General features: G+C 42.1%; 1 protein-coding gene across 3 annotated transcripts; it reads left to right on the top strand.

Moving 5' to 3' along the window:
• The first annotated feature begins 49,938 nt into the window (after positions 1 to 49,938).
• RCL1 (RNA terminal phosphate cyclase like 1) lies at positions 49,939 to 113,557 on the top strand. Of its 3 annotated transcripts, XM_068974705.1 has the most exons (9): positions 49,939 to 50,159; positions 70,708 to 70,779; positions 73,042 to 73,217; positions 78,767 to 78,841; positions 79,736 to 79,860; positions 93,175 to 93,300; positions 97,226 to 97,382; positions 101,199 to 101,302; positions 112,130 to 113,557. In XM_068974705.1, exons 1-9 carry the CDS (start codon positions 50,024 to 50,026, stop codon positions 112,278 to 112,280), a joined length of 1,122 nt encoding a protein of 373 aa, XP_068830806.1. In that variant the 5' UTR covers positions 49,939 to 50,023; the 3' UTR covers positions 112,281 to 113,557. The 3 variants fall into 3 exon arrangements, with proteins under 3 accessions (XP_068830806.1, XP_068830807.1, XP_068830805.1); XM_068974706.1 differs by lacking the exons at positions 49,939 to 50,159; positions 70,708 to 70,779; positions 73,042 to 73,217; positions 78,767 to 78,841; positions 79,736 to 79,860 and adding exons at positions 91,670 to 91,761; positions 92,661 to 92,697 and having other exon boundaries at positions 93,148 to 93,300; positions 112,130 to 113,553; XM_068974704.1 differs by lacking the exons at positions 49,939 to 50,159; positions 70,708 to 70,779; positions 73,042 to 73,217; positions 78,767 to 78,841; positions 79,736 to 79,860 and adding an exon at positions 91,722 to 91,761 and having other exon boundaries at positions 93,139 to 93,300; positions 112,130 to 113,553.
• Positions 113,558 to 144,179: the final 30,622 nt, after the last annotated feature.

Here is a 144,179-nt window from a genome sequence, read left to right as displayed (position 1 = left end):
CAAAATAGCTGAGGAACTATCCTATCCGTGGGGAGGAGAAGCTGAGTGTTGTGTTCACATCACCAGGACCCACAAAACGCCAACTAACGGCAGCTTTGCAAAAGTTTGTTGATTATGAATAAGGAATGAATAAGTAACTGTCAAACTGAGAAATCTCCTGGCATCGGGGCTTAGCACAGTCATTTGTCCATGGGCACACATTTGTATGGGTTCGTTCTTCTCCCTTGAACTTGTCCCAGTAGTAAAAACACTGAGCGCAAATAATACATTAAGACACCAAGAAAGTCAAAAAGAGATTTAAGAAGTGCTTGTATGTCAGGACTTGCTCTCTGGGATTCTTGAAGAGGCCAGATCTGAAGTTTGACTGAAGGCTATGTGAACAGAAGCCCAGAAATCTGAGTGGGTTCAGCCATTCCAGCTGAGCTCCTAGTTGTAGCCACAGGATTGAACCTGTGGATAGGTGGATTAGAGAATGGAAGAAGAATTTCTCCCTGAGCTACTAGAAAAATAGAACTGTCATTAACTGAGATTGGAAAGACTATAGGAGAAACAGGTTTGAGGAAAATATTAATGTGTTAATGCATTTTGGGTAAGTGAATTTGGAGATGCCTTTGGGACATCTACAGAAATTGATAAGGTAGCAGTTAGATGTACAAATTTGGGGTGCATAATAGAGGTCCAGGCTGAAGGTATAAAACTGGGAAGTTGTTGATACATTTAAATCCATGAGCCAATACAAAGTCACTTAGGGGATGGGTTTAGATGAGAAGAGAGGACGTTTGAAATCTGAGTTTTAGGGTTCTCCAGCATTTAGGGGATGAGCAGGAAACACTGAAGGAATCCGAGGGGAACGGCAAGTTAATTAGGAAGAAAACAGGTGTGTGTGGTATCTTGGAAGTTGATGGAATGTGTTTCAAGAAGGAGTGACAGCCATAAAAAAGAACAAAATTGAGCCATTTGTGGAAGCATGGGTGGACCTGGATACTGCCATACAGAGTGAAGTAAGTCAGAAAGAGAAAAACAAATACTCCTTTAAGGTATATATGTGGTATCTAAAAAATTTGGTATAGACAATCTTATTTACAAAGCAGAAATAGAGACACAGATATAGAGAACAACAGTATGGATACCAAGAGGGAAAGAGAGGAATGAGATGAAATGGAAGATTGGAATTGACATGTATACACTATTGATCTTATGTATAAAATAGAGAACTAATGAGAACCTACTGTGTAACACAGGGATCTACTTAATGGTCTGTAGTGACCTAAATGGGAAGGAAATCCAAAAGAGAGGGGATATATATATATATATGTATACACATAGCTGATTCACTTTGCTCTACAGTAGAAACTAACAATATTGTAAAGCAACTACAATAAAAATTATTTTTTTTAAAAAGGGAGAGATTAAATGAGTCAGAGTCTGTTGATAGAACTGAGAACCAACTGAAATTATTTCTAACTGTAAAAAAAAAAGATTATTTTTCATTTGCAATGCATCAGTAAAAATATCAAAGGATAGTTTTGCCCAAAATCCCATAGCTAATCAACAACTGAATTAGTAATTTCAAAAGATGCTGGATGAAATATAGAAAATGCTTTCTCTGAGAGGGAACTTCTGAGAATAGAATTCAAACTAACAAGGATGTTAGAGGAAAAAGGAAGAGAAAATCTAGACAGAAGAGAACAGAGGAAACAAAAGTCAGAAAATACAAGGAAATATTTTTTAACACTGCAAAAGCAACAGAAGAGCCCTCAGCACTAAGACAGTTTTATCATAACATTCATTCAAAAGCATAAATAAGCAAGAATATATGAGAAAACCCTGAAAAGGAAGAAAATGAGAGTCAAGCCTTAACAGTTATTAAAACATTATGAAACCTGTATAATAAGGTGGTATGAATACATAGATCAATAAAACAATTAAAAATCCAAAAATAAACCTAAATTCATCTGGAAGCTTAATAAAGGAGGCATCTCAAATCTTGGAGAAAAAGATCTTCAGGACTTCCCTGGTGGTCCAGTGGTTAAGAATTTGCCTTCCAATGCAGGGAGTACAGATTTGATCCCTGGTCAGGGAAATAAGATCCCAGATGCCTCATGGCCAGAAAAAAATCCAAAACATAAAAGCAACATTGTAACAAATTCAATAAAGACTATAGTACATACCAAAAAATGTTTAAAAAAAAGAAAAAGATCTTCATAAATAGTGTGAGGGTGAAGAGATAGCCAGTGGGAAAAGCACAAACCTATCTCTGCAAGATGAATTCCAAACAGATCAAAGGTTTACAATTTTTTAAAGAAATAAAACTATATTAATCCAGTAGAAAGTATGGGTGAATTTCTGTATAATCAAGGAGTTGGGGACATTTTTTTTCATTTATTTTTAATTGAAGGATAATTGCTTTACAGTATTGTGTTGGTTTCTACCAGACATCAACATGAATCAGCCATAGATTTGCCCATGTCCCCTCCCACTTGAACAGCCTTCCTACCTCCCTCCCAATCCCACCTCTCTAGGTTGTTACTGAGTTTGAGTTCCCTGATTTATACAGCAAATTCCCATTGGCTATCTATTTTACATATGGTAATGTATGTTTCCATGTTACTCTAACTGGCAAAATCTGGAGGCAGTAAAGAAAAAGACTGAAATTTGGACTGTACAAAACAACAACAAAATGTAGCAAAATGTGTAGCAATGTGTAGCAAAATACATCATAAGCAAGATAAAAAAGACAAATTGCAAAAATATTTCCAACTTATAGACAAAGGAATAATGTCCAGTGGTGTGTTCTGGAGGGGAGGGCTAGAAGGAGCCCTGACTTGTGGCATTTGCCCATGGCGTAAATACTTCCACCATAGCAGATTTTTAAGTTACCAAGATGACATCAGCTGTATCAACATGATGTCAACTGACTAACCAAATTCCTGAAAATTAAACCATCTGCACTTATAGGGCAACACCCATCAGCTCCTGCATGCCATTGTAAATATCCCTACTACAGAAAGGATTTCAACAAATAAAGAAAAACCACGCTGTGGAAAATAAGCAAGTGATATAAACACCACAGTACACATGCACACAAACACAAAGAAATTAAAAGTTCTATTTAACAGCCCTTGACTGAAGCGACGCCGCTGCCGCCGCAGCAGCAGCAGCAGCAGCAGCAAATGAGCCATATGAGAAGATGTTTAATCATACATATGATAAAGGAAATGAAAATTAAAACTATAGTGGGATACTATTTCTCAACTATCAGATCAGCAAAAATCTAAGTTTGGCAATGTAATGTGTTGACAAGGTAGTGAGGAAACGGGCATTCATATTTTGCTAGTGGGAATGCAAAAATGGTACAATCCGTGGAAAAAGAAATTTGGTAGTCTCTAGCAAAATTTCATATATGTGCACTTGTCAATCCAAAAATTCCACATCTAGGAATCTAACCTAAAGATACACTGGCAGGAGACTTCCCTGGTAACCCAGTGATAAAGAATCTGCCTTGCAGTGCAGGGGACTTGGATTTGATTCTGGTCAGAGAATTAAGATCCCTCATGCTGTGGAGCAGCTAAGCCTGAGCACCACAACAGGCATAGCCTGTATGCCGAAACTAGAGAGTCCATACACTGCGTCAAAAATCCCAAGTGACAACGAAGATTACATCCCGCAACTAAGGCCTGACGAAGCCAAATAAATAAAAGAAAAGCTCTGGGTCCTAGGAGCCTATTTAGAGTCTCATAAATATATATATTTTTAAGATACACTGACTTTAATACAAAAAGATGTATACAGAGAGTTGTTCAGTGAACACTATTTGTATTAGCAAAAGAGTGGAAACAATCCCAGTGTCCATCAGAATGGTCAAATAGACAAGGATCTTCTCACATACTGGAATACTACACAGCTGTAAAAACATATGAGAAATATTCCACAGAGCTATGGCATTACTTTTAGTGGAAAATGGACAAGGAGGCAAAGCAGAACCATTTAACAGGGTGGGGGTGGGAGTGGGAGGGATATGAATATATCTTTATGTTTTAGAAAAATAGGATAAAATAAAAATCAAATAAAAATCAAATTAAAATTTTTGTTTTATTTAAACAAATGAAGACTGATTACCTCCAGGGAAAAGAAGGAATGGAACAGAAAGACAGGGAAGCATGCCAAATATCTCTTTGTACTTTGGTTTATACAAATGATTTTGCTAAGTATGTAACAAGGTCTAATTTTTTTTAATGTTTCCAAAAGCCAGTCTTAAAAATCAAAAGCAAAATGAAACAAATGAACTTGGTTGTGTAATGACCTGGTTCGGTCTATTTTTATAAATTGCTGCTGCTCTTTGAATAGCTTGTAGAAATCTGAGTTGTTTCCTTTGCTACTGAGGTAATGCATGTTCTGAAGTTTTGCTTTGGAATTTTCCATACCATCTCACATATCTCGCTTTGGCATTCCTGCCAGTTGACAAATACCGTAACCATGGCTGTGGAACATACTTCCTCACCAATTTTGTTCTAGCCTGAGGCATTGTTTGTAATTTGAGACAAAACTCCTATCAGAGCACTGACTTCTGTCCAGAGAGGAGACACTGTTATTCCCCTAATAATGCCTCATCAGTTGTGTCCATCCAGGACATTTCTGTCCCAGGACCCAGGGGTAAGACACTCATATACCCATGAGGGTAATCCTCCTCCCTGAAATTCAAGAGTTTGCTGGGTCACAGGATTTGGTATTGCACTAAAGCTAAATTTGACTTTCACAAACTGATCTTGAGCAAAATAATTATCTCTGCTTCAGTCGCCTCATTTATGAAATAGGGGGAGGGCAATAGCATGAGGTGGCTGTGAAATTTAAATAGGATCCCGTATGTAAAATGCCAGGCATATGCTGGGTGCTGCTTCTCTTCCCCTCGCTCTGCTTCCCCCTGCTTTTCTTTCCAGCCTTTTCATTAAGTCTTCCCTCTACCCCCTTTCTTCATTGAACAAAATGAGTTAGACCAGGGAACTTTTAAGGGTCTTCTCAAACCCTGAGTTCCTTAGAAATATTGATAAAGTGCAGTGCATTCAAATGGAAGCTTGGCCACTAGAATCTGAAATTCAAAGATAAATATAGTAGAAATGTGAGTGTAGAGGTCGATGATTTTAAGTGAAGAGGCGTTTAGGGGTTAAAAGCCCAGAGGAATGGATTTCTTGGTTAGTCTTAATAATATTCTTCCAATTTGTCCAAGGGAGGAGAAATAGGGAAATGAGAGAAGGACAGAAGGAAAGAGAAAAATTGGAAAGAAAGGAGGAGATTAAAATTTAAAAGATAACAAGTGTGGGTGAAAATATGGGAAAATTCACTGTCAGTAGAAATGGAAAATAATACAGTCAATTTGGAATTATGACTGACAGTTTCCCAAACAACTAAATGTAGAGTTATCATATAACCCAATTTCACTCCTAGGTATACACTCAAGAAAATGGAAAACATATGTCCACACAAAAACTTGTACATGAATGTTTATAGCAGCATTGTGCATAATAGCCAAAAGGTGGAAACAACTCATATGTCTGTCAACGCTGCTGCTAAGTCACATTGGTCGTGTTCAACTCTGTGCAACCCCATAGATGGCAGCCCACCAGGCTCCCGTTCCTGGGATTCTCCAGGCAGGAATACTGGAGTGGGTTGCCATTTCCTTCTCCTGGAGTGGGTTGCCATTTCCTTCTCCAGTGCATGAAAGTGAGAAGTGAAAATGAAGTCGCTCAGTTGTGTCCGTGTCTGTCAATAGATGAATGGATAAATGAAATTAATATATTCATATAAGGAAACTTTATTTGGCCACAAAAAGGAGTAAAGTACTAATACATGATATAACATAGATGAAACTTGAAAACATTATGCTAAGTGAAAGAAGTCACATATTATGTAATTCTACTCATATGTAAGTTCAGAATAGGGAAATCTATAGAACCAAACAGTAGATTAATGGTTGTTTGGGGCTGGGGAATATGGAGAACAAGGAGGATACGGTGGTAATGACTAAAAGGTACAGAGTTTCTTTTTGTATAAAAATATTATAGAGTGGACTGTAGTGATGATTGCACACATTTGTGACTCTCCTAAAAACCACTGAATTGTACACTTTAAATGAGTGAATTATATGATGTGTGAAATATATCTCAATAAAACCATTTTAAAAATCAATCAGTACAATTCACCATATTAACAGGTTAGTAAGAAAAAAAGCTTATGATTATCTTGATAGATGTAAAAAATCATTTTATAAAATTCAACATCCATTTATGATTAAAAGCTCAGAAAACTAAGAATATATGGAAACCATTGCAATTTGATAAAATGCATCTGTAAAAAACCTAAGTTAACATCATAGTTGATGGTGAATATATTCCCCCAAATATGGGGGACAAGACAAAGATTTCAATTCTCATGGTATCTCTTTAACAGTGTGCTAGAGGGCCTAGACTGTGCAGTAAAGGAAGGGAGAGTGGAAAGAAAACTGTCTTATTCATAAGTGAGCATGTATATAGAAAGTCCTAAGGAATCTATTAAAAAGCAACTAGAACTAATGAATTCTAGATTCAAAGTCAGATACAAAGTAACGGGTATCTCTTCACACTGGAAACAGACAATTGCAAAACAAAGTTTAAAAGATGCCATTGGAAATCATGTAAAAAATATTTGGGGGTATCTAACAGAACTTCATAATTTTTTAAGAACTCAATATTGAAAGATACTCATTTCAGAGAGAAATAATAGAAGATCTAAATAAATGGAAAGAAATACTATGTTTATACATCAAAACCATCCATTTTGTTACAATCTCAGTTCTCTCCCAAATCATCTATAAATACAACATAGTCTCAATCACAAATCTCAGCAGTAATTTTTTAATAAAAATTGACAAGTTGATTTAAAAATTTTTAGAAATAAAAGGAACCTAGATTAGCCAAAACAATTTTGAGAAAGAGCAAAAATGGAGAACTTTACTTGATTTCAAGGCTTACTATAAGACTGCAGTATTAAGACAGTGTGGTGTTGATGTAAAAACAGGTATATGGATCAGTGGAACAGAAGAGAGTCCAGAAATAGAATCATATATAAGGTCAATTCATTTTTGACAAAAGAGAAAAAGATAGTCTTTTTAACAATGTTGCTTGAATAATAGGATATCCATGTGGAAAAACATAACCTCAATTCTTACCTCTTGCCATATGCTATAATTAACTCACAATGGACCTCCACGTAAAAGTTTAAAATGATAAAACTTCTATAAGAAACCTCACAGAAAATCTTTGTGACTTTTGTTCAGGCAAAGATTTCTTAGGCCACAGAAAGCATGAATCATAAAAGAAAAACATTATAAATTGAAATTTACCAAAATTAAAAATGTATACTCTTTGGAAAACCAATGTTTAGAGAATGTAAAGACAAAGCATACACTGGAAGAAAATCTTTGAAAAGTATATATCTAATAAAAGGTTTGTATTCAATAATAACAAAACACACAACATGGTAACAAAAAAGGCAAAAAAAAATTGGATAAATATTTCATCAAAGAAGATATATAATTAAAAAACAGGCACATGAAAAGATCCTTAATATCACTGCTCACCAGGAAAATGTAAAATAAATATAAAAAACTAGGAATAAAACTATCATATGACCCAGCAATCCCACAACTGGACATACATTCTGAGGAAACCAGAATTGAAAAAGACACATGTACCCCAATGTTCACTGCAGCACTATTTAAAATAGCTAGGACATGGAAGCAACCTAGATGTCCATTGGCAGATGAATGGATAAGGAAGTTGTGGTACATATACACAGTGGAGTATTACTGAGGTATAAAAAGGAACACATTTGAGTCAGATGTAATGAGGTGGATGAACCTAGAGCCTGTTACACAGGGTGAAGTAAGTCAGAAAGAGAAAAACAAATATCATCCATTAACACATATATGGAATCTAGAAAGATGACACTGATGATCCTACATGCAGGGGAGCAAAGGAGACACATAAAGAGAAGGCTTTTTAACTTAATGGGAAAAAGAGAGGGTTGGATGATTTGAGAGAATACCATTGAAACATATATACTACCATACGTAAAATAGGTAACAAGTAAGAGTTTGCTCTATGACACAGGACACATAAAGCTGGTGCTCTGTGACAGCCTGGAGGGATAATGTGGGGAGGGAGGTGGGAAGGGGGTTCAGGATGGAGGGGACACATGTATGCCCATGGCTGATTCATATTGATGTATGGCAAAAACCATCATAATATTGTAAAGAAATTATCCTCTGATTAAAATTAATTAATTAAATAAATATAATGAGAAATTGGAAGTGGTCAAACAGGAGATGGCAAGGGTGAATATTGACATTTAAGGAGTCAGTAAACTAAAGTGGACAGGAATGGGCAAATTTAATCCAGATGAGCATTATATCTACTACTATGGGCAACAATCTCTTAGAATAAATGGAGTAACCCTCATAGTCAACAAAACAGTACAAAATGCAGCATTTGGGTGCAATGTCAAAAACGACAGCATGATCTCAGTTCATTTCCAAGGCAAACCATTCAATATCATAGTAATCCAAGTCTATGCACCAACCCCTAATGCCAAAGAAGGTGAAGTTGAACGGTTCTATGAAGACCTACAAGACCTTCTAGAACTAACACCAAAAAAAGATGTCCTTTTCATCATAGGGGATTGGAATTCAAAAGTAGAAAGTCAAGAGATACCTGGAGTAACAAGCAGGTTTGGCTTTGGAGTACAAAATGAAGCAGGGCAAAGGCTAACAGATTTTTGCCAAGAGAACGCACTGGGAATAGCAAACACCCTCTTCAAACAGCCCAAGAGATGACTCTATACATGGACATCATCAGATGGTCAATACCAAAATCAGACTGATTACATTCTTTGCAGCCAAAAATGGAGAAGCTCTATACAGTCAGCAAAAATAAGACCAGAAGCTGACTGTGGCCCAGATCATGAACTCCTCATTGCAAAATTCAGACTTAAATTGAAGAATGTAGGGAAAACCTCTAGACCATTCAGGTATGACCTAAATCAAATCCCTTATGATTATACAGTGGAAGTGACAAACAGATTCAAGAGATTAGATCTGATAGACAGAGTGCCTGAAGAACTATGAATGGAGGTTCGTAACATTGTACAGGAGGTGGTGATCAAAACCATCCCCAAGAAGAAGAAATGCAAAAAGGCAAAATGGTTGTCTGAGGAGGTCTTACAAAAGCTGAGAAAAGAAGAGAAGTGAAAGGCAAAGGAGAAAAGGAAAGATTATACCCATCTAAATGCAGAGTTATGAAGAGTAGCAAGGGGAGGTAAGAAAGCCTTTTTAAGTGAACAATGCAAAGAAACAGAGGAAAACAATAGAATGAGAAACAAAATAAGAGATACTAAGGGAACATGTCATGCAAAGATAGAAATGGTATGGACCTAAAAGAAGCAGAAGATATTAAGAAATGGTGGCAAGAATACACAGAGGAACTATACAAAATGGATCTTAATGATCTGGATAACAATGACGGTGTGATCACTCACCTAGAGCCAGACATCCTGGAGTGCAAAGTCAAGTGGATCTTAGGAAGCATCACTATGAATAAAGCTAGTGGAAGTGATGGAATTCCAGCTGAGCTATTTCAAATCCTAAAAGATAATGTGTTTAAGTGCTGCACTCAATATGCCAGGAAACATGAAAAACTCAGCAGTGGCCACTGAACTAGAAAAGGTCAGTTTTCATTCTAATCCTGCTGGGGTCCAGCCCCAGTGGATCCAGGGAATTCGAAGTGGGGATGGAGTCAGTGTCTTAGAAAGGACTATTTAATTAGAAAAGAGAGATTAGGAAAGAATAGTGTAGTAAGAAAATTAGTGGAGAAAAGATGCTGAATAACTTGGTTTACGTGGAAAGCTAATAAAGTCTCATAAGACAAGAAACTTGCACCACCTACGTATGCCACCGGTACCCGCTTGAATAGTGGAGGGTGCCCCGCTTGGGCTCCCTCTTGCGTGGGTCTTAGAAGCCAGGGCAAGTAAGTAGACATGGTGAGCCTCCACGCTCCAGATGAGAATTCAGCCAGGAAACAAGAGAAGGAGAAAAGACCACACGGGGGAAACCAGTCTTTCCAGTGACTGGTCCATCCTTTATTGTCCGGGAAAGCTTTTTATACTTTTGGTTGTACATAGAGATCAATGGATAATACAAAGTTATGCAGCATCAGCAGCCCTGACTCTTATCAAGACCAGGCTTTCTCTCTGCATACCTAGCTGTATACACAAGTCTTAGGTGATTTACATCATCTTCTGGCCAGGAGGCCTATTAGCATTATGGCCCTTTTCTGATAAGGGTCCGTCAACCAGAAAACTTATTTGCCTTAAAAGTGTTGTTCTTACTAAAGTCTGGTGCCACTCTCAAAAAGCACTAATTAAGGTGACATTCTTATATAGCAAGGACACACAATTTATAACAAGGAAAGAGGAGTACAGTGATTTATAACAAAGAGAAAGTTCACTAACTCAAAAGTCTAGTGTTGCTAACATCAAAACTACTATATTCCCTTTTCTGTATCCCAATTACATTGATTAATATCATCCAGGTGCCTAAAAGATAAAGAATATGGAGGCCTGGCAGCAGTCATTGACTCAACAGTGAAACCCATCACCAATATAATTTTTAGCTTTTTAGAAAAGGGTTCTATATCTTTAAGATGCTTAAAGCTTTGTGCCTCTCGCGGTTGTAAAAATCCGGACAGACCTGTCAGGTAAGTTAGAAAGCGATCAGAGAGGTTTAAGCTGAGACTTTTTTTTTACTCCCAGGAGACTTATTAACTGGAGCTCTAAGTTAATTCCTTTTTAGAGGAAGGTGGTGGGGGACAGCCCCTGTTAATATCAGAAGTGTAAGCGAAAAGCATAATACAGTACGGCAGGCAGACTCTGGTTTTGGGGCTAGATGCTTGAGAAATTCCAGAGAGGCTCCCTTAAGGCCGGACTCGCCTTTGCCTGTCGGACCCCTTAACCTCATGACCTTCGCCATGGGCGGGACTCCTCGTGCTGGCTCCCGGCACAATCCCAAAGAAAGGCAATGCCAAAGAATGTTCAAACTACCACACAATTACACTCATTTCACATACTAGCAAGGTCATGCTCAAAATCTTTCAAGTTAGGCTTCAACAGTATGTGAACCAAGAGCTTCCAGATGTACATGATGGATTTAGAAAAACCAGAGGAACCAGAGATCAAATTGCCAACATCCATTGATCATAGAAAAAACAAGAGGATTCCAGAAAAACATCTACTTCTTCTTCTTTGACTATGTCAAAGCCTTTGACTGTGTCGATCACAAAAAACTGTGGAAAATTCTTAAAGAGGTGGGAATACCAGAACACCTTACCTGCCTCCTGTGAAACCTGTATGCAAGTCAAGAAGGAACAGTTAGAACTGGACATGGAACAATGGACTGGTTCCACATTGGGAAAGGAGTATGTCAAGGCTATATATTGTCACCATGCTTATTTAACTTTTATGCAGAGTACATTGTACAAAATCCCAGACTGGATGAAGCACAAGCCTGAATCAAATTTGCTGGGAGAAATATCAATACCCTCAGATATGCAGATGACACCACTGTAATGACAGAAAGCAAAGAGGAATAAAGAGCCTCTTGATGAAAATGAAAGAGGAGAGTGAAAAAGCTGGCTTAATACTCAACATTCAAAAACCAAAGATCATGTCATCCGGTTCCATCACTTCATGGCAAATAGATGGGGAAACAATGGAAACAGTGACAGACTTTTTTTTCTTGGGTTCCAAAATCACTGCGGATAGTGACTGCAGCCATGAAGTTAAAAGACGCTTGGTCCTTAGAATAAAAGCTATGACAAAGCTATGACAAACCTAGACAGCATATTAAAAAGCAGAGGTGTTATTTGCTGAGAAAGGTCCATACAGTCAAGGGTATGGTTTTTCTAGAAGTCATGTACAGATGTGAGAGCTGGATGGTGAAAAAGGCTGAGCACCGAAGGATTTATACTTTTGGACTGTGGTTCTGGAGAAGACTTGAGAGTCCCTTGGGCAGCAAGATCAAAGCACTGAATCCTAAAGGAAATCAACCCTGAATATTCACTGGAAGGACTGATGCTAAAGCTGAAGCTCGAATACTTTGGTCACCTGATGTGAAGTGCTGACTCACTGGAAAGGACCCTGTTGCTAGGAAAGATTGAGGGCAGAAGGAGAAGGGGACGACAGAGGACAAGATAGTTGAACGGCATCACAGACTCAATGGACACGAGATTGAGCAAACTGTGGGAAATAGTAAAGGACAGGGAAGCCTGGCATGCTGCAGACCATGGGGTGGCAAAGAGTTGAACACAACTGAGTGACTGAACAGCAAATAATGAGATACCAGTGTATACTACCAGAACAGCTAAAATTTAAAACCAGATCATACCGAATATTGAAGAGGATATGTTCAGTTCAGTCGCTTAGTCATGTCCGACTCTTTGTGACCCCATGAATGGCAGCACGCCAGGCCTCCCTGTCCATCACCAACTCCCGGAGTTCACTCAGACTCACGTCCATCGAGTCAGTGATGCCATCCAGCCATCTCATCCTCTGTCATCCCCTTCTCCTCCTGCCCCCAATTCCTCCCAGCATCATACACTGCTGATGTGAATACAAAATGGTACAGTCACTTTGGAAAAGGTTGGCAGTTTCTTGTAAAGTTAAATGCCCACCTACCAAAAAAACAAGCAGTCTCTCTCCTAGGTTTTTACTCAAGAGACATGTAAACATATTTCCAGTATTAACCTGCCTGGGTATTCTAACAAATACCATAGACCGAGTGGCTTAAACATTTACTTTCTTACAGCTCTGAAGGCTGAAAGTCCAAGATTAAGGTGTCATCAGGATTGGTATCTGGCAATAGCCCTCTTCCTGGGTTGCAGATGGCTACTTTCTCACTGTGTCCTCACATATCCTCTTTTCTGTGTGTGCCTGTCCTCATAATGGGTGTAACATGTTGATTATTTTTTCTTTTACTTTTCTGTTTCATTTGAAAACATGCTTAATGAGCTCAAATAATTTTTACCCTCAAAAGCACCTTAGAACCAAATCTCATTTAATGCAATATCACCTTTCCAAAAAAAGTGAATTTTCTTAATCTTTTTTCAGTTTTATAGAAGTATAGTTAATAACATCACCTTTTTATTATTCATGTTGATTGATTCATTTTGATTCAATTAACATTTACTAATGTTCTAGGAATATAGCAGTGAGTGCAACAAAGCCCCTATTTTCACAGAGTTTCCCTTCCATAATGTGGAAGGGAGAGAGGATAGTAATGATTACTGTGGGAGAAAAAAGAAGAAAGCAAAGGAGAATTTAAATCTGCAGGCAATTCTTATAAAAATAACTGTCTTTTCAGTGAATATTTGCAGTATCTGCCTCATCAAATCCTCTCTACAACAGAATGAAGTGACAAAGTCTGAAGAGCTGGGTCTTTAAATTAGCAGAGCTGGGTCTTAGCCCTGCCTCATTTATTAATTAGCTCTGGAAACTTGGTCAAGTACTTCACCATTCTGAGCCTTGCTCTCTCTGTGTGTGTGCTCAGTTGCTCAGTCATGTGCAACTCTTTGCAACCCTATGACTGTAGCCCACCAGGCTCCTCTGTCCATGGGATTTTCCCAGAAAGAATACCGAAGTGGGTTTCCATTTCCTCCTCTGGGGGATTTTCCCAACTCAGGGACTGAACCCGAATTGGGTCTCTAAGTATTGGCAAGCAGATTCTTTACCACTGAGCCACTTTGCTCTCTCAACAGTAAAATGGAAATCATGCCTGTCCCAGAGGATGGTGAGACTCTAAAGGATGTGGCCCCTTTTATTACTATGCAAATGAAGACTGTCTTCAAATAATCTTATTAGTCAAAGCTTGTGATTTGAAATTGAAATTCTCTTTTTCATTATTCCCTCCATTTTTGTCTCAAGGTTTTAAATATTGCTATGAAAAGACAAACATCTGTTAAGACATCACATTAAGATATTATCACCTAAAACATATGTATTAAAAAATACATTTTCCAAAGTTATTCAAGTTAGTCTAAGTCGCAGAACTGTGATGCCTTGGGGCCCAGTGAGATTGGGGTTCAGATATGGTGGGAAGTCTTCAAGAACAACCTGGTTCCTGGCTCTTGGTGCTTTTAAAGAAGACCACTAGACAGAAAAGTGAATGGAAGGACCCTCAAACCTTGCCCACCTTTGCAGTTTTGCCTTGCGCTTATGGTTTGCTTGTCTGGAGAACAACACAGAATAGGTGGATAAGCAGAAGAAGACTATTTTTCAGCAAGCACTAATTGACAAGCTAAAAAAATAAAAGATTAACTGTTAAAATTGAAGCTGTGCTGTGCATCTCACAAGTTTCTTCCAGGAAAGGTCCCCAGTGATATACAGAACCCTGCGGTTGAGTAAGGAATTATTACAGGGCAGTTAGAGAATTCTAAACTGCTCGGAAAAGTTGATGCCCAGACTGAAGCCAAACTGAGGAATGGGAGAGTGGTACCAAGGAAACCAGGAGGAAAGTTGTAAAGCAACTGATGATGGGAACCTGAGATAAGGGAAACCTGTAATGCCTGAGGCTAGGAATCCCCACTCTGGATGAAGACTGCCGCCTCAGTCATGTGTTGAAGTTCCTGAGATGCACAGAAGGAGGCAACATTCATGTATTATTCCTCCTGCTCCACCCCTCCACCCCCCCAGTATTGAAACTCCTAGTGATAGGACTTGTCACTTGTATTTCACTTTACAGTTTTGAAAGCACTTTCTCATTTGGTTCTTACAACTAGGTGATGATTAGGGGCTGCTCCTATTATCCCCCTTTTACAGCTAGAAAGCTGAGAGCAGCCAGTTTAACTATATTCAGTGTCAGACAATGAGGAGGCCGAGCTGGTCTTCCAACTTCTGACACAGCGCCCTTCCCACTCTCCTGTCTAGAATAAAACAGGATTGTCAAGTACAGCTGAGAAATGAACAAAGACCTAAAAGCTCTTGACAGAGGGAAAGAAGACCCATTCCAGTAGCCATTCTATGCAGAGAATTAACTTTGGAAACAGCACTGCTATTAGAGGAGGGTCGGAGGTCAAGTTGTGCTCACTCCCAGGTTTCAAATAAACAATTAAATTTAGCTTTGTTGGGTCATTCTGTGGTCAGGGCCGTGAGTTGAGCTTGGTCAAAGGGAAAGAAGGGTATAAGCTGAAGTGGGTTGGGCACCTGATACTTTTCTGACTCAGTGCCTCTCTTCCCATAGACATGAAGACACTCAGCATAACTCTTTGGTAGCTACAACTTGGGAAGCCTCTAAAATGATTACTTTTGGGAATTCCCTGGCAGTCCTGTGGTTTAGGCTCCATGCTTTCACTACCAAGTGCCCGGGTTCAGTTCCTGGTCTGGGAACTAAGATCAAATACGCTGTGTGGCAAAAAAATAAATTTCACCCTAAGGAAAAAGAAAAGATTACTCCTGACAAAGGCTGAGAAAGCCTGGTATATTGTCAGAGATCCAGGATGCCTAGGCAGCCTCTACTTTTGAGGAACCTAATGTAGAGATACAAGAATCCCTGAAACAGTGTAAAAATTTGGTCAGAGAATGTTTTCCTATATCAGCGTATTAGTTCACAATTGTTACAGGAATGCTCTGCAAGAACAACACTCGTATCTTAGTGACACACAACCACAAACATTTATTTTCTTGCTCACAAGTCTACGGTTTGACTTGGCCCCTTGGGATTGAGGCTGCTCCTTGGTCTTCATCACTCCGGGCCCCGTGGCTAACAAGGTCATGGCTGGTGAATAGCATAAGCTCAAAAGAACAAGCCAAACCTCACGAGCACATTAAAGCCTCTCTTTGTGTCACAGTGTCACTACTCCTGCACCGGCCAGAGCAAGTCATGGATGCCAGACGGGGATGTACTTTATCCCAGTGCAAAGTCCTTTAGCAAAGGACATGGAAGTAAAATTCTAAAACACGGAGGGAGTGAAACACTGAGGGCAATGATCCAATGTTACCACAGTTAGCAATCTGGCAATGAACATTATTGTGAATAATATATAAAGATAATAAAATAATAGTTATCATCTACTGGGCTTCCCTGGTGGCTCAGACAGTAAAGAATCTGCTGCAATGCAGGAGACCCAGGTTCAATCCCTGGGTCGACAAGATCCTCAGGAGAAGAGAATGGCTAGCCACTCCAATATTCTTGGCCAGAGAACTCCACGGACAGAGGAGCCTGGCGGGCTATAGTCTATAGGATCACCAAGAGTCAGACATGACTGAACGACTAACACAACACTAAGTCTTATTAAGTGTTAGGCACTTTTGTTAAGTATTTTGCATGTATTAACTCATTCAATCCTCACAACAAACTCTACGAGGTAGATACTAATACGGTCTATATTTCACAGATGAAACAGCCAAGGCATAGTAGGATGAAGGAAGAATTAAGGTCACATAGTAAATGTCAGAGTAGGGTAGCGACATTTATACGAGAAAAGAACATTGCCCATTACCTCTCTCCCTTCTGTGTCTCTCCTACCCTTCTCTGCTCCTCCCCAACCCTGTCCCTCCCTTTGTGTGCCTTGTCTTGTGAAAGACAGCCCCAAACTGGTTGTCTGATTCCTGATAACCTAGACCAGAACCCTCAAGGTCATCCTTGGACCCCCCACACTTGCTCCCTGCCCCGTGTGTGTCAGCCTTTAGTTTCTACTGTCTGTACCTTCTTAATTCCTCCCAGTCTGCTCCCTCCTCTTCATCCTCTGCCCACTGCCTCCACTCAGAGCCCTACCACTTCTTTACCAAAGGATGCTCTGCTTTTCGTCCTGCACACTTAGTTTGCTGCCAGAGAGATTTTTCTAAAATACAGATCTGGCCAAGTCAATCTCCTATTTAAAAAGTTTCTTTTTTATTTTTATTTTTTGAAAGTTTCTGCATTCCCTGGAGCTTTTAGCATAAAGTTAGCCTAGTATTCCACACCTTTTGTTTTCTGACACTCTGTCACACTGTAAACTAGCTTCCAAGATTAAAAGACGCTTACTCCTTGGAAGAAAAGTTATGACCAACCTAAAAAGCATATTAAAAGGCAGAGATATTTCTTTGCCAACAAAGGTCCGTCTAGTCAAAGCTATGGATTTTCCAGTAGTCATGTATGGATGTGAGAGTTGGACTGTAAAGAAAGCTGAGCACCGAAGAATTGATGCTTTTGAGCTGTGGTGTTGGAGAAGACTCTCAAGAGTCCCTTGGCCTGCAAGGAGATCCAACCAGTCCATCCTAAAAGAAATCAGTTCGGAATATTCATTAGAAGGACTGATGCTGAAGCTGAAACTCCAACATTTTGGCCACCTGATGCAAAGAACTGACTCACTGGAAAAGACCCTGATGCTGGGAAAGACTGAAGGCAGGAGGAGAAGGGGACAACAGAGGATGAGATGGTTGGATGGCATCACTGACTCAAAGGGCATGAGTTTGAGTAGATCCCAGGAGTTGGTGATGGACAGGGAGGCCTGGTGTGCTGCAGTCCATGGGGTCACAAAGAGTCGGACACGACTGAGCTGAACTCAACTGAACACTACCTGCAGGTCCCATGAAATTTCGTGACCTCTTGCCTTTTCATACAGTGCACCCTTTGCCTGGATCCTCTGTTCCACTTCTTCACCTCATCTAGAGTCTTACCTTTGGGGAAGCCTTCTCCAATCTATTCCTTATTCTGATTAGACATCTTTTCTCTGTGACTTCAGTAGACTCTGCCATAGGATGTGGCATTTACCGGGCTATATTTCAATATTATTCCATTGTCTACTTCTCTGTCATTAATTTTCCTCAAAATATGATTTGTGGGCCCCCCTGCTTCAGAATCACCTGGGAATTTTGTTGAAAATCAAGTTCCTGGGACCTGTCTCAGTCCCATCAACTCAAAATCTTTGCGGGATGGAGCCCAGGAGTGTGTATTTTAGAAAGTTCCTGAGATGATTCCGACTTATACCAAGATTCTGACCGTCCTAGACAAAACAAAACTGCGGCCATGCTTTCTCGTACTTCTAACATCTAGCATAGTGCTTGACACAAAGTAGGCACACAATGAATGTGTTCCCAATGAATGAGTTAAGTGAACTGCACTAGTCAAGGGCAACACAAATGTAAAGCGAGTATTCAGCGACTGCAATACCGGATTCCAACAGATGGCGCTGTGTCAACATCTGTGTTTTAATTCAATGGGGAGGAGGAAGACGGGAAATTTTGTTTTACAGGAATTCAAGACTAGACTGCTGCGTAATTGAATTTATGTTTTCCTACCCAGTTTGTCTACCATTGTCCCACTTGAATGATTAAATTGATTTCTGAAGGCATGAAAACTTAGACAAGAAAAACAAGTGGAAAAAGTCTGGTCGCAGAAAGAGCTGAGCAGGTAATGAAAGAGAAGGGAAGGGTATGCTAATTACCCCTATTTCCATCTTGTTGATGGAAAGCTGCTCCCAGCCCGCACTAAGTGTTATGAAATTACCCAGAAAGTTCAAAAGAATAAGCCATTTCTCCAAGAGGGTGGAGTCATGCTGTAATTCTGTTAGTCATCCACGTTTCCTTTACAGACTGTCAAATGACTACATGACTAACCTTTTAAAATCCTTTCCCTAGTAGTACAAAGTCTGAAAGCCTGAGTATTCCTCCTGGGCTGAATACTTTATTCTCCTGAGGTGTTGGAAGCGAGCCTCACAGTCTAGAAGCCAGGGCCCCATAGACCACTCTTCCTCCCGCTTCCAGCCTGCCCTCTCGACCCCCAGGGGCATCCATGTGCAAATAACTGATAGGGCTGGCATAGGGCACTGGGAAGACTATCAGCAGGGCCAGAACGAGAAGCTGAGCTGTTTTCCTCCCAGCACAGAGCTTTCTGCCAGAGGCCCTCTCGGGGGCGGGGGGGGGAAGGAGGGGCTTCTATCCCCTGCACGTAGAGGGGAGCAGTAGACACAAAGGTAGACACAAAGGAGAAGCAAAACCCCTGCTCTCTGCACAGCCTCCCAGCCTTACTGGGAAGGCGCAATCGAGAGGCATCACACAAATTTCGACCTGGTAGAAAATAACTTGCAAGTTCTGAATGACTCAGTATAAACTAGATGGAAGTGTTTAAAAGAAATGAGAGGCAATACAGTTTCCCTTTTGCTTTCTTTTTACTCCTTGAACTGTCAAGTTCAAAAGTCACTAAACGTCATTTGTGGGGGGCTAGGAAGTTGGGACTTCCTGGATGGCTTCTGGTCACAGCAGCGGGCAAGAGCATTCTCCCAGATCCCCTACATGGGTCTGGTTGTCCTCAGGATGGGGGGTAGATGAGGACAGTTGCGGGGAGGTTGAGAGTACCAAGCAGGAGAGTGCCTGGTGGCAGATGTCCCTGTCTTTGTCCAGTGTCTCCTCCCCCAACCCAGGAGCAGGGGCGTATCTGGGCCCAAGGGAGCTGTCCCCTGGAAGCAGGAGGGCCAAGTCTGCTGCAGCTGCAGGTAGCACCCAGTGTCTCTGACCAAATTGAGCATTGGGCCTCAGAGAACAAATGTGCTTTTACAGAATCTGAGCAGCTTGAGGGGTAAAAGCAGAAGCACTACCAGTAATCTTTCCAGGAAGTTGAGGGCCTTGCCCAGGTGGCTGAGGTGAGAGTAACCAGCTGGGGGTGGGTTCCAGGGGCCACACAACGCAACACGTGTTACAGCAAGGAAGGCAGATCTGGCTCATGTGGTCTGGGAAGGGCAGCCTGGAGGAGAGCAGCAGGCCGGCCAGCTGGAGGCCCTGTCCCTGTGGGGAACTCCCTGGCCAACAGGAGTGAACTGAGCAGCGGGCCAGGACTCAGCCTTGGGGTGGCCGTGGACCAGTGTGGGACTGACACTGTCTCTCTCTGCTGGTAGCAGGGAGAGCACATCGTCTAGACAAGAGAGAGGGAGATAAACTTCCTCCTGACCCACAGGGGATTGTGGAGGGCAGTGCTTCCTCCTCGAAGGGGTCCTGCCTATGAGAGGATGGGCAAGAGTAGGGTGGCCCTGCTGGATGTGGGAGTCTTTGGGGGGAATCCCCCTCTCTTAAGTCAGGGAAGGGTTAGGAGGAGGTGCTGCTGAAGAACTCTGACCAGACTCTTCCTGCCCTGGAGGCTGTAGAACATAAAATTGGCCTGATAAAAACCGAGCCAAGGTCAAAGTTGCTCTGGGCTGGGTCTCTAGCTGGGATAGGGATCAGCCACTGGCTGCCCAGAGGATTGGGTTCTCTCTGTAAGAGCTGGGTTTAAGGGATGGAGTCATGGGAGTCCGTTCCCTGGTGGGTGTTAACTATTGTGATTGCAAGGCTGGTTCCTCCATCTTCTTAGATGGTTGATTAGGTGCAACATGGAATTCCTGGTATCAGTCCTCAAACCCATTCTTCTCTCATATTCCTCATCTTGACTGGTACCACCATCCACCAGATTGTTTAAACCAGAGAGCTAGACGTGATATTTGGTTTGGCTCTTCCCCTTCATATCAAGTCTATTAGCAAGTCCTATCATTTCTGCGTCTGAAATATATCTCTAATATGCCCACTCCCTTCTCTCTCCACAATAATCAAAACCATCTGTCATCTGCTGCCCAGACAATGGGAGGACCCACTTTGTTGGTCTCATCACTTCCGCTTTCAGCAACCCCCTCCCCCAGTCTGCATATCACCCACCAACCAGTAGACCCTCTCTGTGATTCTTGGGCACCCTGGTTATTTATTTCCTTCAGAGCACTTGTCACAAGTTGTATGTTTATTTTTGTCTTGCACTTTATTGTACATCTCCTTCACTAGCTCATGGCACCATGGGGCGGGGGATCTCGCCTGTTAACTTCTTTGCATTCTTGTATCCTTTCTGCCTAGCACAGTGCCTGGCACAGACTAGATAGTTTTTAAATGAATGACATCAAGTCTAAGAGTTTAGATTTTAGTTAGTAAACAATGAGAACCTATGACATATTTCAGAGAAAGGACTAATAAAACATAAGGACGTGTTGGGGGAATAATGAAGCAACTTGATGGACATGAATTTGAATCCTCCTTACTAACATCTTTCCAGTTGATGAGGCTTAAACCTGACCTGCCTCTTGAGAAACCTATATGCAGGTCAGGAAGCAAGTTAGAACTGGACATGGAACAACAGACAGATTCCAAATAGGAAAAGGAGTATGTCAAGGCTGTATATTGTCAACCTGCTCATTTAACTTATACGCAGAGTACATCATGAGAAACACTGGGCTGGAAGAAGGACAAGCAAGAATCAAGATTGCCGGGAGAAATACCAATAACCTCAGATATGCAGATGACACCACCCTTATGGCAGAAAGTGAAGAGGAACTAAAAAGCCTCTTGATGAAAGTGAAAGAGGAGAGTGAAAAAGTTGGCTTAAAGCTCAACATTCAGAAAATGAAGATCACAGCATCTGGTCCCATCACTCCATGGCCAATAGATGGGGAAACAGTGTCAGACTTTATTTTGGGGGGCTCCAGAATCACTGCAGATGGTGATTGCAGCCATGAAATTAAAAGACGCTTACTCCTTGGAAGGAAAGTTATGACCAACCTAGATAGCATATTCAAAAGCAGAGACATTACTTTGCCAACAAAGGTCTGTCTAGTCAAGGCTATGGTTTTTCCAGTGGACATGTATGGATGTGAAAGTTGGAATGTGAAGAAAGCTGAGCACTGAAGAATTGATGCTTTTGAACTGTGGTGTTGGAGAAGAGTCTTGAGAGTCCCTTGGACTGCAAGGAGATCCAACCAGTCCATTCTAAAGAAGATCAGTCCTGGGTGTTCTTTGGAAGGACTGATGCTAAAGCTGAAACTCCAATACTTTGGCCACCTCATGCAAAGAGTTGACTCATTGGAAAAGACTCCAATGCTGGGAGGGATTGAGGGCAAGAGGAGAAGGGGACGACAGAGGATGAGATGGCTGGATGGCATCACTGACTCGATGGACATGAGTTTGGGTGAACTCCGGGAGTTGGTGATGGACAGGAAGGGCTGATGTGCTGCAATTCATGGGGTTGCAAAGAGTTGGACACGACTGAGCAACTGAACTGAACTGAACTGAACTGATCTGAAAGTGTGTGGTGTTGTGAAATTCAAGGCAGAATTCTGGAGACAGTTTAAAGGAGAAATCTTTTTTCCCCAGTTTTATTGAGAAATCATTGATATACGTCACTGTATAATTAAGATGCAGAGCAAGATGGTTTCATTTACGTATGTTGTAAAGTGATAGCTACCATAGGTTTGACTCATACCCATCTTCTCATAAAGATGCAATTTAAAAAAGAAAAGAATAAAGGAAAAAAATTTTCTCCCCTTTATGAGATAAAAGGAGAATTTCTGTCTTTGTAAATATGTGGAGAACAAAAGAGAGGGGCATTGATGTTGTAAGTCTGGTGAACCAGAAAACTATCATTACTTCCTCTCTTAAAAAGAAAAGGGATGACATGACTGGAAAAAAACCTCAGATTTGAGCAGAAGATGAGTTTAGCTTTTAGACATGTTGAGTTTGAGATGATTATAAATATTTCTTATGGGCCACTGAAAACAGCCTAACAGGGAAACTTCTTTGACAATTTAGTCAGCCATGAAGTAGTTATTGAGTTTATTAAAGTTAAGGAATTACAATAAATTCTTTAATTCTAGCAGAAAGGAGAGAGTAAAAACTTTAACATTCTGAATCCTGTGTTTAAGGAGACAATTTTGTGCCATGATTTTGTTACAGAAAGCACGACCATCAATAGGTATGCCATTGGCTATTGAATATAGAAAGATTTTATTGTATGAGTACCAGTCATATATGGTTTAATTTCTACTTATGACAATATATAATGTTTTATAAATTAGAGGGAAAGGGGAAAACTTCTTAAACTAAAAAATAAAGATTCATTATGTCTATTGCTGACTATCCTTGGGGTGAGCACTTGCCTTTATACACCAAACATATGTAAGCACAGAAGTTACTAAATGTTCCCAGAAATCTCCCTCCAAGAAGTACACACATGTTGATGTTTCTTGGAATTCCCTGCAGCTGGTTTCCCTTCTCTGGTTTTAGACAGCCTTGGTCCCCAAAATCACTGGGCTAGAATTATATAATAAGTCCATTGTTCCAGTACTTATCCTGGAAGGCAAAATTCAGGAGTTTGTCCTTTCTGTAAAATAATAATAAACTATAGTCCCAGGCCTAACTGAGCTATTCTCTGTGTGGTTTTGATCTCTTAGAGGACTGTCCCCAGCAAAAGTGTCTTTTATGGCTTTAACTTGGGAAGGTGGTGGTGGGGAGGAGAGGGCAGGGAAGGGAGTAGAGACTACTGCATGTCAAATTCAGAGTCATCCAGCTTATTAGACTGAACAATGGTCCAGAGGTGAGGGACTGGGAAGAGAATGGTCTGGAAATAATGACATTGAGAAATAGACCAAATTCAGTCAGTTCAGTCACTCAGTCATGCCCAACTTTTTGTGACCCCAGGGACTGCAGCATGCCAGGCTTCCCTAACCATCACCAACTCCCGGAGCTTGCTCAAACTCATGTGCATCGAGTCAGTGATGCAATCCAACCACCTTGTCCTCTGTTGTCCACTTCTCCTCCTGCCTTCAATCTTTCTCAGCATCAGGGTCTTTTCAAATGAGTCAGTTCTTCACATCAGGTAGCCAAAGTATTGGTCTTTCAGCTTCAGCATCAGTCCTTCCAAAGAACACCCAGGACTGATCTCCTTTAGGATGGATGGGTTGGATCTCCTTGCAGTCCAAGGGACTCTCAAGACTCTTCTCCAACACCACAGTTCAAAAGCATCAATTCTTCGGTGCTCAGCTTTCTTTATAGTCCAACTCTCACATCCATAAATGACTACTGGAAAAACCATGGCTCTGACTAGATGGACCTTTGTTGGCAAAGTAATGTTTCTGCTTTTTAATTGCTGCCCAAGTTTGTCACAGCTTTTCTTCCAAGGAGCAGGCGTCCTTTAATTTCATGGCTACAGTCACTATCTGCAGTGATTTTGGAGCCCCCCAAAAATAAAATCTGTCACTGTTTCCATTGTTTTCCCATCGATTTGCCATGAAGTGATGGGACCAGATGCCATGATCTTCGTTTTTTGAATGTTGACTTCTAAGCCAATTTTTTCACTCTCCTCTTTCACTTTCATCAATAGACTTCTTAGTTCTTCACTTTCTGCCATATGGGTGGTGTCATCTGCACATTTGAGGTTATTGAGATTTCTCATGGCAGTCTTGATTCCAGCTTGTGCTTCATCCAGCCTGGCATTTCACATGATGTACTCTGCATATAACTTAAATAAACAGGGTGACACTATACAGCCTTGACATACTCCTTTTCTGATTTCGAACCAGTTTGTTGTTCCATGTCCAGTTCTAACTGTTGCTTCCTGACATGCATACAGATTTCTCAGGAGGCAAATAAGGTGGTCTGGTATTCCCATCTGTTTCAGAATTTTCCACAGTTTATTGTGATCCACACAGTCAAAGGCTTTGGCATAGGCAATAAAGCAGAAATAGATGTTTTTCTGGAACTCTCTTGCTTTTTCCATGATCCAGCAGATGTTGGCAGTTTGATCTCTGGTTCCTCTGCCTTTTCTAAATCCAGCATGTACATCTGGAAGTTCTCAGTTCATGTACTGTTTAAGACTCACTTGGAGAATTTTGAGCATTACTTTGCTAGCGTGTGAAATGAGTGCAATTGTGCAGTAGTTTGAACATTCTTTGCCATTGCCTTTCTTTGTGATTGGAAGGAAAACTGACCTTTTCCAGTCCTGTGGCCACTGCTGAGTTTTCCAGCTTTGCTGGCATATTGAGTACATTTTCACAGCATCATCTTTTAGGATATGAAATAGCTCAGCTGGAATTCCATCACCTCTACTACCTCTATTTTTAGTGATGCTTCCTAAGACCCACTTGACTTCACACTCTGATGTCTGGCTCTGGGTGAATGATCACACCATCATGATTATCTGGGTCATTAAGATCTTTTTTGTATAATTCTATGTATTCTTGCCACCATTTCTTAATATTTACTGCTTCTGTTAGGTCCATACTGTTTCTGTCCTTTACTGTGCCCTTCTTTGATTGAAATGTCCCTCTGGGATCTCTAATTTTCTTGAAGAGATCTCTAGTCTTTTCCATTCTGTTGTTTTCCTCTATTTTTGTGCAATGATCACTGAGAAAGCCTTTCTTATCTCTCCTTGTTATTCTTTGGAACTCTGCATCCAGATGGGTATATCTTTCCTTTCCTCATTTGTCTTTCACTTCTCTTTTCTCAGCTATTTGTAAGGCCTCCTCAGACAACCATTTTGCCTTTTTGCATTTCTTTTTTGGGGGGATGGTCTTGCTCAGTGCCTCCTGTACAATGTCATGAACTTCTGTCCATAGTTTTTCAGACACTCTGTCTATCAGATCTAATCCCTTGAATCTACGTCTCACTTCCTCTGTATTGTGAGGGATTTGATTTAGGTCATACCTGAATGGTCTAGTGGTTTTCCCTATTTTCTTCAATTTAAGTCTGAATTTGGCAATAAGGAGTTCATGATCTGAGCCACAGTCAGCTCTCGATCTTGTTTTTGCTAACTGTATACAGCTTCTCCATCTTTGGCTGCAGAGAATATAATCATTCTGATTTCTATATTGACCGTCTGAAGATGTCCATGTGTAGAGTCATCTCTTGGGTTTTTGGAAAAGGGTGTTTGCTATGACCAGTGCGTTCTCTTGGCTAACTCTGTTAGCCTTTGCCCTGCTTCATTTTGTACTCCAAGGCCAAACTTGCGTTACTTCAGGTATCTCTTGACTTTCTACCTTTGCATTGCAGTCCTCTATGATGAAAAGGACATCTTTTTTTGATATTAGTTCTAGGAGGTCTTGTAGGTCCTTATAAAGCCATTCAACTTCAGCTTCTTTGGCATTAGTGGTTGGAGCATAGACTTCGATTACTGTGATATTGAATGCTTTGCCTTGGAAATGAACAGAGATCATTCTGTCATTCTTGAGATTGCACCCAAGTACTGCATTTCAGACTCTTTTGTTGACTATGAGGGCTACTCCATTTCTTCTAAGGGATTCTTGCCCACAGTAGTAGATATAATGGTCATCTGAATTAAATTCACCCATTCCAATCCATTTTAGTTCATTGAATCCTAAAATGTCAGTGTTCACTCTTGCCGTCTCCTGTTTGACCATTTCCAATTTACCTTGATTCATGGACCTAAATTCCAGGTTCCTATGCAAATTTGTTCTTGATAACATCGGACTTTACTTCCATCACCAGTCACATCCACAACTGGGTGTTGCTTTTGCCTTGACTCCGTCTCTTTATTCTTTCAGGAGTCATTTCTCCACTCTTCTCCAGTAGCATATTGGGCACCTACTGACCTGCAGAGTTCATCTTTCAGTGTCATATATTTTTGCCTTTTCATACTGTTCATGGGTTCTCAAGGCAAGAATACTGAAGTTGTTTGCATTCTTTTACCCAGTGGGCCCCGTAATTGCTACAGTGTTGTCATAGCAAAACATTGGAAATTTTTGTGGATTGTTGAATAAAATGGCCCATCCACACAAACGAAGCTGTAAAAAGAAATGAGAAAGAACTGTGTGTTCTTTTGTGAAGTGATTTCTAACACATATTTATCAGTTGAAAACTGACATGAAGAAAGTTATATGTAATATGATACTGCTTATGTAAGAAAACTGAAAGGAGAGAGAATAAAACTATATTTTATAAAATAAGGATAAACTAAAAACTTAAAAAAATCTGTCATCTATATGGGGGAGGGAAGGGACAAGATAGAAAGGATGGAAACACTAGCTACATTTTTCTACATATACTTGTGTTTTGTAAATTTTACCTAATTGTGAAACAGTTAAACATTTTTTAAGTCCCTAAAATTGGAAGCAAATGAAACAAATAAGCCTAAGTCTATAATGAGTAGATGGCATAACTACAGAGAGTGGAACTACTTTAAGACTTTTAAAACAGGAAATTCCCTATACATCCCTTCTGGTGTATACTCTGGGGACAAAAACAAATGCTGTAAGTTCTTTTTTATAATTGTATTGTTGATGTTAGAATTATTGTTCTGACACTAGTTTTGTGTTTTGTGGGATAAAGCAAATGAGTAATTATGTTGGGGTTCTTGGGAACCAGGTTTTTTTTTTTTTTTTTTGAGGTGGGGAGGACAATGGAAGCAGAGATACAAATGTAAGAATAATGGAATTAACTTAAATACCTTGAATCCTGAATGGAAGTACCACTACAAATTCACAGTATATTTTTATCTTAAAAAGAAAAAGTATTTCTCTGCTTTGTCTCCTGAAAAAGACTAGAAACAAGCACAATGCAGTAGATTACCCAGATCTACTTAGTGGCCTCCATTTCCCACTAAAAGAAGTCAGAACTTCTTAGGAAAATGATTGATTCTAGATGAGAGACAGAAAAGATGCAGGTTGATTCTGGAACACCATCTCATCCAAGAAAGTAAGGATGTTATTAGAATACACTTGAATAAGGCAAAAAAGTTCAGCAACAAAGAGTCACTTCTTGGGACTTGCCTGGTGGTCCAGTGGCTAAGACTCTGTGCTCCCAATGCAGGGGGCTCAGGTTCAATCTGGTCAGGGAAGTAGATCCCACATGCCACAACTAAGAATTCACATGCCACAGCTAAAGATCCTGCATGCTGCAACTATAACCCAGTATGGTTAAATAAAATAAATAAATATTTAAAAGAAGAAAAGAGAGTCATTTCTTAGAGAGAGGGGATAATTTGATTATTATTAAGAATATTAATTGCAATGATTTAAGTCATATCAAATATGTTTAAATTAATGATCTCATAAAAGCTCACATACTCCCAAATCCCCAAAGGACACCTTTGCAGAACTCTTTATTTTGAAAATTGGTAGATAAATGAAAAGGAACAAACGCAGATCTTACATTTCCTCTGTGAAATACTCAGGTAACCAGATACTAGATGAGAAGAAGTTTGTCTTCATGCAGATATCTGACTTAATAAATGAAAAAGAAATAATTGAGTTTGAAAATTACCATTCTGCAACCCCTCCTGATGAATTAATGGAGGTAGGCAATGCTCATCCCTGGCTGCCAACATGAAAAAGAAGAGCCGTCTAGACATTCTATGCCTCATGACAGGTGTACATCCTATAGAGTATGCCTTCTGCTCCCCAGTGTCCCATTACCCCAGATTTGATCCTGAATTGTATGAGTCCTCTAATATCAGTTACTCTCAATGTTTTTGTTCCTAGGATACATTTGTCAATACCTGGAGATTGTTTTTGGTTGTCTCAGTTGGGAGAGGTAGTGCTCCTAGTATCTTGCAATTAAAAACCAGGATTTCTGGAACTCTCTTGCTTTTTCCATGATTCAGTGGATGTTGGCAACTTGATCGCTATTTCCTCTGCCTTTTCTAAATCTAGCTTATACATCTGGAAGTTCTCCATTCACATACTGTTGAAGCCTCACTTGAAGGATTTTGAGCATTACTTTGCTAGCATGTGAAATGAGTGCAATTGCATGGTAGTTTGAGCATTCATTGGCATTGCTTTTCTTTGGAATTGCACTGGAAACTGACCTTTTCCAGTTCTGTGACCACTGCTGAGCTTTCCAAATTTGTTTTTCATATTGAGTGCAACACTTTAATAGCATCATCTTTTAGGATTTGAAATAAATCAGCTGGAATTCCATCACTTCCACTAACTTTTTTCATAGTAATTCTTCCTTACGGCCCACTAGTCTTCACACCCCAGGATGTCTGGTTCTAAGTGAGTGACCACACCATTAGTTATCTGGGTCATTAAAACCTTTTTTGTGTAGTTCTTCTGTGTATTTTTGCCACCTTTTCTTTAATCTCTTCTGCTTCTGTTAGATCCTTGTCATTCTGTCCTTTATTGTGCCCATCTTTGCATGGAGTGTTCCCTAGGTATCTCCAGTATTCTTGAAGATATCTCTAGTCTTTTTCATTCTATTGTTTCACTCTATTTCTTTGCGTTGTTCATTTAATAAGGCTTTTTCATCTCTCCTTTCTATTCTCTGGAACTCTGCATTCAGTTGGGTATATATTTCCCATTTTCCTTTGCTTTTTGCTTCTCTTTCTTCTCAGCTATTTATAAAGCCTCCTCAGAAAACCACTTTGCCTTCTTGCATTTCTTTTTCTTTGGCATGGTTTTGGTCACCACCTCCTGTACAATGTTATGGACCTCCGTCCATAGTTCCTCAGGCACTCTGTCTACCAGATCTAATCTAAAATGCTCAAAATCCTTAGACTAGGCTTCAACTGTATGTGAACCAAGAACTTCCGTATGTACAAGCTGGATATAGAAAAGGCAGAGGAACTAGAAATCAAATTGGCAACATCTGTTGGATTAAAGAGAAAGCCAGGGAATTCTAGAAAAACATCTACTTCTGTTTCATCAACTATGCTAAAACCTTTGACTGTGTGGATCACAACAAACGGGAAAATTTCTAAAGAAATGGAAACCCCAGACCACCTTACCTGCCTCCTGAGAAACCTTTATGCAGGTCAAGAAGCAACAGCTAGAATCTTATACAGAACAACTAACTGGTTCAAAATTAAGAAAGAAATATGTTAAGGCTGTATATTGTCACCCTGCTTATTTAAATTATATGCAGAGTACATCATGTGAAATGCTAGGCTGGATGAATCACAAGCTGTAATCAAGATTGCCAGGAGAAATATCACCAATCTCAGATATGCAGAAGATACCACTCTAATGGCTGAAAGCAAAGAACTAAAGAGCCTCTTAAGGAGAGAGAAAAAAGAAAGTAAAAAAGCTGTCTTAAAACTCAACATTCACAAAAGCAAGATCATGGCATCCAGTCCCAACACCTCATGGCAAATAGATGGGGAAAAAGTGTAAAGCAGTGACAGATTTTGTATTCTTGGGATCCCAGATCACTGTAGACAGTGCCTGCAGCCATGAAATTAAAAGACACTTGCTCCTTGGAAGAAAAGCTATGATAAACCTAGACAGCATATTAAAAAGCAGAGACATCACTTTGCTGACAAAGGTCCCTAGAGTCAAAGCTATGGTTTTTCTAGTACTTATGTATAGATATGAGAGTTGACCATAAAGAAGGCTGAGCACTGAAGAATGGATGCTTTTGGATTGTGGTGCTGAAAAAGACTCTTGAGAGTCCCTTGGACAGCAAGGATATCAAACCAGTCAATGCCAAAAGAAATCAACCTGAATACTCATTGAAAGGACTGATGCTGAAGCTGAATCTCCAGTACTTCGGCCACCTGACATGAAGAGCCAACTCACTGGAAAAGACCCTGATGCTGGGAAAGATTGAAGGCAAAACGAGAAGGGGATGGCAGAGGATGACATGATTAGATTGCATCACCAATACACTGGACATCAGTTTGAACAAACTCCAGGAGATAGTGAAGGACAGAGGAGATTGGTGAGCTGCAGTCCATGGGGTTAAACTGTCAGACACGACTTAGCGGCTGAACAACAACTAGTTATCATCCAAATATAAATGGTACTCAGGCTTATATAGCTCAATAGTTCCAACCTTCTTAGATGTTCCCTTCAGTTCAGTTCAGTCGCTCAGTCGTATCTGACTCTTTGCGACCCCATGAATCGCAGCACGCCAGGCCTCCCTGTTCATCACCATCTCCCGGAGTTCATTCAGACTCACGTCCATCGAGTCTGTGATGCCATCCAGCCATCTCATCCTCAGTCGTCCCCTTCTCCTCCTGCCCCCAATCCGTCCCAGCATCACAGTCTTTTCCAATGAATCAACTCTTCTCATGAGGTGGCCAAAGTATTGGAGTTTCAGCTTTAGCATCATTCCTTCCAAAGAAATCCCAGGACTGATCTCCTTCAGCATGGACTAGTTGGCTCTCCTTGCATTCCAAGGTACTCTCAAGAGTCTTCTCCAACACCACAGTTCAAAAGCATCAATTCTTCAGCGCTCAGCCTTCTTCATAGTCCAACTCTCACATCCATACATGACCCCAGGAAAAACTATAGCCTTGACTAGACGGACCTTAGTCAGCAAAGTAATGTCTCTGCTTTTGAATATACTATCTAGATTGGTCATAACTTTCGTTCCAAGGAGTAAGTGTCTTTTAATTTCATGGTGGCAATCACCATCTGCAGTGATTCTGGAGCCCAAAAATATAAAGTCTGACACCGTTTCCACTGTTTCCCCATCTATTGGCCATAATGTGATGGGACCAGATGCCATGATCTTCGTTTTCTGAATGTTGAGCTTTAAGCCAACTTTTTCGCTCTCCTTTTTCAATTTCATCAAGAGGCTTTTTAGTTCCTCTTCACTTTCTGCCATAAGGGTCGTGTCATCTGCATATCTGAGGTTATTGATATTTCTCCCAGAAATCTTGATTCCAGCTTGTGTTTCTTCCAGTCCAGCATTTCTCATGATGTACTCTGCATATAACTTAAATAAGCAAGATGACAATATACAGCCTTGACGTACTGTTGTTCCATGTCCAGTTCTAACTGTTGCTTCCTGACCTGCATACAGATTTCTCAAGAGGGAGGTCAGGTGGTCTGGAATTCCCATCTCTTTCAGAATTTTCCACAGTTTATTGTGATCCACACAGTCAAAGGCTCTGGCATAGTCAATAAAGCAGAAATAGATGTTTTTCTGGAACTCTCTTGCTTTTTCCATGATCCAGCGGATGTTGGCAATTTTATCTTTGGTTCCTCTGCCTTTTCTAAAACCAGCTTGAACATCAGGGAGTTCATGGTTCACGTATTGCTGAAACCTGGCTTGGAGAATTTTGAGCATTTACTAGCATGTGAGATGAGTGCAATTGTGCGGTAGTTTGAGCATTCTTTGGCATTGCCTTTCTTTGGGATTGGAATGAAAACTGACCTTTTCCAGTCCTTTGGCCACTGCTGAGTTTTCCAAATGTGCTGGCATATTGAGTGCAGCATCATCTTTCAGGATTTGAAACAGCTCAATTGGAATTCCATCACCTCCCCTAGCTTTGTTCGTAGTGATGCTTTCTAAGGCCCACTTGACTTCACATTCCAGGATGTCTGGCTCTAGATTAGTGATCACATCATCATGACTATCTGGGTCATGAAGATCTTTTTTGTACAGTTCTTCCGTGTATTCTTGCCACCTCTTCTTAATATCTTCTGCTTCTGTTAGGTCCATACCATTTCTATCCTTTATCAAGCCCATCTTTGCATGAAATGTTCCCTTGGTATCTCTAATTTTCTTGAAGATATCTCTAGTCTTTCCCAATCTGTTGTTTTTCTCTATTTCTTTGCATTGATCTCTGAAGAAGGCTTTCTTATCTCTTCTTGTTATTCTTTGGAACTCTGCATTTAGATGCCTATATCTTTCCTTTTCTCCTTTGCCTTTTGCCTCTCTTCTCTTCACAGCTATTTGTAAGGCCTCCCCAGACAGCCATTTTGCCTTTTTGCATTTCTTTTCCATGGGGATGGTCTTGATCCCTGTCTCCTGTACGATGTCACAAACCTCGGTCCATAGTTCAACAGGCAGTCTATCTATCAGATCTAGACCCTTAAATCTATTTCTCACTTCCACTGTATAATCATAAGGGATTTGATTTAGGTCATACCTGAATGGTCTAGCAGTTTTCCCTACTTTCTTCAATTTAAGTCTGAATTTGGTAATAAGGAGTTCATGATCTGAGCCACAGTCAGCTCCTGGTCTTGTTTTTGTTGACTATATAGAGCTTCTTCATCTTTGGCTGCAAAGAATATAATCAGTCTGATTTTGGTGTTGACCATCTGGTGATGTCCATGTGTAGAGTCTTCTCCTGTGTTGTTGGAAGAGGGTGTTTGCTATGACCAGTGCATTTTCTTGGCAAAACTCTATTAGTCTTTGCCCTGCTTCATTCCGCATTCCGAGGCCAAATCTGCCTGTTACTCCAGGTGTTTCTTGACTTCCTACTTTTGCATTCCAGTCCCCTATAATGAAAAGGACATCTTTTTTGGGTGTTAGTTCTAAAAGGTCTTGTAGGTCTTCGTAAAACCGTTCAACTTCAGCTTCTTCAGCATTCTGGTTGGGGCATAGACTTGGATAACTGATATTGAATGGTTTGCCTTGGAGACGAACAGAGATCATTCTGTCGTTTTTGAGATTGCATCCAAGTACTGCATTTCTGACTCTTTTGTTGACCATGATGGCTACTCCATTTCTTCTGAGGGATTCCTGCCCGCGGTAGTAGATATAATGGTCATCTGAGTTAAATTCACTCATTCCAGTCCATTTTAGTTCGCTGATTCCTAGAATGTCAACATTTACCCTTGCCATCTCTTGTTTGACCACTTCCAATTTGCCTTGATTCATGGACCTGACATTCCAGGTTCCTATGCAATATTGCTCTTTACAGCATTGAACCTTGCTTCTATCACCAGTCACATCCACAACTGGGTATTGTTTTTGCTTTGGCTCCATCCCTTCGTTCTTTCTGTAGTTATTTCTTCTCTGATCTCCAGTAGTATATTGGGAACCTAATGACCTGGGGAGTTCCTCTTTTGGTATCCTATCATATTGCCTTTTCATACTGTTCATGGAATTCTCAAGGCAAGAATACTGAAGTGGCTTGCCATTCCCTCCTCCAGTGGACCACGTTCTGTCAGACCTCTCCACCATGACCCGTCCGTCTTGGTTTGCCTGGCAGGCATGGCTTGGTTTCATTGAGTTAGACAAGGCTGTGGTCCTAGTGTGATTAGATTGACTAGTATTCTGTGAGTAAGGTTTCAGTGTGTCTGCCCTCTGATGCCCTCTTGCAACACCTACCATCTTACTTGGGTTTGTCTTACCTTGGACGTGGGGGTATCTCTTCATGGCTGCTCCAGCAAAGCACAGCAGCTGCTCCTTACCTTGGATGAGGGGTATCTCCTTACTGCCACCGTTCCTGACCTTCAATGTGGGATAGCTCCTCTAGGCCCTCCAGGTGGCTCCTTCCAGCTGCCGTCCCTGGCCTCGGGTTCAGGGTGGCTCCTCAGGGTCGCCGCCCCTGGCCTCAGGCGCGAGGTGGCTCCACCTAAGCGCCGGCGGCTGCGAGAGCCGGCCCACTAAGCGCGGCCAAGAGAAGCTACCCACTTCCGAGGTCAGGGGTGGCGGCCGGGAGGAGCTACCCCACGTCCGAGATCAGGGGTGGCCGGGAGAAGCCACCTCGCGCCCGAGACCAGGGGCGGTGACCCTGAGGAGCCACCCCGAGCCCGAGGCCAGGGGCGGCAGATGTTCCCTTAGGAGAGAGGCATTTGTCATAGAAGGACAGACCATTTGACTTGTATTTCTTGAAACTCAGAAAGTCTCCATCAACACCTTTAACACCTTTCATAAGACAAAAAATCAGGTGTGGGAGAGAACACAGACTTTGGAAGTCATACAGATCTGGGTTTGAAAACCAGTGTAGTAATTTTCCATTGCTATGTAACAAATTACCACAAACTTAGTTGCTTGAACATGCACTAATTATCTCACAGTTGCTGTGGGTCAGAAGTTCAGGGATGGCTTCATTGGGTTCTTTGTTTCAGAGACTCTCAACCTGGACTAGGTTCTTATTTGGAGGTTCTACTTCTAAAACTTCAACTTCTAAACTAGTGACTTCACTTGGATGTGTAGCTTTATGTATTTCATCAAATTTGCAAAGTTTTGGCTCACATATTCTTTCCCTGTCTCTATCCCTGTCTCTCTCTCCTCTTCTGTGAGACTCCCATTATGTGTATGTAACCATATGCCTTTTTTTTTTTTTTTTTTTTTAAGGCCACACTGTGCTGCTTATGAGATCTTAGCTCCTGACCAGGGAATCAAACCCATCCCCCTGCAGTGGAAGTGCAGAGTCCTATCCACTGGACCACCCGGGAATTACCCTCTTTTTTATTTTTTGTTAAGCTTCTCAAAGTGTGATCCTTAGGCCAGAAGCATCAATATCACTTGGGAAACTGTTAGAAATGTAAATTCTCAGGCCACAAGCCCGAGGTACTGAAGAAACCCTGGGAAAGAGGCCCAGGAATATGAGCCCTCCAGGCAGTTTTAATGCATGATAAAGTTTGAGAACCAATGTTTTAGCCAGTTATAATTTATTAATACAGGCTATCCATGTGTGTTTCAGTGAATTGATTAATCAACTGTAGTCACAGTGATTAAACACCTATTAGATGCCAAGCACTGGACATACAGTGAGATGACTTCTGCTCTAAATGATAAGACCCAGTCCTCAGGCACACTGGATCACAGAGTGTTGTTAGGAAGGCTGCCACATAAACAGGTTTCAAGAGGTGATAAGAGGGTATATATGTAGAAATGTACTTGTGACTAGTCATTGTGGGAGTGCAGAGAGGAGAGTGAAAAAGCGGGCTTGCAACTCAACATTCAAAATACAAAGATCATGGCATCCCATCATTAAGTGCCCATGAGAAATAGATGGGGAAAAAGTGGAAATGGTGACAGATTTTATTTTCTTAGGATCCAAAATCACTGTGGTTGGGGACTGCAGCCATGAAATTAAAAGAAGCTTGCTCCTTGGAAGAAAAAATTTGGCAAACTCAGACAGCATTTTTAAAACCAGAGACATCACTTTGCTGACAAAGGCTCACATAGTCAAAGCTATTATTTTTCCAGTAGTCATGTATGAATGTGAGAGTCAGATCATAAGGAAGGCTGAGTGCCAAAGAATGGATGCTTTTGAACTGTGGTGATGGAGAAGACTCTTGAGAGTCCCTTGGACTGCAAGGAGATTAAACCAGTCAATCCTGAAGTAAATCAACCCTGAATATTCTTTGGAAAGTCTGATGCCACCTGATGTGAAAAGGCAACTCAGTGGAAGAAAAACCTTATGCTGGGGAATATTGAGGACAGGAGAAGAGGGTGACAAATGATCAGATGGTTGGGTGGCATCACTGACTCAGTGGACATGAGTTTGAGCAAACTCCGGGAGATAGTAAAGGGCAGGGAAGTTTGGAATGCTGCAGTCCATGGGGTTGCAAAGAGTTGGACACAACTTAGTGAGTGAACAACAACAAGAGAAGCAACACTGGAAATAAAAAGTCATCCTAAAATTGGAGCAGTGTAAGCATTAGTTCCAGACTGAGCTGAGAAAAAGCCCATTGAACCATTATGATTTGAATAAAGGAGATGATAAGATAGCAGAGTTGGTGGAAGTGTGGTGTTGAGCAATTTTCTCTATAAACTGGGAAGAATGTGTTTCTACTTTGGCCTCTAAATCCATTGCTTAGCCAAGTACACTTATCACTATTGAAATGGGAGTAATCATGAAAGTAATTATAAGAAAAGATATATATCATTTATCATTGTGATATATATCAGTGTGAAAGAAGAATATATGAGCAGATTTTTTAAATTATTAATGGACAATTCTGAAAATAAAAGTATAGAGAATTGTATCATAAAACCTCTATATATGTATAATCCAACTTTTGAGGTAGTTGTTGTGACCAAATGAGATCATGTGTATAAAGCCTTTATACAGAGCCTTAATATCAGTTCAGTTCAGTCGCTCAGTCATGTCCGACTCTTTGCAACCTCATCAACTGCAGTACACCAGGCCTCCCTGTCCATCACCAACTCCCGGAGTTTACCCAAACTCATGTCCATCAAGTTGTTGATGCCATCCAGCCATCTCATCCTCTGTCGTCCCCTTCTCCTCCTGCCCTCAATATTTCCCAGCATCAGAGTCTTCTCAAATGAATCAGCTCTTCTCATGAGGTGGCCAAAGTATTGGAGTTTCAGCTTCAACATCAGTCCTCCCAATGAACATCCAGGACTGATATTCTTTAGGATGGACTGGTTTGATCTCCTTGCAGTCCAAAGGACTCTCAAGAGTCTTCTCCAACACCAGAGTTCAAAAGCAACAATTCTTCTGTGCTCAGCTTTCTTTATAGTCCAACTCTCACATCCATACATGACTACTGGAAAAACCATAGCCTTGACTAGACTTTACAGGAATTAAGACCATCCCTAAGAAAAAGAAATGCAAAAAAGCAAAATGGCTGTCTGAGGAGGCCTTACAAATAGCTGTGAAAAGAAGGGAAGCAAAAAGCAAAGGAGAAAAGGAAAGATATATCCATTTGAATGCAGAGGTCCAAAGAATAGCAAGGAGAGATAAGAAAGCCTTCTTCAGCGATCAATGCAAAGAAATAGAGGAAAACAATAGAATGAGAAAGACTAGAGATCTCTTCAAGAAAATTAGATACTAAGGGAATATTTCATGCAAATATGGGCTCAATAAAGGACAGAAATGGTAGGGACCTAACAGAAGCAGAAGATATTAAAAAGAGATGGCAAGAATACATAGAAGAGCTATACAAAAAAGATCTTCACGACCCAGATAATCATGATGGTGTGATCACTCTCCTAGAGCCAGACATCCTGGAATGTGAAGCCAAGTGGGCTTTAGGAAACATCACTACGAACAAAACTAGGGGAGGTGATGGAATTCCAGTTGAGCTATTTCGTATCCTAAAAGATGATGCTGTGAAAGTGCTGCACTCAATATGTCAGCAAATTTGGAAAACTCAGCAGTGGCCACGGGGCTGGAAAAGCTGTTTTCTTTCCAATCCCAAAGAAAGGCAATGCCAAAGAATGCTCGAACTACTGCACAATTGCACTCATCTCACACGCTAGTAAATGCTCAAAATTCTCCAAGCCAGGCTTCAGCGATACGTGAACTATGAACTTCCAGATATTCAAGCTGGATTTAGAAAAGGCAGAGGAACCAGAGATCAAATTGCCAACATCTGCTGGATCATCAAAAAAGCAAGAGAATTTCAGAAAAACATCTATTTCTGCTTTATTGACTATGCCAAAGCCTTTGACTGTGTGGATCACATAAACTGTGGAAAATTCTGAAAGAGATGGGAATACCAGACCATATGACCTGCTTCTTGAGAAATCTGTATGCAGGTCAGGAAGCAACAGTTAGAACTGGACATGGAACAACAGACTGGTTCCAAATAGGGAAAGTAGTACCTTAAGGCTGTATATTGTCACTCTGCTTATTTAACTTATATGCAGAGTACATCCTGGGCTGGATGAAGCACAAGCTGGAATCAAGATTGCCGGGAGAAATATCAACAACCTCAGATATGCAGATGACACCACCCTTATGGCAGAAAATGAAGAAGAACTAAAGAGCTTCTTGATGGAAGTGAAAGAGGAGAGCTAAAAAGTTGGCTTAAAGCTCAACATTCAGAAAATGAAGATCATAGCATCCCATCCCATCACTTCATGGCAAATAGACAGGGAAACAGTGGAAACAGTGTCAGACTTTATTTTTCTGGGCTCCAAAATCACTGCAGATGGTGACTGCAGCCGTGAAATTGAAAGATGCTTATTCTTTGGAAGGAAAGTTAGGACCAACCTAGACAGCATATTCAAAAGCAGAGATTTACTTTGTCAACAAAGGTCCGTCTAGTCAAGGCTATGGTTTTTCCTGTGGTCATGTATGGATGTGAGAGTCGGACTGTGAAGAAAGCTGAGCGCAGAAGAATTGTTGCTTTTGAAGTGTGGTGTTGGAGAAGACTCTTGAGAGTCTCTTGGACTCCAAGGAGATCCAACCAGTCCATCCAAAAGGAGATCAGTCCTGGATGTTTTTTGGAAGCACTGATGTTGAAGCTACAACTCCAGTACTTTGGCCACCTCATGAGAAGAGCTGACTCATTTGAGAAGGTCCTGATGCTGGGAAAGATTGAGGACAGGAGGAGAAGGGGACAACAGAGGATGAGATGGTTGGATGGCATCACTGACTCAATGGACATGAGTTCAAGTGAACTCCAGGAGCTGGTGATGGACAGGGAGGCCTGGCGTGCTGCAGTCCATGGGGTCACAAGGAGTTGGACACGACTGAGCAACTGACCTGAACTGAACTGACTAGGCAGAGGCTTTCAGTAATGGCTTGTGTACCAGTCAGGTTTTAAGCAAAAAAGCAAACGAGGTTAATTGTTGGGATCCGACCTTATCAAGTGTGGGGCTAGTTTCATAGTCTATATGAGGCTCTTGTCTTTGTACTTGGTGAAAGAGCTCATAATCAACAGGGATGAGCTGGAAGCTGCATCAGTCGCTCACTGGCTCCAAGTCTCTAATGACCAGCAGAAGACACTGTCCTTTATCATGGAGCCCATGACAGTTGGGGCTGCTAGGATCAGGTAGGAGCTAGAGTGTCAGGGAATGTTTAACAGTAGGAGTCCTGTGTGATGCTTCCTATCTCTCTTGAGCCCTCTGTTCCTTATCAGTTCCTGATAGGAGCGAGCAGAATGGCAAGCCACTCCTAGGACTGAGATCAAAGAGATGGGATTCTTGCATAGGATTTCCTTCATTGCTACTGCTAAGCCACTTCAGTTGTGTCTGACTCTGTGTGACTCCATAGACGGCAGCCCACTAAGCTACCCCGTCCCTGGGATTCTCCAGGCAAGAACACTGGAGTGGGTTGCCATTTCCTTCTCCAATGCATGAAAGTGAAAAGTGAAAGGGAAGTCGCTCAGTTGTGTCCGACTAGTAGCTACCCCATGGACCACAGCCTACCTGGCTCCTCTGTGCATGGGATTTTCCAGGCAAGAGTACTGAATTGGGGTGCCGTTTTTTTCCATATGGTGAAAGGGATTATCTACGACCCTCTTTTGATATGGATTGTCTTTTGGCTTTAAGGCCTCTATTACTCCTTGTTTCCTTGGTAACTTGTAAAGTCTGGTCTTTTGATCTTTATCTGAAGAAGCTACCTTGTAATACGGTATATATATCCACATAGAATTCAATAAAGCACCCTTGTTTCACCAGAGACTTGGGTCCCCATGTCTTTTTCTCTCTCTCTCTATCTGTCTTTCTGGCTGATTTCCTGGAGTGTGGAGGCCTTCTGAGTTCGTTTTCCTGCCTGGGCCTCCAAGACCTCTTAAGACTTCTTGAGAGGGTACCCTGCACCTATGTGAGTGGTACAAGGTCTGTCCAAGGGCTTTATTGGTTTTCAGCACAACCCAGGGAATATTAGCCTCTTTCTTTCTTTCACTTTCTTATTGTCGACTCCAGACCACCAGGTTCCGGTCCATTAAAGGACCCCAACACTAGAGGACCGGTGACCCTGGCTGCTGCTACATGCCAACAAGGTAAGTATGTGTGCTGCAAGGGAGCCTGGTACCTTGTAGTGACCTTTGAAACATAAAAAGTGGGGCTGTGACTTCACTTTTGCCTTTTAAATCTCATGTAAGGTGTTCCTTGCAGTTTGCTTGGCAACCCACTCCAGTATTCTTGCCTGGAGAATTCCCGGACAGAGAAGCCTGGTAGGCTACAGTCCATGGGGTCACAGAGTCAGACACAACTGAGCACACACACACACAAATGAGAATTATGCACAGAAGGGGAATCAGGGACATGTAGTTTTGGTTATTAATTACTGTGTAACAAACTACCCCCAGAGCCATAGCTTGAAATAGTAGCAATCATTTATTTAGCTCAGAAATACACAATTTGGGCAGGCCTCAGTGAGGACAGCTCATTTGTGCTCCATATGGTGTCAGCTAGAATGGCTCCAAAGACTTGTCAGAGGCTGGCTGGGGACTGGAATCATCTGAAGACTCCCTCGCTCCCATGTCTGGCGGTTGATGCTGGCAGCTGGAACAGCTGGTGCTCTGACTGTGTGGTCTCTCTGGCATGGCAGCTTCATGGTAGCCAGACTTCTTATTAGAGTTCAGAGTTCCAAAGACATGAGATAGATGAGAGAGGCAGACAAACAGTGACAGGCAGACAGTTTTTGTTCTGGTTCTGCCATTTATTAGCGGTATCACTTTAAGCAAGTGTCACTTAAAGCATTTATTCTCTCTGATTCTCAGTTCTCAAATATTAAAAATCAAAACTTATATTGGAGTTGCTGAGAAGACCCTTAGGCAAAAATTTGAGTGAAAGTAGTTTATTTGGAAGTTAATCCCAGGAAATATCAGAAGGGAGCTGGGAAGCTTGTAAGGAAGCCAGTAAAAGGTATTTAAGCAAGTAACCCCTTAGGCAATGGAAGCTTAAAACCTCTGGGGAACCCTGGGGAACCACTGTAGAACTTATGTCTCAGAACTAGGGTATCAACTCAAACCAGCCATTGGGTGAGGACTGGGTGGAGTTGGAGGGTGAGGGAGTGAGGTGGGGAGTGGGAGGTGGCTGAGGGAGAATTAATTCCCAGCACTCTTGCCCTGTTAAGATACACAGGTGAGAAAAACCCTCAGACAAAGAGATAAAGGTGCTGTTGGAAAAAAATTAAGCAGGTTTGCACTGAAAATAGTAATAGCTGAAGGGATATGAACAGGGCACCAACGGGGGTTGATACAAAGGATATTAGTTGTTTTTTTAAGGTTGTTGAATAGCTAAAATGCGATAATACACAAAACATCCTCTACTGGTGTGATGGTTCTAGTTTTTGCGTTGGGATCCTGCACATCAGGATTCAGGGGAGGCATTCAGAGGTCCTGGAACTTTGAATACTGTCAAGGCAATGGCACCCCACTCCAATACTCTTGCCTGGAAACTCCCATGGATGGAGGAGCCTAGTGTGCTGCAGTCCAGGGGGTCGCAAAGAGTTAGACACGACTGAGCGACTTCACTTTCACTTTTCACTTTCATGCATTGGAGAAGGAAATGGCAACCCACTCCAGTGTTCTTGCCTGGAGAATCCCAGGGATGGGGGAGCCTAGTGGGCTGCCGTCTATGGAGTCGCACAGAGTCAGACACGACTGAAGCGACTTAGCACCAACTTCCTAAAAGTAAGTCTCAACAAATGACATTAATGTATATGGATTACCACTTCCCTCAGTGAACTTCACAGCTGATCATGTTAAACTCTGCATTGTTGTTGTTGTTCAGTAGCTAAGTTGATTCTGACTCTTTGTGATCCCATAGATTACAGTAGGCCAGGCTTCCTTGTCTCTCACTTCCCTGTCTCCCTTGTGGCATATGCTCAAACTCATGTCCAGTGAGTCGGTGATGCTATCCAACCATCTCATTCTCTGTTGCTTCCTTCTCCTGCCTTCAATCTTTCCCAGCATCAGGGTCTTTTCCAGTGAGTTGGCTCTTCGCATCAGGTGGCCAGAGTGTCAGAGCTTCAGCTTCAGCATCAGTCCTTCCAATGAATATTCAGGATTGATTTCGTTTAGGACTGACTGGTTTGATTTCCTTGCAGTCCAAGGGAATCACAAGAATCTTTTCCAGCACCATAGTTCAAAACCAACAGTTCTTCAGTGCTCAGTTTTCTTTATGGTCCAACTCTCACATCTGTACATGACTACTGGAAAAACCATAGCTTTGAGTATAATAGGGATCTTTGTTAGCTAAATGATGTCTCTGCCTTTTAATGTTTTCTAGGTTTGTCATAGCTTTCCTTCCAAGGAGCAAGCATCTTTAACTTGATTGCTGAAGTCACTGTCTGCAGTGATTTCGAAGCCCAAGAAGATAAAACCTGTCACTGTTTCCACTTTTTCCCCTTCTATTTGCCATGAAGTGATGAGACTGAATCCCATGATTTTCTTTTTTGAATGTTGAGTTTTAAGCCAGCTGTTTCACGTCCTCTTTCACCCTCATCAAGAAACTTTTTATTTTCTCTTTGCTTTCTGCTATTAGAGTGGTATCATCTGCATATATTAGGTTGTTGGTGTTTCTCCTGAGAGTCTTGATTCCAGCTTGTGATTCATCCAGCCTGGCATTTTGCACAGAAATATAATGTAATATGCACAGAAGTTAAATAAGCAGGGTGACAATTAACAGTCTTGATTTATTCCTTTCTCAATTTTGAAACAGTTCATTGATTCATGTCTGGTTCTAACTGCTGCTTCTTGACCTGCATACAGATTTCTCTGGAAACAGGTAAGATGGTCTGGTATTCCCATCTCTTAAAGAATTTTCCACAGTTTGTTGGGATCCACACAGTCAAAGGATTTAGCATAGACAATAAAGCAAAGTAGATGTTTTCCTGGAATTCCCTTGCTTTCTCCATGACCAAATGAATGTTGGCAATTTGATCACTGGTTCCTCTGCTTTTCTAAATCGAGCTTGTATATCTGGAAGTTCTCAGTTCACATATTGCTGAAGCCTAGCTTGAAGGATTTTGAGCATTACTTTGCTAGCATGTGAAATGAGCACCAATTGGGTGGTAGTCTGAACATTCTTTGGCATTGCCCTTCTTTGGGGTTGAAATAAAAACTGACCTTTTCCAGTCCTGTGGCCACTGCTGAGTTTTTCAAATTTGCTGGCATATTGCATGTAGTACTTTAATAACACCATCTTTTAGGATTTGTAATAGCTCAGCTGGAATTCCTCACCTTCACTAGCTTTGTTCACAGTAATGCTTCCTAAGACCCACTTGACTTCACACTCCAGGATGTCTGGCTCTAGGTGAGTGGCCACACCATCATGGTTATCTGGGTCATTAAGAACTTTTTCATACAGTTTTTCTGTGTATTCTTGCTTCTTAATCTCTTCTCCTTCAGTTAGGTCCTTATGGTTTCTGTGCTTTATTGTGTCCATCATTGGATAAAATATTCCCTTGGTAACTCCAATTTTCTTGAAGAGATCTCTAGCCTTTCTCGTTCTATTGTTTTCCTCTGTTTCTTTGCATTGTTCATTTAAAAGTCTTTCTGTTTGTTATGCTCTGGAACTTTGCATTCGGTTGGGTAAATCTTTCCCTTTTTCTGTTGCCTTTCACTTCTCTTCTTTTCCTGGCTATTGTAAAGCCTTTGCCATCAGACAACCACTTTGCTGTCTTGCATTTCTTTTTCTCTGGGATGGTTTGGTTACTGCCTCCTATACAATGTTATGAACCTCTGTCCATAGTTCTTCAGGCACTCTGTCTACCAGTTCTAACCCCTTGATTCTGTTTGTCATCTCCACTGTATAATCATAAGGGATTTGATTTAGGTCATACACGAATATGCTAGTGGTTTTCCCTACTTTCTTCATTTTAAGTCTGAATTTTGCAACAAGGAATTCATGATCTGAGCCACAGTCAGCTCTTGATCTTGTTTTTGCTGACTGCATACAGCTTCTCAATCTTCAGCTGCAAAGAATATAATCAATCTGATTTCAGTGTTAACCATCTGGTGATGTCCATATGTAGAATCGTCTCTTGTGTTGTTTGAAGAGGGTGTTTTCTCTGACCAGGGTGTTCTCTTGACAAAACTCTGTTAGCGTTTGTCTTGCTTCATTTTGTATTCCAAAGGTAAACTTGCCTGTTATTCCAGATATCTCTTAGTTTGAGCTTCCTACTTTTACATTCTAATCCCCTATGATGAAAAGGACGTCTTTTTTGGTGTTCTAGAGGGTCTTGTAGGTCTTCATAGACTCTGCAGATGACCATTATATCTACTACTGTGGGCAAAAATCCCTTAGAAGAAATGGAATAGCCCTCATAGTCAACAGAAGAGTCTGAAGTGCAGTCTCAAAAATGACAGAATGATCTTTGTTTTTTTCCAAGGCAAACCATTCAATATCACAGTAATCCAAGTCTATGCCCCAATCAGTAATGCTTAAGAAGCTGAAGTTGAATGGTTCCATGAAGACCTATGAGACCTTCCAGAACTAGCACACACACACACACAAAAAGATATCCTTTTTATCATAGGGGCTGGAATGCAAAAGTAGGAAGTCAAAAGACACTGGAATAACAGGCAAATTTGGCCTTGGAGTACAAAATGAAGCAGTGCAAAGGCTAACGGAGTTTTGCCAAGAGAATGCACTGGTCTTAGCAAACACCTTCTTCCAACAAGAGATGACTCTACACATGGACATCACCAGATAGTCAATACTGAAATCAGATTGATTATATTCTTGCACAACAGACTGGTTCCAAATAGGAAAAGGAATATGTCAAGGCTGTATATTGTCACCCTGCTTATTTAAGTTATATGCAGAGTACATCATGAGAAAAGCTGGGCTGGAAGAAACACAAGCTGGAATCAAGATTGCTGGGAGAAATATCAATAACCTCAGATATGCAGATGACATCACCCTTATGGCAGAAAGTGAAGAGGAACTAAAAAGCCTCTTGATGAAAGTGAAAGAGGAGAGTGAAAAAGTTGGCTTAAAGCTCGACATTCAGAAAACAAAGATCATGGCATCTGGTCCCATCACTTCATGAGAAATAGATGGGGAAACAGTGGAAACAGTGTCAGACTTTATTTTTCTGGGCTCCAAAATCACTGCAGATGGTGACTGCAGCCATGAAACTAAAAGACGCTTACTCCTTGGAAGGAAAGTTATGACCAACCTAGATAGTATATTGAAAAGCAGAGATATTACTTTGCCAACAAAGGTCCGTCTAGTCAAGGCTATGGTTTTTCCAGTAGTCATGTATGGATGTGAGAGTTGGACTGTGAAGAAAGCTGAGCGCAGAAGAATTGTTGCTTTTGAAGTGTGGTGTTGGAGAAGACTCTTGAGAGTCCCTTGGACTGCAAGGAGATCCAACCAGTCCATTCTAAAGGAGATCAGTCCTGGGTGTTCTTTGGAAGGACTGATGCTGAAGCTGCGACTCCAGTACTATGGCTACCTCATGCAAAGAGTTGACTCATTGGAAAAGACCCTGATGCTGGGAGGGACTGGGGGCAGGAGGAGAAGGGAATGACAGAGGATGAGATGGCTGGATGGCATCACTGACTCGATGGACATGAGTTGAGTGAACTCCGGGAGTTGGTGATGGACAGGGAGCCCTGGCGTGCTATGATTCATGGGGTCGCAAAGAGTCAGACACGACTGAGTGACTGAACTGAACTGATATTCTTGCAGCCAAACATGGAGAAGCTGTATACAGTCAGCAAAAGCAAGACTGGGAGCTGACTGTGGCTCAGATCATGAAGTCCTTATTGCCAAGTGAACAGTGAAAGTGAAAGTTGCTCAGTTGTGTCCAACTCTTTGTGAGCCCATTGACTATACATTCCAAAGAATTCTCCAGGCCAGAATACTGGAATGGGTAGGGTAACCTTTCCTTTCTCCAGGGGATCTTCCCAACCCAGGGATGAAACCCAGGTCTCCCACATTGCAGGCGGATTCTTTACCAGCTGAGCCACAAGGGAAGCCCCCTATTGCCAAATTCAGACTTAAATTAAAGAATGTAGGGAAAATCACTAGACCATTTAGGTATGACCTAAATCAAATCCCTTAAGATTATACAGTGAAAGTGACAAATAGATTCAAGGGATTAGATCTGATAGAGTGCCTGAAGAACTATGGATGGAGGTTTGTGACATTGTACAGGAGGCAATGAGCAAGACCATCCCCAAGAAAATAAATATAAAAAGGCAAAATGGTTGTCTGAGGAGGCCTTATAAATAGCTGAGAAAAGAACAGAGGCTAACGGCGAAGGAGAAAAGGAAAGATATACTCATGTGAATGCAAAGTTCCAAAGAATAGCAGGAGAGATAAGAAAGCCTTCCTCAGTGATCAACACAAAGAAAAGGAGGAAAACAATAGAATGGGAAAGACTAGAGATCTCTTCAAGAAAATTAGAGATACCAAGGGAACATTTCATGCAAAGATGGACACAATAAAGTACAGAGATTGTAAGGACCTAACAGAAGCAGAAGATATGAAGAAATGGTGGCAAGAATACGCAGAACTATACAAAAATGATCTTCATGACCCAGATAACTGCAATGGTGTGATCACTTACCTAGAGCCAGACATCCTGGAATGTAAAGTCTAGTGGGCCTTAGGAAGCATCATTACAAACAAAGCTAGTGGAGGTGATGGAATTCCAGCTGAGCTATTTCACATCCTAAAAGATGATGCTTTGAAAGTGCTACACTCAAAATGCCAGCAAATTTGGAAAACTCAGCAGTGGCCATAGACCTGGAAAAGGTCAGTTTTTATTTTAATACCAAAGAAGGGCAATGCCAAAGAATGTTCAAACTACCACATAGTTGTACTCATCTCACATGCTAGTAAAGTAATGTTCAAAATTCTCCAATCCAGGTTTCAACAGTAGGTAAACTGTGTACTTCCAGATGTTCAAGATGAATTTAGAAAAGGCAGAGGAACCAGAGATCAAATTGCCAAGATTCACTCAGTCATGGAGAAAGCAAGAGAATCCCAGAAAAACATCCACTTTTGCTTTATTGATTATGCCAAAGCCTTTGATTGTGTGAAGTGAAGTGAAAGTCGCTCAGTTGTGTCCGACTCTTTGTGACCCCATGAACTATACAGTCCATGGAATTCTCCAGACCAGAATACTGGAATAGGTAGACTTTCCCTTCTCCAGGGGGTCTTCCCAACACAGGGAATGAACCCACGTCTCCTGCATTGCAGATTCTTTACCAGCTGAGCCACAAGGCAAGCCCAAGGATACTGGAGTGGGTAGCCTATCCCTTCTCCAGCAGATCTTCCCAACCCAGGAATTGAACCAGGGTCTCCTGCATTACAGGCAGATTCTTTTACCAACTGTTCTGTCAGGGAAGTAGATCACAGTGAACTGAGGAAAATTCTTCAAGAGATGGAAATACCAGACCACCTTAACTGCCTCCTGAGAAATCTGTATGCTGTCAAGAAGCAACAGTTAGAACTGGACACGGAACAACAGACAAGGAAAGTAGCATGTCAAGGCTGTATATTGTCACCCTGCTTATTTAACTTCTATGCAGAGTACATCATGTGACATGCTGGGCTGGATGAAGCACAAGTTGGAATCAAGGTTGCAGGGAGAAATATCAATAACCTCAGATATGCAGATGACATCACCCTTATGGCAGAAAGTGAAGAGGAACTAAAAAGCCTCTTCATGAAAGTGAAAAAGGAGAGTGAAAAAGCTGGCTTAAACATTCAAAAAACTAAGATCATGGCATCCGATCCCATTACTTCATGGCAATAGGTGGGGAAACAATGGAAACAGTGAGAGAGCTTATTTTCTTGGGCTCCAAAATCACTGCAGATGGTGATTGCAGCCATGAAATTAAAAGACACTTGCTGCTTGGAAGAAAAGCTATAAGAAACCTAAACACCATATTAAAAAGCAGAGACATTGCTGACAAAGGTCCATCTGGTCAAAGCTATGGTTTTTCTAGTAGTCATGTGTGGATGAGAGAGTTGGACTATAAAGAAAGCTGAGCACTGAAGAATTGATGCTTTTGAACTCTGGTGTTGGAGAAGACTCTGGAAAGTCCCTTGGACAGCCAGGAGATCAAATCAGTCAATCCTAGGGAAAATCAGTTCTGAATATTCATTGGAAGGATTGATGCTGAAGCTGAAACTCCAATATTTTGGCCACGTAATGCGAAGAACTGACTCACTGGAAAAAACTCTGATGCTGGGAAAGATTGAAGGCAGTAGGAGAAGGGGTCGACAGAGGATGAGATGGTTGGATGGCATCACTGGCTGGATGGACATGAGTTTGAGCAAGCTCAGAAATTTGGTGATTGTTAGAGAAGCCTGGCTTGCTGTAGTCCATGGAGTCACAAAGAGTCAGACTCGACTGAAGGACTGAACTTAACACCTCTAATAGCCTATAGGAGTTCAGACCTTCCAGTGGTTCCTCATAACTCTTAACCCACATTAAGGCTGAAGTGAAGTGAAGTTGCGCAGTCGTGTCCGACTCTTTTGCGACTCCATAGATTGTAGCGTACCAGGCTCCTCTGTCCATGGGATTTTCCAGGCAAGAGTACTGCTCTGGAGTGGGTTGCTATTTCCTTCTCCAGAGGATCTTCCCGACCCAGAGATGGAACCCAGGTCTCCTGCATTGCAGGCTGACGCTTTACCGTCTAAGCCACCAGGAAGCCTAACCATCTTCTTTTAATCTTACTCAAACTCTGACCTCTTCCAGAAGCCCCTCTTTCCTCATATGTTCTGAAACTCATGATGTGGTAATATTTCCCGAGAATAGCGGCAAACCAACCGTATTATGGTATTGAACTCCCAAGTCTGCAGTTAACTGCAGTTAATTTTATAGTTAACTGTGTTATCTTCGAAGATTTTTCAACAGAGTGACATACTCCAATCTTTGCAAAGATTTTGATGTGCAAGATTAGAAGATGACAGGAAAGAGGGAAAAGCTGTGTGTGTGTCCAAGGTATTACAGCTACCCATTTTGAGGCACGAGAGGCGGGAGGACCTGACTTGGCATGAAGCACAGTGACCGTAAAGGAAGCCACTGAGGTTAAAGTGGCAAAGCTTCGTGTCTAGTAAACAATGGCCTGGTATCTGAAGACTTCGGTTTCGGGGCATGGTGCTACTGCCAGTCTGCAGTGTTGCTGGTGTCTTCCCCAAGTGTAGGGAAGGAATGACACTACCTCGCAGGGTCACAGAGGGGAGCGAGGGAATAAAACTGGCTGCGTGCTCAGCACTGTGTCTGCAACAGGGTAAAGCGCGCCAATCCTGTTTTCTTTTCTATTAAGAAAAAGCGGGGGGAGGTTATACCATCCACATCCCAGAGATTGCCGTTAGTGGTGAGCCTAAGTACCGGGCATGCTGTCCACTTCCCTTACCCCTACGGGGGAAAGACCCGAAAAAACTGGCAGAGAGGGTGTGTTACAGAGCGTCCGCTCTCAGGCCTCTCCGCAATCCACCCCCCGCCCCAAAGCTCCTCCAGCCGAGAGCTGTTGCTGGGGCCCGGGCACCGCCCAACTCCAGCGCAGGCCAATGGTAGCGCGGCCTGGGCACCGCCCAGCCACAGTGAAGGCCTATGGCGGCGCGGCACGGGCACCGCCCTGATTCCCCTCCGGCCAATAGCGGCGTGGCCCGGTGCGGGGGCCTGCCTCCAGCCGGGCGGGTAGGTGGAGAGGCGGTCACCGGCTCCGCCTCACTCCCCTCTGACCCGGTGTCTCGTCTCTCTCTCTTCCTGTTCCAAACCACGTGGACGCGCCGGGGGCTGCGGGAGGGAACTCAGGCCGCCCCTGCCGCTGTCGCCGCTACTGCCAGTACCGCGACCCCTTCGCCCATCCGAAGTCGCCTCATCCCTGCTGCCCGCGCCTTTGCGTAGGGCGTGCACATGGCGACCCAGGCTCACTCCCTCAGCTACTCAGGCTGCAACTTCTTGCGCCAGCGTCTGGTCCTGTCCACTCTGAGCGGGCGCCCAGTCAAAATCCGAAAGATTCGGGCCAGAGACGACAACCCCGGCCTCCGAGGTAACTCCGGGGCGCGCAGCTCGCAGGGTGGGCGCAGGGCGCGAGGGGAGACCGCGCTCTTGCCCTGGGGGCCCGTAGGCAGTGAGCCTCCGGGTTCCGTGGGCGCGTGGGGGGCTCGCAGCGCGTCGCCCCCACACCAGAACGCGCCTGAGGTTGTGGGGAGGCGGGGTCGCGCCCCGAGGACTGAGCTCTGGTGCGCGCGGCGCTCCGCGTCTCCCAGGCGCTGGTAGTAAACAGCTACACGTTTTCCAGCATTACGTGTTGCAACATATCCCAGGCATCGCCCCCTCGTTTGTCTTGAGTCCCTCTTGCTCTCGCTATTAACCTCTCAAAAGAGAGAAACAGTTTGTTGGACCGAAATGTGGTGAATGGGCAGATGTAAAGACGGAGAGCGATGTGGAGAGAGCGAAGTACCACGGGTTGGTATTGTCCCCTGTCCCAAAACAGGTCTCAGAAGCAGATGTCCCCTTGGTTGCCACCGGCTGTCCCTGTCGCCATGATTTCTCAGCCGCCCTCACACATCTCGTTGCGTGTGGATTAAAGAATTTTAAAAAATTCTGTGTTTGTTTTCAGCCGTGACTGTGATTGGTTTGTGCAGGACAGAAGCTTTGAAATAAATGTTTAACAGTCATGGGCCTAATTGCCTTGACTTTAGTAAAGGGTTGGTGACAAGTGCTAAACTATAGGCTTCAGAGCTTTCTTTTTGCCCTACAAAGGTGAATAAGTGAAAAATAAGGCCCCATTTAAACCCATGTCAGGTTAACTGTGTCCGAATTTCAACTGGTCCCTTGGAATAAGATTCATATATTTAAAAGCTTCTGTCTGGTTATTCCGAATTGGAAAAATCACTTCAAGGAAAAAAGAAAACCTCTCTGCATGTTGAAGGAGAAGAGGGTTTGTGGTTGGTCCTGGGAGCTTTCTGGGTCCTGTTGGTGTGTTTAATTTTGCACTGGCTCCTATACTCGGTGGCCAGCCCATTTCATCATCTGTCTGAATGCACTTTCTGGATGTTTCTGCCTCTCTTGAAGGGGGATTGGTTGCACGTAAGGGGAAGTGCCATGTCATTGATGGAGATAGAAGGTTTGTAAGGGAAGAACCAGATGAACCCTGTACCACGGAGGGGAACCTGGCGACAGTGAGAAAGGCTTCTGTTGGTACATGATTATCAGTGCCCTCACTGTCCTGAAGAAGTTGAGGGACCGCTGGCATGGTTTTTGCCAGGTGCTCTTCCTCTCAACATTTCTTACCTTCATTTTGAGTCTGACCCTTGGGTGAAGCAATTGCTTGATTGCTCTACTCTGGCATTCCCTATCAACTCTCCCATTAGCCCCCTATAATAGCCTAGAGAACACATAGCTACCTGGATGTGGTATGAAGACAGGGTTCTAGGAACACTGGGGATAGCATTTTTAAATAGAAGTACTTTACCTTCCCAGGTGGCTCGGTGGTAAAGAATCTGCCTGCCAATTCAGGAGACGTGGGTTCAGTCCTTGGGTGGGGAAGATTCTCTGGAGGAGAAAATGGCAACCGACTCCAGTATTCTTGCCTGGAGAATCCCATGGACAGAGGAGCCAGGCAGGCTACAGTCCATAGGGTCACAAAGAGTCAGGCAAGACTGAGTGACTGAGCATACATTCATACATTAGCCTGTAGACCTGGGATTTCTAATGGAAATATCGTGCCCATGAGATATAATTTAGTGATGTTTCCCTTTCTCCCTCCTGCACTGTTTGTGAGTATCTCTTCACTGCCACACACATGAATGGAGCTTGGGCACTTGGCATTTTCCTGAAGAGATACCAGACTCTGGTACCTGGGGATGGTAGTACTGGTTAGCAGAAGTGCTGGCATTATATGAGGAGCACTCTGTATAGCCTTATTTGCCTTACCTTATTAATATACTGGGGGGTAAAAAGAGACCCTTAATTTAGACCTTCTTGGCTGGATTCAAGGCCTCAGAAATTCTGTAGACATGTACTCAATTTCTAAGGAAAGAACTAAGATATACGTATATACGTGCATTCATAGACATGTATATATATATGTCATACATACATATGTAGGTGTATATACATACACACATATAAATACATGTAGCCCCTGACACATGATGTGATCATAGTCATATGAGTCTGTAGTAGCTTCAGTGGGGATGTAGCCAACGAATGTCTTATCTGTCATCTGTCCCTTTCTGACTCTTCCTGACTTAGATTCTGAGAGTTAGAAAAAACTCAGCATCTCCAATAAAATTTTGCAGCTCAAGTGCAAGGATTATATCTCCTGAAGGTGCTTACTTAAATATCTCCTCTGGTGTGAGCTTTGGAGGGTGGAGGTGGCATCTCTGGAATAGTCATTCATAAAAGGTTCATTGAGCCCCAGGTCAAGCACAGCTTTGTGGAGGTGTAAACATGAGAAGCTCATTGCTCTGTTCTCAAGGAGATTTCTGAGGAAGAGCTGAGAGAGTGAGTATCCTGAGTAACTTGAGGTAGGAAGTTGTAATGGGGCTCCGCAGAGTTAGAGCAGCGGCTTGCCTAGAGGTTATGATGAAGACTTTCTGGATCTTCTGATCTGACTGGATAGGACTGAGATGGTGGCTTCGGGAATTGTTGCTGAAAGAAACAGCTTTTAAGTCAAAAAGTCCTTCATTTTCTTTATTTTTTGGAGGTGTATACCCTCCGAGGTGGCACAGTGGTAAAGAATCTGCCTGCCAGTGTAAGAGATGGAAGAGATGTGGGTTCTCTCCCTGGGTTGGGATGATCCCCTGGAGTAGGAAATGACAGCCCACTCTAGTGGAAAATTACGTGAACAGAGAAGCGTGGCAGACTACAATACATGGGGTTGCAAAGAGTCAGACATGCCTGAGCACACAAAGATGATATACACACTTCATTTGTCATGTCATGGGAGTTGAGAGCTTGGGCTCAGTTAGATCTCTGTCTGAAATAGGGTTCTGCTTTTGCTATTAGCTAGTGGAGCTCCTGAGCCTGTTTTTTTCATCTGTAAGGTGAGGCCATTACTACAACTTCAGAGAGTCATGTGAGAATTAAATGAAATAGTGCTTGAAAGTGCGCTCAACAGAGCCTGGTGTGTAGGAAGAGTAAATATTAGCTGGTTTTATTTTTTGTAACTTCTCTTCACTGGTATAGTTCTGTTGCCTGGCATTCAAAATCTGTTCCTGCTTCTATATGGAAAATTTTCAAATATTTAAGTGTACCTTCTCTGTTTTCTTTTAAGTGATAGCTTCCAAATATTTGTGTGTTATATGTATAATGTAGTGGTTCTTAGGCAGGAGCACTTTTGCTCCCCGGGGATATTCGGCAGTGTTTGGAGACATTTTTGGTTGTCACAACTGAGAGGCTGCTCCTGGCATCTAGTGGGTGGAGCCCAGGGATGCTCCTAAACGTCCTACAGTGCACTGGACAGCTCCCCACACAAAGAACTATTCTGTGCAAAATATCAGTGCTGCTGTTGGAAAACCCTGCTCTACCAGACTTAATTGGGCTTTCCAGGTGGCTCAGTGGTAAACAATCCACCTGCCAATGCAGGAGCTGTGGGTTCAATCCCTGGGTAAGGAAGATCTGAAGAAAGGAATGGCAACCCACTCTAGTGTTCTTGCCTGGGAAATTCCATGGACAGAGAAGCTTGGCGGGCTACAGTTTGTGGGGTCCCAGAAGAATAAGACACACTTAGTGACTAAACAACAGCAACAACTGAATTCAATTGTTAAGCTTTTTCTTTTCTTCGTATCCATAATGACTGGGAATAGCAGCATGAGGTACCAAGAAAACTGCAAACAGATTCAGAAGGGGATGAGACACAGGTCAAATTGTGATTTCAGCTGGATTTGTTAATCTCTTAAATAGAATATTTGTCTCCTCTGAACGAGGAATTGTAAACAATGAGAAGAATTTGAATCCCAAAGAAAGAAGATCCTGGAATAGTTTTTATTAATTATGCAGCTACAATGTGTAATATTTACTTCACTTTTGAGGAACATGAACGATTATATTGCCTCATTAGATTCTTTGCATCAATGAGGAGGAAATAAATATTCTTCTGTTGCTGTTTTACTAAAGCTAAAAAAGGCAAAACATGGTTAAGTAAGATAGCTGGGGAAGTTAACTATCCAGTCAGTAACAGAGCCAGAAGCAGACGGCAGCCAGCTCCAGTCGGCAAGGCCTATTCTCCCAACCGACTGCTTGGTGGACTTGAGTGTTCCTCGGATTATAAAGCAGTTGTCCAAAGTGCCTCAGTTTCTGGATTTCACAAGGGCTATATCCTGCAAGGTTCAGTTGATTAACATTTTCTGAGTAGAGGTGAGGTCCATATGGAAAGAATTCACAAGAATGATGATTTTTTAAAAGTGGGAATACAGAAATGATGGACTTGGGTAAGAGCCCTAATTTAGCACTTAGGACATGGGATTGCTGCTACCCATGTCCCTGAGTAGGTCACATGTTTAAGCTTTGCTGTGAAACTGGAGAGAGGAGTTATTTGGTCCTCAGGGAGTGCTGCACGTGGCTTAACCAGATGAGTTTCTGAAAAAGGAGGGGTAAGTGAAATTTTAATAAAAAGAATCCTTTAAAATGTGCTGAGGGAACATGCCACATGGAGGTCCTTAAAGGTAAAATGTCTTTTGGCAAACTGATACATTGTTTGGGGGATAAATCTGGGTGTTCATGAATTGGATTTTGTAAAAGGATGTGTGGGGTTTCCTTTCCATACCAGGCAGTTGTCCAGTTCCCAGTGGACATTCACTGCTGCTGCTGCTAAGTCACTTCAGTCGTGTCCGACTCTGTGTGACCCCATAGACGGTAGCCCACCAGGCTCCACCGTCTCTGGGATTCTCCAGGCAAGAACACTGGAGTGGGTTGCCATTTCCTTCTCCAATGCATGAAAGGGAAAAGTGAAAGTGAAGTCACTCAGTCGTGTCCAACTTTTTGAGACCCCATGGACTGCAGCCTACCAGGCTCTTCCATCCATGGGATTTTCCAGGCAAGAGTATTGGAGTGGGTTGCCACTGCCTTCTCCGGGACATTCACTGGGTGTGCTACAAATTTAACTCAATTGTGAACTACCTCGGTGGTGATAGCATCAAATCCCACAGGTTAAGGACTTAATCTCAAATCTCAGTCACAAGCCCAGACCATTTATACTTCATAGTAACCAGTTATAATTCAGGGGTTCCCAAACTCCCTCCTGAGGTCTAATAATTTGCTAAAATTATGTCTCATGAAGCTCAGGGAAATATTTAGTTGCATTTGCCAGTTTATAATAAAGGATATAAAAGATAAAGATGAGTAGTCCGATGGAGAGATACATAGAGTAGGTCCAGAAGAGTCCTGAAGTAGGGGCTTCCATCCCTCTGGAACAGTGGGGGTTTGTTATTCTCCCAGAATGTGGATTTTTTTGTTTTGTTTTAAACTAACCTGAAGTTTTCTTCTTGTTCAAGAATTTTTACCAGGGCTTGATCTCCAGGCCCACCTCCACACCACACCAGCCCCCGAAGTCAGTAGGACTGAAAGTTCTAACCATCTAATCTTTTGATTTTTCTGGTGACCAGCCCCATCCTGAGGCTGTCTAGGGGCTCTACCTTAAGTCACCTCAGCAGCATAAACTCAGGTGTGCTCAAAAGGGACTCTGTATGAATAGCTTTTAAAGTAGACCCCTGTCACTCTGGAACTTCCAAGGTGTGTGTGTTTTTTTTTTAGGAGCTCTGTGCTGGGAACAAAGACTAACTGTATTTCTTATTATACCACAGGATGTACCTATACTTTATTTCAGTATGGTCTGGGACTCAAAGTTGTTGATAGGTAACTGGAATCAGGGGAGGCCTGGCCACTATACTAATGATAAGCGTAGATTTCGTATTCCTACCAGTAGTGAAGGAATGATTTAGTTTCTTTACATTCTTGCCAGCATTTGGTGTTGTCACTATTTTTGACTGTAGCCATTCTGATTAATGTATAGTGCTGTCTTGTAGTTTAATTTGCACATTCCTAATAGCTAATGCAAAGAGTTGACTCATTGGAAAAGACTCTGATGCTGGGAGGGATTGAAGGCAGGAGGAGAAGGGGACGACAGAGGATGAAATGGCTGGATGGCATCACCGACTCGATGCACTCGATGCACTCGATGCACCAACTCGATGCACATGAGTTTGGGTGAACTCTGGGAGCTGGTGATGTAAAGGGGGGGCCTGGCGTGCTGCGATTCATGGGGTCGCAAAGAGTCAGACATGACTGAGCGACTGAACTGAACTGAACTGAATGGCTAATGATATTGAACATTTCATGTCTTTTGCCATTTTCTAGTAGGATTTTTTTTTCCTGTTAAGTGTTGAGAGTTCTTTACATATTCTAGTCCTTTGTCCAATATGTGGTTTCCTAGTTCCTAGTATTTTATCTCACTCTACAGCTTGCCTTTTTATACTGTAACATGGTCTTTTGCAGAGGGAAAGTTTTAATGAAATAGAGTTTATCAAATTTTTCTTTTACTGCATATACCTTTGGTGAAAAGTTTAAGAACTGTTTGCCTAGCCCTAGACCTGAAGATTTTCTTTTTTTTTCCTGTACGTTTTATAGTTTTACATTTTATATTTAAGTTAATTTTTGTATGAGGTTTAAAACTTAGGTCAGTGTTCATTTTTTTGCTTATGAATGTCCAACTGCTGTAGCACCATCCATTTGTACAAGTAGCTATCTCCCATTTAATCCCTTTTTAACAAATCACTTTGTTAAAAAAAAAATTGGGCACATTTGTGTGGGGCTCTTTCTGGGTTCTCTGTTCTGTTCCACTGACCTTTATGTCTGCCGCTTTGTCAGTACCACACTCTCATGATTTTTGTTGTTCAGTCCCTCAGTCGTGTCCGACTCCTTGTGACCCCATGGACGGCAGCACACCAGGCTCCCCTGTCCTTCACTATCTCCTGAAGTTTGCTCAGATTCATGTTCATTGAGTCAATGATGCCATCCGACCATCTCATCCTCTGTTGCTTCCTTCTTCTGCCCTCAGTCTTTCCCAGCATCAGGGTCTTTTGCAGTGAGTTGGCTCTTTGCATCAGGTGGCCAAAGTAGTGGAGCTTCAGTTTCAGCATCAGTCCTTCCAGTGAATATCCAGGGTTGATTTCATTTAAAATTGACTGGTTGATTTCCTTGAAGTCCAGGGGACTCTCAAGAGTCTTCACTAGCACCATAATTTGAAAGCATCCATTCTCTTGAGCTCAGTCTTCTTTATGGTCAAACTCTCACATCCATACATACATGACTACTGGAAAAAACCATAGCTTTGACTATACAGACCTCTTCAGCAAGGTGATGTCTCTGCATTTTAATTCACTGTCTAGGTTTGACATACCTTTTCTTCCAGGGAACAAGTGTCTTTTATTTTCATGGCTGCAGTCACCATCCACAATGATTTTGGATCCCAAGAAAATAAAATCTGTCACCATTTCCACTTCCCCCTGGTCTATTTGCCATGAAGTGATGGGACTGGATGCCATGATCTTTGTTTTTTGAATGTTGAGTATTAAGTGAGCTTTTTCTTACACTCCTCTTTCACATTTGTCAAGAGGCTCTTTAGTTCCTCTTTGCTTTCGGCCATTAGGGTGCTGTCATCTTCCTTTCTGAGGTTATAGATATTTCTCCTGAAAATCTTGATTCTAGCTTGTGATTCATCCAGCTCCACATTTCACATGATGTACTCTGTATTTAAGTTAAATAAGCAGGTGACAATGTACAGCCTTGATGTATTCCTTTCCCAATTTGGAACCAGTCTGTTGTTCCATGTCCAGTTCTAACTGTTGCATCTTAACCTGCCTACAAAATTCTCAGGAGGCAAGTCTGGTATTCCCATCTTTTAAGAGTTTTCCACAGTTTGTTGTGATCCACACAGTCAAAGCCTTTGGCGTCGTTAATAAAGCAAAAGTAGATGTTTTTCTGGCATTGTTATATATATAATATTTGGGTGGGCTGGTCCATTCAACTCTAGTCTTAATTTTCATGAGTATTTTAGCTATTCTAGTTCTTTGTCTTTTCATATGAAGTTTAGAATAATTTTCTCTTTATAAAAAAATCATATTAGGATTTTGAAAAGAACTGTGTTAACCCTATATGATAGTATAGGGAAAGTTATCATCTTTACTATATTGAGTCTCCTAATCCTTAAAAATAATATATCTTTCCATTTATTTAGATCTTTGTTTTCTTTCATCAACATTCTATAGTTTTAGCATTTAAGTCCTGTACATGATTTGTTGATTTACACCTAAATGTCTCACTTTTTTGAGCAGTTGTAAATGATATCTGATTTTAAATTTTGGCCTCTATGTGTTCAGTTCAGATTAGTTCAGTCGCTCAGTCATGTCCGACTCTTTGTGACCCCATGAATCGCAGCATGCCAGGCCTCCCTGTCCATCACCAACTCCCGGAGTTCACTCAGACTCACGTCCATCGAGTCCGCGATGCCATCCAGCCATCTCATCCTCTGTCATCCCCTTCTCCTCCTGCCCCCAATCCCTCCCAGCATCAGAGTCTTTTCCAATGAGTCAGCTCTTCGCATGAGGTGGCCAAAGTATTGGAGTTTCAGTGTCAGCATCATTCCCTCCAAAGAAATCCCAGGGCTGATCTCCTTCAGAATGGATGGTTGGATCTCCTTGCATTCCAAGGGACTCTCAAGAGTCTTCTCCAACACCACAGTTCAAATGCATCAATTCTTCAGCACTCAGCTGTCTTCACAGTCCAACTCTCACATCCATATATGACCACTGGAAAAACCATAGCCTTGACTAGTCGGGCCTTTGTTGGCAAAGTAGTGTCTCTGCTTGTCAATATGCTGTCTAGGTTGGTCATAACTTTTCTTCCAAGGAGTAAGCATCTTTTAATTTCATGACTGCAGTCACCATCTGCAGTGATTTTGGAGTCCCCCCAAAATAAAGTCTGACACTGTTACCACTGTTTCCCCATCTATTTCCCATGAAGTGATGGGACCAGATGCCATGATCTTCGTTTCCTGAATGTTGAGTTTTAAGCCAACTTTTTCAGTCTCCTCTTTCACTTTCATCAACAGGCTTTTTAGTTCCTCTTCGCTTCCTGCCAAAAGGGTGGTGTCATCTGCATATCTGAGGTTGTTGATATTTCTCCCAACAGTCTTGATTCCAGCTTGTGATTCTTCCAGCCCAGCGTTTCTCATGATGTACTCTGCATAGAAGCTGAATAAGCAGGGTGACAATATACAGGCTTGATGTACTCCTTTTCCTATTTGGAACCAGTCTGTTGTTCCATGTCCAGTTCTAACTGTTGCTTCCTGACCTGCATATAGGTTTCTCAAGAGACAGGTCAGGTGGTCTGGAATTCCCATCTCTTTCAGAATTTTCCACAGTTTATTGTGATCCACACAGTCAAAGGCTTTGGTGTAGTCAATAAAGCAGAAATAGATGTTTTTCTGGAACTCTCTTGCTTTTTCAATGATCCAGTGGATGTTGGCAATTTGATTTCTGGTTCCTCTGCCTTTTCTAAAACCAGCTTGAACATCTGGAAGTTCATGGTTTATGTGTTGCTGAAGCCTGGCTTGGAGAATTTTGAGCATTACTTTACTAGCGTGTTAGATGAGTGCAATTGTGCGGTAGTTTAAGCATTCTTTGGCATTGGAATGAAAACTGGCCTTTTCTAGTCCTGTGGCCACTGCTGAGTTTTCCAGATTTGCTGTGGGCTGTGTTCCAAATTCTATGTGTTCATCAATAGTATATAAAAATACAATTTTTTTTTTCATGTTTGTTTTGTGTCCTGCAACCTTGGGCTTTCCTTGTGGCTAAGCTGGTAAAGAATCTGCCTGCAATGCAGGAGGCCTGGGTTTGATCCCTGGGTTGAGAAGATCCCCTGGAAAAAGGAAAGACTACCCACTCCAGTATTCTGGCCTGGAGAATTCCATGGACTGTATAGTCCATGGGGTTGCAAAGTGTCAGACACTACTGAATAACTCAATTCCTAGCCCTGCAACCTTGCTGAATTCATTTATAAGTTCTAAATGTGTAGTGGTTTTTCTTTTTTTGGTAGATTCTTTGGGATTTTTTTTTATGTGGACAGTCATGTCATCTGTAACTTGGAACAGTTTTATTTCTTCTTTTCTGAAATTTATACCTTTTGTTAGTCCCTTATTGCACTGAGTAGGACTTCTAGCACTATGTTAAATAAGAGTAATGAGACCAAACTTCGTTACCTTGTTCCCTGTCTTAGGGATAAAGCACCCACTGTTTTGCCACAAAGTATAATGTTAGCTCTATATTTTTTTTAGATTTTTAAAAATCAAGTTGAGAAAGTTCTCTTCTATTTTTCTAAGATTTGTATGTGTGTATGAATGAGTGTTGTATTTTATCAAACGCACTTTTTGTACCAATGATGTGATCATGTGATTTCTCTTGTTTAGTCTGTTAATATGGTTTATTTCATTGAATGATTTTCAAATATTGAAGCATCCTTGCATTACGGGAATAAACCCTGCTGGTCATGATGTGTAATTCTTTTTTATATTACTGGATTTTATTTTCTAATATTTTGTTACAGATTTTTTCATATATATTCATAAATGATACTCATTTTTGGACTTCCCTGATGGCTCAGATGGTAAAGAATCTGCCTGCAATTCAGGAGACCCAGGTTCGATCCCTGGGTCAGGAAGGTCCCCTGGAGAAGGAAATGGCAACCCACTCCAGTATTCTTGTCTTGAGAATTCCATGGACATAGGTACCTGGTGGGCTACAGTCCGTGTAGTTTCCTATATTTGTACTCTTAGTCTGATTTTGATATTTTAAATAAAATATACTAGTTTAAAATAAATTGAAAATGGTTTCCTCTTTGTTTTCTAGAAGAGATTGTGTAGAATTGATTTTAGTTCTTTAAACATTTGGTAGAATTATCCAATGAAACCATAAAGGCCTAGCGATTTCTTTTGGGGGAGTTTTAAAGAATATATTTTCAATTTCCTGAATGGTTATAGGGCCATTTAAATTACCCATTTTGTATGATGAGTTGTGGTAGTTTGTGTTTTTTGGAGAAATGGTCCATTTCATCTAAATTGTTTTATATATGTAGAGTTCATAGTTCTTTCTTATTGTGCTTTTGATGCCTGGAGGTTCTGCATTGATATTCCCTGTTTCCTGATAAACTATAGATTTGTGTCTTTTTTTTTTTTCCCCCTGTGGTGCTAGAGATTTGGGGTTATTTTCTTAAAGAACCAGCTGTTTGACTGATTTTTTCCCCCCATTTTTCTTGTTTTCAATTTCATCTGCCTCTACTATTTTTATGGTTTCCTTCATTTGCTTTGGATTTATTTTGTTGTTTTTCTAAACTGAGGTGAGACAGATTATTGGAAACCTTTTCTCTTTTGTAATATAGGCATTTAGTACAATAAACTTCCCTCTCAACACAGCTTTAGCTTAGTCCCATGAATTTTCAATGTGTCTTATTTTAATTTTCATTTAGTTCAATATGTTTTTTCTTGCCTTTAAGACTTCTTTGATCCATGGATTATTTACAAGTGTGTTGTTTAACTTCCAATTGTTGAGTATTTTCCTGTTATCATTTTGTTATTGATATAAGTTCGATTCCATTGTGTTTAGGGAACATGCTCTGTATATTTCAGTTACTTTAAATTTCTTGAGGTTTCTTAAAGGCCCAAGATACCATGATCTTGGCATGTGTTCAGTGTGCACTTGGAAAGAATGTATATTCTGTTCTGTGAGTTGGGTGACACGTAGATGTTGATTAGATCCTACTGTTTGGTGGAATTGCTGAATTCTTTCTTCTGTCAGTTAGAACAGTTCTAGCTTCATATATTTTGCAGCTTTGTTGTTTGGTGCATGTAGGTTTTCTCTGCCTTCTTGGTGGATTGACCCTTTTAGTATTATGCAGTGTTGTCCTACTCTGCCTTGAGTAATTTTCTAAGGTGGAGGAAACATTTCAGTGCATTAGGGTTAGAGAGGGGTCAGTTCAGTTCAGTTCAGTTGCTCAGTGTGTGAGAGAAGGGTCACCTCCTCTCAATCTGTTTGAAGAAAAAGACTAAAACTGAGGAGGTTGGATACAAATAGAATACTTGAAGGTGCTAAAAACAGCATATAAATCAGAAAAATAAGCTGTATTTTGTTGATTTCATTTCTTCAAAGGTTTTTTATATAAGCAAGATAAAATATCTAGGAAAATTTGAAGGTAGGAGGCAAAAAAAGTAATCTTCAGTGTTGGTTGTTTTAAATAGGGCACCATAGTTCAAAAGCATCACTTCTTCGGTGCTCTTTATAGTCCAACTCTCACAACCATACGTGACTACTGGAAAAACCATAGCTTTGACTAAATGGACCTTTGTTGGCAAAGTAATGTCTCAGCTTTTTAATATGCTGTCTAGTTTGGTCATAGCTTTTCTTCCAGGGAGCGAGCATCTTGTAATTTCATGGCTGCAGTCACCATCTGCAGTGATTTTGGAGTCCCCCAAAATAAAATCTGTTATTGTTTCCATTGTTTCCCCATCTATCTGCCATCAAGTGATGGGGCCAGATGCCATGATCTTTGTTTTTAAATGTTGAGTTTTAAGCCAACTTTGTCAGTCTTCTCTTTCACTTTCATCAAGAGGCTTTTTAGTTCTTCACTTCCTGCCAAAAGGGTGGTGTCATCTGCATATCTGAGGTTATTGATATTTCTCCCAGCAGTCTTGATTCCAGCTTGTGCTTCATCCAGCCTGGTATTTCACATGATGTACTCTGCATATAACTTAAATAAGCAGGGTGACAATATACAGCCTTGCTGTACTCCTTTTCTGATTTTGAACCAGTCTGTTGTTCCATGTCCAGTTCTAACTGTTGCTTCTTGACCTGCATACAGATTTCTCAGGAGGCAGGTCAGGTGGTCTGGTATTCCCATCTCTTTCAGAATTTTTCACAGTTAGCTGTGATCCACACAGTCAAAGGCTTTGGCATAGTCAATAAAGCAGAAATAGATGTCTTTCTGAAACTCTCTTGCTTTTTCTATGATCCAGCGGATGTCGGCAATTTGATTTCTGGTTCCTCTGCCTTTTCTAAAACCAGCTTGAACATCTGGAAGTTCACAGTTCATGTACTGTTGAAGCCTGGCTTGGAGAATTTTGAGCATTAGTTTACTAGCATGTGAGATGAGTGCATTTGTGCAGTAGTTTGAGCACTCTTTGGCATTGCCTTTCTTTGGGATTGGAATGAAAACTGACCTTTTCCAGTCCTGTGACCACTGCTTAGTTTTCCAAATTTGCTGGCATATTGAGTGCAGCACTTTCACAGCATCATCTTTTAGGATATGAAATAGCTCAACTGGAATTCCATCACCTCCACTAGCTTTGTTCATAGTGATGCTTCTGAAGGCCCACTTGACTTCACATTCCAGGATGTCTGGCTCTAGGTGAGTGATCTCACCATCGTGATTATCTGGGTCATGAAGATCGTTTTTTGGTACAGTTCTTCTGTGTATTCTTACCACCTCTTCTTAATATCTTCTGCTTCTGTTAGGTCCCTACCATTTCTGTCCTTTATTGAGCCCATCTAGTATGAAAAGTTCCCTTGGTATCTCTAATTTTCTTGAAGAGATCTCTAGTCTTTCCCATTCTATTGTTCTCCTCTATTTCTTTGCACTGATCACTTAGGAAAGTTTTCTTATCTCTCCTTGCTATTCTTTAGAACTCTGCATTCAGATAGATATATCTTTCCTTTCCTTCTTTTACCTTTTGCTTCCCTTCTTTTCTCAGCTATTTGGAAGGCCTCCTCAAACAACCATTTTGCCTTTTTGCATTTCTTCTTCTTGGGGATGGTTTTGATCACTGCCTCCTGCACAATGTCATGAACCTCTGTCCATAGTTTTTCAGGTACTCTATCAGATTTAATCCCTTGAATCTATTTGTCACTTCCACTGTATAATTGTAAGGGATATGATTTATGTCATACCCGAATGGTCTAGTGGTTTTCCCTACATTCTTCAATTTAAGTCTGAATTTTGCGATAAGGAGTTCATGATCCAAACCATAATCAGTTCCTCGACTTGTTTTTGCTGCGTGTATAGAAATTCTCCACCTTTGGCTGCAAAGAATATAACCAATCTGATTTCAGTATTGACTGTCTGGTGATGTCAATGAGTAGAGTTGTCTTTTTGTGTTGTTGGAAGAAGAACATTAAGAGACATATCAGTTTTATCAAAATATATGGGAGCCTACCAAAGAAAAATTTACCAATCTAAACACTTTGGTAATTAAGAAGAAAAACAACAGAACAATGAACTGAGATATTTAGAAATGGAACAAATTTACAAGCCAAAAACTAAATGAAAATATTTTAAAGGAAGAGATAAACCAAATGGAAAATAGCAAAAGACATCAAGTTAATTCATTAAAAAAAATACAAGACAAATCAATAGACTCATTCATTTGTAAAAGGAAAGAATGAATTAATAAAATAAAAATGTAATTAATGTAAAAGATCAAGAACATTTGTGATAGACTATTCTCTATTATTTACTGATACATTTGGAATTAACATAGTTATGTAAAAAAATAACAAATCAAAATAGATAAAATGAAATTTTTAAAGACACCCAAAGATAAACCAAAACAAAAGGAATACAAAAATTCACCAAGTAATAAATAGAAAAGAGCACTGAAGTTGCTAGAAAATTTCCCCCCAATATTCAAAGAAAAATAATTATTATTTTACACATTCCAAAGAACAAAAAAGAATGTATAGAGATGATTTCAGTTGTAGGGTACTTAAGAGCACCACACACACAAAAATTAAATTACAAAATAACCTCATTTAATGAAGCCAAATGAAAAACCCTAAATTTTTAAAAATAGATCATAACAAATTTTTAAACTATCCACTATTATTAGGAAGGGTGCATCCCAAGAATTGGCTACAGATAAATCACATGGAAAAGTGTAACATAATTAAATGTAAGATTAAACACAAAAATGAGAAAAAAAATCACATAACCAACTTAATTGCTACTGAAAAGACACCTGACAAAATTGAACATCCATCTTTCAGTAAACTGTTTCAAAAACCATGAAGAATCAAATGTAATAGTTTCCACATGAAAACAGAAGTTCAAGGAGAACATCTTCATGACCTTGGTGAAGGCAAAGATTTCCTTAAAAGGCCACAGAAAGATTTATAAATTGGGTTCTCACACACTAGCAAAGTAATGCTCAAAATTCTCCAAGCCAGGCTTCAACAGTACATGAACCGTGAACTTCCAGATGTTCAAGCTGGTTTTAGAAAAGGCAGAGGAACCAGAAATCAAATTGCCGACATCCGCTGGATCATAGAAAAAGCAAGAGTTTCAGAAAAACATCTATTTCTGCTTTATTAACTATGCCAAAGCCTTTGACTGTGTGGATCACAACTAACTGTGGAAAATTCTGAAAGAGATGGGAATACCAGACCACCTGACTTGCCTCCTGAGAAATCTGTATGCAGGTCAAGAAGCAACAGTTAGAACTGGACATGGAACAACAGACTGGTTCAAAATCAGAAAAGGAGTACGGCAAGGCTGTATAATGTCACCTGCTTATTTAAGTTATATGCAGAGTACATCATGCAAAATGCCAGGCTGGATGAAGCACAAGCTGGAATCAAGACTGGTGGGAGAAATATCAATAACCTCAGATATGAAGATAACACCACCCTTTTGGCAGGAAGCGAAGAGGAACTAAAATGCCTCTTGATGAAAGTGAAAGAGGAGACTGACAAAGTTGGCTTAAAACTCAACATTTAAAAACAAAGATCATGGCATCTGGCCCCATCACTTGATGGCAGATAGATGGGGAAACAATGGGAACAATGACAGATTTTATTTTGGGGGGCTCCAAAATCATTGCAGATGGTGACTGTGGCCATGAAATTACAAGATGTTTGCTCCATGGAAGAAAAGTTATGACCAACCTAGACAGCATATTAAAAAGCTGAGACATTACTTTGCCAACAAAGGTCCATCTAGTCAAAGCTATGGTTTTTCCAGTAGCCATGTATGGGTGTAAGAGTTGGACTATATAGAAAGCTGAGCACCGAAGAATTGATGCTTTTGAACTGTGGTGTTGGAGAAGACTCTTGAGAGTCCCTTGGACTGCAAGGATATCCAACCAGTCCATCCTGAAGGAAATCAGTCCTGAATATTCATTGGAAGGACTGATGCTGAAGCTGAAACTCCAATATTTTGGCCACCTAATGCGAAGACCTGATTCATTTGAAAAGACCCTGCTGCTGGGAAAGATTGAAGTCAGGAGGAGAAGGGGATGACAGCGGATGAGATGGTTGAATGTCATCACCGACTTGATGGACATGAGTTTGAGCAAGCTCTAGGAGTTAATGATGCACAGCGAAGCCTGGCGTCTGTAGTCCATGGGACTGCGAAGAGTCAGACGTGACTGAGCCACTGAACTGAACTGACGTGATTTATAATTTAGGAAAGATGGGATGTATTTAAGTTCAAATAACTTATTATTTGTCACATTCTGCATAATTGTATAAAATATGTAAATGCTTTATATATATTATTTCCAAGTGAGTGAACATCCTTTAATTTATTCTGAAACTTGGGTATGTATTTGTGATTTCTACCTTTTTAGGATTAAATGTTGAAAATAGTAACTCCTAATTTCATGTGTTAATAGTTTGCTGTCTTTTCTTTTAGTTCTGTCTCTGACGGAATTGTAATCACATTGTATATATTACTTAAAATTTGTTTTCCTCAAAATAGCATGAACATTTTCTTTTGTAATTAAGCAGTTATTTAAAAAACGATGGCTGCATTGTATTATAAAGACCTTTCATAGGCTAGTTAATGATAGTGTTTATTGGTTGTTTAAATTGTGTTACAGTACCTTTATTTGTATTTTTCAATTTAATTTTTATGTATTTTTTAAAATATATGTATGCATGACAGGAAATTCAAAACAAACAAAGCGGTTTACAGAGTCTGTCTCTTTCCCAATCTTCCTTCCGTGTGAAGCAACCAGTGTTGTTGGTTTGTTGTGTTTCTTTTCAGGGCTCTTTTTTTTCTATAAATAAGCAAATAGATTCTGCTTCCTTTCTCAGAAAAAGGCTATTTGCATCTTACTTTTTTCCCAGTCAGTATACTATGGAGATGATTCATATCAGTGTATGAAAAATCACACTAATTTGATAGCTGCAGAGTGTTTTGGTATATAAATGTGTCATAATTTATTTGGAGAAGGCAGTGGCCCCCCACTCCAGTACTCTTGCCTGGAAAATCCCATGGACGGAGGAGCCTGGTAGGCTGCAGTCCATGGGGTCGCTGAGGGTCAGACATGACTGAGCGACTTCACTTTCACTTTCACTTTCCATGTACCTAGTGGTAGCTATTCTCCTGACCATTGTGGCGTTCTTGTTGATTCTCCTTAGAGCTGTGTAACCTAATTATGTATTCTTAAACCATCTAGTAAAATTGTGCTTTTGGGGGGAACTTCCTCCCTAATGCTAGATACCTGAAATTCTGTACTCCTAGGAGCAGTCTTGAAGAAGTGAGGTGGCAGGGAATCCTACACATCTTGTTTTAATGAAGTTTGAGGCTTCCGTCTGACTATTATTAGACGAACTTGAGATCTTTCTCGTACCAGGTGATGGAGCTGTATCTTCACTGTTACCAGAATTCAGGAACTAGCTCTGCGTTGGTTCTTTGAGGTACTGCTTCTAAAACACCTGTTTACTGTGACCCGGGGATGGTTTTGTCTGGAGGTCTTCTTAAGTGCTCATTTTCTTCCTACTTGTGTTCCTCTGCTGGACATTTTAAACTGTGTTCATGCTCAAGAGCTCCTGTGGATTGCAAAAAAACCCCTACTTTCAAAGTAACTTTTTGTTTTCTTTTCTTTACTAATTTATAAAAGCTATGGAGTTTATAATCTTGGACTTTATTCATAAAGCTTGTTTGTCTCACCCATTTAGGCAGCCTGAAAGCTTGAGCATGTCAAGTTTTCTTTTTTTGTGCAGAATACCTTGCATTTTCTATAAACATAGATAGAAAGTGGCATGGCATTAATACTTCCTGCCTACATTAAAAACATACAATATTCTATATAAAAGGCCATAGAAATAATATGTAGTTCAATTTTGTAGCTGACTTAACCTTTGAACTTTCATGGTGCTACTTCTGTGTAACCCAATACATATACAAGTATATATTGAACTGAGACTAAACACCTTTACTATGTAACTGATAGTATTTTTTCTGTTCTAATTTCATTGAAGATAAATGTTGACTGGGGACTCATTAAGTCATCTGCAGGACCTTCAGTAAATCAATTGAAAGGTATTTTCTAGAGGAGGAGGTTAGCTTTGAGAGATTAAACTGAGTGAGGCAAACCCAGCCCTGGTTTGGTTTGGAGCATGAACTCTAGAGGAGGGCAGACTTGGGTTCAAGTCTTCCCTCTGCCAGTTGGGCCTCAGCCTTCTGTAAAACTGGAAGCACTTCCTGCTTAGTGGTTATGAGGATTATATAAGGTAAGGATTAATACACAGCTGCTGTTATTAGCCATAATGACTTATTTCAGGACTTAAGGGAGCTTCTTTGACTTCTAGCCTAGTGCTCTTTGTACAGATTGCAGAATCTGCTGTGACAGTAGTTATGGGACAGCATTAAGTAACAACAGGTGGATGGGAATTGCTTCGTTGATCTGCTCACCCTTTGGGATCAGTTTAGGTTACTGTTAAGGTCTATGCTCTCAAACCGTGCTAGTTTATTAGAGGAGTAGGAATTGCCTGACGAAGAAGGCAATGGCAGCCCACTGCAGTACTCTTGCCTGGAAAATCCCATGGACGGAGGAGCCTGGTAGGCTGCAGTCCATGGGGTAGCTAAGAGTCGGACACGGAGCGACTTCACTTTCACTTTTCACTTTCACGCATTGGAGAAGGAAATGGCAACCCACTCCGGTGTTCTTGCCTGGAGAATCCCAGGGATGGTGGAGCCTGGTGGGCTGCCATCTGTGAGATCTCACAGGGTTGGACACGACTGAAGCAACTTAGCAGCAGCAGGAACTGCCTGATGGAGAAGGAAATGGCAACCCACTCCAGTATTCTTGCCTGGAGAATCCCAGGGACAGAGGAGCCTGGTGGGCTGCCGTCTGTGGGGTCGCACAGAGTCGGACACGACTGACATGACTTAGCAGCAGCAGTAGGAACTGCCTGAAAGCATCAGGCAGTCACCATGCCTTCAGTACAGAAAACTTGGTCTTCCTGTTTCCATTCATGGGAGGGATGTTGAAGCTAAAGCTCTGTGTATATGTGTATGTGAAAGAAAGAAAAAATGAAGTAACTCAGTCATGTCTGACTCTTCGTGACCCCATGGACTGTAGCCCACCAGGGTCCTCCATCTATGGGGTTTTCCAGGCAAGAATACTGCAGTGGGTTGTATGTATATAATATCAATTCAGGAGAACAGAGAACATATACTTCTGATTCTTCTCTCTGTCTTTTCATATTTCACATTTACAATCTACCCCCTCACGTTTTGGAGAATAACCAGCTTTTGTATTTTTTTTAATTAATTTTTTTAATTGAAGGATAATTGCTTTACAGAATTTTGTTTTCTGCCAAACTCAACAGCTTTGTTAACAATTTATTCATAAAAGTAACTGAAGCAAATTTAAACATTAAAATTTAAACAAGAAAAATTCATATAAAATGCTACTGTAAAGAGAAACCTGTTTATTAACATTTGGTGTTTTTTTCTTCTAATCTTTTTCATGCATTAAAAAAGTGACAATAATACTGTATATTCAGGCACCTTGTAATAAAATTAAAAATTGAACTGGTTAGAAAGTTCTAGATCAATAAGATGATAGAGGAAGGGAGAAGGGGCACTTTGTTGTATGAGAGAGGCAGTGACCTTTTACTGTCTCTGAGATTGAAGGGTATTCTGCAGCAAGTAAGAGTTTGACTTTAAAACTCTTTCCTGCTTTCTGTTCTTTCTCTCATCTGGCACACACTCCTGAGATCAGAACAAATGGGTGTTATGCTGCTGAAATTAATATCCCATTAGATTGCTGGTAGAGTTCCTATTTTTTGGTGGAATACAAAAACTGAGTTGTTTTTAATAGTTCTACTAAACGTGCCTATGGGCTTCCCAGGTGGCTCAGTGGTAAAGAATCTGCCTGCCAGTGCAGGAGAGGCAAGGGACATGAGTTCGATTCCTGTATTGGGAAGATCCCCTGGAGAAGGAAATGACAACTCACTCTAGTACTCTTGCCTGGGATATCCCATGGACAGAGGAGCCTAGTGGGCCAAGTCCATAGGGTTGCAAAAGAGTTGGACGTTACTTAGCGACTGAACAACAGCAACAGCAAGACATACAAATGCTAGTCACTGCTTCTCAGCTGCTTCAGATTCCTTAGCCAGTGTGCTCACCCAGGTCCCGTGAAGAACCCAGTGTGATGCAGGAAGTAACCTACCCTGCGCTGCAGTACTTGGATGGAATGTGCTGTCTGGAAATGATGACCTAACTGGAGGCCAATCAGGTTTCTTTCCTCCCCACAGATTTTGAAGCCAGCTTCATAAGACTGTTGGACAAAGTAACTAATGGTTCTCGAATTGAAATAAACCAAACAGGTAAGCTCCTTTTCTTCCCATTCCTGAAAGCACTTACATGTACTACTTAAATATTCCTCTGTTACTCACTCTTTTTGATGGTATAAATATTGTATTTGAATGGAAAGACCCAGTTTCCTGTCTGTGATATGATTGTCTGAAGATAATATGTGAAATTGACAATTTAAGGGACATATACTTGACTTAAGGAAGTGAGAACAGTGAAAATTTTGGATAAACAGACAAGCACCTCCTCTCTTTTAAACAATAGAAGTGTTTTATACCTAACTTTATGTACAGCTTTTCAATGTCCATGTAGCTTATGTTGTCACAATAAAATCTTACAACAAACTCTGAGGTAGCTGTATATGATGAATTTTAATTTTTTTTATTTTGTCTTTTAAAATAAGTTTATACAAGTATGTGCAAAAAATGTGAAAATCCCTTCACCTATTTCCCCTTCCATTCAGTCTCCCAGGGGCAGCCATGGGGACTTTGTCCTGGTCTCCTTTATATGCATTTGCTTTCATGGGCATTTTTGTACCTCAAACCATCAACAGGATCAGGCTGTTCATACTGTTCTGCAGCCAGCTGTTTTTTATTAACACAGATGTCTCGGAATTTGCTTGCCAGGCACATGCAGGTCCATTTCAATTGTTCAGTGACGTTACATTGTATTCTGTTGTATGGATACATGGTAACTTACTTGACTGTTCCCTGCTGATAAACATTTAGGTTGTTTCTAGCTTTTTGTCTAGTTTTTTTTTTTTTCTTCTTTTTTTTTTTTTGCTGTTAGAAACTGTTAGCTACATTGTATAGATGATCATGGCAAACATGCTTTGATTGTCTCCATGAGCTGTGTGCCTTTGCACATGTATTCAACAGAGGAAACTGAACTTTTCTGTGTGTTGGCTCTGTTAAGGGAGAAGACAAGCTCGGCTTTATAAGTGGCCATGGGACTTGATCTGTAGCTGCATTCAGCCATACCTCACAGAGAACAGGTTTCAGAAGTAAAACATCAGATGCCCTTTGCAAGCTATGATTCCTTTAGTCTTCCTTGACTCCTTTACTTTGAAATTGCAGGGGATGTTTTCAGTGATTTTTATTGGTGATTCAGAGGACAAGAAATTCTGTTGTTTTGGGGTCATATCTACAGCTTAGTTGAGAAATGAGATATTTATATGATCCTGCTTCCTTCCACCTCTTGTGTCTACCCACCCGCCCCACCCCTCTCAGCCTTCATTTTGATGATCTGGATAGTTTCTTATTTTGTTAATTTGCCGGCATAGACAGATTTTAGTGCAGAGTTTCGTGGTTATAGAGTCTTTGGGAGTTGGGGGCTTTTGGACCTAAAAGACTGTTTTGTGTCATAAATATTAGTATTTAGAATAACTAAAGTAGAGTTTTCTAACTTTGATTAGAATATGATTCTGATTGTGATTATTGTGATTTTGATTTTTTTAATATGGTGAAACCTGTATTTCTTGTGTCAAACTCCCAAGCGCTGCTTTCCTTTTGGTGACTGAACATAGTTCCTTCCTCTAATGTTAGATTTCTTTATTGGTAAATTGTGCCAGGAGAACTTGGCCAGGGATTATTAGTATCAAAAATATATTGTGTTCATTTCTTCATATTCCCTGAATCATCTAGCATATTTTATTTGGTTTTTCCTCTAATATGTAAACCTAGTAAGAAACTTTTTGGATGATATGCATATTTGAAAGAATAAAGAAAGATAAAGTGTTTCCACTAAAGCAGTTCAATAATTTTAGACATTTCCATTTGTTACTATTAAATTAAAATAGTTACTATTAATGGAAGTGAGTGCCATAAATACTTGCCCTCTCTAGGTGCCTAGTTTGGTGACTGTGGTATTGGGAAATCTGATTTCCTGGGCCTTGAAGAAGCTGATTGCTGGCATGATGATTTCAGAACATCATTTGTAAACCCCAACATTGGCACAATCTGAGAGCGTGCTGTTGGGAGACTAGGGTGCCTGTTAGGATACATCTCTTCTGTGCCCTGCCGTGACTCTGGCAATTCAAATGGCTTAGGGAGGGGTTTAATTTATTACTGTTTATTAAATTACACTCACAGTTTATTATTGTTACAAGGACTTGACAGTAATGAGTCAGCTTTTGGAGTGAAGTATGTGGGCTCTCAGGAATGGCATTTTGAACTCTTGGATGCCCTTGCCAGACTTTCCCCTTGGGACTGACTGTTTCATTGCCTTTGTGACTCTTTTTTTTTTCCTTCTGCTGACTTTCTTTCCTCTGTTGTAAGGAACGACCTTATATTATCAGCCTGGCCTCTTGTATGGTGGGTCTGTGGAGCATGACTGCAGCGTTCTTCGCGGCATTGGGTATTATCTGGAAAGCCTGCTCTGCCTGGCTCCATTTATGAAGCACCCGCTGAGAATAGTTCTGCGAGGAGTGACCAATGACCAGGTTGACCCTTCGGTGAGTAGCGAGGCCACACCACACTGTGATTTTAGTCTCCTGTCACACCTAACTTCTGAGAAACTAGTTCCTGATTAAACAGTTTATTGTTGAGTGTATTTGTTTTGTTATTTACCTTGAAGTTTAGAGATTAATCACTCCAGAAGGCAAATGAGCCAAGACTCATAACCATCAGATTCAGTGACGATTGTTAATCTTCTTCAAGGTGCCTTTCATTGTTATGTCTAAGAATCTTCTGAACAGATGCTTGCAATCTCATCATGTTTGACATGAAATATGGCTCTGTTGACTGAAGTGTGTGAGAGTGGAGTTTTCATAAGGTCATGTGATGGTTGAGGCTGAAAGGCAGCAGATCACAATTTTAGGCAGAGAATAATATCTTCTTGGCGTGCTGCAGCATAATCCTCACTTAGGTGTCAACTGTACACTTTAGGACTTTCTTCTTCTGAGAAGAGTTTGCAGATTTAGAGGAAGGGCATAAGGCCAAGGAAGGTATATATGAGCTTTGCCAGTGTATGAGCATCAGCAAGCTTCTTAATAAGCATGCTGCGTTTGTGGGGAGGATAGTTTAATGTACAACTAGAATATTCATTGTGGCTACCACAGCTGTCTTAATGCCAGTCTGGGATGGGTTTTATTGTGTGTGTGTGTGAGAGAGAGACAGACAGGTTGGGGAGAGGGAGACTGATGGATTGGAGCAGGTCTTCCTTAGACCTTTCATAGTGAGGCAACGATCCCTACCTTTGGATGCTCTGCTGTCCAGAGAAGGTATCTTCAAGCTGAGGGCCATGATGTGAAGTTCTAACCAAGGATACTTGTCTTAACCTCGGCAGACATTAGAACAAGACCACTGAAGGGGTGGCTTCGGAGGCAGACGTGTGTGGCATCCCTAACCAGGGAAGACCAGTTAGGTGGTGCAGTGAACCCCAAAGCAGAGACTGCTGGTATTCACTGGGATGCTGATGAGGTTATAAACATGATTAATATGTTCTTGGGCAATAAAAGGTTTATTCCTGAATTCTTAGGATTCGGGTACATAAACTCTTCCCAGGATCCAAAGTAGAGTGCAAGATCTGATATTCTTAACTGTATACGAATGCTGCGTAAACTGTTTAGAATTTCAAAGTAACTTCAAGTGGTTGCTTATTTCTCGCATTTTTCCGGAAGATTCTAGGAAATGGGTTCTTCAGTTAAAAGTAAGAGAGGAGACCTCTACTATTTCAGATTGGGAGGGGGAGGGCAAAGTGCCTTGACTCCTGCGAAAAGTCCCTGAAGCAGACAGGAGATGCTGGCACCATGTATCCCAGTTTTGTACTCTCTTTCTATAATTGCCAGTGATCTTAAAAGCTGTTATCACTGACAGTACTAAAAATTTACATATTTACATATTAACAATGACAAAGATTAATTGACAGATTCCCTAGAAATAGTACTTTATTCTTTCTAGCAGCATATTAAAGGCTTTCTTGTAGTTTTCACATGCTACAGGACTAAATTGACCTTGGTTAGTACCTGGCTCCAGTCCAGGATAAAGTAAATACACCTAATCCTGGATAAAGAGTAACTTCTTCAGCCTGTGGCTTCTTCGTTTTGAACTTTCTCTTTAATGTGTAGTTTCCCCATCAATTTATGTCCACACCCACTGTCTGCACACAGGGATGAATACGATGAGTTCTGCCCGTAGGGAATGTGGTTTCATGGGGTGAACAGCTGTGAACACAGCCAGGGAGACCACAAGGTTGGATACCTCTGGGCTCTGGCAGACGTACAACCCAAGTGCTGAGAGCTGGGGAGGGCTTTCAAGAGGAAGGGAAGCCCCAGAGTCAGTCATGGTTTTAGGAAGATAACTGTAGAGCTGAGAGAAGGGTGAATTGCCAAGTTGTCAACCAGTGTGAACTTGATGCAGAGGGAAGTGGAAGGGTAGACAGATATAAAGGGCAGTGTGCAGGGAGGGGCTTCATAACTCGATAACTAATTGGAGATGGGATAGGAGGAAGGGGTCACAGGTAACTCCATGATTTGTCACGGATAAATCATGAAAGGATAGTGATCAGAAAGAGTTTGACACGGGGAAGAGGAAAATTGTGATGGGGTGATCGTTGATGTGTCTGATTTTGGTCCTGTTCTCTGGGATATTGATGGGCTATCCATGGGGGATGTCCAGTTGGGAATTACTGTTTGGAGCCTCAGATCATCAGGATCTTACCTGCTGATATTTCACTCTGTAGGAGAATGAAGTTGACGCATACCGAGGCTGATCACTCGGGGCTTTTTGGCTCAGTAAGTCTGACAGGTGTTTTTCTCTTGGCCTGCATAGTGTGCAGGTGCTGTTGGTGTTGGTGTGTGTATCTGAATTGGTTGTTCTTGTTTGAAACCCCAGAGTTTTTCATTGCAGTAGGTCAGCATGGCTGTTTCTCCACAACAGCAATCCATCAGAGCTGAGTAGCACCTGCCCTCTTGGGAAGAGGCGTGAGAGTTCCATTTGGACACAGGTCTTAACTGACTTCATCATTGATTTAACATCCCTTTCTGGCCTCAGTGGGCCAGTAGAGTTTTGGCCTTGTGGTTCCAGGGACTGAGAATAGATGAAGAAGAGGAATAAGTGTGTAAAGAGTGAGTTGGGAAAGAGGAGCTGGAGACAGTGACTGTGGAAATAGAAGGATTTGGAGAAGCCAAGGAGGAGCTGAGTTCTGAAAAGCTGGGGATGGATCCAAGAGTCATTCCTTGCAGGAGTTGAGTTGGGATTGGCTAGGGAGATGCAGCAGTGAGAATTTCTGTTGAGCTTTAAGAGAACAGTATCATTAGGTTGCAAGATCACACACAGGTTCAGAATGAGTAAGAAATAGAACCATAGAAGGTTGGGAGATTCTTCCAGAACGCTAGATAAGATGTCTCCTTAAGAGCTGAGGTTGGGGATTTTTAAGTGAGAGAAACTTGCACTTGTTTGTAGGCTGTAATGGAGAAGGAAAAAGTTAAAATGAGAAGGGTAGAAGGGCTTAATAAGGCCACCTACAGATATCCAGAGGATAGAAGGAACAAGTGATGGGATGAGCCTTGTAAAGGGGTAGGGACATTTTAGAGACAAAAAGGAAGGAAATGGGGGGAAATTTTGAGAAGAAAAATTCTAGAAGGTCTCCTTTGAGTCTCAGTGATTTGATACTAGTGCCCCCCGTTGATATTTACTGGTGCCAGCAGTTGGCCAGATGGTGAGTGAAGAGTCCGCCCTCTTTCAGGGCTGTCCTAACAGGGAAAAGAAGTGGGGTGAAGTCTGCTGTGTCCTGGCCACTTGTTTAGGTGGACCTCTGTCAGTATCCGTATTTATTTGATTCATGAGGGTTAGGTAGATGTTCTTATCACTGTTTCAGACAAGGGAACTGAAGGGAACAGGTTTCTTCCCTTTTTCTGTTTGTTGTGGTTGTGTGCTAAGTTGCTTCAGCCATGTTTGACTCTCTGCGACCCTGTGGATTGTAGCCTGCCAGGCTCCTCTGTCCATGGGATTCTCCAGGAAAGAATACTGGAGAATACTCGATTGCCATTTCCTTCTCCAGGGGATCTTCCTGACCCATAGATTGAACCTGAGTCTCTTATGTCTCCCGCATTGGCAGACAGGTTCTTTACCACTAGGGCCACCTGGGAAGCTATGGGTCTGATCATATTTCTACCTGTTGACTGATTGGACTGTAAGGGTGATGCCTTTGCCCTGAGGTTCCACTTGGGTCAGACTTTTGCCTTTCGTCTCTGACTGCAGAGTAACAGATAGGTTTCCTTGAAGCAGAACCCGCAGACCACCCCCACTTTGCTAGATCCAGTGTGGAGCCTGAGGAGGTTATGGAACTTTCCAGTTGGCCCCGCTTTCTACAGCAGGCAGCCAAAGCCCTGAGGAGAGAGCGTCCGGGCCTCAGAGGCTGTAAGAGGCAGAGTGGGGCTCCAGCCCACAGCTGCCTTTCCAGCCCTTGTCCCACCACAGCGAGGGGCCTGCCCTTCGTGTCAGATGGAGAGTGACCCGGGAGACAGGGCCACACTTGGAGTTATATTTGGGCTCCTGACTGGCCCTCAGTCAGTTTGACTTCCTCCTATCTGAGTCCAGGTGTGGGTGGGATGAACCAGCAGGGGCGTTCTGTCCTCTTGCCTTTCTCTTCCCCAGGAGAGCTGGAGGCCACCTAGCTCCAGCAGTCACACTCACGGAGTAACCGGCACCCTTGCAGCCCCCACCTTTTCCAGAATCTGGGTTGGTCTTCTCCCCAGCTGCCCTTCGTACTAGCCTTGACTGAATTCTTCTTGGTTTTAGCAATTCCAAATGCCTATTTTAACTTTCTGAGTTGTGTGTACCTTTAATATTTAATTGAAATTAGCTAATCTTTAATGGATTTTCCCAGTAACTGCGTCTGACCCACCTGATCATGCTGAACGTGTTCCTAGACTACGTAGGTCATTTCTACCTCTGGTTAATGTTCTGATATACGAATATTTAGTTGGGGACTGTTCTCTGCCATAAAGCCCTGTTGGAGTGTTGTCCTGTTGAGTCTTAGCATGTAAGAGTTGCCAGCAACTTGGAGACAGGCAGGTTGAGCTCCTTACCTTGGAGACAAGGGAATTTAGAAGTTGAGATATTCTTGTTTGAGGCCACACAGCAAACTAGAGCCTGTACTGGGACCAGGGCTTTTCCCAGAGCCTCTGCTTGTGCTGCTTGCCCTCAGTGCTTCCCATTGTAGGATCAGCCCCCACAGGGCTGAGAAACATGTCTTGTTCCATTGGGAATAAGCAAGGGATTGCTCTTGTTTCCCTAGTTGCTGCTGAGATAGCAGTCACTGACTTCTTTGATAACGTGATTTGAATATCACCTTATCCTCTGTGAGGAATCTGCAAATGAATAAGGAAGGATCGCAGGCCTCCTAGGAGTTTTGAATGAGGAGATGATAACAGTTGTACTTGACAGTGTCTTGCCATCACCTGTGGATATCTTCCTTGCACTTAGGGGTCTGCGTTGTTTGCTGCAGTTTGAGGCTGTCCTTCCTCTGAAGCCCCCGCCGCCTTGTAGAATCACCGCCACCTTTAACTGCCTGTGTGTGGGTGTCAGCAGCATTCTTAGGTAGAACTGTTAGGCTGAATAGTTGATTCACTTTAGCCTGGAGAGCTACCAGCTCTAAACGTGAAATAGTCATGTTGAATAAAGAATACTTAGAGAGGCCATGTTTTTGCTTAGTGTTTATACCTGTAAGAATGAGCAGAGGTCTCAGTTTGTTTTCTGCAGGAGCCCAGCAGTTTCTTGGTGCTTTTTGCATGATAGCCTGTGATGCTCATGATGACTCATAAGGTAGGTGTGTACTACTATAAATGTGGAAAAGGGGCTCAGAGAAGCCAGTGGCTTATAAAATCATAGTCTTTAGTCGAGAGCAGAACCAATCCATGCCCTCAGTTGTAAGCCAGCCTCTTTTCTCTTTACCAGACTCCTTCATCTACCTGGATGAAGCCTTAACCTGCTTTGTGGATTCTTTCTTCTTTCCATCTCAAGGTTTAACTAAACTTTTTTTTCTGAAATTATTCTACAGGTTGATGTTCTGAAGGCAACAGCACTCCCTCTACTGAAACAGTTTGGGATTGATGGTGAATCTTTTGAGTTAAAGGTACGAATGTCCAGATTGTTGGTGGCATAAATCAGTGTGAAATATTTTCTTACCAACTCACTGGAGGAGCTGTATGGCTCAGTGTGTGTATGGCACGTTTGAAGTCATCATTATAAGAATCTTGAACCTAGCATTGTAGACTTTGAGCTGAAAGGGTCCCTTTACTAATGACAAGAGTAATTGATACCTTGTACTTATTTAGTGGTAGTAGATGTCAGCATTCTACATACATTAACTCCTTGACTCATAACAATTCAGCCAATAAGTCATGGAGCTGAGATTCTGACCATGCTACCTCTCTGATCTGGATCATTTATTTTAATTTGTGTCCAGAGCCTACCAATCTGAATGTCCCTAAGACTTTTTAGTACTTTAATTTAAGCATCTGTTTGTTTGCTATTTAAGGGAATTATATCAATCCAGTGTGATAACACTGGATATCTTAAGCTGTTTAGCATCTCTGCTTTTTGAAGGGAAATTACTTCATTTTTATTTAATAACTCAAAACTATTGAGTTTTGAGAGACCATTTAATTCCAGAAGAGGAGAAAAGGGTTCTTGATGCTTAAGAAGTGGGTAAGCTGATGAGCTAGACTAGTTCCTCATTTTAAGGTTGAGGAAACAAGTTCTGGCGGTGAAGTGACCTATCTGGCTTTGACTGGAACATGTAGACTCTGTGCCTACTGCTTTTTCTGACACACCACATAGTCCCCTTGCTCAGCACGTGCCCCTGTGGAGCTAACATTAGGTGCTGTTGATCTTAAAGAGATGGACAAGTTGGGTTCGAAAGCCTTCTGCATTCTAATATTGGTTTTCATTCTTGGTGTACACCAGCCTGGCTGGGTGTCATCCACTCTGTTGAATCCTGACCTCTTCTTTTTCACTATGCCTGCAGGTTGTACGACGGGGAATGCCTCCTGGAGGAGGAGGTGAAGTGTTTTTTTCATGTCCTGTGAGGAAGATCCTGAAGCCTATTCAACTCATAGATCCAGGAAAGATCAAACGTATCAGAGGAATGGCGTATCCTTTGCATTCGCTTCGGATATCTTACTTTTTTTTCTTTGCCTCAGTAAGATAAGAATGACTCGTAACAGTTTACTTCTTCCCAGGGTTATTTACATTTCAGACAACAGTTCAGTCATTCAGTTGTGTCTGACTCTGCGACCCCATGGATTATAGTCCGCCAGGCCTCCCTGTCACCACCTCCTGGAGCTTGCTGAAACTCATGTCCCTCAAGTCACTGATGACATCCAACTACCTCATCCTCTGTTGTCCTCTTCTCCTCTTGCCTTTAATCTTTCCCAGCATCAGGGTCTTTTCAAATGAGTCAGTTCTTCGCATCAGGTGGCCAGAATATTGGAGTTTCAGCTTTAGCATCAGTCCTTCCAGTGAATATCCAGGACTGATTTCCTCGGACTGGTTGTATCTCCTTGATGTCCAAGGGACTCTCAAGAGTCTCCTCCAACACCACAGTTCAAAAGCAACAATTCTTCGGTGCTCAACTTTCTTTATAGTCCAACTCTCACCTCCATACATGACTACTGGAAAAAACCATAGCTTTGACTAGATGGACCTTTGTCGGCAAGGTAATGTCTCTGCTTTTTAATATGCTGTCTAGATTGGTCATAGCTTTCCTTACAAGGAGTAAGCGTATTTTAATTTCATGGCTGCAGTCACCATCTTCAGTGATTTTGGAGCCCAAGAAAGTGAAGTCTGTCACTGTTTTCATTGTTTCCCCATCTGTTTGCCATGAAGTGATGGGACCAGATGCCATGATCTTCATTTTTTAAATGTTGAGTTTTAAACCAGCTATTTCACTCTCTTCTTTCACTTTCATCAAGAGGCTTTTTAGTTCCTCTTCACTTTCTGCCATAAGGGTGTTACCATCTGCATATCTGAGGTTATTGATATTTCTCCCTGCAGCCTTGGTTCCAGCTTGTGTTTCATCCAGCCTGGCATTTTGAATGATATACTCTGCATATAACTTAAATAGGCGGGGTGACAATATATAGCCTTGACATACTCCTTTCCCAATTTGGAACCAGTCTGTTGTTCCATGTCCAGTTCTAACTGTTCCTCCTCTCAGGAGGCAGATAAGGTGGTCTGGTATTCCCAGCTCTTTAAGAATTTTCTGCAGTTTATTGTGTTTTACACAGTCAGAGTCTTTGGCATAATTAATAGAGGAGAAGTAGATATTTTTCTGGAATTCTCTTGCTTTTTCTGTGATCCTGCGGATGTTGGCAATTTGACCTCTGGTTTCTCTGCCTTTTATAAATCCAGCTTGAACATTTGGAAGTTCTCAGTTCATGTACTCTTGAAGCCTGGCTTGGAGAATTTTGAGTATTACTTCACTAGTATGTGAGATGAGTACAGTTGTGTGGTAGTTTGAACATTCTTTGGCATTGCCCTTCTTTGGGATTGGAATGAAAACTAACGTTTTTCCAGTTCTGTGGCCACTGCTGAGTTTCCATATTTGCTGGCATATCGAATGCAGCTTTAACAGCATCTTTTAGGATTTGGAATAGCTCAACAGGAATACTGTCACCTCCACTAGCTTTGTTTGTAGTGATGCTTCCGAAGGCCCACTTGGCTTCACATTCCAGACAACAGTCTTGGAAAAATCTTAACAGTGAACTTGTAATTACTGGCTGAGATAGGGTATTTTATTATCTGCCTCATCATAAACTAGATTGACTGATTGATTCATTTATTTTTTTCGGTTAAAACTTAAGCAAACAGTTCCACTGTTTCTGACACTCTGTTGAGGGCTTTGATATGGGGGCTACCAATGCACTGTAGTCCCTGCTTCAGAAGAGCTCATCGTCTGGTGAAGAAAATGAATGTACAGAGACATAATTCTGCTATAATGTATAAAGTAGTGTAGATGATGTTCAGTGGGTTGGAGGAACTAAGAGTAGAGTGGCATATTTGTCTGAAAGATGTGAGAGAGCTGAGTAATAATGAATAATATCTACCATTTAGTAATTGCTTATTCTGAACTATGATAATTTATATACTTAATTTATTTTTATTTTTTAAACTATTGAGATGTGGTTGGCATACAAAAAACTGTATATATTTAATGTGTACAACTTGAGGAGTTTGGAGATATATATATATATACCTGTGAAACCATCAACCCAATCAGTGCCATAAACATTTCTATCACCTCCAAAAGTTTCTTTTCATCCTCTTTATTATTTTAATTTTTTGTGATAAGAATACTTTTAACATAAGATTTACCCTCTTAGCAAATTTTAAGTATGCAATATAGGCATTACAGTGTATAGTAAGTGTCTAGGAGAAGGAAATGGCAACCCACTCCATTGTTCTTGCCTGGAGAATCCCAGGAATGGGGGAGCCTGGTGGGCTGCTGTCTATGGGGTCGCACAGAGTTGGACACGACTGAAGCGACTTAGCAGCAGCGGCAGCAGGACTTATTTAGATTCCTCATATAAATGGGATCATGTAGTATTTGTTCTTATGTATCTGGTTTATTTCACATAGCATAATATCCTCCGGGTTCACCCATGTTGCCACAAATGATAACATTTCCTTTTTTGAGGATGAATAACATTATTGCATCCATATACCATATTTTCTTTATCCGTTTGTCTGTTGGTAGACATTTAGGTTGCTTTTATACCTTGGCTATTGTAAATAATGCTGAAAAGAATATAGGAATGTATTTCTTTGAGATCCTAATGTAAGTTTCTTTAGATATATATCCAGAAGTGGGATTGCTGGGTCAGATGGCAGTTCTATTTTTAATTTCTCGAGGAATCACCATACTGTTTTCCATAGTGGCTTCACCAGTGCATGTTCCCACCAGCAGTGTGCAAGGACTCCCTTTTCTGCATACCCTCACCAACATTTCTTACTTGTTTATTTTTTGATAATCACTATCCAAATGGGGTGAGGTGATAGCTCAGTGTAGTTTTAATTTGTAGTTCCTTGGTGATTAGAGATTATTGAGTACCTTTCCATGTTTTAGTTTGTCATTTGTATGTCCTTTTGGGAGAAGTGTCTGTTCAAGCGCTTTGCCCATTTTTAAGTAGAGTTGTTTGTTTGTTCATTTTGCTACTAAATTGTAAGATAAGGTGTCCTGTATCTTTTGAGTGTTAATCATGTATATGAATTTCAGACATTTTCTCTCATTGCATAGGTTGCCTTTTCCCTTTGTTGTTTATTTTGCCTCCTTCCCCCCCCCCCCTTTTCTGGTATTCAAGAAATCATTGCTGAAGCTAAAAGTCTTCCTCACTGTTTTCTTCTCAGAGTTTTACAGTTTCAAGTCTTAATTTGTCTTTAATTCATTTTGAGTTTATTTTTGTACCTGGTGTGAAATAAGAATCCTGTTTCATTCTCTTGCATATAGGTATTGTTTTCTCAACAGTGTTTATTGAAGAGGATATCCTTTCCCCATTGTATATTCTTGGCAACCTAGTTGAAGGTCAAGTGGCTAGATATGTATAGGTTTATTTCTGGGCTTTCTGTTCTGTTGTCTCTTTTTTTTTTCTTTTTTTTATGTTAGTACTATACCATTTTAATTTTGGTAGCTTTGTAACATATTTTGGTATCAGGACCTGTGATGCCTTCAGCTTTGTTCTGCTTGCTCAGAATTCTTTGGCTATTTGGAGTCCTTGTGGTTTTATATAAATCTTAGGTTTATTTTTTCCTATTTTTATTAAAAATAAATGTGAGATTTTGATAGTGATTGCCTTGAATCTGCAGATTGCTTTGGAAAGTATGGACATTTTAACAATATTAATTTTTCCAGTCTGTGAACATGGACTGTCTTTTCCTTTAAAGTCTTTTAAAATGTCTTTTATCAGTGTTTTGTAGTTTTTAGTGTGTAGGTCTTTCACTTCCTTGTTGAAGTTTATTTCTAAGAATTTAGGTTGTTTTAAATGCTATTGTAAATAGGATTGTTTCTTTGATTCTTTTTTGCAAGTAGTTTGTTGTTTGTGTATAGAAACTCAACTGATTTTTGTATGGTGATTTTGTGTCATTCCACTATATTGAATTCATTTATTCTAACAGTTTTTTGGTTTTTTTTGGGGGGGGATGCTATTCTTTAGGATTTCTACATATAAGATCGTCTTCTGCAAAAAGAGATAATTTTACTTTTTCCATTCCAATTTGAACCCATTTTCTTTTTCTTCCTTAATTACTCTGGGTAGGACTTCTAGTACTATGCTGAATAGAAATGTCAAGAGTGGGTATCTTTCCTTTGTTCTGAATTTTATAGGAAAAGCTTTCAGTTTTTCACCATTAAAGATAATGTTAGCTTTGGGCTTTTCATATATGGCCTTTATTGTGTTGAGGTAAGTTGCTTCCATGCTTAATTTGTTGAGAGGGTTTTTTTTTTTTTTTCATATCATGAAAGAGTGTTTTTTTGTCAAATGCTTTTTCTGCAGCTATTGAGACAATGATGTGATTCTTATTTGTCATTCTGTTAATGTGATGTATCACATTGTTTGATTTGCATATGTTGAACCATTCTTGCATCTCAGGGATAAATACAACTGTGTCATGTTGTGTGACCCTTTTAATGTGCTGTCGAACTCTGTTAATTTTTTTGAGGTTTTTTGCATCCGTGTTTGTCAGATATATTGGCCTGTAGTTTTCTTGTATTGTCATTGGCTTTGGTGATCCTAATCTCATAAAATGAGCTTGAAAGTGTTTCCTCTTAGATTTTTTTTAGAAGTTTAAGCATTGGTATTAATTCTTCTTTGAATGTTTGGTAGAATTCACCATTACTGGTTTAATCTCTTTACATGTAACTGGTCTGTTCAGGCTCTCTGTTCTTGATTCAGACTTGAAAGGTTTTAGGTGTATAGGCGTTTATTTCTTCCAAGTTGTGCAGTTTATTGACATGCAATCATTTATAATAGTCCCTCATGATGTTTTCCAATTTCTGTGGCATCAGTTGTAATGTTTCCTTTCATTTCTGATTTTCCTTACTTGAGTCTTATCTTTTCTTAGTCTAGCTAAAGGTTTGTCAGTTTTTATCTTTTCAAAAAATCAACTATTTCATTAATTTTTTTCTATTGTTTTTCTGTTTTATTTATGTCTAATCTGCCAACTTTGAATTGGGTTTCTTTTTCTAGTGTAGTTAGGCTGTTTGAGATCTTCCTTCCATAGAAAGAATGTTAGTACTTATCAGGCGGTCCTAAGATGGCAGAGGAATAGGACAGGGAGACCACTTTCTCCCCCACAAATTCATTGAAAGAACATTTGAACGCTGAGTGAATTCCACAAAACAACTTCTGAATGCTGGCAGCGGACATCAGGCGCCCAGGAAAGGACTTATCAGTGTAAAATTTCTTAGTACTCCTTTTGGTGCACTCGTAAATCTTGGTGCATTCTGTTTTCATTTTCATTTGTCTCTTGTTGGATCTTCCTTTATCCATTCAGCCACTCTATGTATTTTGATTGTGGAGTTTAATACATTTATATTTTATATACTTTATTCTTAACCTCAAAGTGAGTCTGAATTCACTTCCATCCTGTTTTGTGGATGTAGAAACGGAGGCTTCAAACACTTAAGGAATTTACTCCCATATAACATTGTTAGTAATGGTAGAGCTGGGATTTGAACCCTGTCTCTGTGGCCCATGCCTTTAACCTCTGCTTTATCCTATAGAGAGGACAGGGCATTTGGACTGAGCTTGAAGAATAGAGGCTTGTAAAGCGGGACAAAGAAGGAGGAGCGCTGTGGATGGAAATGTGGGCCTGCGCGGAGGGAACAGTGCCCAGCCGTTCTGGGGAGCGGCAGGCAATGTGGTGTGGCCTGAATGCAGGTCACTCAAGGATGTCTGGTAGTGGAAGATGGGACAAAAAGTGAGAGCAGGAGCCTGTGAAGACTGGAGGCTGTGCTGAGGAATTGACCGTCATTCAGAATCAGTAATTTTCTTTTGGAGAGAGAATTTAGAATTTGCACATTAACCAAATAACTCCAGTGGTACAGAAAGAACTTTTGGCTGTTTTTGGCTCATTGTAGAAATTTTGGTAGGTATGAGTTGGAAAAGAAAACAAAACAAAAGCACCTCTTCACTGCACTCACTTAGAGGCAGAGATAGTAGGGGATTATCATGCCCTAAAGAGAGCTGGTGAGGGTTGTAGCTTATGGAGGTCTCTTAGAGGCAGGATGGATAGGATGCAGTGATCACCTGGGTCTGTGCTAGAGGAATAGGGAGTCCTTGAGTATGATTTTGATGCTTCTCACTTATACCCCTGAATAGACATATTTGTTCAGATAGAAGCTGCAAATGTTTGGGGTGGGTTGTGGCCATGTGGTTGGCAGTGAAAATAAGTTTAGTTTTATTCATGTTGGGTTTTATGATTCCAGGTAAGTACATGGATAAGTCCAGAAAGGACTTAGAAGCTGGGAATGTAGAACTTCCTGGGAGATGTAGAACTCAGGGACAAGGAAAGCTAGAAATGGACGGCTGTGGCATCAGCCACCATGTAGAAGGCAAAGAGAAGAGGGTGGGACCCTGAAAGGTCACTAAGATTTAAAAGCAGAAAGCAAAGTTCTTCCAGGAAGGGAGACTAGGGAAAATCAGAGTTGAATGGGGAATAAAGAAATCAGTGATACTTCATTAAAAATAAATACATTAAAACTACACTGAGATGCCATCTCTTACTAGTTAGATTGGTAAAGAAACTAAAGCTTGACATCATATTCTGATGAAAGGTTGGTGAGAAGGTGAGACAATGTAACTACTATGATTAAGAATTTGACAGTATCTAGTAAAATTCCCAGACATCAAGGAAGCTGTCAAAGGCTACTAAAGTCATGTCAAAAGGATACAGAAACCAACTTGAGGTGGCTCCTACTAGCCAAAGATGGGACAGTCTAACTACCAATAAAAATAACTACAGACTGATTGATTACACATTAAATAAGTTACATCCACAAATTTATTATGATACTTAAAAAAAACCCTGTGTTGATCATCCTTGGAAATCAACCCATTCTTTTGAAAATCGGTAATAAAAGTCAATCATTTATTCTGCTTTTCCTATACAAGCTGATAAAGGGAAGTTGATGAGGGAAAGTCTCTATGTATCAAGGTATTGACTCTTTGTTTATGAATAAATTGCAAATGGTTTTTTTCTTAAAAAAAAAAGAAAAGAAAATGTAGCTTCTTAGAAGCCAAGTCAGTGCCTTAAAGGGCCCAGAGGAGTGAGCATTAGGCCAAGCTGAGGGACTCACAGGAGGCTGCTGCTGATAACCTGGAGGGCTCTTTCCAGCAGGTGTTGGAGTCAGAGGCCAGATAACCAGTTCTGGGCTGCAGAGTGATGGGAGGAAATGGTGGCAAGCAGAAGCGACTCTTTCAAGAACTTTGACAGGAAAGAGAATGGAAAGAAAGATATGGTGATAACTTGAGGAAAAGAATTGAGGACATCCCCTCTTTTTAACAAAAAGATTGATGATTTGAGTATTTTTGTAGGTTAAGTAGATTTATACATGAGAGAGGGAGACTGACAAAGCAAGGTAACAGGTGATTAAAGCTAAAGCGCAGGTGCTAGAGTCAGACAGATGTGGGTTCTAATTTTGGCTTTGCCATTCACTGATGTTGGGATTTTGGCCCCAAACTTTGGTTGACACATTTATCACTGGACCCCGTTTATGACTGCTGTGTGGGGCTGTTCGTGCTATGCTGTGCTGTACTCAGCCTTGTCTGACTCTTTCTGACCCCATTAGTCTGCCAGGCTCTAATGAAGTTTAAATGGAGTAATAGATGTATAGTATGAGACACTGGGCTGGTATAAGTAAGTATTTGGTAAATGGTGGCTGCTCTTGTTTTTATTGTTATTATTTAAGAGGAGATGGATTGAAAATGCAGACGTATGGTAAGAATGGCTCTAGATGGAGCATTTTGATGATGATTGGAAAGGGGTAGGAGGCATTTTCAATTTTTACTGAGTTAGGATGGGTTCCAGGGTGAGGGGACTGGCAGGGGTGTGATAAGGGAATGTGACAAGGGTGGCGAAGATGTGGGCCACTTAGGCATTGTGAGGGGTGTGTCCAGTGGGGCATAGTAACTCGGGATAAGAAAAAGGCTGTGGGACTGCAGTAAGGGCTCAGCCGAGGTGAGGGGTTTTCATGGTGCTAGCTGTGTGGTGTATGGCTAGTCTAGCAGCAGTTGGCAGCCTCGAAGGAGGAGTGGAGGAGGCAGGAGGCCGTCTTCATGCAGGACTGGGTGTGGATCGACCAGGTGAGTGAGATGTGCAGAAGGGTGGATTACAGGGCGTATTGGTGAGCGTGTCATTGGAGCGATGGCTGGTGCACTTCTTACGCTAGCCTGGAGAAAGCACATGGTCATGGGGTTGGAAACCGTCACAGTTTTTTTTCCTTCACAGTTTTAATGGAAATAGATGTGTGTGTTGTATAGAAGAACTTGACATTGTGTTTAGGGAGTTGTATTTCGGGGTTTCAGATGTTAAGAGTGGTAGAATTCTAGGTGCCAACAAGATCATGGTAAGGGCAAGTGTTGGAGGTGGGGGGCCAGATGGGGTTGGATGATGGCTTTCCTGGTGGGGATTTGATATGAGTAGAAAGGATGTGTGCTTCTAGGGGTGATAGGGGCTTAAAGTCAAGTTTTGTATTTTTCAAGAGGCTTTGGGGTGGTCTTACTTGGAGGAAAGGAACTGTGGAGTGGATCGCCTTTTCAGAGGCCTTGACTAGATTGCATGGTGAGTGGTGAAGGCGCAATGTAGGGTGGATTGCAGAGCCACAGGACAGAGAGAGCTGTTGCTGAGATAAAAGATCAAGCTTGGGGTGCTGCCTGAAGTTCTTTTTAGGAATCATCAAGAACAGAGGAACTTGTAATAAAGCTTCCCTGGATTAATGTCTGTTCTCTGCAGGACTGTCCTTGGGCCCAACCATGGGCCAAGACTTGTGTGTGTAGGGGGGAAAATGGCTGGTGGAGGAGAAATGGTACCTTTCCCAGGGAACCCCCAGGTTGATGGATGCTTACGTTGACGTCTAAAGGTGATGCTCGACTCTCATATCCTCCGACTCTTAGGAGATAGAAACAGGTTATAGAGGAATGGAAATGTGATGCAAGTGTGTGCTAAGTTGCTTCAGTTCTGTCCGTCTCCTTGCAACCCTGTGGACTGTAGCCAGTCAGGCTCCTCTGTCCATAGCATTCTCCAGGCAAGAATCCTGGAGTGGACTGCCATTTCCTCCTCACAGGGGATCTACCTGACCCAGGGATTGAACTGGGGTCTCCTACATTGCAGGCAGATACTTTCCTGCCTAAGCCACCAGGGAAGCCCCCCTAGTTACTAATAACTCGACCTCATTCTCCTTAACATTGAGTTTCACTGTGTACAAATTCCAAGTTAAACCCTGTTGATGGCCATTGGGATGTCTTCTGTTCTTCACTGTTGCCAAAAATGTTGTGGTTAATGGCCTTGTACACAGAGTCCTACACACTTTCAGAACTATTTCAGTTTGTTTTTTTCTATTTAGAGGTTTGTTTCTTCAGTGCTGTGTCATGGCAGTGAACTCTGCTTGGAGTCCATCCTCGCTAGTTTGGAAATGTGATTTCCAGTGTGTGCTCTCTTTGTTTACCACAGTCCTATGGTAACAATATGGGTTGCATGGAGGCTGTCACACTGGGGTCTCACATGTACTCTCTACCAGGTGTACAAAAGCCTTGTAAGTTTTTTGATGCCTTTGATGAAGATGCCAGGGAACAGGGAAAGCTCTGGGATTGTACAGGGTTTTACATAAAAGCTGAAGCAGCTGTTGTACCCTAGGCATGTGGGATGTAACCTTGTTCCTCCTCTGCTTTTTTCTGGTGTTCTTCGAACATTCCCTGTGTAGGCTCTGAGCCAGAAGGATGCTGGTGAGGTCCCAGGCGGTTCCCCTTCCTTGAGGCTGGGGATAGGACACCTGTGCCTTTCCCCATTTAGCCCTAACTCTAGTCCTACCTCTAAACTCCCCATGAAAGTCGACGTAGCACCCTTGCCCAGATCCCTGTCTGCAAACCAGACATTCCAGCTGCTGGTCTGCAAAGCTGCCCGTTTCACAGATACCACAAAGGAATGTGGGTTTGAATTGAGATCACTTTTCTTGGCCAGCTTTGGAGCCTGGGAAAAAAGAGCTGCTTTTGGAAAAAGCTTTAGCAGGGGTTTGTTACTTGCAAGGCTGAGGTTGGAGGTTATATTCCCTGTAGGAGGGCTCGAGCTGGGAGAAGTAGCCCCATTCTCTTGTGTGGTTCCGCTACCCCCATCCCTGCAGAGTGTGTCTCTCTGACTGACTGGCCAGGGCCTGGCGGGGAGCTGGTGGCATTCCTGCCAGCAGCTGTGACTGGACAGTGCGGTTGCCGTTTACTTACTGCCACCCACTCTCATTCTCCCCACTGCCTGAGAGAGAAAGAAACACTGTCTTTCAGTTTTGTGATGCCGTCCCAGTAGTTCATGATTGGATGTATAAGAGTCAAGAGAAGAAGCTGGGGTGGAGGCAGGAGAGGGGCGTGAGGTGGAGTGTGTTGGACGATCTGGTTTCCTTCCTCTTAATTGTAGGGAGAGTACTGAGAGAGTGAGTCTCTTTCTTTGTGTTCACACGTACCCTCCCTCCTTAGCCTTCTCTGACTTGTAACACCAGGGAGGGTGAAGGGTAGGAGTTCCATATGCCCCGTAGCCATGAACTTATCTTTCATGGATATGAGTTCTTAGTAGGGTACTCATAAAAGGCCCCTGAAATCGTCTGCAAAATTGTGTGTTCACATGTTTCTTGAGACAGGGTTCATGGCTTTTACCAGATTCTCAGAGAAGTCTCTTACTCCTGAGAGGAAAGAACCTCTGCTTTGGGGTTTGAACCTTGGACTACCAGTAGGAAAAGCAGTAGTTGACATTCACTGGGCTCCGACTACACACAAGGCATGGCTGAGCACCTGACATGCATTGTTTCAATTGAGCTTCCAGACCTTGTGAAGGAGAGTATTATGATTATTATTTTTGTAACAATGAGGATGTGGAGGCACCAGGTTTTCAAGTAGCAATAATCACACCTTGGATAAAACTAATTAGCTATGATACCACCACTGTGCAAGGTTGGAAGCACCAGGAATAGCACACTGGTTCCAGAACGATGGAGTTTGCGGGAGCTGGGACTTAACACAGATAGTCCGATTCTAGAACTCTTAGCCAGTCTTGGTAGGACCTCCATAACAAGCTAGAGCGCTCCATAATGACTCTGCGATGCAGCCAGCTTTAAAGTTCCTTTCCTTCATTACTCCAGTGCCTGAATTCTAGTATACGCTTCCATTGGCCCTGATTAGCACTTTTACCTACTGAGTTTCCACATCCCTGGAGGGATCCGGGAAGAAGGTTGCCTTTGGGAAGTCGCATCTGTTTAATTTTAAATCTTGGTTCTGTTGTCCTCAGTGAGAGCCCTGAAGCAGAAACCCATGGCCTTACCTCAAGGTTACTATGAGCATAAAATAAGATGATCATGTACCTGAAATAACTTTGAAAGCCACGAGCACCATGGGATTATATATCAGAATAGTGACATCTGTTATTTTCCTGCAGAATGTGGGCACTTCAGGCCTCAAAGGGACAGCACCCTCCTGGTCCAAAGGGTATGAGACCTGGGACTGTTTGTCGAAGCTGCCTGTGGTCAAAAGTACGTTCTGGACAGAGGAGGTGGTGATGTAACTGGGCTGTGTGTGTGTGTGTGTGTGTGTGTGTGTGTGTGTATTGAAAAATCCCTCTTTACTCTTTCCTCATTTTGGGTTTGTCCTTTGAGTCAAGTCAAATATTTATCCAGTATTTCTGAGTACAAAAGTAGTGTATGAGAGACTTGTGAGGGATACAGGGGTAGAGCCCCTTTCGTTATGAAGCGTGCAGTGTCATCGGAGAGCAAGGACGGCCTGAGTGTATGAAGGGAGATGTGTGGTAAGTTCAAGTGCAGACCACAGTTGGGGCATCCTGGTTGATTTCAGGAGAGAGGGGAAACTCCAGGTTGGAAGAATGGAGGCAGGTAGATCAGGCTGAGGGATTTGGACACTTCGGTTCATGGAGCTGGGGATGGTGGTGTTGGGTTGGGGATGAACCAAGCAGCCTAGGGGTCTGATCGCAAGATCTGGGAGGGCCTGGAGTTACTGGGAGCTTCTCCCTCACACGTGGGAGCTGGATCTTTTGATCCAGCTGGATCTTTTGAATGTCCCAGCATGGGTCAGAAAGGGGAGCTTGATGCCAGTCAGGTTCTTTGCTTTTTGTTTCTACAGCTCAAATGAAAATTAAATGTGTTATTGACAGTAGTTTTTGAACAGTTGGGCTGGGCTGAGGAGACCACACACCTGGTTTTTCCTGAGGAACTTTGTGCCTGGGGTTTGGATCAGAGTAATGGGAAGATTGTGTGTTGTTACTTCTTCGTTTCTTTAGCCCCTCGTTCCACACGCACAGACAGCCCCTAACCATACATCGGACATTGGAAGTGCTTAGTACATACTTTTTTTTTATTTGGTTGGTTGATTTGGGGAGAACCAGTCTCTGTAATAAAGTTTAATTTGAGGCAGTAGTTTCCAGTTCCTCAAGCAGCACTCTTTTAATTTGAGTTGATTTGAGTTGCCACTATCTTTCATTTCCTGTCTGAGGCTGTCCTGTTGTAAAAGTGCTAATTATCACTATTTGGACCATTAGGTAGCAGTTGCAAGGAGCCTGTATCATCCATAAATGGCATTGTAGGCACTTAAATAATTGAAAATAGGCTCTTAAGTTAAAAACCTGTTTAGACCTATATAGATAGCCCCACTATGTTCTTTTACTAATGTTTTTTCTGCTTCTTTTGTCAGCATACCATGGGGTGGATTGGATCACCCAGGGGCCCAGGTCAGTCCCAGTGGGGTATCTGTCCTGATCTTAGTTCTAAGAGAAAGACTTACGGATAACAGCAGTGGGGATGTTCAGAGAATACTTCAAAGGGAGTCTGGCTCATGCCATACAGGGGGGCAATTGCCTTTACTTGTTCCAGAATTGAGGTGAACCATTTCTAGGGGAGAGGGAATGGGTAGGCAATCTAGAGCAGGGTTGGCAGCTTTTATTTTGTACTTTCCAAGTGTCTATATTGTTTGGATGTTTTTCATCAAGGACTTTTTATAACAATACAAAAATTATATAATAAAAATGATAATGTAAAAATTGAGTTGTGACATTACAAAGTTAAGTAATTAAATACAGGTGGAGAATAGAATGAAATTAGAAGCATCATTTTGTTATGGCAGTACTACAAATATTTGCTAGCTTTATGACTGACTTTTCTCTGCTGTGGAGTCCAAGCAGAATGACACCCTTAACTCCAAGCTGCAGGTATTCAGTACGTGTATCACCTCAGATGGCAAACCGGATTGTGGATTCTGCAAGGAGCATCCTCAACAAGTTTTTACCTGATATCTATATTTACACAGACCACATGAAAGGCATCAACTCTGGGAAGTAAGTGTCTGTGCATTTGGGGAGCCTAATTCTGCAGCCTCCCTAAGCATTTTTCATCCTCCTGGTCTCTGATTGAAGCTTAAGCTGCCAGCTCTGAGGTTGGGCAGCCAGAGGAAGAATGATTCACATTTTTTTTCCTTCTGACTTACTGCCATTGTCACCACCAAGTATATTCTGAGCACCTATCACATGGAAAGCATCACCGTGCCCAGTGCTGGGTGATGAGGGTTTGAAATACCAGCCTCAGGGAATTAAAACCCAGCTATTAATAAAAGTGCCTCCAGCTTTAAATCCCATCTGCACTCTGTTCCCACTAAAAAGTAAAGTAAACAAAGTTCTCCCATCCTGAGTAAATAACAATTTAGGGAAAAAAATCCTTTGTTGGTCTAAGTGCCAGTCGGCGCCTCTCTCCATCAAGGGGAATGACACCCTTGGAGCCAGAGAAACTTGTTATTGCAGATTTTAATTTGGTTTAGTTAGAGCCTTTGTGGAAAACCTCACGTTAGAACATAAAAAGTTAATAATGATGATCTATGTAATGAAAATATCTGTTTTAGGCTTTTGTTATATATTTAGAAACCACTAATTTTTTATTATGAAAATGTTAAGCGTACAGAAAAGTTGGAAGGATAATACAGTGTACATTTGTGTATTTTTCTTACTTGTAGGTTGAGGTTATTTTGCCAAATTTGCTTTCCTTGTATGTGAGTTTTCTCTGTTTTTGTTGAGCCATTTTAGTGTGAATGACAGTACCTTTACACTCTGGACCTGAACTTTTCAGGTTGTGTCTTATAAAAGTAAGAACATTAGAGACTGACAATTGTGAGATAAGAAATCAGTTTTTTTCCTAAGTTGTACCGCAACTCATCCTTTCATAGTCCTTCCTCTGAGCTTTCTTTAACCTCAGGAAAAGAAGGAAAGAGAGGGGAAAGAAGGGGGCGAGTGTGTTATGGGATCTCTGACCTTCATGAGGCCTAACTAAAAGATAAAGGAGATTTCACAAATGCAGTGGTGGCTCTTTGTCCAGAGCAACAGAGGAGGTGGTGTCAGAGCTTAGCGTTGGGAAAGGATTTGTGTGCGAAGCTGGCTGTTTCCTTGGGAATTGGAAAGGTCAGTGATGGTCCCAAACTTTTGGTGTATTGCTCAAATACCATTGGTGGTGTCCTCATTCCTAACATGTGAGGGATAATGCCTATATCCCTAGGTTACTGTTACTGTAAAGATGATAAGATCCCATATGTAAGCCCCTAATGCAATGCTGGGCACATAGTAGGTGCTGCAGAAATGGTAGCTGCTAATGCCGTTCTTGCCTTTTTCCTCCCTTCTTGGCTGCAGGTCTGGAATTATGTGTCAGCTGTTTTCTGGGGAGAGGGAATTACAAGGGATGGGGGAGGATAGGTGGTGCCAGCAGCTGTCTGAGTGGCCTGATCTCTGTGGTGCCTTGTCATCTGGCCTCTCACTCTACAAAGAAGCAGAGCAGACCAAAAGGCTGTGCTCCCAGCTAGAATGTGGCTTTTCATAATGCCGTCATTGAGCAGCCAACCCTAGGGCTGCGCAAGGCCCATACTTGCGAATAATGAGTAGGAAGCTCACATGTGTATGGAGATGTAGGCATAATATAGCCTTGTGTTACAGGTAAAATTTACCTATAAAACCAATGCACGATGTTAAATTTGCATTCTGCTTTCTAAATAACAAGTTACGGTTGACAAACAGTGATCTTCCTTCTCCCTTATGAAATTATAGTCATGAGTAGGTGTTTTCCTTTTCTAATTCAGTGAAGTGTCCTTGTAAGTTAAGCTCGCTGAACTCTGGGAGTGAGAGTCCTATGTGGCCATGCCCTGGGGCTTTGGGAGCCAGCAGTTCTTGGTGGCCTGTGTCAGTTCTTTGTCTGGTACACATTTGTCCAGCATGGTCCCATTTTGATCCCCAAAGTGACTTTTTGAAAAATCTAGCCCTTTATCAATTAGAAAGTTTTGGAGCCCGTTATCTATAAACTGTACTAATGCCGTCTTCAGTGAGGTCACTTGGTGATTAGCTGCTTTGTCAGCATAACTTGAAATAGGCCTGATAATATACATACCCCAAATTGGGGGGTGGGGGATGTCGGCATAACATGCATAGAGCATAATATGTTATCGTGTTGTTTTCTGTAAAACAAATATGATATCAAATGGAACAATCTTGATTAAATGTGAAGTTCATTGTAATAAGTACACATACCTCAAAAATTTCACATGGATGGAAAAGTTTGGAAGTGCTTAAGAACTACAAGTTAAGTGGGTTAGAGCGGTGATGGTGGCTTGTCTCCTGGCCCTTCCTCCCTCCGTTTTCTCCTTGTCATTTTGTGCCACTACCTCGGCTGATGAGCTGGGTGCCCCTGGTCAAGTGAGTCATAGGCATCTTGAGATTGTTCTTTAAATGTCCCATGATGATGCTGGGAAGTACAGTGTTAGATTGTTGAGTGTGACTCAAAGTGCCCTGGAACCTGTGTTCTCACTGCTCCCTCTTCCCTTGGCAGGTGTTATTAACCCTTGGCTGCATAGACAATCAATTTTTTTTTTTTTTAAGAAATTAAGGACCAACCAGTATAGTTCCCCCTTGTTGTGAGCTCATATAGTACATTATTAGTTTTACATGTAGTTTTTCTGAAACAAGTATTTTGGCTAGTTTTGTGCTAGATGCATAGAAGGTGCTTCATGAACATGTATGTTGAATTGTGTTAAAGGAGGCAGGGTTGTATCGTGCTTGCATGTGGAGTGTACTGCTGGGAGCTGTATATAGCTAACCCTGGAACAGCGCTTGGATTAGGAGTGCTGAACTTCCCTGTACTCGAAACCAGCAGTCAGCTCTCCATCTTTGGTTCCTCTGTATCTGGGGTTCGTATTTAGTGAAAAAAGATCTGTGTCACTGGACCTGAGCAGTTCAAACCTGTGTTATTCAAGGATCAATTACATTTGTTTAAAAGGGACTGAGCAAGGTAGATGTGAGGGGTCACGTTTAGAAGTTTTGTGGGGAGATGCTTGTGTTTATTATTGTCAACTGATTTTGTTTTACATCAAACTGGTTGTCACTAAGCCTCACGAGAGCAGGGGCCTGTGTGTGCCCCAGTTCCTGGGTATGTGGAAACTTTCTCCTAAATGTTTTTTGTGTGCATGAGTGCACAAGGCATTTGTGGTCCTGGACTGGTAACGGTGTTAGGTTCTGGCTGCTAATGGTCAAAACACCTGGGCAAGAATATGGTACTGGTTTCTGGATTATATTCATTGAATTCTGAGTTAGCGATGTCCCGTGGGTACAAAAGCATAAAGGTGTAGCTTCTCTAGGCCCTTTCTCCTTGGGTGGTCTTTATCGCTACGGAGCAACAACTTGCTGTTTCTCAAGAAGAGCTGTAATCAGGTGCTCCCCAGGCTACTTACATTTCTGGGGTGGTTGAGTGAGGGCCAAGCAAGTGGAGAACTTGTGTGGTCTTTGGCTTCTGGAACACCTATGTTTGAAGTGCTTATCAGTCTTTTTCTGGCCATGTGGACTTGATGCTGGTTGCTTGATTTGTCCATTTCCTCAGTTCTAAGGTGGGATGGTAATATTTACTCTGCAGAGTCATGTCAAGCCCCTAGCTCAGAAACTGGCTGAGAGTAGAACTCAATATCTGGTAGCTGTTAGGGTGACTGTACACGTGGAGTGTTACAAACTCGCACAGTGTACGGTGTTGGGGAAGGGAGGGCTGAAAGGGAAAGCAGTGGTTTTGCCATGTGTGTGCCCTCACTGAGCCATGTGTATTCCCAGTGTGAGCTGCTAGGAACTCTAATAAGGCCTAATATAACCAGACAGAGTGCCATCAAAAGGATGTTTGTCTTCTCTTTTGACTGGTGAATGCAAACCCTGCTTCATACGCTACTCAGTGTCTGTGCCTTTGAACCTCCAGGTCTCCAGGCTTTGGGCTGTCCCTGGTTGCCGAGACCACCAATGGCACTTTTCTCAGTGCTGAGCTGGCTTCCAACCCCCAGGGCCAGGGCGCAGCGATGCTGCCTGAAGATCTCGGCAGGAACTGCGCCAGGCTGCTGCTCGAAGAGATCTACCGGGTATGTCCTCAGCTTCTGCAGATCCGGGAGAGGAGCACCTGGAAGCAGTTCCCATGTTTCTTCATTAGCAACTTTCTTTCTCTTTTAAGGGCTTCAGTCAAGGAGTTAACCTCTTCCTACCCTTTAGACAGTTCAGCATTAACTAGCTTAGTGGGTTAGCTAACTAGTCAGTGACTGCGGAGCCTGGTGGGCTGCCATCTATGGGGTCGCACAGAGTTGGACACGACTGAAGCGACTTAGCAGCAGCAGCAGCAGTGAGCAGAGACTCAGCCCCATTGGTTTGATACAAACAGCAGGTAAGTTTTAACGATCGGGAGGGCAGAGAGCTAGAACAGAGTCATGCACGAGGGAGGGGATAAAAAATGAAGCAGGTTAGGCAGCGACTGGCCAACTGAAGGGCATGCACTGCCCTGCCCAGAGCAGGGACCTTCTCTCAGCCCCCTAGTCGTTGCCACGGCATGGGTGAGGGCTCGTTCTTCTCAGATTTTTCAAGAGAAACTGGAAAGCTGGATTTGTATGTGACAGTTAATTCAGATAAAAAACAGCGTAATAGGCTCAACTTTGCACAGTGTTTGGGAGCGTTGACGACTGTCTAAGGAAGGCAGGCCCGTGTCAGAGCACAGTAGGGGCTTGGGAAGGTGAGACAAAGAAAAGGTGACAGGATGCTGAAGACAAGCCTGCACCGCTGGTCATTTTGCTTAGACATTCATCAGCGCTTCTGTCTCTTTCCAGTGGACCTGGGGGAAGTGGATGTATCTCATTACAGAACAGCCCAGTGGGAGCCCACAGGCACAGCTGGAATGTGGGTTTTATATCTCCATAAATGGCAGATTATAAGCCTCAGGGTGAAAGCACAGTCTACCAGTCCACAAGACAGAAAACATGCAATCTGGATTAGGTTATTATTTTTTTTTCTTTACTCTAGTTAAATTCTACCTGAAGCCATTTAATTGCGGCTGGACTGCATTTTTTTGTTTTAAATCATTAAGAAAACTTCTTTTGTGTGGGTCTGTGATCTTTAATTGCTAAAAAGGATCAAGATGCTTCTTGTTTTTATAATAATTCTTTGTAAGTCTGTGATGTGACATGGTTCAAATAAGTAATAAAAATCCATCTCCTTTGGTACCATTTATTTTTACCGAAGTTTTAATCCTCTGATCTAATTCTTCTTGTTCCATTTATGTCTCATTAGTTACCAAGCCCTCTTGATTCCATTCCAGACTTTCTGGAACTACCCTAGCCTTTCCATCTCTCTGGCACCATCTACTACCCTCTTGCCTTCCACACCAACCTCCTCTGATTAGACGTACTGGCTTTCCCTTCTTGCAGAGAGGAAATCCTTTCCACATTCTCTCCAACATCCTCTTCAGTCTAAGTCTCCTCCCCTAAAACAGTGAGCTGATCTTGTTACTCCTGTGCTCAGAGACCTTCACCAGCTTCTCACTTTCCCAGGATAAAATCAAAACCCTTGACCCAGTGAGAAAAGCCCTGCCTTAGCCTCCCTGCTCCGCCTTGTCCCTGCAGTTTCACATAGTTCTCCTCAGAGAGCACTCAGCCACTTTCAGGCTGGCCTCCTGGCTGTTCCTCACTGGCCCTGGGTCATATTTTCCCCCATCCTCCTGTTCTTCTTCCCTCTCCAAATCCTGCTCATCACTCCAGGGCCAGCTCAAATCCCCACCTCCACAAAGTCTCTCTCTGGTGCTGGGCGAATGACTACCCCTACCCCACCACCTTGGCAGTCCTGGTGCCCTCAACAGCATAGCTTCATCTTCACCTTGAACTGTTACTGGTTCCTGCTCATATCTCATCTTTATAGTGAGACTGAAGCTACTTGGCATAAGGATTGTATCTTCTGCTTTTGGAGTGGCCCCGCCACTCCCTCCATGGTGTCCTGTACACAGACCCTAATGTATTTATTGCAGTGAAGTGTTGGTTCAGCACATAATAAAAATCAGTTGAGGGACTTCCCTAGAGGCCTAGTGGATAAGAATCTGCCTGCCAGTTCAGGGGACACGGTTTCGATCCCTGGTCCAGGAAGAACCCACGTGCCTTGGAATAACTAAGCCCATGTGCCACAAGTACTGAGCCTGTGCTCTAGAAACTGCTCCTCAACAAGAGAAGCCACTCCAGTGAGAAGCCCTCACACCGCAAGGAAGAGAAGCCCCGGCTAGCTGCAACTACAGAAAGCCTGCACAAACGGCAGTGAAGACACAGTGCCGCCAAAAATAAATAAACTAGTAAAATAAATAAAAATCAGTTGAGAATGGCAGAATAGCACTATAGTGATAGAAAGCAGAGACTAAAGAGAACAGTTTTAATTTTATGAAACGAGTGAGTTCTGTAAAACAGAAATAGTGTTGTTGGTCCATATATTCTCCATGGGGTCAGGTTTTCTTTTTAGATGGAAATATATGTGCTATAACTCTTGTTCTAAAATTTGCTAAAGGAGATAAATATTGTCCTTTATCAACTCAGGTAGATTTAAGAAGAGCAGATTTTCATAAAGCCTGCCTGGAGGATCCACTTCCTGATTTTCTTACTCCATTGTAGGAAGTCTTAATGGCAGAGAATGAGTGTCTGCATCGGGGAATTGACTTACTTCCTACCCTGCACACATTGAAAAAGGAGAGAGCTGTGCTCACATAAGCAGCAGTAGGCGACCACCTAACCTGTTCAAAGTCTGGGAGATTCTAGCCTTGAACGATGATGTGTCATGGTGAAAAACTAGATTTCTTGTGATGTGTTCAAAATATGTTGATGTCATCCTGCTTTCACTATTTACAATGCAAGTTTAAATTGTTTTAGGAACAAGGGAAGTTGTCCAGTGGCTAAGACTCCATCCTCCCAACACGAGGGGCCCAGGTTCAATCCCTAGCAGAGAACTAGAGCCCATGAGCTGCAACTAAGGATCCCGCATGCTGCAACTAAGGCCCAGTGCAGCCAAATAAACGAGTAAATAGAGCTATCGAACTGACTAAAGAAATTGCTTTAAATAGAGTTATCCCAGAAAGAATGATCTGAAGTAAAGACATTGTTTAACGCACAAATGGAAACAGCAGGAATGCGCACATCAAGTGTAAGGATGGCTAAAGTGGTTGAGAAATTCAAGAATGAAAAAAGAAAGGCAGCCAAAGCAGTTATACTTCAGGAGAAATTTTTGAAAAGAATTCTGTTCTGCTTCTTGATTTGAAGGAACAGGGAAAATGAAAGATAATGCATAAATAGTAAGAGTGGAGGGATTGGATTTGGGAGGTTCTCTAGTTCTAAGGGACACAGGAAGAGCTGAAGAGGGGAATCTCATGGGAGATGGCATGGAGTTTCTGAATGTAATTGAATAAGTGTTTCAGGTAAGACCTTTGAAAGGGAAGGGTCCTTTCATGTCAGATTAGCTGTGGTGCTCTCTGAAAGATATTAATGAGTAAAAATGTAATTCACTTAACCTGTGTTAATTACCTGTGCTTTGCCTATAAATGATTTTGCCTTTTTGCTTATATGTCCTGCTATGGGTTTAATTACGAAGGGAAAGTTTCATTTTTCCTTAGATATACCTCAGTGAACTTTAATGTCTATTGATTCTGATAGTCTCAGCTCTTAAAATTATTTTGATTAACTGTTAGTTTAACCCCCTACGGTTGTTAATATGAGGATAACTCTTTAAAAAACCCTTACTCAGTTTTATTATTGCTTGAACTTTGCAGCTTGCTCTTCTGTATGTCTGCTCTGGGCATCTGTGTCTTTTTTTTCCTCCCTCTGTTTGATTGGTTTTCCATTATCTGATTGGTACAATATTAATCTTTAAAGTGTTTTTATTTACAGGGTGGATGCGTGGACTCGACCAACCAGAGCCTGGCTCTATTACTCATGACCCTTGGACAGCAGGATGTTTCCAAAGTCCTGCTCGGACCACTCTCTCCCTACACGTGAGTTGTTTTCTTTCAGCCTCCTTATGCTGTCCACTTCTTTTCCCTGATAGCTCAGTTCGTAAAGAATCTGCCTGCAATGTGGGAGACCCCAGTTCTTTTCCTGGGTCAGGAAGATCCCCCTGGAGAAGGGATAGGCTACCCACTCCAGTTTCTTAGGCTTCCCTTGTGGCTCAGCTGGTAAAGAATCCGCCTGCAATGCGGGAGATCTGGATTCATTCCCTGGGTTGGGAAGATCCCCTGGAGAAGGGAAAGGCTACCTACTCCGGTATTCTGGTCTGGAGAATTCCATGAACAGTCGCAAAGAGTTGGACATGACTGAGCGACTTTCACTTCACTTCTGTGCTCCAGTTGCACAAAACCACGAATGTGTTATACTGAACAATGTCCTGTGGACACTTGATTGTACTAATCCATAAATGAGCTGGAGGTTGTCGTTTTCATCTGGTGTCTCAAGGATTCGGCCTTCTTTTCTTTCCTGCAGTTTCGTCCTGTCCATCTGTCACTCCCATGTCCTTAAAGCTGTGTGATAAGTATTTGACAGTTCTGTCTGTGCTTTAGACCTTATTTCCATTTTGGAGGTATACTATTATATATAGCTTGGGTGTTGTTAATTTTTATTTTATTTATTTATTTAGTTTTTTGAAACAATGATAGACCTTATTTTTCTGGGCTCCAAAATCACTGCAGATGGTGACTGCAGTCATGAAATTATTATTATTATTATTATTATTTTTAATTTATTTATTTTAATTGGAGGTTAATTACTTTACAATATGGTATTGGTTTTGCCATACATCAGCATTCCTCTTTTCTCTAACTATAGGAAAAAGGACTGCCTTTTTGTTCAAAAGACAAAGTTCATAGTAATACCACTGGACTAGGAGGGAAATGCAGAAGTGAGTTTGAGGCCAAGGGGTTGTTATCAGAAGCTGACTGCTGGGTTATTAAAGTAGGCGATCCAAAAAGAGCAGATCCTCAGAAGGCTTGAATTCTAAGCAGCACAGTGAAAAAAAGCATTACTGAAAGTAAGTGAGGTTGCTGTGAACAGCCCCTCTGAGCACTGATATCTCTGTACATGTGTCTGTGTACTTGAAGATCGTTCTGTAGCCACCTATGGGTGGGTAGCTTGGGAGGAGTGGGCCTTGGGTGCAAGGGAATATTCAGGTAGATATGAGACTGAACTGTCCTTTTTCGGTTATCATGGTACCGATGCTGTATATCTGAAAGGTACAGTACTGTGATAACTGAAGAATGGTGGTGCCATCACATTGAGAAAGGGCGTGCACTACAGAGGGGCTGGTGCGCCACTGGACCATGGTGTTGTGGGCAGACACCAGAAGATTCTTCTGGAGGCTTTTTTTTTCCCTGTAAGTTGATGGTGGAAGGCTCTCTGAAACAAGGAAATGGAAGAGAATACATTCTGTTAGCAGTGTGGAGAGACAGATAAGCAGGAAACTGGTGAGGACCACATTATCTCCTGATAACTTGTGTAAAGCAAATGTTTCACAGGACAGGAAATCTGAAATTGACTAATCCTAAATGACATGCTGACATGAGGAATCAACATTGCTGAGAGAGACTTTACAGTTAGCACAGCACCCTAAGTGCAGAGATTGGCTTTCCGGTGATGGTTTGCTGGAAGTGACTGGCAGCTGTGTGACCACCACAGCCCACTCCAGCTTCTTAGCCAGTCTCATCGCTGCTGCTTTCCCAGCCTTGGTTTCGGGGCCTGGCCGCTCACCCAGCCTGAGGCAGCGTCTAGAAATGTGTGTGGTCATGGGGCATGGGGTTTGGCAGAACATTATGTGAAAAATGGAATGTATATTTTTATTTTTCCTTGACACTTTTTTTTTCCTCTCGCTTTTAGAGTTTTATTTTTTTCAGTTTGCTACAGAGCCTTGTATAGTCTTTTGAAGTCAGCAAACTCTGTGGAGATGGTGAAGATGTGACTGGACATTTTTTAAAGTTCCTGTGTCCTTGACACACTCCCTCACTAAACATTAATTGCAGTGTCTTGTCTTCCAGAAACCTTGCCTAAAATTACACATCTCCTGGAAAACAAAGTAGTCTGCTCTGAATGGAGCTTTACAGAAGTGGGACAAATTGCAAAATTTTGTGTTTTGAGCCTTGGGGCTGGAGCTCGCAGGACATGTTCCTCTGGGTTACCCGCCTCCCAGGGCCTCCTGCAAGAGGAGTGGCCAGGGGCTTGGAAAGGGCAGCCTCTCATCTTTCAGTAAACTAGCATGAGGTGGTGGTAGGAGGGGGTGTTTTTTTGAAAACTGTTTCTATTTGGGGCCCTTCTTCCCTTAATCATCATGGAAAGCTCCAGAAGCCCAAAGTGATGCAGGGAAAAGGTGGGAAGAAATACATGAGCTGCAGGGCAGACAAAGTTATCATCACCTGTTTACATACAGGCATTACTTACATTATGTTAATGGTGAAAAGGATAGAATCCACTGTCAGGTAGATGGCTTGAGGGGACAGCTTATCCTAGTTGGATTCAGGAACTTTGGAGACCAAACTATCACACTTATTTTATGTGAGGTTAAAATAGTAAAAATCTGCTTTCTGTAACCTCAGATTTCTAAAGAAAATCAGAAGCAAGATCCTCCTTGGTTTAAAGAAATGTATTTCTTCTGGCAGTTTTCACATTTTGATTTGTATAAATAATTTTAAAAATGTATTTACAGAGCACTGGGATTAGGCAAGATAGTTTTTTTCTAGCAGTGTTGCTTTCAAAAACCCTTTCTGGAAAATAAGGGTCCCTTGTTTTTCTACTTTCATCTTTTCTCTTATTGCAGGATGTGACTGGTAATGATTTTCTGTGTTACTTGAGAAAGTAAGTCAATAGGTATGAAATTCTTTGGGAAAGCCAGAGATTTTTTTTTTCCCCCCAGTAAAATGAAATAGTATTGGATGGCATGGTGGTAATGTGAAGAATCTTATTTCTTTTCAGTTTGTGGAGTTCTGGGTGGTTTACAATTGGTAATGGTGATTCTACGTTCCCTTCAAAAAGCTTAGTTTTACAGTTTAGGGACAGTTTGTACTTCATTTCAAATTATGGTCACATATCAATGAGCGTCTTAATTAGCGCTTTTAGAAAATGTTTATGATCGGAAACTGCAGTGACCACAGTTCTCTGTGTTCTTCCAGTGCACTGGTATTGGGGCCCAGCCTATCTGGGTTTCAGTTCTGGCTGTACCTTGCAGCACTGGGAGACCGTGGACAAGGTCCTTGGCATCTCTGAGCCTCAGTCTCATCCATAGAGATAGTCATTGGTCCTGAAGTCATGGGCTTGTGGAGGTAGAGTGAGGCTTTTAGACGAGATTGGGCGCTTAGCACTCCAAACAGCATGCCTGGTGAAGCTCTATCAGTGGTTGACGCACAGGAAAGTCCAGTCTCCTGTTTAGGTTATTTTGAACGCCAGGAGTTGCTTTGGGTGATCTCAGGCCTGAAGTCAGCTATAAATTGTCTATCTCTAGATCTGTGTCCACTAATTTTTTAAATGTATGACTTAGCTTCCTTCAGTCACATTAATAAACAGATTACACATATTTTACTTACTATTCCCAAGAATTCTGTAAGTTTATTTAACAACATTTACCAGGTGTTGTTTTACCTGCTTTACAAATACGACCTCATTCGGGTTTCATGATAATCCCACAAGGGTTTAGATAAAGACAGGTACTGTTGCACACTCTATTTTACAAGTGAGGGGATTGAGACACAGAGAGGTTGAGTCACATGCCCAGGGTCACTCACACAGTCAGCAACTGAGGATTTTGAACTCTGACGTCCTGTCCCTGACCCACTGTGCTCTTCAGTAGAGCTGGGATTCATACATGTTATTGGACTCCAGGTACCTCCCTGCCTGGGCAAATGTGCCATGCTATATCTTCTCAGAGTCCTTGTTTCAAATTGTCATAAGATAATTTCCTTCTGTCTTTCTTTGGAAGTAAAGTAAACCATGTCACTTTGTTTTATGCCAGTTTTAATAACTGACGTCCTTGTACTATTTTTGAAGTGCTGGGGAGTGAGAGCTCAGTGTCCTTTTCAGACGCTGACTGATGGGCGTCGTTGGCTCACCCAGCATGTAGCACAGCGATGTGAGGATCAAGGCGAGTGATGCACAGGAGTACTGGGAGCTGCTGGTCGAGCCTGCTGTTCTTTGGGTTCGTTGCCTAACTGCTCTCTAGGAGCCAGTACAACACTTGCCGCTATATTTACATCTTGAGAATGGTTTAAATGCTGCAAAGCCCTGCCAACTTACTATACTCTTTGAGCCACAGAACACATTTGGAATATGGTAAAAACACGTGATATCCTTACTTTTCAGATGAAAAAGAGGTCACCTGCTCATAGTTAGTTGTTGGCTGAACTTGGCCTGTGGCCCCCATCTCATGAAAGTGCAGCCTACCTGGCTCTCTTGTTTCCTGTTGCCTTATAATGGAGTTTAATAACTTCATTCCTGGAGCAGAGGTCAGTGGGGCTTTGGGAAAGTTGCTCTTTGGCAGAAGAAGTACCACCAATACATCTAAAAGCTGCCGTGTAGTGACTTCAGGGGGCCCCATTGAGCAGATTCTCTTCCCACCCCTCAGCTTGCAGATCAACTCCTTAGACCCCAGAGGTAGGTGATTCCAGTGTCTGAGTGGCTTGGTGGAGCAGGAGGCAGGACCCTCTTGGCATGGTTTGGTCTGTGGAGCTGCCAGAGGGAGCTCACTGATCCTCTCACTGCCATGCTCTAGCAGGCTTTAGAGGGGGACCTGCTAGGAGGGGCTGTATTTTAAGGGGCAGTGCCAGGCACCCTGGCAAGTTCCAGGCAATTGGGATCAAATGGGCAGATGACTGTGAGCCCAGTGGCCTTCACCTGTTGACCAGTAGTGGTGGTGGGAACAACCTGCTCTTGGAAAATACCCAGGAAAAATAAATTACCTCTGTGCTCTAGGAGTCTCTGAAACCTGCTTGTCAGATGGACTGGAGCCATTCACAAAAAGTAGGTTGTTTATATATATAAAAATCACTTTGTTCTGGGGTGGGAGAAGCTCACTCTGGATACTTCTCTGAGTCAGGATTTAAATTCTCTGCACAGGAGTTGCACAGTCCCAGTTGCCTAAAATGGTTAATCTGAGAAGCTGCCAGTCACACCACGTGGGGGTTATCTGTAGAGGAGCAGGGCTGTCCTCCGTATCCCCTGGGTACCTCTTCTGCCTGGCTCTGTGGCTGGGGTGTATATCCAGGAAGTGTGGGTCTATTGTATGGTGTTTGGAAGAGAAGGAAAGGGGAGTGGTGCCTTAAGGGCCAACATGTGGCTGTGGCCATGCTGAGCTGTGGGACTGTGGAGGAGGATGTGGGCCAGCCCTGAAGGTGACTTTGTTCAACTGCATGTAGAGGTGGGTGAATTTATTCTGTTTGATTTTCTTAAGGAGATTGTTAGGATTCCATATTGTCTGAGGTTATTTCTCATAGCAAAAAAAAGCTATATTTGCATTTTGTTATCCCAAGCAGCAAGCGACTTAGGGATAATGAACCTGGAGGGGAAGGGGATCATAAGACATACCTTAATACAGCCCTTACACAGTCTTCTTCAGACTGGCTGGAGGGTTGGCAGAACATTATGTAAGTGGAACCGACTTTGCTTTTTCTAACACTTCCAAAGGCTACAAATACCCCATGCAACTATGCAGGCCTGCACACTCAAGCCTGTGTTTCTGCCGTCCTTCTCCAAGAGATCAGAAGCAGGCTGTGGCTTCTTAGGAATTCTGCCAGATGGGGAGGGTGTCTGGTTTTTCTAGCACAGTTGAGTGATTCAGGTGGAAGAATGAAGTAGCCTGGGGAGGCTTTCGGGCCTGTGTGAGAACCGAGGCAGCAGCAAGAGAGAACAGGCTGTTTGCTTGTTAGAATGTAGACGAGTGGGTGAGATAGCTGGCTTTTTCTTCATTACTGCCAGCTGGAAGCTTTGCCCACAGATGTGGACTATTTATCTGTGGCTTTGATGTCTTTGTTTTCTTTTTTCCCTAGGGCAGGGTTGAGGTTGTAAGGCTGGGACAGAGAGCGAAAATCTGAAAATTTCAATTGGTTAGTAAAATGGGACGGAGAAGGCAATGGCACCCGACTCCAGTACTCTTGCCTGGAAAATCCCATGGGTGGAGGAGCCTGGTAGGCTGCAGTCCATTGGGTCACTAAGAGTCGGACACGACTGAGCGACTTCACTTTCACTTTTCACTTTAATGCATTGGAGAAGGAAATGGCAACCCACTCCAGTGTTCTTGCCTGGAGAATCCCAGGGATGGGGGAGCCTGGTGGGCTGCAGTTTATGGGGTCGCACAGAGTCGGACACGACTGAGTGACTTAGCAGTAAAATGGGAAAGCCAGCAGGGGAAGAATGCTGCTGCTGCTGCTGCTGCTGCTAAGATGGAAATGAAATAGCACGATTTAAGGTGGGAGAGAGAGCAAAGGAGTGAGGAATTATTCTATGAGTGTGCACTCATCACCTTGCTCTCCAGGGTGGTTACTACTCCGTTTTGTAACCCCTGTCTCAAGCAGAAAGGATATGCAGTTGTTCAGGCTTTCTTTTCCCCTTTTTGCCTTTTCCCTCTTTTGTCTAGATTGAGGACAGAGGGGTTGGAGATGGTGGAAAATACAATAGACTTTAGACTTAGCTTGGAATACCATGTGAGGATGGGAGCCAAGGATCAGTTCTTTTTTTTTCTTAACTTCACAAAATTTTAACCAGCTTTCAGTTCAGTTCAGTTTAGTCCCTCAGTTGTGTCCGACTCTTTGTGACCCCATGAACCGCAGCACACCAGGCCTCCCTGACCATCACCAACTCCCGGAGTTCACCCAAACTCATGTCCATCGAGTAGGTGATGCCATCCAACCATCTCATCCTCTGTCATCCCCTTCCCCTTCTGCCCCCAATCCCTCCCAGCATCAGGGTCTTTTCCAGAGTCAGATCTTCGCATCAGGTGGCCAAAGTATTGGAGTTTCAGCTTCAACATCAGTCCTTCCAGTGAACAGCCAGGACTGATCTGCTTTAGGATGAACTGGCTGGATCTCCTTGCAGTCCAAGGGACTCTCAAGAGTCTTCTCCAGCACCACAGTTCAAAAGCATCAATTCTTCGGCACTCAGCTTTCTTTATAGTCCAACTCTCACATCCATACATGACTACTGGAAAAACCATAGCCTTGACTAGACGGACCTTTGTTGACAAAGTAATGTCTCTGCTTTTTAATATGCTGTCTAGGTTGATCATAACTTTCCTTCCAAGGAGCAAGGGTCTTTTAATTTCATGGCTGCAGTCACCATCTGCAGTGATTTTGGAGCCCAGAAAACTAAAGTCAGCCACTGTTTCCCCATCTATTTGCCATGAAGTGATGGGACTGAATGCCATGATCTTTGTTTTCTGAATGTTGAGCTTTAAGCCAACTTTTTCACTCTCCTCTTTAACTTTCATCAAGAGGCTCTTTAGTTCCTGTTCACTTTCTGCCATAAGGGTAGTGTCATCTGCATATCTGAAGTTATTGATATTTCTCCCAGAAATCTTGATTCCAGCTTGTGTTTCCTTCAGTGCATCATTTCTCATGATATATTCTGCATATAAGTTAAAGAAGCAGGGTGACAATGTACAGGCTTGATGTACTCCTTTTCCTATTTGGAACCAGTCTGTTGTTCCATGTCCAGTTCTACCTGTTGCTTCCTGACCTGCATACAGGTTTCTCAAGAGGCAGGTGAGGTGGTCTTGGCATAGTCAACAAAGCAGAAATAGATGTTTTTCTGGAACTCTCTAGCTTTTTTGATGATCCAGTGGATGTTGGCGATTTGGCCTTTTCTAAAACCAGCTTGAACATCTTGGTTTACGGTTCACATATTGCTGAAGCCTGGCTTGGAGAATTTTGAGCATTACTTTACTAGCGTGTGAGATGAGTGCAATTGCGCGGTAGTTTGAGCATTCTTTGGCATTGCCTTTCTTTGGGATTGGAATGAAAACTGACCTTTCCAGTCCTGTAACCAGCTTTATTGAGATATAATTCACATACCACACAGCTTATTAAAATGTACAATTTAGTGGGTTTTTAGTTTATTCACAGAGATATATAAATGTAACTACAGTCTAATTTTAGAACATTTTCACCACCCCAGAACAAAAGTCTTGCCTCTTTACAGTTATTCCCAACTCCTCTCATCCTACCTTTGCAGCCCCAGGCAACTCCTAATCTGCTTTCTGCTGCTGTAATAGATTTGTTTGTTCAGTTCATATAGACATAAACAATATGTGATTCTCTGTGACTGGCTTGTTTCACTGAACAAAATGTTTTCAAGGTTCATTCATATTATCACATATATCAATACTTCATTCCTTTTTATGGCTGAATAATATTCTATAAACCACAATTTGTTTGTCTATTCATCAGTTGATAGGCATTTAGGTTGTTTGTACTTTTTGACTGTTATGAGTTAATGCTATGTACAAGTTTTTGTCTGGATATATGTTTTCATTTTTCTTGTGTATATACCTGAGTGGAACTGCAGGATCAAACAAGTGACTTCTTGTTTCACATTTTGAGAAACTGCCAGACTGTTTTCCACAGTGGTGGTACCATTTTACATATCTACTAGCAGTGTTTGAAGGTTCAGTTTCTTCATATCCTCACCCATACTTTTGTTATTACCTTGTTTTTTTCAGCCTTTCTGTTGGTTTGTGAAGTGGTATGTCATAGTGATTTTTATTTGTGTTTCTGTAATAACTAATGTTGAGTTTCACATGCTTAATGCTATATGCATATCTTCTTTAGAGAAATTTTTATTCAGATCCTTTGCTCATTTTAAAATTAGGTTATTGGGTTTTTTATTATTGAGTTGTAAGAGTTCTTTATATGTTCTAGACACCAGACCCTTATGAATTAAATGATTTGCAAATATTTTCTCCCTTTCTGGACATTGTCCTTCTATTTTCTTAATAATGTCCAGACAAGATTTTAATGTTGATGAAGTTCAGTGTATATCTATTTTTTCTTTTATCACTCTGCTTTTGATTCTGTATCTAAGAAATCATTGCTTAACCCAAGATTATAAAGATATTCACTGATGTTTTAGTCTGTGCGTTTCATAGCTTTAGCTCTTGCATGCAGGTCTTTGATCTGTTTTGAGTGAACTTTTGTGTGTGATATGACGAAAGGGCCTAGCTTCATCTTTCTGTGTGTGAAGTTGTTACAGCACCATTTGTTGAGATTATTCTTTCCTCATTGAATTACCTTAGCACCTTTTAGAAAATTAGTTGGCCATAAATGTGTGGGCTCATTTCTTGACTCTCAGTTCTGTTCCATTGGTCCTACATGTCAGGATCAGTATTTTGAAAGCTCCTGGGGTGATTCCACATACATTCTGGGTGGCGAGCGTTTGGACAGTTTGATTAGGAGGCAGCACAGCACAAGGTTGCTGAAGTACTTCATGAAAGACATGGAGATTGTCCATTCTTAACTAAACCAGAGTTTCCCAAATTGGGCTGGTAAGGGTCACCAGGAATGAGGAATTACCTGGGGAGACAAGGCCTGGTTCAGGGTGGAGGGGGACATGTGGCCTGTATTTCTGGGCTCTCCAACATGGACATTTTCTCTTCACCAATTGCCACTTGATTGAAACCTTCAGGAAGTTGCTCGTTGAGTGAACTATGGTCAGTCCTATGATCAGTCTGCTGGAGTGATGCCGGATCTGCTAGGCCAGACCAGTAGAAGACTGCATACCTGAACCAGGGTCCTTCCACAGAATTGTTGCTCCCACAGTGTTCTTGGGGTGAAGCCATCACTCTGTCTTGCGGGAGATGACAAGAGAGAGCTGCTTGGAACTCCTCTCCATGTTTACTGTGGGCACTTCCCTGGTCACCTTATTTGTTGCCTTCTGCCATATATGGGCTTCCTGGGTGGCTCAGAGGGTAAAGGATCTGCCCACAATGGGTGAGACCCAGGTTTGATCCCTGGGTTGGGAAGGTCCCCTGGAGAAGGGAACAGCTACCCATTCCAGTATTCTTGCCAAGAGAATTCCATGGACAGAGGAGCCTGGTGGGCTACAGGCCATGAACTTGCAGAGTTGGACATGATTGAGAGACTAACATTTTCACTTTTTCTGCCATATTCACACAAATATTTTATACCTACATTTCCTTCTCATTTGCCTTGTTTATTTAAATTTCTGATTATGGAGAAAGTATATATATGTGTGTGTATATATATATATTTCAAGGATATTTATGTTGTCTGCCCCACTAGCCTGAAAGCTTCATGAGAGAAGGGAGTTTTGGTTGACGGCAATGTCTCCAGCACCAAGGACAGTGCCTGGCACATAGTAGGCACTCTGTAAATACTTATTGAATGAATGAAGGGCCTGTCAAGATCAAACAGTGGAGAGGGTAGCTTCTCTCTTTCAGCATCAGCAGCAGTCACTCTGCTTGGTTTTAGCTTCATGATACTGTGAATCATCAAAGCATGTGTTTCTCTGTATGAACCACTTGAAGATTAATGCCATATCCCTGTCTACTCTAATGTGCTTGTAGGACTAACCTCCCTACTTTTCATTTATTTACTGAGTTTGTCTAGTGTGCATCTCTGCAAGCTGTCTAAAATCATCTTTGGAATCTAGCAGGCTGTAAATAAATGCTATTTAATCGGCTTTGATGAGAATTTCTTAATTTCAATCTTTCCTCCTGATCTGGGAAATTCAGTTTTAAGTTGGCAGAGGAGGAGAATTTTTGTAAAATCGAATTCCTCTTTCATTTTTCCCTCCCTTTTTTACCCTCTCCCTTTTTTTTAATTTTAATTTTTATTTTTTAGGATAGAATTTTTGCGGCATTTGAAGAGCTTTTTCCAGATTATGTTTAAAATCGAAACCAAACCATGTGGTGAAGAACTCAAGGGAGGGGATAAAGTGCTGATGACTTGTGTTGGCATTGGCTTCTCCAACCTTAGCAAGACCCTCAAGTGACATTGTCAGAAGATGAAAGGCCCAAAGGCTTCTAGACAATGCAGAAGCTGCCAAGGAACCAAAGGGACCAGATTCATCCAGGACTTTCCAGCTTCCCATTTGAAAACAATCAGGATATCCAAACAAAGGACGTCTCTCTACCTTGTGGTTTTTAGCCATTTCTCCATGGCAGACATTCCTCGGGAGGCCCAGTCACAGCGGGAGCTCCCTCGGCTTACCTGGATGAAGGGTGTGCCTTTGGGACCCAGTTGGACTGCTACAGCATCACAGCTGAGTTTTAGCACTGCTTCCTGGCCCCACATCCCTGGGCTTCCGCCGTATGGCTATTTTCCAGACCTTTGAAGTTTGTTACAGTTCCTTCTGCAAGGACTGACCCCCCTGAATCTTGGTTTCTGTGTAGGGATTAAATGAGATACTATGAGTGGTAACCCTTTATGAATAATGCCATGTAATGCAAATGTCAGAAATTGGTGTGTTAGAACTTTTTATCCCTTGTCTTCTGAATGGACTCCTATCTTGGAGATACACTGCTCCCCATCTGGTTCATTGTATGTGGATTTTAGGGGAATGAATGACTAGGGAGTGCAAGGATCCAACTAAAGTTATTGAAAATTTTCCATATCTCGGGTGTGCTATGCATGTTCTCATTTAATTCTCCCAATAGCCCAGTGATGTAGATTTGATTATCCCCACAACAAAAATTCAAAAAGGATATTTTGTTCCTTTTGAAATTTGATAATATAGAGATATTAGCTCTCTTGATTTCAAGATCTAAGTATCAGAGTCTGGAGTTTTATGCTACTTGCAAGCTAGTAAGTTAGATTATTACTGTTTCACGGATGCTAGCAGAAAACATGAAAATCTCATGTCATAGACAAAAAGCTTTATTACTCAGAGCACAGGAAGCAGAATGAGCTTCACTGGTTTCTTTCTCCAAGTCCCACAAGATGTGGAGAGTCTGCAGGTATGCCATGCACACCGGTGGTTTGCATCACAGGCAAGGAGCATGCACATGTGGGAACTCCACCTCTTACAAGCCTGCTCTTTGTTCCAGATAGGGACATTACTTCACCTCTCAAGACTGCTTGCTGTGAACACGTGATAGGAAAGGGCCAGGATAAAAGCCTCCCCAGCAGGAATGTGCAGGAACACTCAGGACTTGTGGCGATTGTACCTGCTGCTAGTAGAGGCTACAAGTGGTGTGTATAGGGGGTTCAGAGTTATTGGTGGTAGGGGAAATATATGATTTTTCTATTAGGATTCCAAATGATATTGTCTACCTAGGGTGGACTTTTGAAGTAAAGCATGGTCTTTACCTCCCCAGGTCTCTTGGTATCGTTTTCTTTTTTCAGTAAAGGGGGTCCAGAGGAAGTTTGTGCTCTTGTGTCTGGGGGTGTGGGAGGATGTGGAGTGGGGAGCTAACACTGACAGGTCAAGCCATTTTGAACTGTGGTTGTCTACTTACTGAGAGCTCGGCATGCTGTATTAGATTGCTGTTGCTGCATAACCAGTTACTACAAACTTAGTAGCTTAAAGTAGTACCATTTATCATCCACAGTTCTGTAGGTCAGAGGTCCTGGCCTGCTTGCTTGGATTCTTTGGTTATGGCTTCACAAGGCTAATGCCAAGATGCTGGTCTCTGGGCAGGAATACATTTCCAACCACATTTGGATCATTGGCAGAATTGTTGGACTGGAGTTCCTGTTTCTGGCTGGCTGTCAGCTGCAGGCAACTCTCAGCTTATATGTAGAGGCTGCCTGCATTCCTTGTAACTTGGCTCCCTCCATCTTCAAGCCAGCGACGGTGCATTGAATCCTTCTCATGCTTTGAATCTGACTTCTTGTGATAACTTATCTTAAGGTCATCTGGTCATAGAAGTACCTAGGTTAGTGTTTGAATAGCAGGGGCCAGGGCTCTTGGACATCTGAAAATTATGCCAACCGCACATCAGTTCAGTTCAGTTCAGTCGCTCAGTCGTGTCTGACTCTTTGCAACCCCATGGACTGCAGCATGCCAGGCTTCCCTGTCATGCTCCTTCCTGGAGCTTGCTCAAACTCATGTCCATCGAGTCAGTGATGCCATCCAACCATCTCATCCTCTGTTATCTCCTTCTCCTCCCACCTTCAATCTTTCCCAGTGTCAGGGTCTTTCCCAATGAGTTAGTTCTTCACATCAGATGGCCAAAGTATTGGAGTTTCAGCTTCGGTATCAGTCCTTCCAATGAACATTCAGTACTGATTTCCTTTCGGATGGACTGGTTGGATCTCCTTGCAGTCCAAAGGACTCTCAAGAGTCTTCTCCAACACCAAAGTTCGAAAGCATCAATTCTTTGGTGCTCAGCTTTCATTATAGTCCAACTCTCACATCCATACATGACTACTGGAAAAACCATAGCTTTGACTAGATGGACCTTTGTTGGCAAAGTAATTTAATGCTGCTGACGTTTGAACCCACATCCACCCATGCTCAGATATAGAACTGAGGAACCACATGGCTTTGGCTGTGTCCAGCAGGAACTTTCTGTCCCTTGGGACAAGATTGGGAAATGGGTCCTGTTGGTCAGTTTAGAGTGACATGTAGACACCAGGCAGAACATTACAGCTAGTATAAGGGATGTGAGCCTCCATCTGCTGTCAACATGAAAATGTCTGGTGGTCTCCAACCCTCTGACTGGTACAGCTGCTTCTGGAGTGGTAGTAGTGATGCTGTAGGCAATAGGAAGACACACTTAATATTAATATTTATTTAAGCAGCCTGCTGCAGGCTGCTTCTCACAGGCTCCTTCTCTGTGCCGGAGAGAAGCAACAGCTCTCCTTGGGCAGAGGTTACTGGTACTTCTTAGTGACATTCTGCTCCTGCAGTCTCTGCCTTGTTCTTAGCTTAGCTGCTGGTTGGTGCAGCTACCCCTAGTATAGTTTGATGAGAGATTCCAGTACTTTGAGCTTAGCTTTCTGTCTTGACCCCTTTACTTCCCTCTCTAGACAGAGACAGATCAGTCTGAATTCAATAAGACTAGTAATTTTTTTTTTTTAAGGCATATACACGTTTTAGGGATCATGACAGAATCATGGCCTTGCCTTCCTATCATGTTCCAAGCTTTGCTTCTGTCTTCTGTCATCCTTCTCTGTTACATTCTGGGTGAACACCAGCCAGCCTCCTTCCATCGTGATTATTTACCATATTCAACAAGACAGTTGATAAGGATGGGGGGGAAGCTAGGGTGTTGCAACATGATGTGTGGATGGGGAAAGAGCAGGAGGCACTGCTGAAATCCAGATTGCCCTCAGAGGGCAGCTGAACCTTGTGGTTTGTTTGTTTATCTTTATCTTTTCTGATAAAAAGTGGTGAAGGACATCATTGATTACACACCCAACCAAAAAGCCCCCAAACTTAGGTTGCACTGTGGTGCCTGTCCTCTCATGGTCACTCCACAGTGAAAAATGGTGAGGTAGCCATCCCGCTAGGTCTTCTGTGTTGGGAGGCTCCTGGGTAAGGCCAGTGCTGACAGTTTCGAGGTGGCCAAGTGGAAGAGAGAAGGGTATGAAAAGGCAGGGAAGAAAGTAGACGATTGGAGTAGAGGAGGCCTAAGGAAGTGGACAAAATCGTAGGTAGATGGAGAAAAGAAGACACCAGGGAACTAAGGGATTACTTTAATTTTGGCCATGCCTGAGGTGGGGGTGGGATTCAACTGGTGAGGTCAGGGGGCCAAAGCAGGGTGCAGAAGTGGATTTTCCAGGGTATTGGTTATGGTGGGTGGATTAGAATGTGGGGCCTCGTTGACGTTACCTGTTGGTGCTTTTTTGGAGACATGTGAATGTGCTGGTAGGTGATTATAACAGTCTGTGGTGGATAGAAAAGCAGCATCACAGGCCTTGCACCCAGCCTGGACCTCTGCTGTTCCTCATCTGACTCCAGAGTGGAGAAGTAACTTGCCCTCAATCAGAGTTTCCATGTTTAGATCACCCTGGCCTGTTCTTTAGAAGTGACCAGTAGTTAAGAGGAATGTCAATAGGCAAGCGCAGTTTTTCTGTACTCTAGTTGACTAGGTCTAGGAAGCCATTTGAGTGGGAAATTTATCAGCGTTTGACCTCTTACAGAGGCCAAGCCACGTCACTCCTTTACTTAAGCAAATAGGGCTGCCATATTTGTCAGGAGCAGCCTAGGTCCAGGGCTCCTCTAATCCAAGTCTTTCATTTGGCCCTTAATAGTTAGATAGCCTGACTCCATGCCTGAGGCACTGGCCTTTGGTCAGCATCTGTAGATGGACTGGGGCAGAGCTTAGAGCTTTTGGCACATGGGCCACTTCCTGTCTTCCTGGTTCTTCTGATACTGGTGGTTCTGGATATGGATCCTGCTCTGCTGATGCCCTTGTGTTAAGTCTACAGGGGTGGGGATGCTGATCTTGGGAGGTAAGAGGCCCAGCTTGCTTTCTGGCCCATTTCAGCTACTGACCAGCTGTTACGGCATAAGTATTTCACTTCCGCACACTCGGATTGCTTTTGAGAAATCAGGGTGGATATATGAGGCCTTGTACCCAGCCTGGACCTCTGCTGTTCCTCACCTGAGTCCAGAGTAGGGGAGAAGTAATTTGCACTCCATCAGAGTTTCCTGGTTTGGGTGCCCCCAAAACCAGAAAGATGACCTCCATTGCCTCCTCCATGCCACTCCCATCCTCATAACATCAAGATGTTTTGCTGAAATCTCTTAGACACTCTTTATTCCTGTGTTTTTCCCCCCATTCCCAACCCTCTTAAAGAGCTTTACATCTAAAAATTTCAGGTTGATTAGTTTGCTAATAATTTCTACTGTGATTTGTGAAATCATGTATTCAAACTGATGAATGGAGGTGAATTTCTAGAAATCAGAGACTGACTTAAATGAAGTAGCCCAACAATGACACATCTGGCAGCTTCATGTGTCTATTCTGTGAACACCCTGTCACCACACGGTCCTGAGGGTGGTGGACCTGCTGTTGGACTCACTGGTGGCCATTTGGATAACTGGTCTCTTGGGAGTGCATGCTGCCCCAGAGGAAGAGGAATGTTCGAGGCAGGTGTCTATTCCTGGTGCATGTTGGATGGTAGGACTCCTGAAAGTATCACTTTAGTCTTTAAGGGAAGATATTGGTGGGACCGTATATTTTGAAATGGTGCCTGGCTTTTTGCTTGAGGGATCCAATTTCAGGTCATGACAACTGACCTCAGGTTTTAAATGCTGAGTACACTTGGCTCCCCATACTTCTCAAATTCTCCTCTCTCTGTCAATGCTCTGTTTCCACCTCTCTGCTGTTTTACCTGTTAAGCAATTAAAGGCATTGTGCCTAATATCTGTAAGCTTTGAAGAACCAATGGGAAGGCTTACCAAAAAAAAAAAAAAAATATTGCCTTGAAGTTGGCAAAGAAAAAGAGCAAAAATAAATATCCACAAAATGAAGCATTTCCAAATTTAAAATGTTGAAAACAATATAAATGAGTTTGTTTCTTCACATATATTTCCAGGCACACACAGTAATTGCAAGGAATTATTGCCAGTCATATATTATATGGCCAGTTGTTTGGCCAACCAAACAATTTAAAAGGCAAAATTTTAAGGAGCTTTTCAGAAATTTGCCACATGGCTGTATTTCAACATGTGTGGTTTGGTGACACTGTCATAAGAGGCCTAGAAAGTGAAACCATGTAAGTCCTCCCCACTCGCTGAGCCTCCTCTGTAACGTTAGAGCCTCAGCATCTCCGGAGGGACTCCCCCAGCCTATGGGGCATCCTCGACTACAGGTTCTCATACACCCCTGGGTGCCTTCTTCACACTTCACACCCTCAGTTATTGTTTAATTCTCTGTGTTAACCTGTTTTGATGTGAAGTAGGTCAATCTTTTACAATTTGGTGTGCCTGTAGTTTTAAAATGTTATTTTGAAAGACTATTTAAAAAAAAGATGAATTCCATCATTTGTGAGGAAAGCTTTTGGCTTCTTGAGTTTCAGTAGAGCACTGTGGAAGTAACAGGCTTAGGAATGAGACTGTGTTTGCGTCTTATTAAATAGCTGAGTCCGTAGCCACATGGCATTGGGCAGATCCTCTACCTCATCTGTAAAATGGGAAATAGCTGCTGTCTACCCTCGTACTGACAGGACTTATTAAATGGTTATGTGTTAAATGCTTAGGGGTCTTTGTAGCTGTTAAACCCCTGATGAGGATTCAAAGCAGTCTTTTACCTAACAGGTTCATGTCTCCATGGGTCATAGGGTTTATCTTTATATCTGATACTTGGATGGACTGAGCCAGAAGACCAGAGGCAGGATGCGCCACCTGTACATGGGTTGGGGTCACACTGCCCCATGACATGCTATAGAGTTAAAAAGAGTGCCTACAGGCATCTCTGTGAAGTTCACCATGTTCTAGCAGGACCCACCTGGTCAGGGTGAAGAGAGCAGGCAGCCTGCCTCAGGGCTCAGCATTGCTCAGCTACTGTGTGCACCAATCCAAATGAAGAACTCCAGTGTCATCATGCGAGAGTGTTACAAGACTACCATGTAAGCACCTCATGTCATCAGAACTCCACTATCTCCCTTTTCTCAGTATTGCTCTCAGTGTTTCTTCTCCATCAGGCATTCTCTTTAACATTCGGTTCTTAGCAATCTTGTGGTCAGAGAGATTCTACCCATTATTTAAAAAAAAAAAAAAAATCCTCCAGAATTGTGTCTCCCTCTGATTGACTCCAAAATGACCAGATCTGGGTCCTATTCTCATCCCTGGAGTGGTAGGGATGTCAGCCTCAACCAAACTGTGTAGTTTGAGAGGAATGGGAAAAGTGGTTCCTGAAGGAAAATCTGAATGCTTTTAACAAAGAGAAAAGACACTGGGAAGGCAGAAATAACAGTTGTCTACTATACACTGCATTACCTAGTTCCCTGAATACTCTTGGGAGAATATCCTACATTACTGCTTGCCCACTGCCATCTTTCACCATCCAAAATCTTCCAGGATCATGGTATAGAATAGGGTGGACAGAACTTCCCTGGTGGTCCAGGGGTTAAGAATCTGCCTGCCAATGCAGGGGTCACAAGTTTGATTCCTGGTCTGGGAAGATTCCACATCCCACGGGGCAACTAAGCCCATGCTTCACAACTACTGAGCCCATGCACCCTAGGTACTATGCTCTGCAGCAGGAAAAGCCACCGCCATGAGAACCCCGTGCATTGCAACTAGAGAGTAGCCCCCGTAACGCACAACTAGAGAAAGCCCTTGCACAGCAATGAAGACTCAGGACAGCCATAAAACAAAAAGAATTGAGTGGGCAAGAATGAATTCAGTTTAACACGTGTTTCCTGACAAAAGGCAAGACTTTTGTACCTAGAAGGCCAAAGTTAATATGAATATTGGGCAAAAGTTTATCATTTTAGCTAGTGGTATTCTTGGGCTGGAAGGAGAAGTATACCAGGATGATAACACAGAGGGAGGAGAACTGGCCATGGGAACACCATGTGGGCTGTGGACAGGAGGAAGGGTAGGAGGGGGCCAGCTTGAAGAAAGGAGGATATGCAACATCCATTGGTGTTTTCCGTCGTGGTTCTTTTTCCACTTCTGGAAAGACAAATTCAGAAGTGGGGAGGAAAATCAGGGCTTTTTTCCATTGCCAGGAATACAAAAATTAAAATGATAATGACAGTGACATAAAAAGCTATCCCTAGAAGAGCACTGAAGACATATATAAGTGATGACAGGAATTAGGATGGGGACATGATGGGTATTCCTCTTATTTCCAAATAACTTACACGATTTTGTTTTTATAGTTATAAACCTGTTTCTCTGTGTGTGTATGTTTACTTATATTAAGAATCTCAGGTGCAGCTGCCATTATTTTTCATCAGCTGCAAGGCAAATAAAAGATCAAGCATCCCCTTTGTCCTCCTCCTCTACACCTTCCCTTAAAACACACAGACACACACAAGCAACTTACTTATGATGTGGTTGGGGCCTGTGGAAGGAAGTGCCACAGATGGAGAGGAATCCAAGGCCTGCTCGTGGTACTGCCTAAGTGGCTTCCCTCTACCCTTGTCTCTCTTCAGGATTCTGGGTGAGAGCACTGGTTCATCTCTTAATTAGATTACGTTAGGTCTGCTGTAATGTTTCCCAGAGCATGTTCTGTTGTACACTAGCATCATAGAATGCTTTCCCTGAAAAAGTGAGAAGAAAGTGTTAGTCGCTCAGTTGTGTCCCACTCTTTGCGATCCCATGGACTGTAGGCTGCCTGGCTCCTCTGGGCAAGAATACTGGAGTGGGTTGCCGTTCCCTTGTCCAGAGGCTGTTCGTGATCCAGGGATCAAACCTGGATCTCCCACACTGCCGGCAAATTCTTTACTGTCTGAGCCACCAGGGAAGCCCTTTTCCCTGAAAAGCCAGCTTAATACAGGTGTAGACAGTGTTGCAGTCTCTAGTACGGGTTTGGAGGCCACAATGAGTACTAACATAGCAGAGGCCCTGAGGAGTCCTGTAGCTGAAACTGTCTTTGTTTTACTTACTGCTTTTCAAACTGACTTGGACATTGAACTTTCCATACCTCCCACTCCCAAAAAAGTATTGCATGTAGTGCTGTTATTCTGCAAATCATATTTGGCAGGTACTTGGTCTAGTAGGATTTTTTTTTTTTTAGAAAAGATTAACTCTGCCATTTGTGATTGGAATACTTGTAAGAAGCAAGCAGTTGGAATAAGAAGTCAAGCAGTTGGAATTTAGTGACTAACCCTTGCCCCCGCCTTACAGCATTGACACCCACGCCCATGAGCTTCAGATTATGGGCCCCACCTAGTCCCATACCATCTTACCTTCTTATCTGGGCTTCTGGGAATTACAAGGTCAGAAACGGGACTAGGCTGGGATTTTGTGTGTGTGTTGTGATAAACTACAATGTCCCTAGTCTCTTGAGGGGGCTTCCCAAGTAGCTCAGTGATAAAGAAGCCATCTGCCAGTGCAGGAGATGTGAATTCGACCCCTGGGTTGGGAAGATCCCCTGGAAGACAAGATGGTAACCTACTCCAGTATTCTTTCCTGGAAAATCCCATGTACAGAGTAGCCTGGGAGGTGGGGGTGGCTACAGTTTATGGGGTCACAAAGAGTCAGACACGACTTAGCAACTGAGCACAATCTCTTTGAGAATCACATTGACTGTTCTTTCCTTCTCGGCTCAGAACCTTAACATGGCAGTGGAACCCACCTGAGCTCTCAACAGGAGGGGGTCAGAAGATGTTCTACTGACTTGGGAGCCAAGGGAGAGTGCCAGAACCCTGTGAGGGCTTAGCCCAAATCTTGGTAATAGGTCAAGGAGAAACCCTTGGGGAAGGAGCACCATTAAATGATTGGCCATATTTTTAGATTTCAAGCCATATTCAAGCCTGAGCCCCCAAACACCTGGATTTTCAGAACTCTGACCTGGGCACCACTTGCCAGCAGCTGTCACCAAGATGTGAAGACAGGGCCCTGAAGGCAGTGGGTCTGGGAATGTGGAGAGGGCTTGGGCTTTTTAAACGGGCATTTTAAAAGATGGTGGTTTAGTTGTTAATTTATGTCTGACTCTTGTGACCCAAGGACTGTGGCCCTCCAGATTTCTCTGTCCATGAGGTTTCCCAGGCAAAAATACTGGAGTGTGTTGCCATTTGAATTGCACTTGCAACAAGCCCCTACTGGCCCTGCTCCTCTGTTAATAAGCTATCCAGAAAAGAGCCTGCCTGGATACTCTCTGAGTGTCTTCTTCAAAATGTGCAACTTAAGTAGGAGCTTTCTTTTTTTTTTTCCCTCCAGCATGTTATGTTTCTTTATTTCAAGGAAGGTAAAAATGCAACTGAAACACAGAAAAAGATTTGTGTAGTGTACAGAGAAGGTGCTGCAACTGATCAAATGTGTCAAAAGTGGTTTGTGAAGTTTTATGCTGGTGATTTCTCACTGGACAATGCTCCATGGTCGGGTAGACCAGTTGAAATTGATAGTGATCAAATAGAGACATTGAGAAAAATCAGTGTGATACCCAAGTGGATGCTTTTTAAAGCTGTTGATGCTGTACATCAAGGAAAAGCTTTTGCATCTCTTGACAACCTGAGTGGGTACTATTTGCAGTTCTGAGTTTTGTCTTCTGTGAGTTCAGAAGGTGAAATCGCAAAGCTTTAATCAGAGTCCTGAATGTGACCCAGGTTAGGAAATAACAAAACAAACTTGAACTCCTGTTCACCCACCTGAGAGGAAGAAAAATACAAAAGGAAGTGGAAAACAACCAAATCTCAGATGGAGGGAGCAGGTGGCAAGTGCCCTTCTTAAGAATACCAAGAAAACAACATTGGCATAGAAACCAGACAGTGGCGGGGGCAGGGAGCTGCCAGGGGAACAGCAAGGAGTCAGTCCCTCAGGGGCTGTCCTGGTTGTCTCATCTGTTTGCCCCTGACCTGAGGGGACTGAACACCAAGCACCTCATATGACTTGCATATTCTTGTGTGACTCCAAGTATTAGGAACTGCCACTGTTATGAGTAATGTACAAATTCACTTTAAAGTAGCACTGAATTCATAATTCATAAAGTGTTTTCTCAACGAACAGATGCCTTCATGTGGAAAGAGGTCTGTGAAAATTTTAGATGTTTAAAAGAGGTTCTCATGCTCTCTTGAAAAGATTAGAATGACTGTTATATTGAATGTAATTATTTTCTCCCCAGTGGTAGTCTCCTGTTGGTTACCCATTTGGAATGTTTGAACTTCTTGGCGCAAATCTTGACTGTCTGCTTGTGTCTGGGGAAGGGGTAGGTTAGGAGAGAGAAGCAATGGGAATATAATAAAGAGTGGCCCTTAGCAAACTGTGGATGCTGTGTGCCATTACCACCATCCTCCTTCCAGCCTGCCCACCCTGCTACTAGGCAACAGTTAGCACAGGACCTTTAGTGGTCCTGCTCAGCCATTGGTTGTCTCCTCAGTGGGCCCCTCCCCCAAGCAGCCGTCGGTGCGTGACCGTTAATGATCCTGCTCAGTCATTGGTTGGTGCCACAGTGGGCCCCTCCCACAAGCGACCAACTATCCAGGAGCAACGTTAGTGAGGCCATTCAGCCAACCTTCAGTGGAGTGGTCCTCAGGCAGAGAGTAAGGTAAGAGGCGGATCCTGGCCTTCTCCCCTGTGGCCCTCCAGCTTACCTGACTTCAGGCCAGTAAGTGAGTGGAGGGGCCCAGAGAACAGGCTGGGGGCTATGTCCTGGAGGGCTCTAGAGCTCTCGCCAAAGCCATTCGCTGGCTGGACCCAGGCCTTGAGGCTACAGTGAACCTCTCCCCTATCCCCACCCCTGTGACCTAATGGCAGTAGCCATCTGCCTAGAAATGTCATCTGCAGGACCTGGCCCCCACCATTTGAGCGGCCTGAGGAGCTGAAGGTGAGAGGTCCCGGGCCCCTGGCTCCCTCAGGGATGACAGCTGGGCAGGGTCTGGGGACCGGGTTCTGAAGGAACCATCAACTGAGAGCTTTTCAGCCAGGACCTGGACCTCACAGGGGAAAAGTTGAGCCTTGGGACCTCGCCATTTCTTGTCAGAATGGAGAATAACATTTGTTTGGTGGATATTTACAGGAACATTGTTTTCTAACCATAACCTGGCCTCAAGAACAAAGGCTCAGACACCAAGAAGTCTGCAACAACTAACCATACTCCTTCACTTTCCTAGAAAAGGACTTTGCTGAGAGCTCTTGTTGGGGGAAAATTTGGGAGTTTTAAGGCATGAGCACCATCTCCTTGCACACCCCTGCAATAAACTTTTCTCTGTTCCAAACTCCCACATTTTGGTATTGTTTGGCCTCACTGTACATCGGACATATAAACTTACTTTCTGGTAACAGGAAGACTGGAGGTCATATCAGTTACTGAGCTGTTCTCAATCCTCATTCAAAAAGATGAAGTTCCATTTGGCATCATGATCTGCTGATAGTAAAATGTGTCCCAGCTCAGCCTCCTTACTTTGAGATAAAGTGCTGCTTTCTTCCCTCAGGATGTTTTCTTCTGTAATGTAGCAGCCTTGCAAGGTAGCAAGTGTTCAGATTTCCCTGACTCACAACTCCTACTCCTTTATGAACTTCAAAACACTTCCATGAACATTATCTCCTTTCATCCTCACAGGCACGTATATTTAGGCTTAGAGAAGCTGTAGACTAAATCAAGTTCACACAGTTGGTGGAGAAACTGGAACATGAACACAAAGCATTTAGTTCCATTATATCTGAACCATGGTATGCATGTGTCCCTTGCCAGTCATACCTCTGTGCCCTTTTAAATGGGTATTCTTAAATATTTGTCCAGTACTTAGAGTTGAAGAAATAACAGAAGTAATTCCTGTGAGGAAAGGGTGGAAAAGGAGAATTCTAGAGGTAACATCCCAGCTTTTGCACATCTCAGCAAAACAAAAGCCCTGCTTTATCATCTTTGTTGCCCAAGCATTCCCATTGGAAGTTGTGTTAGGATTGTGTGTTTGTGTGTAAGTGTAACTAAGTGAAAAAAAAAAATAGGCTTAAGCAAAATCGGGAATGTATCAATCGTTAAACTCTAGGGAATTAACTTACTTTGGGCATAGCTGGATCCATGGACTTGAATAATATCATTAAAACACATCATGTTTGCTCCATATGTCTGTTCTCCTATTTCATTCTCACCAGGATCTTCACACTGATGGTGGCAAGAGGCTGTCAATTCTTGGCTTACATCCTATCCTTTGAGCAGCTGGAACAGAGTCTCCCTAACAGTTCCCAACAATGTCCCCAAAGAATTGAGCATCATGGAATTGAGTTGTGTCATTTTCCCAACCAGAAATCAATGATTATAACCAGAGGAATTCACTGCTCTGATTGTCCTTTCCTGGGTCACATGCCAGTTCTTACAGCCTGAAGGAGTCAAGCTCCCAAACCATTTGCACTGAGGGTAGGGGAGGTGGTACGTCACAGGAAATATTGCTTCTGATGCCAAAAGACAAGAAGATAGATACTGGGCAGGCAAAGCAACAAATATGGACTATAGACACGTTCTTCTGTCCACCTTAATGGGCTTCCTTGATAGTTCAGTTGGTAAAGAATCTGCCTGCAATACAGGAGACCCCAGTTTGATTCCTGGGTCAGGAAGACCCGCTGGAGAAGGGATAAGCTACCCACTTCAGTATTCTTGGGCTTCCCTTGTGGCTTAGCTGGTAAAGAATCCACCTGCAGTGTGGGAGCCCTAGGTTCAATCCCTGTGTTGGGAAGATCCCCTGGAGAAGGAAAAATCTACCCACTCCAGTATTTTGGCCTGGAGAATTCCATGGATTGTATAGTCTATAGGTTTGCAACAAGTCAGACATGACTGAGTAACTTTCACTTTCACTTTCCACCTGAATATCTGGCAGCTTATTAATATATTCCTTTAAACCAGACTCAGGATGGTCCCTGAGCAGAGTGCTAATTAATACCATTTTCTCTATTCCATTACATTACAGATTAGTTCCCTGGGCATCTTAACAACTGGCTCCCTCTCATTCCACATCTGTCTTTACCAGGTGAGGTAGCTGGAGAGCAGAGGGACTCATCCAGGACAGGGCAGAGTTCAGATCAGATCCTGGCCCTAGACCTTTGGCTGCTGGACCAGAAGTTACCACTGACTTTGTCACTTGAGCAGTGCAGCAGAACAGCCTCTCTTGTCCCACAGCCTACTTGGGTTTTGCTAGGACCTGAGATTGGTATAGGTTGTAGCTGCACTGAGAGATCTATAGACTTAGAAATTAAGCCATCCTGGCCCGAGATAATCATAGCCTACTTAAGGCTCTGCAGAGGGTGGTGGGTCACTGTGCTCACTGCAAGGTATTCTTCCTGTCATTCAAAATATGTGCATTGATTTAGTTAAAAGAGCATGCTTGAGTCCCCAAAAAGAAACCATGTGGGAAGAAACATACTAGGTATCACTAGGAGTAGCCTAGGCTTGTGAGATTGGGGAGGAGACTTTAATTTTTTGCTTTATCTTTTTAAGTGATTTGGAAGGAGGCACCAAGCCATAGTAGGTTATCTGGGGGAATCACTTTAGCCCTGAACACAGGGTTGAAGAAAACTGGCAGAATACCACTGATGGGGAACTGGGTGAGATCTGGGGATTGGAGAGACAATTAAGGACCCAAATGTTTGAGTCTGCTACAGACCCAGAAAACTGAAGGTGTTCCAAAGATAAGAACTTTCTCTTGCAGTGACACTGACCCTGCTGGGCAATGTACTTGGTCCACTGGACCTGACAGTGTCAAGACCCTATTGGCCGGTGAGCAATGGTGATCATGGTCCAGCCAGCCTAGCCTCCTCACTTCTGGGAAATTTTCAAATAAGAGAAAGATAATTGTTAAACCAACCTCACCTAGATTTTGACCTAAAAGGGACTTGCCCAGCTTCTTAGTAAGGCTTTACATGATTCTCTCCTGTCATTAAATGTGTCCTGAAATGCTAAAGATTTGCCATTGCTAAGGATATCCAGCATAATAAAGTATAGTGAAAGTGAAGTCGCTCAGTCGTGTCCAACTCTTTGAGACCGCGTGGACTGTAGCCAGCCAGGCTCCTTCGTCCATGGATTTTCCAGGCAAGAGTACTAGAGTAGGTTGCCATTTCCTTCTCCAAGGGATCTCCCCAACCCAGGGATAGAACCCATATCCCCCACATTGCAGACAGAGTCTTTTACTGTCTGAACCACCAGGGAAACTTTTATAATAAAATATAAATCTGTATAAATCCTATAGGCAGCAGAGGGTTTCCTAAGTATTTACTACACAGGACTTCTCTGTGGAAATAAAGAGCTCACCTTCCCAGGTGATTACTTTGGGAAGATCCTGTTCATTTACACAAGCAGGGGAGCACTTTACACTGTTGCCTGAGAATGACTGGTGGCCCCAGCTATGCTTGGAACTGTCCTTCTTACTCTTCTCTCCCTCTGCTGATTGCTTCTCAGAATGGGCCTGTGACTATCCCCACCTTTACTTGGTCTTTCTTCTCTTGTACCAAGTGAAATCTGCAGAGACTCGACTGGCAGTGGCCATGGTGGTATCCTTTTGAAGCACTGGTACATCTAAGGATGCTGGTAGTTCTGGACCACTGAAATTTTTCTTGTATTACAAGAAAGGAAGAAATGGTAAAGTTGGATAAAATTGAGTCATTTTTCTCCTTTCCTGTTTTTCTGATCAACCATAAGCAAACCCTTTAAAAAACCACAGAAGAGATGTACCTGGAATAAGATGAAACTCTAAACACCCATGGAGGAGGTGAGGTGGCAGAGGGGTGGGCAGAGGCCCAGATGGGTGGGCACAAAAGTTTGAAAGTAAGCTAGGGATGGGGCAGCTAGCCAAATCTCTACCATGCCCCCACTAGGGTCTTTTGATTAAATTTTCACAGGTCTACAGCAGTGCTGGTACATAGCATGGTGTTTGAGTGGGTTATCTTTAAAGATAACTCCACCTTCAAAATTTGATACACTTAAAACAACTAGTGGGCAGCTGATGTATAGCTCAGGGAACTCAGCTGTTACGGCCTAGAGAGGTGGGATGGAAGCCGGGAGGAAGGGAGGTTCAGGAGGGAGGGGATATATCTATGCTTATAGCTGATTCATGTTGTACAGCAGAAACTAGCACAAAACTGTAAAGCAATTATACTCCAGTTAAGAAAGAAAAAAGACTTGACACACTTTCAAGTGGTATATCCAAGACTGAAAGCAATGATAAAAAAAAAAAATCCCAGACCCAGGATTTTATTTCTCCTCCCCGAGACAGTCTCCACTGAAGAACCATCTTTGGTGACTGTGAAGACGCCAGCCTTCCTCAAGCTGAAGAACTTGGTGTGATGTGATCCTCTCCTACAGCACCCTCATCCCTATAGCCAGGTGCCCAGAGATTTCTACAAGCCGAGGGCTCAGGTTGGGCTTACAGGTGAGTGAGGGAGGAGTTGGGGCTGGATAGGCCCTGAGGCATGGGCGGGCTTGGGTTGGGGTGAGAGAAGGAGAGACGAGGCTCCTGGCCCCTGACAGCGCCTAGGGGAGACTCGCATTGTGCAGAGAGGCTTGACCTGGATTCACTTACTTCCTGTGGGATCTCGATCACCAAAACCATCTGGACTGAAGGACAAGAACAGCTTGATCTAATCCTTAGAGCTGACCTCATTTGAACACTAAATCAATAAATGATGATTTAATGGAGCTGTTGCTGGGAATCAAGTATCTGACATCTCAAATAGAAGATTTTTTTTTTTTTTCTAAAGCCACAACTTGTTCCTTGTTGCCCTTTGGGTTATTCTCTTTCAGTGGGAAGGTGGCTTCCCACCATCTTCCCTCCATGCTCCCACCCTTGAGGAGGCTTGAAAACACGCTGAATAGCTGCTCCCACAATTATCTGGAAGGGCCCATCGTGTCCAGATCAGGAGATTCTCCCAACATGTAGAATGAGGAGTTAGAGAATGAAAGAGAAGATTATGGTCTTTTCTAAAGAAAACCTCCAGAGGAGAAATATCTGAGTAACAAATTCCAGTTCATATTCTGAACATCTCCCCAGTTCTCTGAGACTCCACTTTCAAGGAAACTGTGTGGCTCTCAGCATGGTGCCTTTCATCCAGTACTGGTGATGTGCCACCCATCTCCATCTTCTATTAGTTTGCCATGGAGAACAGGCAGTCAAGCTATGTCTCTGTCTGTGTGTCTTATCCTAGAGACAAAGATGTCAGTTTCTTTTACTTCTTGTCTGTCTCTCTGTTCCTCTCCCTTTCTTGTGCCCTGAGAGGTGGTCTTGGAATGTGGGGTTGGCTGTTGGGAGTAGAGAAGGATGAGTCCCATGTTCTCCAGGATGGTTACCAGACAAACTGCCCAGACAAAGGCTGGGAATGGGGCTGTGGGTGCCAGATGTTGGGTGCCTGGCATGCTCCCCACTCTGCCAAGGCACATGGTTCTCATTGTCTCTGTTTTCCCACCTTGCAGCCAGTCTGTGAATGCCCTCTTCTTCAAATACTTGAACCTCTTGGAAACTGGGCTCTGAACCCAATTCCACTGGAGTTTAGTCTAGGCTACCCTATCAGAATTTCCATCTAGGCTTTCAGTTATTTTCAGAGAAAAACTGTGAGACGGGAGTAGTGGAATAGGAAAGTGGTCTAAGGACAGTTATTCTGTTGGTGTTCAGTAGCTAAGTCATGTCTGACTCATCGCCACCTCGTGGACTGCAGCATGTGAGGCTCCTCGGTCCTCCACTGACTCCTGGAGTTTGCTCAAATTCATATACATTGAGTCAGTAATGCTATCTAACCATCTCATCCTCTGCCACCCCCTTCTCCTTTTGCCTTCAGTCTTTCCCAGTATCAGCCTCTTTTCCAGTGAGTCTGCTCTTTGCATCAGGTGGTCAAATTATTGGAGCTTCAGCTTCAGCATCAGTCCTAATGAATATTCAGAATTGATTCCCTTTAGGATTGACTGATTTGGTCTCCTTGCTGTCCAAGCGACTCTTAAGATTCTTCTCGAGCAACAGTTTGAAGGCATCATTTCTTCGGCACTCAGCCTTCTTTATGGTCCAACTTTGACATCTGTACATAACTACTGGAAAAGCCGTAGTTTTGACTATATGGACCTCTGTTGGCAAAGTGTTGTCTGCCTTTTAATATGCTGTCTAGCTTTGTCATAGCTTTCCTTCCAAGAAGCAAGTGTCCTTTATTTTCATGACTGCAGTCACGATCTGCAGTGATTTTGGAACCCAAGGAAATAACATCTGTCACTGCTTCCACTTTTTCCCTTCTATTTGCCATGAAGTGATGGGACTGGATGCCATGATTTATTTTTTCAATGCTGAATTTCAAGCCAGCTTTTTCACTCTCCTCTTTCACTCTCATCAAGAAGCTCTTTAGTTCCTCTTGACTTTCTGCCATTAGGGTGGAATCATCTGCATATCTGAAGTTGTTGATATTTCTCCTGGAAATCTTGCTTCTAGCTTGTGATTCATCCACACTGGCATTTTGCATGATGTACTCTGCATAGAAGTTAAATGAGAAGGGTGACAACATACAGCCTTGTCTTATTCCTTTACCAATTTTGAACCAATCACTTGCTTTATGTCTGGTTCTAACTGTTGCTTCTTGACCTACATACAGGTTTCTCAGGAGACAAGTAAGGTGGTCTGATATTCCCATCTCTTCAAGGATTTTCCACAGTTTTTTTGTGATCCACACACTCAAGAGCTTTCACATCATCAATGAAGCAAAAGTAGGTATTTTTCTGGAACTAACTTGCTTTCTCCATGATCCAACAAATGTTGGCAATTTGATCTCTGGTTCCTCTGCCTTTTCTAAACCCAGCTTGTCTGTCTGGAAATTCTCATTTCACATACTGCTGAATCTTGGCTTGAAGGATTTTGAGCATAACCTTATTAACATAGGAAATGAATGCAACCTTGCCCTTTGGGGTTGGAATGAAAGCTGACCTTTTCTAGTCCTATGGCCACTGCTGAGTTTTCCAGATTTGCTGACATAATAAATGCAGCACTTTCCCAGCATCATCTTTTAGGGTTTTCAACAGCTCAGCTGGAATTCCATCACCTCCACTAGCTTTGTTTGTAGTGATGCTTCCTAAGTCTCACTTGACTTCATGCTGTAGGATGTCTGAATCTAGGTGTGTGACCATACTATCATGGTTATCTGGGTGATTAAGACCTTTCTTGTATAGTTCTTCTTTGTATTCTTGTCACCTCTTTTTAATCTCTTCTGCTTCTGTTAGTTCCCTACCATTTTTTGACCTTGATTGTGCCATCCTTGCATGAACTGTTCCCTTGATATATCCATTTTTCTTGAAGAGATCTCTAGTATTTCCCATTCTTTTGTTTTCCTCTGGTTTTTTTTTTTTGCATTGGTCATTTAAGAAGGCCTCCTTATCTTTTCTTGCTAGTCTCTGTAACTGTGCATTTGGGTATATCTTTCCCTTTCTCCCTTGCCTTTCACTTCTCTTCATTCCTCAGCTATTTGTAAAGCCTCCTCAGACAACTACTTTGCCTTCTTGCATTTCTTTATCTTTAGGATGGTTTTGATCACCGCCTCCTATACAGTGTTATGAACTTTTATCTGTAGTTCTTTAGATACTCTGTCTACCAGGTCTGATCCCTTGAATCTGTTTGTCACCTCTACTGTATAATCATGAGGGATTTGATTTAGGTCATACTTGAATGGCCTAGTTATTTTCCCTACTTTCTTCAATTTCAGCCTGGATTTTGCAATGATGAGCTCTTGATCTGAGCCACAGTCAGCTCCAGGTCTTATTCCAGCTGACTGTATAGAACTTCTCCAACTTTGGCTGCAAAGAACATAAGCATAGCTAGAACATGCAAGCAACCTAGATATCCATTGACAGATGAATGGATAAAGAAGTTGTGGTACATATACACAATGGAATATTATTCAACCATAAAAAGGAATGACTTTGAGTCAGCTTTAATGAGGTGGATGAACCTAGAACCTATTATACAGAGTGAAGTAAGTCAGAAAGATAAATACTGTATTCTAACACATATATACGGAATCTAGAAAAATGGTACTGAAGAATTTATTTACAGGGCAGCAGTAGAGAAACAGACATAGAGAATAGACTTATGGACATGGGGAGAGGGGAGGAGAGGGTGAGATGTATGGAAAGAGTAACATGGAAACTTACATTACCATATGTAAAATAGATAGCCAATGGGAATTTGTTGTATGGCTCAGGAAACCCAAACGGGGCTCTGTATCAACCTAGAGGGGTGGGATGGGGAGGGAAATGGGAAGGAGGTTCAAAAGGAAGGGGATATATGTATACCTATGGCCGATTCATGTTGAGGTTTGACAGAGAACAACAAAATTCTATAAAACAATTATCCTTCAATTTAAAAGTTAATTTATATATGTAAAAAGAACATAATCAATCTGATTTCAGTGTTGACTATCAGTCAAGTCCATTGTAGAGTCTTCTCTTGTGTTGTTGGAAAAGGGTTTTTGCTATGACTAGTGTGTTCTCTTGACAAAAATGTTAGCCTTTGCCCTGGTATATTCCAAGGTGAAACTTCGCTGTTATTCCAGGTATCTCTTGACTTTACCTTTGCTTTCCAATCCCCTATGATGAAAAGGACATCTTGTGTGTGTGTGTGTGTGTGTGTGTGTGTGTGTGTGTGCATGTGTGTGTGTGTGTTATTTCTGTAAGGTGTTATAGATCTTCATAGAACTCGTCAGTTTCAGCTTCTTCAGCATCAGTAGTTGAGGCATAGGCTTGGGTTACTGTGATGTTGAATTGTTTGCTTTGGAAATGAACCAAGATCATTCTGTCATTTTTGAGATTGCACCCAAGTACTGCATTTCAGACTCTGTTGTTGACTTTGAGGGCTACTCCATTTCTTCTCAGGCATTCTTGCCCATAGTAGTAGATATAATAGTCATCTGAATTAAATTCGCCCATTCTCATCCATTTTAGTTCATTGAATCTTACAACATTGATGTTCATTCTTACCATCTCCTGCTTTGGCCATGTCCAATTTACCTTGATTCATGGACCTTACATTCTAAGTTCCTGTGCAATGTTGTTCTTTACATCATTGGACTTTACTTTCACCACCAGACACATCCACAGCTGTGTGTTATTCCCACTGTGGCCCAGCCACTTCATTCTTTTTGGAGCTGTTAGTAGTTGCCTTCTGCTCTTCCCCAGTGGCATATTGGATACCTTCCAACCTGGGGGGGCTCATCTTCCAGTGTCATATCTTTTTGCCTTTTCATACCATTCATGGGGTTCTCTCGGCAAGAATACTGGAGTGGTTTGCCATTCTCTCCTCCAGTGGACCATGTTTTGTCAGAACTCTTCACTATGACCCATCTGTCTTGGCTGGCCATGCAAGGCATGACTCATAGCTTCATTGAGTTATGCAAGCTCCTCTGTCATGATAAGACTTCCCAGTTGTCTGAGTGGTAAAGAATCTGCCTGCCATTGCAGGAGATGCAAGTTCAATCCCTTTGTCAGGAAGATCCCCTGGAGATGAAAATATCAACCCACTCCAGTATTCTTGCCTGGAAAATCCCATGGACAGAGGAGCCTAGGGGGCTGTAGTCCATGGGTCGCAAAGAGTTGGACACAACTTTGCAGCTGAGCACACATGCAAGTTATTCTGACCTACATAAAATTAGAACCTTCATGGAAGGCAGTGAGTGCAGCACCTTTTTTTACCTGCAGCTGTCTTCCAAATAGCGTGTCGTTATTTGGGGACTGTGTTAGTTTCTAGAGCTGCCACGATCAGGTACCACAAATTACGTGGCTTAAAATAACAGAAACTCATTGCCAACCAAATTGGCAGATTTGGTTCCTTCTGATGGCTCTTAGGGGAGAATCTATTCCATGCCTCTCTGCTAGGTAGGTGGCCCTAGGGATTCCTTAGCATGTAAATGCATCACTCTAATCCTCCATCTTCATATGATATTCTCTCTTGGTTTCTGTCTTCATATGGCCATCTTATAAGGACACTCGTCATAATGGATTCAGGGCACACCCTACTGCAATTTAACCACATCTTAACCAATTATATCCTCTGTGACTGTAATTCCAAATAAGGCCACATTCTGAGATACTTTGGAATAGGACTTCAACATATCTTTTTTTGGAGGGGGATGGTGGTGGGGAAGGACACAGTTCAGCCCATAATGGAGACGAAAAATGGACTGGAAGGAGTTATGGGGTTGGGAGCCCCTGCCAAAATAGTGGTCTTTCTAATTCTTTACAAACAGTTGTCTTCATCCAAGACTTCCTAAACCTTGTCTTTTCTTATATTGCTCCTTTAGTTAGGATTTTGGAGGCAAGTTAATAAAAGTGAACTTACATGAGTCATGGCTGTTTGACTGCAAGTGATGGAAATCCAATTCTAGTTGGCTTAAACAAAGCAATAATTGACTAACATAACTGGAAAATCTAGGAATGGATCTGGCTTTAGACAGGGTAGTATCTAAAGTTCAATGTTTCAGAGGTCTTTCTCTCTTGCTCTCCTGCCATCTCTTGGGTTTTGCTTGTCTCTGCTCAGTGTGTCCTTCTGCAGACAGGGCCTCTTCACAAAGAAGTAAAAATGGTGGCTGAGCCCCTAATGTACATCATCTCAGTTTACCCACCTAAGTGGAAAGAACTTTCCAACTTTCTGTATCAAAGACATTGATTGGCCTTCCCTTGGCCATATGCCCACATACCAACCAGTCATTGTGCCATGCAGATAGAATGCCCTGATTGGCTACCCTGTTATCATGGACTCACCCTTGAAGGGAGTATTCATGATGATTTATCCTACTCATGAAAATTAGAGGAGGAATTCCCTAGGAAATCCAAAGAATGGGTGTGGAAACACGTTGTTAGACAAACATAATACCTGCAGTGATCCACTGTATAATTCAAGCTAGCTTATGAGAAAAAAGGAATTTATTAAAAGGATATAGAGGTATCATGTGTAATATAAGGACAGGCATATAGCTGGCCTTAGGGTGAGTGCCCAGACAGCTTCATGTGAAGAAATGGGAGCCCCCAAATGTTAAAGACTTAAGATGTCATATATACACAGAGAAGTGATAATAACTTGGCTAGATAATGACTAGTGCCCAGAATTTCCATTCTGATTTCTTCTGTAACATCTTTAGACTTAATAAGTCCCATGATTTTAGTCCATAAAGAAAAGTAAAAACAACAAATAAAACCAAAGATGCACACAAGCACTGGCAAACAGTAAACTTGCCTTGCTTCACAGTCCTGGCTCCTATTGTTCCCTTTGCTTGCAGTGGTGCGTCAACCTCTCCCTAAGTCTTGGTTTAGTTAATTCTTACCCATGTTTCAAAATTCTGCTTAACCATGACTTGCTCAAGGCTATTCTCTTGACCTGTCAAACTGGCTCAGTTCCTACCCTGTTTTGTGTTTTCATAGTGCTTCTGTAAGCCCTTCTTTTGTCACTGAATTATTAGTAAAGTTTGTGTAATTTGTTCAGTAGGTTCCCTACCCTTGAGTCACAGGTGCTACAGGAACCAAGACTATGTAATATTCTGTGTTCAGCATAATGTCTCACAGTGGTAGTGTGTGATGAATTGTTCAGTTGCTCAGTCATGTAATGAATATTTTTCAGGAAAACCATAAAGAGTGGGAAGAGAAAAACAAAATGTGAGCCTCTACTGCCACCCTTTCTCTAGAAGGAAAGAAAAGTTTCCTTGAAAACCAGTTTATTTGCTTATTATTCCTGTGAATTCTAAAAGATTAGAAATAAAGCTTCTGAGATGAAAGTTACATCACAAATGATTTCAGAGATAAGGTTCCAAAATTTTCAACCTCCGTAATGATGATAATGGCTAACATTTTGGAGCAGCTATCATCTCCCAGGCTCTGGGCTAAGTTCATTTTCTCTTCTAATCCTCCCAGGGAGTTGGTACTACAGGCTCTGAACCTATTAATCCAGAGCAGTAATATCCTGTCAAGTGACTGGTCTCTTGAAGAGAGCATTGGGTCTCATTCTTCTTTGCACCCATCTAGAGACTGGCTAGAGACTCAGCATGTTCAGAAAAGGGAGTCGTATGTAAGTAGCTCCCACAGAAAGCAAGAGCCTTACTTAGTTCCTCTGGCTCCAGAGCAGGAGTATGTAGAATTTGCAGGAAGGTACTGACCAGTGTTTTCACTGGAGATGAGACTCTACTATCTAAGAAACTTCAGAAGGGCCAAGGGAATTTTCTGGGATGCTCTAAGCTGTCATAAGAACTGACTTTACTTTGGGTGGAAAATGTGGGTGCTGCTATTTCCTTGTAAATGAAAATCTTTTGAAATTCCCATTCACACAAAAGTGACAGTTTATTTGATTTTTCTGAATCTGTTCTTGATAAATGTGTACTTGTAATAACAAACTAAGCCCAAATTGAAATTCTCCAGGTGAGAGTACTCAGGTAGGTAGCTGTTCCCTTCTCCAGGGGATCTTCTCAACCCTGGTATTGAACCCAGGTCTCCCGCATTGCAGGCAGATTCTTTACCAAGCGTGCCACCAGAAACTGGTTAATTTTTTTTCAGACCCTTTGGTGTGCCCAGTGTCTCACACAGTCCTTGTAGCAGCAGCCACCTGAGGTGCGGGTGAAAAGTACCAGATAGGGTACCTGCAAGAATGGACAAGGAAGCTTGAGAACCAGTAGGACTTGTTTCTGGTCTTTCTTACTTTGAATGTGAAGTTGGTCAGTCTTGTCCGACTCTTTGTGACCCCATGGACTATAGCCTACCAGACTCCTCCGTCCATGGGATTTTCTAGGCAAGAATACTAGAGTGGGTTGCCATTGCCTTCTCCTAACAGATTAAGTCTTATCATAATTACAGAGGACAATTTTCTTCTAGCTGATTAATATCTATTTTCCACTGTACTTCTTTCCAAATTAGTTTAGGCAATCTTAAATAGCTTTTTCCTTTCTTTGAGTATACAAAATTATTTCTAAAATCTTCAGTCCTGGGAATTTATATTAAAACATTTTGATCCTTTTTAACATAAGAAATGTGGTTTTAAATTCACAATTTGTCAGTAAGGTATTCATGATGAAACTTCTCACATATGTGAATGAGAAGGTTCTATTGTAAGGTTATCAGTTGTCAGGTCACGATACCTCTGGTTGTTATGCACAGTAAAGTAGTTTTAGCAAGCCTAACAGAAATGTTTCTAAATTTGAGGGTTTTTTCTCTTCCTTTCCCAGGTTTTCATAATTGGTTCTCTAGGATATGGTTCATACTATTGCCCAAGATGTTTCACATTTAGTCTTTACTGAGATAAAATTTAGATTGTTCCAAAATAATGATCAATTTATGCCTTCGGTCTAATTTACCAAATGATTATATATTTTATACTAACATAACAGTGGGGATGATATGTGCAGAAAACATTGTGAAAATAACATGTATAGTATTACTTTGGGGGTAAGACAAAAACTGCACCTGAATCTAATCTCTCAGCCCAGTAGCCCCAGGACCTCTAGAATCTCCTGTCTGCCCATCACAAGTGCCAGGATCTTACTTTAGCTTTTTATCTTGAACATTGTCAACCTGCAGGTTAAACAGGTAAATTAGTTCTGAGCAGAATGCGCCACCACAAAGACCTAAGATTGCCCTGGTTGATGCTTTTCCAAGGAGCCACCATGCTTCGCAATGATGTTAGTTTGCTCATTTATAAAAATTCACTGAGCACCTTCTATGTGCCAGGCACGGAACTAGACACTAGAGATAGAGTGATGAACAGTATATACAAATGTCAGCTCTCACTGAGCTTACATCTAGTGTGGGAGAGAAGTATTAACTAATTACAAAATATCCAATTGCAATTGTGAGAGTGGTTCCAAGGAAAAAGCACAAGGGGAGTAAGGAACCCAACTTAATCTGAAGCATGGGTGTGAGACTTCAAAGCCCTTTGGTGACGGAACTGTACTAGGCAGAGAGCTGATGTGAGAGACCATGTCAGAAGGCTGTTGGGCAGAGTTGGCTGAGATCCAACCACACTGTTCTAGGGCAACTTCCTTTCTGCTCAGCCTTAGTCTGGTGCCCTTTGGCACCTTCACCCGTCTCTGGTCCAAAGAGCAATGGCTAAGGCAGCACATTTGGCTTCACCTGATGGCAGTAGCTCAAGCCATGACAATTTAGGCACGGAAGAATGAGTTTGGTTGCCCTGTTTCAAAAAGAAGTATGTATTTGCACCACACACCTTGGCTTCCATTTATTCCTAAATTTTTTTCTTGTCCAGTAAGGAGACCTGGGTTTGATCCCTGGGTTGGGAAGATCCCCTGGAGAAGGGAAAGGCTACCCACTCTGGTATTCTGGCCTGGAGAATTCCATGAACTATACACTCCATGGGGTTACAAAGAGTTGGACACGACTGAGTGACTTTCACTCACTTAAACAATCTCAATAATTTAACTCAGTAACCCCAATAATTAGTTGCTACTTGACTTTCTGAGCATATACTCTGTCACATGCCTTCTTTTAAACTGTAAGATCTCATGTGAGCCTCAGTCACTCCCTGTGATAGAATCACTAGGTTCCATCATTTATTAGGTCTGGGTTGTGGAGGGCTCTGTAGTAGGGTTCAGTGTGTTACTGACCAGGGTTCTTGGCCGCCTTAAGAGAAGGATCAGAGGCCAGACAAGAAATTCAGGCCAGGCTTTTCTGGGGCCCTAAGAAATTCAGGCCAGGCTTTATTGGGGCCCCTACTGTGGCAGGGGAAATAAGAACAAACAGGTTCCCTTGTTTGCTCTCTCCCTGAGTGGGGGCAAGCTTGGAGCTTATTCCTTGTTTGGGTTGAAGGTAGAGATGTGTCCAGGGGTCAGGCCAGAGAGGTGGCTTAGGTGTTTGCCCACCCCTTAGGTGATGTGTATAGGGGGCATCCACAGTATCCTGCTTTTGTTCCCTGCTCTTCAAAAGTGGCAGTTGTTGTTTTTTTTTTTTTTTAGTCTCTTTGTATCTTTTATCCAGAATTTGCCCCAGCTGCATGCAGGTATTTTAAGTCCCATGTAGTTGGCTTTGTATTTTGTTGCTGAGGAAGGATTGTCCAGGTACAAGCACTGCAGCACTGCACCAAAGGGTCCCAGGCCCTAGCCTGTCTCAAGTGCAGGAAGCAAACACTCCTCCAGGTGTATCAAGCAGAAGGAGATTTAGGATAAGGAATGAAGACTTTACAAAATCACTGAAAGGGCTGGAGAAGAGGAAGCCACTTGGCTTTTGGACTCAAGGTCATTCCAGTGTAGCTGAGATCTAGAGGTCTGCTGGCCTGTCAGTCTGCCCCTATTGTTTGTTAGGCTCTCACTGTTGTCCTTAACCAGCCACAGTAGAGTGTGGAGTCTGGCCCCTGCCAGCATTTGTTGGAGCCCACTTATTGGCCTGAAGCTCCGTGGAAAGATGGCAAAATAGAGTTACCTTCTTTCCACTTCCCAAATCTCTCATGAATACACCTAACTGACACAACTAATTCACACCCAGAAGCCTAACTTTGAGGATACCAGGGAAATATATTCTCAGCTTTCCAACTTCTCCTTAGAAGAGATGAAATAAGTTTGAGAAAGCCATTTAAATATTCAGTTAATAGTGAAAGTGAAAGTCTCTCAGTTGTGTCCGTCTCTTTTCGACCCCATGGACTGTAGCCAGCCAGGCTCCTCTGTTCATGGAATTCTCCAGGCAAGAGTACTGGCTGGAGTGGGCTGCCATTGCCATTCTCTTCCCCAGGGGATCTTCCCGACTCAGGGATCGAACCCAGGTCTCCTGCATTGCAGGCAGATTCTTTACTATTGAAGACACCAGGGAAGCCCATTCAGCCCATAAAGCAGGCCCAAATCTGCATGATTTCTGCAATCCATTTTTTAAATTGAAGTCTAATTTTCATATGAAAATGCAGAGGTTTTAAGTGTACAGTTTAATATTTTGACAGATACCTGAATTTTTGTTACCTACACCCAAATCAAGATTCAGATTTCCATCATGACATCTTGTCCCCTTGTTCCTCTTTTCAGCCAGTCCTTCCCACCTCCCAGTCAGAGGTGATCACTACTCTGATTTCATTAGTTTATTTCATCTGATAATCACACATCAGTATTACCTGTTCTGAGACTTAAAATAGGTATTAATAGAACTGTGTAATATATATTCTTCTGTGTCTGGCTCCTTTTGCTCAAAATTATATTTGAGAGATTCAATCATGTATGTATCAGTAGTTCTGTCCTTTTTAGTGCTGAGGAGTATTCCATTATATGAATATATCATAGGCTTTCACCAGTTAATATATGTTGACATTGTTTCCAGTTATAAGCAATTGTTCCAGCTGTCTTAATAGCCATTGTTCCAGATATTATAAAAGTAGCTGCTTAAGACTATTTTTTAAAAAATAATTATGTATTTTCTCTATTTGACTGTGCTAGGTCTTAGTTGGGGCATGTGGAGTCTATTAATAGTTGCCTGACCAGGGGTCCAACCTGGGCCCCCTGCAGTGGGCACATGGAGTCTTTGCCACTGGACCACCAGGGAAATCACAAGACTTTTTTTTTTTTAATTTAATAGAAGTGCTTAGTATTTCTGATGCAAGTAGACTACATTTTAAGAAACATTGCTCTAATGCAGAAAAACTGATGCTTAGAAAGGTTAAGTAAATTGTCCAAAGCCCCATAGCCAAGAAACACTTGATGCCGGAGCCCAGGCTCTTCCTTCTTGGAGAACAGACCTTAGTATAGCAGCTTGGAAAGTTGGCTGGAGACCTTTAGGACTGAAATGGAATTCTTCCATGACAGAGTCAGAGAGCGGCCTTGAAAATAAGGCATGTGTTTCAATTACCAATTGCTGCATAACAAAACAACCAAATCTTTGGCTTAAACAATAGTTATTTTTTATGATTCTGTGGCAAGGCTGGGAGGTTCTTCTGTTGATCTTGCCTGGGCTCTCTTATGGCTCCATTCTCTTGGGAGGACCACTAGATGCTAGACTCAGCTGGACTTCTCTCTCCAGGAGCTTTCGTCCTTAAGGAGTCTGAACCAGACTTCCCCATGTGGCAGTGGCACTGTTCCAAAAGACTATATTGAAATGCACAAGCACTTATCAAGTCTGTGTTTACACTGTGTTTGATAATGTCCACTGGCTAAAACTAAGTCGCATGGCCAAACTCAGAATCAGTGTGGGAGGGGGCTATCCTAGTAATAGTGTGATTCTTCAGGGACTGTTAGTGTAATAGTTTATCATAGCCTGGAAGTTTATATTTCAGAGGCAGTAGGGAGCTAGAGAGGGTGGAACTAGGGAATTAATAAGAGAAGATTAAAGAAATTTCAATAAAATCAGAATAGGTTAAAAGAAATATGCTATGAAGAAAGGACCAGCATTCTTCCTGGTCATCTTTGTGGCCCCCACAGCACTCAAGGAAGAGTTTTACACAAGGTAGGTGCTCAGGAATATTTTCTAAATTGAATCAAAGTATCTCTGATACTCTAAAGTGTTAGAACCTATAGGAAGGATGGCTAAATGATAATGCACTAAAGAAGCCAGATTTCTTTTTTTAATTGAAGTATAGTTGTGTACAATATTATATAAGTTATAGGTGTATAATATAGTGATTCACAATTGTAAAGGTTTTACCCCATTTGTGGTTATTATAAAATATTCACTATATTCCCCGCTCATACAGTATATCCTTGTAGCTTAATGAATTAATTTAAAAAATTATTTTTCCTATACCACATGGAATGTGGGATGTGGGATCTTAGTTCCCTGACCAGGAATCAAACCTGTGCCCCCTGCAGTGGAAGTGCAGAGCCTTAACCACTGGACTGCCAGGGAAGTCCCTCTTGTAGCTTATTTTATACCTAATAGTTTTTGCCTGTTACTCTCCTTTCCCTATTTTTCCACTCCCATCTTCCTCCTCCCTACTGGTACCCACTGATTTGTTCACTAACCTCTAAGTCTGAGAAGCCAGACTTGTAAAAGTATGAAATGAAGACAGACATGATAAAGAATATGAAAACAAATTTGTTCCATAAACAAACTGTATGTCTACCATTTAAATCAATGTTGATGGTTTGTTTATTTCAACCAATGCTATGCAAAGGACTGGAGATGTGTTTCTCAAAATGTGGGTCACCAGATCATGTGATATACACCCAGACAGTTGATTAGAAATGGCTGAGAGAGGTGTCTAAGTGGACAAGGCTAAGACAATGTCCTTGGTTCCATGATCTTCCCAGAACTTGTAGGGGGAATCTCAAAGTCACTGCCTGCCCCAGTAGGGGACAGTAGATATGTGTGCCCTAACCATGCCATCTTACCCTTATCACTTCAATGCAGGATAGAACTTCAAACTGCCAGCACCTGAATGTTCTGCCTGAGGGCTCTCTCTGTCCATTCCTCAGCCAAAGATTAGCAGATGTTGGTGTAGAATATTAAAACCAAACCAGTTATAAACCTACAAAGAGGCAAAGAGTCCCCATTATTCCACTAATCAAAATACAAATTCTGCTGAAAATACAAAAGAACAACAACAACAAAAAGTCTTTCTAATGCCCTTCCACTCAGAAATGTTCAGAGAAGATTATAGACCTCCTCCTTCCTTACATTTCTGAAATTGCTTCCAAGATGATCTTCTGGCTACAATGTTGTTTTCCTCCAACCCACTTTCTGCACATGAATGACCTTTGAAATATAAACATGATGATTAAGTTTTGTGAAAACAGAGATGCGGTCTCTCAGTCTCCACTATAACTTCAGAACCTAGCAATACCTGCTCACAAGAGGTACCCAGTAAATATTTATTGACTAGATATTATTGGAAACTTCCAAGTCATGAACAAGTTATATCCCAAACAGTTTCTCTTGTAAGGAGGCCCTGTGGAATTTGGAAGATATTTGGCCATCACAATAATAGGTGGTTTTTAGTTTTATATAGTCTACTAACATATAAAAACCAAATTCATCTATGATGTAGTTTAACAGTAATCTCAGCTTTCCTAGTTCCTTTGAGCAGGAGAGCATACAGCAAAGGAAGAAAAAAGAAATGGAAAAAGGATAGGCCTTTGGAGTCATTTGGAATTCAATAAGTTATCATTAACATCTTCTATTTTCATACTTCCACTTTTTCACTTCTCTGCCATTTTTCTCTGTGCCTGTTCCCCACCAGGCCCTCTCCCAAGTACAGTAACCCTCTTGCCATCAGATCCTCTTAATGTCAATCATAGTCCTGTTCCCTGAGTACAAATAACTTCAGGTATTAAGAGGAAAGTGGCCTGATTGAAGAAATTCACAGCCCAGATGAATGCTTCTTGGTTCTTTAACCCTCCTAAAGGTATTTCCAATTTTCTAAAGTCAACGTATAGTAAATCAGTCTCTAATTAGTGGAATTCACTGAAACAAGATACAAATTTAAAAAAAAAAAATGGTGAAAGATGTTTTGGAGCACGTATTCTCACCAAAACTCTTCAATCTTTTTCAAACTACACTCCCTGCCCCCTGGAGTTGATCATTTGGATTATTCTGCATTTTTATAACTTCATGTTCTTTAAAGATCACTCCCTGCCTCTTTCCACTCAATTGTTACCACAGGCCTGGGTGGGGAAGGAACATTTGAATAAACGCAGCCATAAGTGGGAAGGCCTACAAAGTGGACCCATCACTGACATCCATGATGGCCTTGCCCAACAATGTGCACCTTTGAAATCACTCTGCCTGTGGGGACACTGGAACCAAGCCTAACATCAATTTGTGGTCACTACTCAGAGAACAAAAACGGGGATAAATTGGAGGGAATTTCTAACTGGACAATCTGGGGTTTTCCATCCTGAAGTTTGTATCCTCTTTAATTCTGTGTTACTCAAATATATTTATATTTGGCTACTGCAAAGACCTCTGTGACCAGGGGATTTCTGCTTTTATAGCTATAGGAGAGAAATTGGATTAGAAAGGATTAAAGTGATAGTTAACCCAAGGTCACACAGCTGTTTATAAAAGAGCACATTTTCAACCTCCTAATCGTTCTTTTGTTCCAAAGTAGATGCTTCATATCCCTTAAAATATAGTTCAGTTGCTCAGTCGTGTCTGACTCTTTGCAACCCCATGGACTGCAGCGTGCCAGGCTTCCCTGTCCATCACCAACTCCTGGAGCTTGCTCAAACTTATGTCCATCAAGTCAGTGATGCCATCCAACTATCTCATCCTCTGTCATTCCCTTCTCCTGCCTTCAATCTTTCGCAGCGTCAGGGTCTTTTCCAATGAGTCAGTTCTTTGCATCAGATGGTTAAAGTATTGGAGTTTCAACTTTAGCATCAGTCCTCCCAATGAATATTCAGGATTTCCTAAAGGAAATCCTGTTTCCTGTAGGATTGACTAGTGTGATCTCCTTGCAGTCCAAGGGACTCTCAAGAGTC

The sequence above is a fragment of the Capricornis sumatraensis genome, chromosome 6 (assembly GCF_032405125.1).
Source record: "Capricornis sumatraensis isolate serow.1 chromosome 6, serow.2, whole genome shotgun sequence".
NCBI classification, from domain to species: Eukaryota; Metazoa; Chordata; class Mammalia; order Artiodactyla; family Bovidae; genus Capricornis; species Capricornis sumatraensis.
This window is presented reverse-complemented; position numbering and strand designations above follow the sequence as displayed.

Coding starts and splice junctions, on each gene's coding strand:
- RCL1 (XM_068974705.1), top strand. CDS start 50,024: ATGGCGACCCAGGCTCACTCCCTCAGCTACTCAGGCTGCAACTTCTTG. Junction 78,842..79,735: donor GTGAATCTTTTGAGTTAAAG/GTACGAATGTCC, acceptor CTATGCCTGCAG/GTTGTACGACGGGGAATGCC. Junction 101,303..112,129: donor GGACCACTCTCTCCCTACAC/GTGAGTTGTTTT, acceptor TTTATTTTTTAG/GATAGAATTTTTGCGGCATT.